Raw genomic sequence first — 113,882 nt, forward strand, 5'->3', positions numbered from 1 at the left:
AACCCCACTGTCACCCTGCCCTGGGGGGGGGGGCTCCCTCCCACAGGGCCTTCCTCTCTCCCTCAGAAGGGGATCCCCTCCTCCCCTCCCTCTTTCAACACCCACACAAGCCAGTAATCAGCAAGAAGTTACTTGTCAGGCTGTGGGGAGGAATTGGGACTACCTGCTCCAGGCGGGGAAGCTGAGGATGGGAGATGGGAGGTGTGGGGCTGAGGGCCCCCGGGGTGCTGGAATCCGGAGATTCCAAGGACCACCCGGCCTAGCCCACTCTACCAAGTCCCATCCCCAGTGGAGCCCCACCCTGGCCGCCGGCGAGGCTTGACCTGGGGTGGGATCCGGTGGTCTAAATTGGGTTTCGGGCTCTGGATATCCGTATCTCCGAGTGCCAGAGAGGTCCAATAGCTGGAGGCTCGGACCCCCTCCCCCGCGTCCTGGGCTGGCGGGCCAGGAATGTGCTAACAGGGCAGGTTGGGCCTTACTGGCCCGCGAGGCCCNGCCAGTGAGGAGTAAGCCGGCCCGCAGCCTCCCAGCCACTGCTGCGCGCAGGCTGCAGACTCAGGCGGCACCATGAAGCTGCCAGTCCTGCTCTGGGCCCTGCTGCTGCTGCTGGCGACAGTCCCCGGCCCAGGCCCTCGGCCTGCAGGAGGTACGCCCCCACCCTGCCCTTCTGTGCCTCTGTCTGTCTTCCTGCCTGCTGCAGCCGTCCCCAGGGTGGACGCCCCTCTGCTCAGCCTCTTCCATCTGTCAGGCCATCTGGGACTGGACTGGGGGTTGTGAGGAGAAATTCTGGGGATCCCAGGGTCCAGGGGCTGCTGGCAGGATGGAGACTCAGCTGTGCCCACCCTAAACCCGCTGGGAGCTGGGAGGTGCTGGCTGCCTGGGAGGAAGGTGGCCCAGGGGAGGGTGTGGGCTCAGGAGAGCCCTTGACCTGCACGCCCGAGCCCCAGCGGACAGTGTGCTTACACAGGGAGGAACCCCCAGCCCCACTAAGCCCCCTGACAGGCGAGAGGCAGTATTGTGGGTCCTTATTAGGGTGTGGCTGAACCCAAGAAAGTCTGGGGGAAGGCTCCTACTCCAGGGCCTCAGGCTGGACTGGGCTGGAAGTGGCAGGCTCCCCAGCCCCCCACTCCACCCCTAGCTCCCATCTCAGGGAAGCGCCACCACCCTTCAGTCACTTATCTCACTTACTGGCATCACTCAGCCTCCTCCCCCACTCCCTTGAGCCATCACATCCTCCCTCGGTCAATAAATGTTTATTGAAGCTCTTGAGTGCCAGGCCTTGCACTGGGTGAAATGGGGTCATCGGGGTGGCTCAGGTCCAGTCCCAGCCCTTGACTGGCCCCCTTTGGTAGGGTTGCAGGGAAAGGCCAGGTGGGATGGGTGATCCCTGCCTCGGGATCTGCACCCCAGCTCAGTCTCCACCCTCCAAACTGCCCAGCCACGTCCCGTTACGGAGGGATGGAGTCCTTGAAAACATGGTCCTGTCATAGGTCCCCATGGTGGTAAGGCCAGAGGCCTAATGTCCACAGCCCCCCACCAAACCACCCTCTCCTTCACACTGGCCCTGCTGGGCCCTCTGCTGGAAATGCCCTTCCTCTCCCCTCAGAGGAAGGGAGCACCCCTTGCCCCCCCGCCGCTAAGGGTAGAGCTCCTTTAAGAGCCACAGTGGGTGAGCCAGTGTTGCCTGGCAAAGTGAGATGGAGCCCTCCAAGCCCAGACACCAGCCCTTGCTAGGCCCCCAATGGGACTCTTAGTATCCACGTCCCCAGACCCCAGACTGCCCTTCTCCAGGCTAGGTCCCATTGACCCTTCAGTGAGTAGAGGCAGAGGCAGGTCCCTGGTCCACATCAAGGGCTCAGCCACCTCTGGCCATCTGAGGATGTGGTCTTCCTTCGGGGACTGGGTGGCTGAAGGTCATTCCTGCCCAGGGGGCTCCTCTTGATACCGCAAAAATGTTTGTCTAGGGTCATTTCCCCTTATCTCCTATCTTGTTCTAGCAAATATTCAGGCAGCTGCTAGATCATTTGTACCAAAAATCCCTCACCCACGGGCCCTGTGGGTTTCTGCTGTGTTCCCTTGGTGGGTAGTGCAATTCCTGGCCAGCCGTTCTCCTGGGAATGCTTCTCTCTAATGCGCTTTAGGAAAATAAATGCGAGTGCGAGCCCTGCCCATGGGGCAGCCGGGTGCTCAGACCCCTCCCTCTCCTCCAGGTGCCAAGGGGACCTGCTCCAGCCGCTGTGGAGACCGGGATGGGCTGTGCTCCTGCCACCCGACCTGCTCCGGCCTGCGCACCTGCTGCTCGGACTTTCGGGACTTCTGCCTGGAAATCTCGCCCTACTCGGGCTCTATGATGGGCGGCAAGGACTTCGTAGTGCAGCACCTCAGCTGGTTGGATCCCACTGATGGTGTGATCTGCAGGTGGGAGGCCCAAGGGGCTCCGTGCATGGTGGGGGCCCAGGGACAGCTGGCTGGCTGGGCCCCCCAGGGAGGAAGTCAGGGGCGCAGGCCTTGGAGAGGGTCAGCCCACCCTGGCCCAGTCTTTCCTGCCACCTCCAACCCCCCACAGGTTTAAAGAGAGCATCCAGACCCTTGGGCATGTGGACTCCTCAGGACATGTGCACTGCGTGTCACCCTTGCTGTATGAGACTGGCCGCATCCCCTTCACACTGTCACTGGACAATGGTCGCTCCTTCCCGCGCTCAGGCACCTGGCTAGCTGGTGAGTCCCGAGCTTCCCGGGCCTTGGCCCCCCACAGGGACTTTCCCTAGCGCTAATCTATGCACGTCTCTCACCTGCCAACCATGCCCTGCTGCTCTGGCTTAACCAGTCCCTCTGGAGGCACGCCCGACCACAGGGGCGCGGGTTCTCAAACTCCTCTCCCCACTCCCTGGTGTCCACACAGGGGACCCAGCCCAGAGGGGGTGGGGACTTCAGGGGTCCCCCAGGCAGGCCAAGGGAGGGGGAAGCCAGCAGAGGCCTGGGCAACAGAAGGCAGCCTCTCCCCATGGCGTCTATCCTTTCCTGACTTGAGGGTCTGAGAGAGTTATTGCTCTATTGGGACTGCTATGCTTTACCCTTGGGAGGCACCCCCAGCTCTCAGCCCCTGGGCCTCAGGCCTTAGCTCACCCCTCCTCTCCCACCCAGTGCACCCCAGCAAAGTAGCGGAGACAGAGAAGAGCCAGCTGGTGAACCAGACGCGCTGGCAATACTATGGCACTGCTGACACCACAGGGAACCTCACCCTGACCTGGCAAGCCTCTGTTCTGCCCACCGAGGCTGTCACCATCGAGCTGTGGGGTTACGAGGAGACAGGTGAAGCCAAAGGCTGGACTGACAGAGGAGCTCTGTTGGCCTGTAGGGTTGGGAGTTTGGGGCTTACAGAGGCGGGAGAAAGGGAATCCCATGTAAGGATTTGGAGCAAGAAAAGTACGGGCAAGAAGGGGGACCCGGGGGAGGCATGNTTTGGGGCCCAGCTCCAGGAAGGAGGTATGTACAGCCCTTGGATACAAGGCCTGATTGAAAACAGAAAAGGCTTGCTCCGCCCATCCTCTCCAAGCCCCAGGACTGCTAGCTCCGCCCGGAGCATGGGCTGTGACCCTGGCCTGGGGGAGGAGGAGATGGCGGTCACTCGAGCCAGGGTCCTTGCTAGAGCAGCAGGGCAGGGCTTCCTATGGGAATCATCTATCTGTCCATCTATCAGGCTACTCTGCGCGTATGCTAGGGAACTGGCCTCTCCTCTGCCTCATGGCTCTTTGGAGGAGCCCCAGGGTTAAAAAAGGTCTTCTCTCTCTCAGGGAAGCCGTATTCAGGGGAGTGGACAGCAAAGTGGTCATACCTGTACCCCTTGGTCACAAACCTCCCCAACTCCGGCTTCTTCAACTTCACTCCAAAACCTGCACCTCAGAAATACCAGCGATGGGAAGTGGGTGCACTTCGAATCAGCAGCAGCAAATACTACGCGGGGGAGAAGTAAGGGGTGCCGGCCACGCGGAGGACGGGCTGGCGGGTGCTCCTCCCCGGGCTGCACAGGGAAGCCGGAGCTGGGGTAGGGGGGTGGGCGCAGCCCTCAGCATGTGTGTGGCTCCCGCAGGGATGTGCATGCGCTCTGGAGCGATGAGCACGCGCTGGCCTGGCACCTGGGGGCAGACTTCCAGGAGGACCCTGTGGCCTGGGCCCGTGCCCAGTGCCTGGCCTGGGAGGAGCTGGAGGACCAACTGCCCAACTTCCTGGAGGAGCTGCCTGACTGCCCCTGCACGCTGGCTCAGGCCCGGGCCGACTCTGGCCGCTTCCATGTAAGCCCCATCTCTGGGTCAGGGCCTGGGAGACGTTGAGGGGCCAGGTGGGACAACACACAAGGTGGCATCCACCCAGGAGGCGGTGTGGGGAAGTAGAGGCCCCTGAGAGGTGAGGCTGGGGTCTGAGGGCCCTCGGGGGCTGGCTTCCAGTGAGGGGATGACAGAGACTGAGGCTAGCCCATGTGACAGCAACATCCTGCTCTGTAGACAGACTACGGCTGTGACATTGAGCGTGGCAGTGTATGTACCTACCACCCTGGATCCGTGCACTGCGTGCGCTCTGTGCAAGCCAGGTGAGCCCCGCCCCCCTGGGAGAGGCTGGGGCAGGGGGCGGGGCTGAGGGGGCAAGGTCCCCACAGCCGCCCTGACCTGTCCTCTCCCCCAGCCCCCGGTACGCCTCTGGCCAGCAGTGCTGCTACACAGAGGCAGGCACACAGCTCCTGACGGCAGACTCAACCGGTGGCAGCACCCCGGACCGTGGCCACGACTGGGGCGCACCCCCATTCCGCACGCCGCCCCGTGTGCCTGGTCTCTCCCACTGGCTCTACGATGTCATCAGCTTCTACCACTGCTGTCTCTGGGCGCCCGACTGCTCCCGATACATGCGGCGACGGCCCTCCAGTGACTGTCGAAGCTACCGGCCACCACGCCTAGGTGGGTGCCAGCCGCGGCTGGGCCCCGAGCAGGGCCAGGCCAGGGAGACCCACCTGACCCTCTTCTCTCCCCAGCCTTTGCTTTCGGGGACCCACACTTTATCACCTTCGATGGCGCCAACTTCACGTTCAATGGGCGTGGCGAGTATGTGCTGCTGGAGGCGCCGCTGACCAACTTGAGGGTGCAGGGGCGGGCCGAGCCCGGGACAACGCCTGAGGGTGAGGCTGAGGCCCGTGGGCTCTGGGCGGCTCAAGGACATCCCAGGAGAGAGGCTGGAGCTGAGCAGACTGTGTTCTGCACCTGCCACCCCAGGTACCCAGGACCGAGGCACAGGGCTGACTGCTGTGGCTGTCCAGGAGGGCAACTCGGACGTGGTGGAGGTCCGGCTGGCTGGAGGGGCGGGGGTCCTGGAGGTGCTGCTGAACCAGGAGGTGCTCAGCTTCACCGAGCAGAGCTGGATGGACCTGAAGGGTGAGTGAGATGGCCTGGGAGCTTCAGCGGGCCGCTCTCCTGCCCCTTCCCTCCTGCTGGAGGTTCCATGCCTCGTGCTGGCCCTGGGGTTCAGAGCATGGCTGCAGAGATGGAGGCCTCCTGATTTGACCCATATGCTGTCCCCAGCATAGTGGTGCACCAGTCAGTCCCACCCCCCTGCACCCCACTGTGAGGGGCCCAGCACAGTGGACACCTGCCCTCAGCCCACAGCTGTCTGTGGGGAGATGAGGTTCTAGGCCCCTGGTAACGAGGTCTAGCCAGGAGACCTGGTCTGATCTCATGCTTTCATATGGAGCCCCAGACACATATGATCAGAACCCCGAGATGCCAGGACAGTAGGACTTGGAGCAAGAAGCTGCAATGATCGAAATCGCCTGCTTCAAGGACACTGGCTGGCCCAGAGGGCTAAGGAGTAGCCACCTGCCCGACCACCTTCCCTGGTGGTGCTCCCTCAAGGAACTGAGCTAACGAAATGATTTGCGGTTGGAGTCGGTGGGGACCTGAGATGGGCCCTGCTGCTGCTGAGGGTGCAGGGACCCCCAGGAAGGGTGGGGGTGTGCATGCCTGCTGCCTCCGTCAAGGAACGAGGACTGATAGGTGGGGCCTCAGCATGAGGGCTCCATTTGGAGCCTGGGTCCTTCATATTGGTTTGTGGGGGTACAGGTGTGGGCCTGGGGTGAGGGAGTGGCACAGCAGACCCTGGGGACACCCTCCCCTTCCCCGGAAGCCCAGGAATGCTGACCCACTCATTCTGGGGCTGCGGAGTCCTGGCACGGTGCCCTCAGTGGGCAACCCTGACATCAACTCCACCTGTGCCCAGGTATGTTCCTGTCAGCAGCTGCCGAGGAAAGCATATCCATCATGCTGTCGTCAGGGGCTGGCCTGGAGGTCAGCGTCCAGGGTCCATTCCTGAGTGTGGCTGTCCTCCTGCCCGAGAAGTTCCTCACCCACACACGAGGCCTCCTCGGCACACTCAATGATGACCCCAAGGATGACTTTACCCTGCGCAATGGGATGGTCTTGCCCCCCAGCTCCAGTTCCCGAGAGCTGTTCCGCTTTGGGGCCGACTGTGAGTGACCATGAGGCACACACTGGGGGTTGGAGAGAACTGGGCAGGGACAGAGTGGTGGAAGTGGGGCTCCTGACCCTTGACCACCAGCAAGACCTGCTGCGTGTGTCTCCAGGGGCTGTGGAGAACGCCTCCTCCCTGCTCACCTATGACTCCTGGTTCCTGGTCAACAACTTCCTGTACCAGCCCAAGCATGACCACACCTTTCAGCCCCTGTTCCCTGAGGAGACCACTCCTGACCCTACCCAGGCGACTGAGGCGGCTGAATTGTGTGGGGACAACCATTTCTGCAGATTTGACGTAATGGCCACTGGGAGCCTGAGTGTGGGCAATGCCACACGGATGGCCCATCAGTGGTACCAGCATCGCGTGCAAAGCTTGAAGCCTGGTGAGGGCGGCTGGGGGACGCAGGCAAGGGGATGGGCACCTGACGCTGGGACAAGGCCTCCTAGGCTGCCAGGGGGCAGGGCAGCCAGTGGCTTCAACCTGTGGTCTGTTTCTGGTCCCTTACCCCAGTGAGATCCTGTGGCTGGCTGGCTCCACCCCCCAACGGGCACAAGGAGGGTATCAGCTACCTGATGGGCTCCACTGTCTACTTCCACTGCAATAGCGGCTACAGCCTGGTCGGGGCGGAGACCAGCACCTGCCAAGCCGATGGCACCTGGTCCAGGCCCACCCCAACATGCCAGCCAGGTGAGGCTGCCCTGCCCACCTGACCCCCACCTGTACACCCTTCCCCCTCCCCCTCGGGCCTCCCTCACTGGTCTGTCCTGTGTCCAGGACGGAGCTATGCGGTGCTGCTGAGTATCATCTTCGGAGGCCTGGGCGTGGTGGCTCTGGTCGCACTCATCTACGTGCTGCTGCGCCGCAGGAAGAGCCACATGTGAGACCCCCACCCACCCAGACCCGGGTTCCACCAGCAGCCCCCCCAGGCTGTGCCCCTCCTTGGCTCTCCTAGTACTCTACGGGCCCCCTGTGAGTTCTCTAAATGATGTGTCTGTTGCAGGACCAGCTGGGGCTCACAGCCCTGAGGGGAGTGCCCTTGGCCAGCAGCAGGAGGCACGTGGACCACCCGAAGCCAAGAACTACCTCCCAGGAGAAAGCCCCAAATCTTAAGGACATGTGCCTCAGTACTTCGATCCTCAAGTCTCTAGCATCATTCACTTGGGGCCTCGGACAAACTGATGCCTGAGCCTCTAATGCCCATGGACCAGGACCGGTGACCTGCTCTGTCCCTCAAACCTGGACACCCGGCTCTAACTGTGCAGTTCCCGAGCCCGGCACCTGTTTCTCTACCCCCCCGACTCCATACCCTTGAATTCTAATGCCGTCTCTAGAGCCCCAACACTCCGGCACCTGACACTCAAATGCCAGTTCCTCAGATCCCGTGTCTGACCTGACCCCTCATGTACTGAGACCTGGTGCCTCAAGATGTGAGCCCTAGCACCCAGCTGCCTTGATTGCTGAGCTTGGCCCAGACTGAGTGGGGGAGGCTCAGTGTGTGGAGAGGCCTCAAGACACCCTAGTGGAGAGTCACTCTGAGCTCCAGGCTTGTAATTCCGGCTGTTCTGGAATGTCACTTGAAATACCACCCCTGCCTTTATCAGGAGAAAACAAGCCTGTGTGGTGCACCCTCTTTTGTGTCCTGGTGCTCCTGGTTTGCTTCAGTTCCAGTGCTAGAGAGTTCCATGGTTGCCTTGTGGGGTCAATAGCACCCAGAGCACCCTGAGTCTTTTGTCCACTGGCAGGCCACCTGGGGTAGGTCCCTCCCCAGCCTGTCTCCATCTGAAAAGTGGGATTGCAAACAGTGACCACTTTGTGGGTTGAGGACCAAGAACAGTGTATGCAAAGGGTTCAGCATGGACTGCCATGCTGGGTGCCCAGGAGGTGGGATGGAGCCACACAGGCACCTGCCCCAGCACTGCCCTGAAAGCAGTGACTGGTAGTTCCCGACCAGAGCCCACTTTGCCCAGGAGCTGGTTATGGAGCACAGGCTTCATGCTCCTGCTGCCTTGTTTGTGGTGAGGTTGCTTGAGGGGATGCCATGGGAGGGCCTGGGCTACATAGAGTCAGGCTTGCATCATGGATCTCAGGGAAAGCACAGTGGAGGGTGGAGTTGGAGATTGGTGCCCCCTGGCTCAGGCTGAGGGGTGGGGCTGGGAGGAATTTGCCCAAGGGATGTAGAACCCTGGTGGGAGGTGATTGGAAGTGGAGGTCCCCTTCACTGCGACCTGCAGTGCTGAGAGTGGCCACATGGGAGCAGCAGAGGGTAGGAACAGATGGCGGGTAGAGGCTACATCGAGTCAGAGGGGAGGGCAGTCAGCCACTGCCCTTCAGCTGGGCCAGTGGGCTTGTGAAAGCTTTGGCTAAGGCTCATGCAGGCCCACCTCTGCACCTCCCTCTGCTGGGAGGACCTCTCAAGTCACCCCCCAGTCTCAGGAGCACAGGTTGTCCAGCTGGCACTGAGCACCGGGGCCAGAACCCAGACTGGGGCCTCCCCAAACTCTTAGACCTGCTCTTGGCTGAGGGTCCTGGGCAAAGGTGGGAAAGCTGGGAGGTAGGGGCAGGTGCAGTCTGGGGGAGGCCCGTGTGCACAATGGGGTACATTCAAAGGAACAGAGATGAGAGTGAAGGGTTGGGATCTCCCTGGGGAAGTGCCCAAGAGACTAAAGGAGGGGGATGGGGTGGACACTTACTGCTGTCCCAGGCTCTACTTCTGACTACCCCACCTATCCGGACTTCCAGCTCAGGGCAGGGTGGGGCTGAGAGATGGCCCCTTGGCCACCGGGCAGGTACTTTCCGCAGATGAGGCAAGGCAAGGCTGATCTCCCACAGACCTGGGTCCTCAGTGTGTCCCTGTGCCGAGCCGGGCCGGCTCAGCCAGGCACAAGTCCGCAGGCGACAGGTCAGTTTCCTGGTTAAATCAGCTTGGACCTGTGAGAGGAGACACAAGGGTGAGCAGGGACAGCTTCACAGCTCCCAGACTATGCCTGAAATAGATCAAAATGCCTGAGATGTGATTGGTGAAAGGGCATTCCAGGCAGAGGAACAGCCTAGGCAGAGGCTCAGAGGAAGAGAAGTGTAGTCTGGTCTAAAGAACAGTGAGGCTCCTCCCACCAGGCAATGGTGGTGGGGCTTCATCCTAAGAGTAAAATATGGCCTCCCTCGGGCTTTGCTACCTTCCTACATTCCTGTACCCTTCATTTGTCCCTCCAGGTTGGGCCCTAGAGCTGCTTCCACCCTTCCCCAGCAGGAGGAGCAGTGCCCTGTTTGTGGCCCCAGCCCCAGACATCAGGAATTCCCAGTGCCAGGGACAGGCCAGGCTGGGAAGCCCCAACACCTGTTGGGTTTTCCCAGGGGCCTGTAGGGAGTCGGGTACTATTGGGCCTATGTGAGGGCAAAGATCCTATAGCCCCACATGGACTTCCTTTAGAGACATTAAAGTCAGGGACCACTGCCTCAGAGAAGTAGGCTCCCCAGAGCACAATCCCAGGGCATTAGAACCCAATGGCCAGTCCCCTACCTATTGTACTGGTCGGACTCTGGAGCAGGAGGGGGCGGGGGGCATAATCCAAGGACTTAGAAACACAAGCGATGGGAGAGCCAAGAAGTCAAGTAGCTGGTGAGACAGCAACACCCCTGGGCTGAGGGACAAAGGAAAGGGTGCCAGAGCCAGGCCTAGGTGCTCACAAAAAGTGGGAACCATGTTGGCCCACGAGCCCTAGCAGGAGCCACGGGACAAAGATGGAGGAAGTATCTGCTTCTCCCCCTGCCCTTCCTCTGTCTGAACACAGGCCCAAGTGACAAATACAGCACAGTGGGGAGAGGGACCCCCTCCTTGGCCAGGCTGGTTCCTTCCACAAGCCCTGGGGTGACTGAGTGCCTGCCCTGGGCCCCTTCTGTCCTCAAAGCTCACAGTCAAATGGCTGCTGGGGGGAGGGGGGTGCTCAGTGCAGCACATGATGGGAGTGGGAGATCAAGGGGTGCTTCCTGGAGGAATCCCATTTTAGCTGAACTTAAAAGGACAGAAACCATTAGGGGAGTGAAGTTGAGTAGATGCCTGCAAGCAACAGAGGAGCCCAGGTGCCTCAGCAGGACTGCATGCTGAATTACATTTCCCAGTCTCCTTTGCAAGTGGGGATGGTCATGTGACTGAGTTCTACCTAGTGCAAACCTAACAGAAAAGGGCCGGACACTTCCAGGCCTGAGCCATAACACTCTCCACTGGCATCCTTCCATTGCTGCTCCCTCTGATGCAAAGGTGGCTCTGGACCTGGACCAACCTGGGTCCCCAGCATGTGGCAGGGAACCTTCTCCTTCTGTCACTGGCCTGCTCACCCATCCAGTACTGCTACCAGAACAAGGAATAAACTTGTGATTAAACCATAAGACAGTTTTGGGTCCATTTGTTCCCGCAGTTAGTTTCTCTATATACCAGAGGCAGAGGTGCAAAAAGATGGCCTTACATTTCTCATTTCTGTTGGAAATAAATACTATAGACACAAGATTTTTAAAAATTTCAAACAGGGGGCACCTGGGTGGCTCAATCAGTTAACATTGACTGTTGGTTTTGGCCCAGGTCATGATCTCACAGTTCATGAACTTGAGCCCACATTAGGCTCTGCGTGGATGATGTGGAGCCTGCTTCAGATTCTCTCTCTCTCCATCTCTGCCCCTCCCCAGCTTGTGCTAAATAAATAAACTTAACAAAAAAATAAAAACAAATTAAAAAAACAACAACACCTCAAACAGATACAGCAATGTTGATAGCAGCATTATTCACAATAGCCAAAAAGTGGAAGCAACCAAGTGTCCCTTGAAGGATGAATGGGTAGAGAAAATATGGCCCAACATGGATGAGCTTTAAGACCTAATACTCAGTGAAATGAGCCAGACACAAAAGGACAATACTGTACAATTCCACTCATATGAAGTTCCTAGAGTCATCAAATTCATAGAGACAGACAGTAGAACAGAAGTTACTAAGGACCGGGAAAGGTGGAGTNAGAGTTTCAGCTTGGGAAGATGACAGAGTTCTGGAGATGGATGATGGGGATGGCTCCCTAACAGTGTGAATGTGCTTAATGCCACTGAACTGGACACCTGTAAATGGTTAAGGTGGTCAGTGTTACGTATTTATGTATTTTACAGTTAAAAATAAAAATTCAAACAGAACAGTTTACTTAACGAGTCCCCAGTTGGTGGGCATTCAGCTGTGCTCAGGCCTTTGCTTCTACAAACACTGTTGTGCCTTGTAAATAAGTTCAGGTTGACTCACAGGAGAAATTCACACCAGAGGATTGGCTGGTTAAGCAGTATGTGCATTTTCCTCCTTGGAGTTGTGCTAATTGACGCTCACCACCAGCCTACTGACAGAGTCTGGTCCCCTACACCCTCATCAGCATTAGGAGCCTTCGTGTTTTTCACTCTTCACACCCATTCAGCTTTCCCTGAACAACATTCCCAGAATTCCCTTTCATGAATATTTCCAGGCAGGGTAGACCGCACGAGAGATTTCCATGAAAGATCTGGAGTGGGGAAATGAATCAGCAATCTTGTTCGTAGCTGAGATTCATCAGGGCTTGTCTGCTGACTCAGCTTGTCAGCTCCAGCAGAGGTCATGGGTGCAGCTGTTTCACTTGTCCTCAGGCCACCTTCAGCTTCCCCAACTCCTAGGCCAGATGTCTGACAAAGGGGTTCAGCTTCTGCAGGAAATCTTTGTCACCCTTGGCAACAAGAAGGGTCTTGGTTTTCAGCCAGTCCATGTGGGTTCCAGTCAACTCATGAGGTTCCAGCTAGCTCTGGGTAGTCTCATCCACTCCACACCAGCTTTCCCTCCAGACACCCAGCCACGTGGACCTCAGCTCCCACATCAGATGGAAAACGACAGCCTTACAGAGACCCCATGGCCAGCTCCCATAGCTGCAGGCTCTCTGATGGAAACCTGATAAATAAAGTTGAAGTTGTAGGCAAGACATCTCAGTGTGCAGCTCAATCAATTAATCCAAAGTGACCATGCCCAGTTAACCACCACTCAGGTCAAGAAATTCCACAGTACCAACCCCTGACCCCCACCATTTTCTCTATCAGGCACGGCCCTCCCCCTCCTCCCCAAGTTAGCCAGTGATTTATCACACCAGAGACTAGTTTTGAGTGGTTTTGTACTTGACATAGTTGGAAATGTAATCATAGAGCAGATCCTGTCTTATGTCTGCTTCTTTTGTGTGTTTATAAGATTCAATCATGTTGAGACATGAGGCTGTACTTGACTTTTTTTCCCCCTATTACTCCATCAAATGAATTTGTTTATCCATTTTTCTACTGAGGCACATTGGATTGGTTTCCAATTTGGAGCTATAATGGCTAGTGCTGTGAACATTCCCGTATGTGTCTTTTGATGCAAGAATACATGAAAATATATGAATTTATGTTGGGTGTGTTCCCAGGAGCAACATTGCTGGGCATGAGGTATGTGTGCGGTAGCTTCAGCAGATAATACCCGTTTTCCAAAGTGATTTTACCAATTGACATTCTCACTGGCAGCTTATAGTTCCATCTTGCCAACACTTGGTATTTTCAGTCTTTTTCATTTTGGTGACTCTGATGGGCATACTGTGGACTTACTTCAAGTTTTTCTGACACTAGTGAAGGAATACACCTTTTCATATGTTCCTTGGCCTTCTGGAGCACCTCTTTTGTGAGGTGCCTGTTCAAGTCCTTTGCCCATTTTCTGTCGGGTTACCTGGATTTCTCGAATTGATTTGTAAGAATTCTTTATTCTGGATAAGAGTTTGCTGTCAGATATAAACACTGTAAATATACTCCTACTATGTGAGTTGTTGTTTTAATGCCTTACACTGTTTTAAGGATGTCTGTTGTTGAACAGAAGTTCTTAACTTTAATATAGTCCAATTTATCAAAGCTTTTCTTTTTATAGTCAGTACGTTCTATGTCCTGTTTAAGAACGCTTGACTACTCCAAAGTCACAAAGATGTCCTATGTTTTCCTATAAAAGCATTATTGCTTCATACTTCATAATCAGACCTGCAAGCCCATCTGGAATAGATTGTGCATGGTGTGAGGCAGGATACACATTCTTCATGAGGATATCCAGTTGACACAGTACCATGTGTTGAAAGAGCATCCCTTCCCCTCAGCACTGCTGTGACCCCTCTATCAGAAGTTAGATAACTCTCTGTTCTGTCCTATTGCCCACTATATCTTTGCCCCAATATCAAATTGCCTTACTTACCAATTATATAATTACTTAATTGCTTAGCTGATTCTGGTATCTGGTATCTGGTAATGTGAGTTCTCCATATATGTTATTCTTCAAAATTGCCTGGGCTGGGGCACCTGGGTGGCTCAGTTGGTTAAGCGTCCAACTTCGGCTCAGGTCATGATCTCGCAGCTCATTAGTTTCAGCCTCGCACTGGGCTCTGGGCTGACAGCTCAGAGCCCAGAGCCTGCTTCAGATTCTGTGTCTCCCTCTCTCTCTCTGCCCTTTCCCTGCTCACACTTGGTCTCTCTATCTCTCTCAAAAATAAATAAACATTTTTAAAAAATTGCCTGGGCTAGTCTTGGTTCTTGATGTTTCCATATGAATTTTAGAATCAGCTTGCCAATTTCCACAAAAAAATTTTGTTAGGATTCTTATTAAGGTTGCACTGACTATAGATGAATGTGGGAGGAAGAGGCATCTTCACAATATTAAACCTTCTAGTCCATGAGCATAGTATAATTCTCCATTTATTTAGGTCTTTTTAAATGTTTATATTTTGAGAGAGAGAGTGAGAGCAGGGGAAGGGTGGGAGGTGGGGTGGTACAGAGGATCTGAACCAGGCTCTGCGCTGACAGGCTGACAGCAGCAAGCACAATGTGGGCCAAAGCAGCAAGCACAATGATCTGAGCCAAAGTCATGATCTGAGCTGAAGTCGGATGCTCAACCAACTGAGCCACCCAGGAGCCCCTATTTAGGTTTTTTAAATTCTCTCAATTATATTTTATAATGTTCATTGTAGAGGCCTTGCATACCCATGTTAGTTTCATTTTCAGGCTTTGATTTTGTTTACGTTTTTATGACTTCTGTACCAAAAAATGTTTCTGAGGCACCTGGGTGGCTCAGTCAGTTAAGTGGTTAAGCATCCGACTTTGGCTCAGGTTGTGATCTCGTGGCTCATGAGTTAGAAGCCCCACGATGGCCTCTGTGCTGAAAGCTCAGAGCCTAGAGCCTGCTTCGGTTTCTATATCTCACTCTCTGCCGCTCTGTTGCTCACACTTTGTCTTTCTCTCTCTCAAAAATAAGTAAACATTAAAAAAATTATTTAAAAAAAAAGATGTTTTCTGTTTGTGGCTGAAATACCATTGGTTTTTGTGTATTTTCCTTGATTCCAGCGATTGTGTTAAATTCACCTATTTCTTTTTTTCATTTTTTTAATGTTTATTTATTTTTGGAGAGAGAGAGATAGACCATGACCAGGCGGAGGGGCAGAGAGAGAGGGAGACACAGAATCCGAAGCAGGCTCCAGGTTTTGAGCTGTCACCACAGAGTCCAATGCGGGGCTCGAACCCACAAACCGTGAGATCATGACCTGAGCCGAAGTCACACACTTAACAAACTGAGCCACCCAGGCACCCCAAATTCACCTATTTCTCATGGTTCATCTGTAGAGTAGGGATAGCTTTGTGCTCTCCTTTCCAATCCTTATGCCTTTTTTTTTTCCCTCACCTTATTACACTGGTGAAAACTTGCCTTACACTGATGAAAGGAAATGATGTAAGCTGGCCAGGCTTGTCTTAGTCTCAAAAGGGATTGGTCTCCATCTCGAAAAGAAGGCCTTTTGTGTGTTTTTCCATGAAGTATGAGGTTTACTGTAATGTTCTGCAGCTGTGACTTATCAGGTTAAGGAAGTTTCTTTCAATTTATAGCTGCTAAGAGTTCTTATTGTGAGTGCAAGTTGCGAAATTTTATCAAACTCTTTTCTGCATGTATTGAGATGGTCAATTCTTCTCTCTCTCTCTCTCTCTTTATTCTGTTAGGGTATTAGCACAATGAATTGCATTGCTTGATCTTCTCATATTCAACCAATCTTGGACTCCCAGAATAAACCCAATTTGGGAGTGATTTGGTTTCCTTGTCTTTCATTTAGGACTTTTGCATTTCTGTTCATGAATGAAATCACCCCCTACTTTTCACTCCTTGAAATTTCTTTGTCACGTTTTGTTCTCAAGATGATGCTGGCCTCATTAAAAAGAATTTTTTTTATGTTTTTATTTTTGAGAGACAGAGAGAGACAGAGTGCAAGCAGGGGAGGGGCATAGAGAGGGGGAGACACAGAATCCAAAGCAGGCTCCAGGCTCTGAGCTGTCAGCACAGAGCCCAACATGGGGCTCAAACTCATGGACTGTGAGATCATGACCTGAGCCACCCAGGCACCCATATGCTGGCCTCATTTAAAGCCTTGAGCAATGTTTCCTCTTTTCTGTTCTCTGGAAGAGTTTGTGTAAGACTGATGTTTTTCCTTCCTTCAGTGTTTGGAAGAATTCACAGAGGAAGCCTTCTGGCTTTACTCTGTCCCTGTGGGGGTCTCACTGCTTTTATTGGCCACACTTACTCATGAGTGAGGTTGAGCAACTTTTTCTATGTTAAAGCAGCCATTTGCAGTTCTCTTTCTGTGCTCTAATGCACATCTCTCTAATGGATACTTGGTCTTTGATACTAAGTATTTAAGTATTTAAATATTAAAGAAACCAGTCCCTTATATTTTATGCACTGAAACTATTTTTCCCAACTTTTTCACTAATCTTTTTAAATTTATTTCTATTATTTATTTTTAAGATTTTTCTTTAATTCCAGTGTAGTTAACATACAATGTTATATTAGTTTCAAGTGTACAATACAGTGATGCAATAGTTGTAAACATCACCCTGTGCTCATTATGATAAGAGCGCTCCCTCCTCCCCATCATCTATTTCCCCCATCCCCCCCACCTCCCCTCTGCTAACCATCCTTTTGTTCTCTAGAATTAGTCTGTTTTTTGGTTTGTCTCTTTTTTTCTTTGTTCGTTTGTTTTGTTTCTTAAATTCCTCATATGGGAGAAATCATATGACATTTGTCTTTCTCTGACTTATTTTGCTTGGCATTATACTCTTTGGATCCATCCATGATGTTGCAAATGTCCATTGGTCTTTTAAGATGTTTTCCACATCAAAATTTTTACTTTTTATGTGTTCAAATGTATCCGTTTTGTTTTTTTCTTCTTTCACAACTTCTTGATCTTATGCCATGCCTGAAAAGGCTTTCCCCACTCCAAGAATATAAACAAAATTTCCCTGTGAGTATTTTTTGTGTTTAAAATAATTTTTTTTAATGTTTATCTATTCTTCAGAGAGAGAGAGACAGACAGAGCATGAGCAGGGGAAGGACAGGGAGAGAGGGAGACACAGAATCTGAAACAGGCTCGAGGCTCTGAGCTGTCAGCACAGAGCCCGACATGAACCTTGAACTCACAAACTGCAAGATCATGACCTGAGCCCAAGTCAGACACCTAGCCGGCTGAGCCACCCAGGCGCCCCTGTGGGGTTTTGTTTGTTTATTTTTTGTTGTTTTATTTTTATTTTTTTATAGTTTATTTATTTTTGAGACAGGGAGAGACAGAGCACAAGTGGGAGAGGGGCAGAGAGCGAGAGGGAGACACAGAATCTGAAGCAGCCTCCAGGCTCTGAGCTGTCAGCACAGAACCCGATGCAGGACTCAAACTTACAAACCACAAGATCATGACTTGAACCAAAGTCGGATGCCCAACTGACTGAGCCACTCAGGCGCTCCTGTTATTGTTGTTTTAAATGTATTTTTATGGTTTCACTCTTAAATCTTGATCTGACTGGAATTAATTTAGACGTAAATAAAAAGGCAGGGATCCCACTTCATTATTTGCCTAGATGGCTACCCACTTGTTCAAATAGGTGTTGCTAATAACCTTTTTCTTACTGCTTTGAAATGTTCCTTTTCTGCTAGAGACATGATTTCCACATTTATTTACATCTCTTTGTGAAGTTTGAATTGTGGTTGATTGATTTCTTAGCTTTATTCATAACAGCTTATGTTTAACAGTTGCAGTTTAACAGCTGTATGTTTATAATTTGTTTTAAAATTAGATTTGTTTACTTGATTTTTTAAATTTATTATTAAAGTTTATTGAGTTTTGAGAGAGAGAGAGACAGAGCATGAGCAGAGGAGGGGCAGAGAGGGAGACACAGAATCCCAAGCAGGCTCCAAGCTGTCAGCACAGAGCCCAATGTGGGGCTCGAACTCACAAACCACAAGATCCTGACCTGAGCTGAAGCTGGATGCTTAACCAACTGAACCACCCAAGAGCGCTTTGTCTTTTTTTATTTCTATTTTATTTATTTATTTTTTAAAATATTTTTATTTATTTCTAGGAGAGAGAGAGAGAGAGACAGAGTGAGCAGGGGAGAGTCGGAGAGAGAGGGAGATACAGACTCTGAAATAGGCTCCAGGCTCTGAGCTGGCAGTCAGCACAGAGCCCGACGCGGGGCTCGAACCCACGAACCGCAAGATCATGACCTAAGCGAAAGTCGGACGCTCAACCGACTAAGCCACCCAGGCGCCCCAACCCTTTGTCTTTTTTTAATCAAGAATGGGTGTTGAGGGGTGCCTGGGTGGCTCAGTCAGTTAAGCATCCAACTTCGGCTCAGGTCATGATCTCACGGTTCGTGGGTTTGAGCCCCACATCAGGCTCTGTGCTGACAGCTCAGAGCCTGGAGCCTGCTTCAGATTCTGTGTCTCCCTCTGTCTCTGCCCCTTCCCTGCTCACGCTGTCTCTCTCTCTCAGAAATAAATAAAACATTTAAAAAATTAAAAAAAAAAAAAAAAGAATGGGTGTTGAATTTTGTCAAATGTTCCTTCAGTCTCTATGGAGATAAGCCTGTGACTTTTTTCCTCGGGTAAGAGATAAGAGGTAAGAGTCACAAGCAAACCAAGAGAGAACTTCCTGGTGGTGCTTGTGTCAGCTCCACTGGGGTAGGCAGGACATGTTATTGCTTTAATGTGTTACTAGATTCTCCTTGCTTATATTTTCTTTAGGAACTTGGGGTTGAGTTTCATAAACTCAATTGACCTGTGGCTTGCTTTGCCAGGTTTGGGGTCAGTGCTTTGCTGGCCTCATATAGTGAATGTGGACATTTTCCTTCTTGCTCTTCATCGTGGGCACTTAACTGGCACGGTGGGTCTCTGGCCTTAGTGGCAGGACACACTTCACCTGAGGAACTTTCTAGAAGGGTGTTTGAGGTAGGCTAGGGTTCCTGCAGTGTTCTTAATTTTTTCAATGATCGTTGACACATCTAGATCTTTGCCCTTTCTTGGATCTGTTTGTGATTTATATTTAAGGTTGCCAGATTTAGCAGATAAAAATATAGGAGGTCCAATTAAATCTGAATCTCAGATAAGCAACAATGTTTTCAGTATGAGTATGTCCCACATATAGCAACTTACTTACATTGTCCTAGAAAGTAATTATTTTATCAAAGTTACCAACTTTATTTGGATGAAAGTGAGTGATCTTTTATACTTAAAAAATTTTTTTAATGTTTATTTATTTTTGAGAGAGAAAGATAGAGTGTGAGCAGGGGAGGGGCAGAGAGAGGGAGACACGGAATCTGAAGCAGGCTTCAGGCTCTGAGCTGTCAGCACAGAGCCCAACACGGGGCTCAAACTCACAAACTGCGAGATCATGACCTCTTTGGATACCTAGCTGACTGACCCACCCAGGCACCTAGATCTTTTATACTTTTAACTTCCTCTATATCTTAGCTAATTTCCCCATTGTCATTTCTTCTTTTGTCTATTCACACTTCCTTCATTTATACTGTAGGCTGTTGAATAACATTTTCTGACCTGTTTTTCTGATTTGCAATTTATCAATCTCTCCTTCAGTTGCTACTGAGGATTTCCTGATTGTTCTGATTGTCCCTGCATTAAATTTCACTTAGATACTTTATTCGTTTTAATTCTTATTCTGAATGCAACTTTTAAGGCAATGAATTTTCCTTTGATCCTGCATTAGCTGTATTCCAGAGGGGCTGAGCTATACTCTGCCAATATTATTTTGAAGATACTGCAGCAGCCTTATTTTTTTTTAAGTTTATTTATTTACTTTTGAGAGAAAGTTTGAGCAGGGGAGGTGCAGAGAGAGAGGGAGAATCCCAAGCAGGCTTTGTGCTGTCAGAGCAGAACCTGATGTAGGGCTCCCACCCACGAAACTGTGAGATCATGACCTGAGCCGAAATCAAGAGTCCGACGCTTAACCGACTGAGCCGCCCAGGGACCCCAACAACCCTGGTTTTGATTTCCTCTGTGTAACAAGATGAGTGAAGAGCCAGCCGTAACAGTCCCTGGCTGGGCTGGGAAGGGGGAGGCTAACTGGCATTGCTGGTGGGTGGGATGTGGGCAAGGGCTGGGCAAGTTCCTGAGGGTGGGAGGAGCAGGGAGGGCGAAGAACGGGCTTCCTCCAGGAGCACCAGGAACCAAGGAGGACTCCATGCTGCCTCGTGGCAAGATCATGTATGCATCTTCCAAGGCCCATCGTTGTCATGAATGGGGAGCAGATCAAGGCAGCGGCAGCAGTGAGGAGGTAGAGAAGGATAAGGAGACGCAGGCAGGGCTGAGCCACGCAGAGGGAGAGAGGAAACTGGGTGACTGGAAGGGGAGAGGTAGACTCAGAGCCGGCTTCCAGTTTGGTGTGTTGAGTCCGAGGTGCCTGTGACCCTGGGTGGTGGGTGGGTATGGGGTCTGATGATCCAGAAACCTGAGACAGCCCTGGGATGGGGGTCCGTCAGCTCATGTGTGGTAACTGAGCCTCAGGGAAAGACCCATTGGGCCCATGACAGCTAGGCCTGGGACTTTTGTTAAGCCTCAAAAGCAGTGTAAAGAAGAGCTCTGTCATCCCTTCTGGCCATGAAGTTCAGCGAGTGATGTGCTAGAGCCATGAGGACAGTGGCCAAGGCCAGCCTCTGGAGCCAAGTCAGAAACGCCCCCACCCCTGCTTGTCTAAGCCCACTTTTTCTGCACCCCTGACTCCTGAACCATTCCTGCCCTTCCCTAAAGACTTCTTCCCACTCCCTCCCAAAGTCAGACTCTAGGAGAAGCTGTGGCCCCCCAGGCTGCCCGGGAGCAGTGGTGAATGGCCCCGAGGTCCACCATGGATCACAGTGATGATGGCAGGCCTGTCCCCCACCTCAAAGTGACGCATCTTTGTCCCCAGTCCTTTCTCTTGGAGTCTTTCAGAATACTTCCCTCTGCCCTCCCAGTCTAGCTCAGATCAGAGACTCGCCCCATCCAGCCCCCTCTCCCCACGTGTGGTCAACTAAGAGTTCCCATCCCGACCCCTGGCACCTTATACGGCAGAAGTGCCTTTGTGACTGAGTTAAGGATCTTGAGACAGAGAGCACCCTGAATTCTCCAGATGGGCCCTGTATGCCCACAGGTGTCCTCACACACTTCCCGGGGTTGCCTTCTCCACTTGGGCCTGCCCAAAGCTGAGAGAGATTTCACACATACAGAGGAGAAGTCTGTGTTACTACAGAGGGAGGGTAGCCACCAAGGGACCCCAGCAGCTACCAGCAGTGGGCAGAGCCAGGAAGGAGTCTCCCGAGAGTCCCCAGAGGGAACGCGGCCCTGCCTTCCCCTTGCTTTCAGGCCCGTCATACTGATGTCAGATTCCTGGCCTGCTGGAGCATAGATTTCTGTAATTTGAAGGCACTTTGTGGTATTTGATCTCAGCAGCCATGGAAACAGTACTCACTTCTGCCCTGCTTGGCCAAACTCCAGAGCAGAGTGGGAGGCCGTGGCTCAGTGGCGGAGCCAATCCTCAGAAACTTCCAGGCCAGGTGGAGGTATGCCCCTGCAGGACATTTGGGTAACACTCAGTGCTCCCAGGAACCAGTGTGGGGTAGGACTCGCAGGTCAGTCCAGTGAGGCACCTCCAGGAAGGGCAGCCCACCCAGCAGCTGGCAAAGCCCTTCTCAGCTGTGGAGGGCTAATAGGTCCAGTTCTCAACTAGGGAAGATTTGGCTGGCGCTGGTAGTAGCGGGTGCTGCTGCATCTAGCGAGCAAAAGCCAAGGATGCTGCTCAACATACTACAATGTAGGGACAGCCCCCCGACAAAGACTATTTCACCCAAAATGTCATCAGTGCCGAGGGTGAGAACGTGAGCCATGGATGGGGCTGGGGACTGGGGTGGGGTCCCAGGTTCTACTTCATTCAACCTTTTCCTGGCACAGAGGACAAGATCCAGAGATGGTCCGAAAGCCTGGCAAGAGTGGGAGGCAGGCGCCCCCAGGCCACAACCCTGCCTTCCCACCAATAGGCAGGCCCCAGGCAGGCACAGAAGCCCAGTGGCGATGGCCTGGGCAAGGCCAGGCAGTCTCTAGGCCTCTGTTTCCACACCTCCATGGTGGTGTGTCGTGGAGGACTGTAAGAGTTGTGTGTATGCTAAGGGTCCCCTCCCATACCTACACCCCAAATCAGGCCAAGGTCCACCCTCCTCTTTAATCTTGGACTTAGAGGGTATACGGATGGGGAGTGGGGCCGGCGGGGAGGGTGGGCCATGTTCCTCAGTGAGAGGTCTAGGGAAAGCTTGGGGGGTCAGGGCAGGGCCACAAAGGGCTCTGGGAGAGGGATCAGTCCCCACAGTCGTCCATCTTCCAGCCTGTCCCCACCTCTGCAGCCCCAGGCTGACCCTCTGCTGAAGCGTCCAGATCCTGCTTGGGTGCTTGTTTCCACAGCCAGGGCCAGCCTGGGCACACACTGATGGTGGGCCGGATTGCAGCTGCCAGAAGCAGCCTCCTCAGTAGCCTGAGGCCTCCCCACCTTTCCTCGGGTCTGCTGCGGCGTACACGCAGGCCCCATCCTGGGACACGGCCTGGACCACGTTCAGAAAAAAGAGCCTCTTGGTCTGGTTGTGGCCCCTGTCCTGGAGCCCCTTCTGCACCTCCTGGAGAGGAGAGAAGGCCAGTGCACAGGTGAAGGCAGCTTAGCACTCCCTGCAGAGGGGGCAGGGACCCAGGTAGAGCTCTGGCAGCCCCAGCTGAGAAGGCAAGACTGGGCATCAGTGGCAGTGAGGATGGGAGGGCACCAGATGCAGCCTCATCTGTAGGGCGTGGAGTCTGTGGCACTCCCACAAAAGGTCCCAGTGGAGAAGCCAGTCTCTGGGGAGCATGGTGGGGAGGATGTCACCCAGGTCAGAAGGAGCTAGAGATAGAAGATCACTTTTGTCCTGGATCTGAGGATACCAGGGGCCTGGGTACAACATCTGAGGAATCCAGTGGCTTTGGCAGAGAAATGGCTGCTGGGGACTTAAGCTGAGAGACCTCTAATTTTGAGGACCTTGAGAGCCTTCTTGAAGGCAGAGCTTGGGTCCTTTGGAGTCCCAGCTCCTCTGCACATAGGAACTGCCCAACTCAACTTCTGGCTCCCCTCCTGGGGACATGGAAGAGGAAAGATCTTGGCGCCAGGAGTCAGGCTACATAGGGCCTTCCATCTCCACACTGACAGGAGAAGACCAGAGATCCTGGCTGCAGAGAACATGGTAAACTTCTTAGGGACCCAATGGTTGAGGAATCTGCTGGAGGAAGACTCAAATCCTCAGATACCATTTTCTCTGAATACCCATGAGCCTATGGACACTGACCCCCAGACTAAAGGCACCAGTGGTCCTGGGGGATAAGATGCTCAGAGCATGTGGCTCAGGTCTGAGACAGTGAGTCTATGGAATTTGCAAGTGTCAGGGTCCCAGGCAGGTGTACGTTTCTAAGAACTGACTACCTTGCCTTAGGGTTACGGCTCTTACACATTGACCAGTCTGTAACCTTGACACAGATCCTGGAGTATAGAGGCCTGTGCTACTCGGGCCCCATGTTTCCACTTAACATTTTGGACCAACAGGCTAAGGACCTTAGCCCACAAGGGCCTTAGGTGCCAGTGACTTCTGTATACAAAGACTTCGATGCTCTGCAGCCCCCAAGACCAGGGCCTCCAACCCAATGTCACATTGGTAGGGCGAGGTCTCCAGGGCACCATGTTCTTGGGTTATGATTCTCTGCCTGATTCACCAACTGCCCAACGTCCTTCAATTTGAAGGCTGAGGTCCTCACAGCTGAGGCCACAACAGGACCTGTGGTCATCAGGGACTGTTCCTTAGCATCTAGTGGCCAAACTCCAAGGCCCTGAGGAAGGAGGACCTTTCTGGCCTTTAGACCCTGGCATTGGCTATGACAACCCTCGGAGACTCAAGGTCTCCACTCAGGGTCTAGGATTTTCTCCATAGAAGGCTCTGGGTGTATAGCCAACACTCTTAACTCTCCAAGGGAGAGGAGGATCTTTGGCCTTATGGGTTGCTGGATTCTCTGAGATCTCAGAGCATAAGGTCCTCCGAGAACTGATATTTGCAGAGTGAAAACCTCAGTTAAGGGTCAAAGAGAAGGGCCCAGGAAGATGAGCCCTGAGGGCACACTCACTGTCCATCTGCCATGGAGAGGACCCTATGCAGGGAGGGAGCTCCTCAGGCTCTGAGAGTCCTTAGCCTCCAGCCCCAAAGATCAAGGTTCTCAAGGACTACATATTCCCTTGTAGTAAATGTTCCTCAGTCTATGGTCCTCAGTGCTTTAAGGGCCATGGGAAGCAGTCTGGACACCAAGAGCAGCTCACAGCAGAAAAGACAGCTTTGAGGACCTTAAACCCCAGCTGGCTAAACTGACCCCAGGCACAAAGCTTGGAGCCTTGAAAAGCTGCCAGACTTTTAAATGAGATCTTAGTGAGGGTAGGGGAGTCTGCCAGCCCAGCGAAACCCTGAGGAAGGTGGGGGCAGCGAGTGGGGGCAGGGAGTTGAAAAACAGAATTTAGCTCGGGTGCCTGCTTGTATGTGGGAGAACAAGAAATGTCCATAAGAACCAGCACCAGCGCAACCCCTGCGCCCCAGAAGGAAATCCCTATGCAGATTGTCACGGGAATGATACTCTTATAAATAAACTCACACATAAAAGCTGCAAATCACACAAGGAAACAGATCACCACATGAGGGAGAGTCTGAGAGGCCACAGCCAGGAAAACTAGCTTCTAGAGAGAACAGAACAGAGCAGGGACCAAGGTGCAGAGAAACTTGGCCTGGGAGAAGCATGGACAACACCTTGTTTTCTGACTTGGGGGCCACAAGATGGGCCTGGTGCCTCCCTGACTGAGCACCTGAACTCATAATGGCCCTAGAAGGGGAAATGTACCCTTTCTAAGGCACTCAGTGACTGAGATCCTACCAGGGGCTTTGAGCAGCATGCACTGAGGCATCTGTCCTAGCAGTGACAGGGTCAGTGGCCTTACCTGGCTGAAGTTGGGCTCATATTCCACATGGCCCTTGCTGTTGACATGCAGGATAGGGGCTTCAATGGCGGTCCTCAGGTCAAAGCCAAGCCACAGCTTGTTTATGATGACCTGGGGAAGGGAAGAGAAGAAGAACCCAGGAAGAGAGGACATCAGCCACCCTACACCAACCCCCCTGCCCCTGAGAGGCAGGAATGTTCCAGCCAGGAGCTCCCTGACTCACCTGAGCCACAGCAGGGATGATTAGCTCCCCACCAGCCCCGCCGATCACCAGCTTTGACCCCTGAGCTGCATTGATCAAGATGGAGGGGACCATGGATGATGGAGGTCGCTCGCCTGGAACTGGAGGCCAGATGGGTGTCACCTGCAGCCTCACTTCCAGCCAGCACCCTCCAGGTCATCCCCCCACCCATTTCTGTCTCCATCCACCGCTGTGCGAACCAGGGCTGGGCGGGACAGCGGAGCTGGCCCAGGGGCCACCTTGCAGCACCCGGCCTGCCCGCCTTCCTTTTTCTCGCCAGAGGGGTCCTCAGGCTCACCGGGTGGAGGGGTGACGCTGGAGTCTGGTGCGCGCCTCCAGCATAGGTCCAGAAGCTCGTTGTTGAGGAGGATGCCCGTGCGTGGTGAGTACAGCATTGCTCCAAAGCTGCAGACAGAGGCAGAGCCTGGGCTCGGCTGCAGGCGCCAGTGTCCCAGCAGGGTGTCTGAGCACTGCTTTCCAGGAGTCCCTCGTTCTAGTTGCAGCCTTCTAGCATGCTGGAGCTGCCATTCTCTCCCTGGCACTGCCCCCCAAAGATCCACCTGTGCCCCCCAGTTAGGGCATCCTTCTGGGTAAAGCTCATTCCCAAGCGGGTCCTGGCTCACAGCCACCCCTCTGCAGCCTTTCAGCCAGAGACGACAGAGGAATATGGCCCCCCTCTGACAGAAAAGAAGCAAAGGGTAAAGCAAAGTACTGTCCCATGGACACAAGCAAGAGGAGAATAGGGGGCTTGAAAAACAAGCTAGAGCAAAGGAGCAGGGCCACGCAGGCACATACGGCGTGTTGATGGTGCTGGTGGCTGCCACAGCGCTGCCATCCTCCCCCAGCACAGACACGTGTGCTGTGCCCATCCCATGGCCCCAGGCCCCGGCCAGGCTGTAGTGGCTGAGATGGTGGTCACCCCGAGCGTCGATCTGCTGGCGGATGTGCTGGGCCAAAGCCTCTCCCAGCAGGTCCCGGGAGGCGTTCTAGGGTGGCCAGGCAGGTGGTAGGGACAGTGAGGTGCCAGGTGAGACCCACAAAGAAGAGGGTCTCCTTGGGAGGCCCACTTCAGTGCACCCTCCTCAAGCCCAGGCTGCCGCCAGACCCTGCCCATCCTCCGGGGCTTCTGAGATATGGAGCCATCCATCACTGCCGCTCTAACACCTGCCACTCCAAGGCCCCATCTAGTCCGTAGACGTGCTCACCCTCCCTGCCCTGGGCCACGGTCAGGCTCTCCTGTGCTAAAACTGCATACATCTCCCTCCAACCTCACCCAGCCAGACTCCAGGAACACAGGTCCGGGAACACAGCTTGACCTTCCCTTAGTACTGAGTCCTGGGGCTGGGAAGGGGGCTCTCCACCAGCCACAGGCCACCTTACCTGGATATCCAGGTGGCTGCGAGGGTCCCACAGTCGCCACCTCTGTCCCCCCGCAAACTTGAGTGTCTCCACAAGGTGATGGTACACATTTATGCTCTGCTCGGGTCTGGCCACTGACTCAGAGGAGAAGTTGAACCCTGGGGAGGGGAGGGGTACAGATACGGATGACCTCATGTAGTGGGTGGAATGTTGGCCCCCCTCAAAAAAGATTTGTCTGTGTCCTGATCCCCAGAACCTGTGAACCGTACCTTATATGGCAAAAGAGTGAATTTTACCTTATATGGCAAAATGTGTGAATACGTTAAGGATCTCTAGAAGAGCATTATCCTGGATTATCCGGGTGAGCTCTAAATGTAATCACACAATTAAATGTAATCTTAAAAAACAGACACAGAGAAGAGGAGGAGGCCCTGTGAGTGGGAGGCAGAGACTGGGATGATGTGGCCGCAGCCTGGAGCGCTGGCAGCCACCAAAACCTGGAGGAGACAAAGAACAGGTTGTCTCCCAGAGTTCCCAGGGGAGTCATGATCAGCTGACACCTTGATTTTGGACGTCTGGCCTCCAGATCTATGAGAGAGTAGATTTCTGTTGCTTTAAGCTACAAGTTTGTGGTAATCTGTTATGGCAGCCAGGGGAACTGATACAGACAGCCCCGGGCAGCTCCAACCCTGGGCACCGCGAGGAGCCCCGTTCACCATCCCGCAGGCCAGGCTCAGCTCTGGATGTGCACACTGGCGGGACAGCTCACCACCTGCACAGCCCACCTGCTCCTGGGCCCTGGGCCCGGGTCACCTGCAGGGGAGGACTCACTGGATGGCGTCAGACCCTTCGGCAAAGCCCCAAGTGTGGACTGCTCCAGAGGCCAGCTCTAGAACACAAAATCTTGACGCATTTCCACGGCCCCATCTTTGGTGTCTGAGGAGGGGGGTGAGCTGGAGAAGGAAGGCTGCCCAGAGCTACAGCTGGGCTTGCAGTTCCCGGTGGGACAGGACTCTGGCTGGGAGGGCTGAGAGTCTTACCTTTGAGCACGTTGAGGATGAAACTGAGGATCGCACCCCCAGCGGGTGGCGGCGGTGAGTACAGGGTGTAGTCCCCCAGGGGCACTGCCAGGGCATCCACTATCTCTGCCTGGAATGCTGCCAGGTCCTGCAGGGTCAGCTGGCTGCCTGAGATGAGACAGAAAAGGCTCCATGTACAGATGGGAAAACTGAGGCAGAGAGATAGCCACGGATCCCAGGTTACATGGTGGGGCTCCTCACATCCCCTAGTCTTCTAGAGAATGCCCTAGGAGAGATGGAAGCTCTGTGGGCAGCAGCATCAGGGCTGGGCCCTAAACCAGGCAAGAGATGGGTGGACAGAGGCCGGAGGCAGGCAGGTTGGAGGGGAGAAGAGGGGAAGGTGAAAGAGGCAGGATGGCAGACTGTGAGGGTGGTGGACAGCTCCAGCCCCGGGAGCTCACTGTGGCCACTACTAACTCCCCTCTGTTGGCCCTAATTTATGGGGGCTCTGCTTCTCAAGGACTCTGACCACAGGGTCCTTGAGCCCAGCAGTGGGCAGGCATGGATACATGGCCCTTCCAAGTCCTGGGAGCAGTCCGCACTCCAGCAAGGATTAGGGTAGGGCCTGCCCTCACTCCTAGCACCCAAGCCAGCTCTTTCTCAGGCAGAGCTGTGGGTGCTGGAAGCTCAGTGCAGCTGACCTTGATTGGCAATGTCCTCCAGCAGCATCTGGCCCAGCGTCCCTGTGTAGAAGACCTCTGCACCTTCTGTGGCCACGATTTCCAGGGTGGTGGCCATTGCGGGCCATGGGAATGGGTCCTGAGCCTTCAGGGGTTCTGTTCCATTGAAAAAAAGCTGCCTGGGAAATTGGGGGCAACCTCACGGTGGGGCCAGGTCCCAGAAGGTAGCCATACTCCTGTGGGGGCTCTTGTGAGTTCCCTGAGGCCCTACAGGGAGGCAGTCTTAGTCTGGGGTCCTGAGGGGCTGGTGTAGACATCAGGGGAGATGGTTTCTCTAAGACTGGGTAGGGCTGGAGCCTCTCACCTCACCCACCACCCTGGCCCAGGGAGTGTATGCCCCCTTAGTCAGGCCTGGGACACCCCTGGGAAGAAATGGTCAGTGGACCGGCAGGGTGGGCAAGGGGGGGATGGTCGAAGCCCTCCTGTCAGCCCAGAGGGAGTGAGAAGGAGGGCAGGGCCAGAGGACAGAGCCCAAATCCACACCCTGGAGTCCCATCACATGGATATGGCCTGAGCCACTTTCATCAGGTTTTGCCACATGGAGCCTGAAAGTCTGAGACAGCAAAGTACTGGCCTTCCTGGACTTCAGGCCCCCAACACTCCCATAGGGTCAACCCTCCAGTTTGAGGAAGGGCTGAGGTAGAGCTGGGGTAGGAGTCAGGCAAAGACAGGCCAGAGCCTGAAGCCAGGAGCTGAGGAGGAACCCTGGGGCTCCCTGGGGAAGGGAGGGCTCACCTCAGGGACGTCATGTACAGGGAAGGCCGTAGGAAGTCACTCTGCAGGAACTGACTGAGGACGGAGGGCATGCGGTAGTCCCCTCGGAGCAGGGAGATGGTGGGCCAGAACAGCTGTGCCCAGGGCAGGCGGCCATGGCGGCGGTGGGCCTCAGCATAGCCACGGAGCTCCCCGGGCACTCCGATCCACTGGGCCCCTACAAGGCAAGAGGCATTGTGTCCCTGCTCCCAGGCTGCCCCCACCTTGGCCTCAGTCCCATAGCCTGTCCCAGGGGTTCTCTGCCACCCCCACCCTTGCCCCACCAGCTTGGCCCCCTTGGCGTGGCAGGCAGAATGAGCTTTCTGGAGCCCACACCTGACCATGTCCCTCTCTGCTCAAACCCCCATGGTCCCCACTGCCTTCCCTCAGGGCACAGCACAAACTGGCTCCAGGAGCGCCCACCCTGCCCCCTACCCCATCTCCACTGAATCCTCCAAGCCTTTGCCAGGCTTGGATCACCTCTGCTTGGATCACCACTCCCTACTCAGAGAACACCTCTCTCAGGAAGATTCCCCCAACTCCAGCAGGTCAGGACCTCCATGAGGGCTCCCCGTTTGCTAGCTGCTATCTCTTGGCACCAGGGTGTCATAGCCCATCCAAGAGGCCCTTTCAGTGGAGTGTTTTAGTCAGCCCCTGTGGCCTGGTGGGGGTGGGAGCCTGTGGCCCCTCCTAGGGCCTCACCTGTGCCCAGTGGCTGGGCCTGCTCACACTGGTCCAGCAGATGGGGGACGTGGTTGGTGGGCACCGTCTCCCTGGCATTGATGACTTCCACCTTCCCTGGAGTTGGGGCAGGGCATGTGAGTGCTCAGGGGCACTCCTGTGGCTGCCAGGCCTCATCCCACACCATAGTCCTTCCCTCTTCTCCTGTCGCCCTGGCCCTGCTCTATGTCTCAGTTTCTCTCTTTATACCATGAACTGGCCTCTGTACTGTAGGGGCCAAGAGTAGGCTTCCCAAAGAAGGGCCACTTTGGCACGAAGACTATTTGTGAGTGAGAAGCAATTAAAACCCAGCAGAATCTGGAAAAGCATTTTACCACCCCCATCCCCTCCACTACTGCCTGAAGGAATTTACACAGAGGACCCGCTCCAGGAAGACAGTTATCCCCACAGACAACTATATTAGGATAGAAACTAGGTAGGGTAGGTGGGGAGGGATCTTGCAAGGCCTAGGTCAAAGTCCTCTGTGTCCCATTGTTTCCCAGGGCCTCCCCCCTCCCCACACACATTTGTTTAGCAAACTCTTCTTTATCTTCCTGTGAATTGCATTCCTTCCCTTTGAAGTCCCAGACCCTTACCCCTCCTCCTCAGCTCTTTTTGCTTGTCTTTGGAATTTCCATGTCTGTGTGGATTCCCCAGAAATAAATTTGATTTTGTCATGTTAATTTCTCTCAGTTCAATTTAAATCTTAATCTAGCTAAAAGGACCTTGAAGGGCAGAGGAAATTCTTCCTCCCTGACAGAGCTAAGATTTGAGATGGGCTGTGAAGGCTTCACAAAGACAAGTTGGGGGGAATGGTGGGGGCACCAAGAGGACCCAAGAAGGGGCATGGGGGGCACAGGACAGGTGTTTATAAGCACCTCACTGTTAGTGCCAGTGGACAAGCCCATCCTCCCCGTGGGTTCCCCATTTGGACTCACCTGTGGTGGCGTTATAGATGGTAAAGATGACCCCTCCGCCCAGACCCATGCTCTGAGGGTTGACGACTCCAGTGCAGACCAGAGCCGCAATGGCGGCATCCACAGGTGAGCCACGCTGCTGCAGGATGGCTCTAGAGGACACAGCATAGAATAAGAGGCCTGGCTCCCCTGCTCCAGCCTCCCAAGACGGGCTTCCTAGATTGGCATTTACTAGGGAATGGTGACAGCTGCCACCAAACCCTGGGTTATGCCAGAAGCCACACTGGGCAGCCTCCTCAAGTCCAGCTCGTCGATCCACAGTCCTCTGCAGACTGTAAATTGTCATACCATTTACACTGCCCCTTGACATATGTAAGGAACTTCTCAGCTTGCAAGGTGCTTTTGCTATCATTATTCCCTAGCCCCTCCCAGCAGCCCTGGTTCATTTGCCTGAGCCAGACCCCCAGTCCCTCCCAACAGACCAGGAGCCCAGCCTGGGCAGCCCCCACTCCCCATCTCGCTGGGGGCACATGGGCCCCAGACCCCTTAAGACTGGACTTTTTCAGGTGACCCCAGGATCTTGCCCTGCCACCAGGGGCTTGGGCTAATGGGTTCCCCAGCCCCTCCTGGGGTCCCAGAGTCTGTGGGAATGCTCTCTGGCCTTAGTCTCCCCATATGTCTGTGGGCACCAAGGGGTGGGCCCTTAAGCTCCAAGGTGCTGGTCAGGCTGGCCTATGTCAAGGAAATGACCTTGTCCTTAGGGCACAGCTCTGTATAGTTCACTGGGGGCTGCCTCTTCCTGAACACTCAGGAATCCCCCCCAGCACTTCAAGAAAGCAAGCACTTACAGATGGGGAAACCAAGGCCCAAAGAGGGAGTGGACCTTGTTCCCCTCTCCTGCCACATTGGATCTCTGACCCAGCACCCACTTTCAGCTCAGGCCTGACCACTCCACATGGGGCTCACACCCTTCTCTAAGCCACATATCCTTTCTCTGGGCCCACGTGTGGCCACACATGGCTGTCACGTGAATACAAGCAATCTTGGAATGGGAAAAAGGGGCACAGGCCCACAGCATGACACAATATAGACAGTCACATCTGGACACAGAGAAACACAAAGGCTTAATAAGAATAAAACACCATAAACAAAAACAAAAAACAAACTATAAAACCTTTTTTTTTTTTTTTAAATTACCATTACAGAGGCCTCATCTCACCTGACCCATTGTTTCTTGTCTCTGGAAGTGCTTTCTGTACTCAGCTTCCAGAAGACACCTTCCCACCACCACCATCACCACCACCATGCTCTGATTTCCCCCCCCGCCTCCCTGATCTCATGTCGTTGCAGGTCTTGGGCTCAGTCCTCCATCCTTGTGTACTACATCTCCTCCCAGAAGAGCTGATCTGGGCTCAGAGCTGAAAATACAACCTCCTCCCTGATGATCCCTAAATTTATCTGCAGCTCAGACCTCTCCCCTGAACTCCAGGCACATCCCCAGCCATCCACAAGATATCTCCTCTGGGTGTCTAAGAGGCATTTCACTCTTTTTGTTTTGTTTTGTTTGTTTCTTAAGTTTTTATGTGAGGCATTTCACTCTGAACATGACCTAAACTGCACTTCCCTACCACCTCTGCCCCCTCAAATGGCTCCCTTCCTACCCTTCACTATCTTAGAAAGGACACAACCATTCACACCTTTGTGCAGGCCATGAATGCTAGAGTCCTTCGTGATTGTTCACTGTCTTTCATCCCCAGATCCAAGCTACCAGCATCTCTTACCCAGGTTATTGCAATGGTCTCCTGCTTGGTCTCCCTGCATGTGCCTCCCCCGCCCCTTACACTTTTAACAAAATTAGCTGTCAAAATGCAACTCAGACATCCCCATAATAGGAAACTAAATAAATCAGACCAGACTTCCCATAGACCACTAGAAAAACCAGACAAATAGAAAACATCTGCTTAAAAGCATCACAAGCTGGGAAGAAAGACAAGCCTAAAGAAAAGAGGAGCCTAGAGGGGAAAATGCTTGCTGGTCCCGAAAGAAGTGGCCAAGCAGCCACGCAATGCTTTTGACACTCTAGTGCTGCTGTGGTATGCTGGTGAACCACACTGGAGATGGGTCCTTGCTCTAGAAGTAATATGAGAAATAGGGCAGCCTTGACGAACCCAGTGGCCCAAGCTTCAACAGTGATTACTGTTAATCAAATTGGATTAAGGTGATTCCAGAATGTTGGTATCCTAGGCCTCAGATTATTTCTAAAAAATTTTTTTGATAATTTTTAACGCACTCCCCAAACACTAAATTTAAAATCGCCAAGCCAACAAGGCAGTAAGACAGCATAAACAAAGCCCAAGGGAAAGCACAAACAATGAAGAAAGACCCATAGGATCTCCAGATATGAAACTGTCAGACCACAGACTTCAAATAACTACATTCAAGGATATAAAAAACAAGATTAAGAATTTCACCAGAGAACTAGCAACTGTAGTACATGGAATTAGGAGCTCAATGCTAATCGTGGATTAGCAACGGATTGGATAAAACAACAAAAAACATCATGCAAACGCTAACAGTTATAACTATATTCATTTCAGACAAAGTAGATTTTAAGGAGACATATTATTAGAGATAATAGGGATGCATTATTATTATAAAAGCTCAATTCAACCAGAAGACATAAGAATCTGAATGCGTGTACACTTACCAGCTTAAGAACACAAAGCAAAACTTGCAGAACAAAAAGAAATAGACAAATATACATGGTAGAAACTTTTAGGCTAGAAGGCAGGTCAGAAACTTATAGAATAAGCAGGATAAAAATCTGTAAGGCTGTAGATGATTTGAATGACACCACTATAATAAAATGACTGAACTGACATATACAAAGTGCTGTACTCAAAAATCATGCAGTTCAAGAACACATAGAGTATTTATATAAACAGATCATTTTCTCGACCTTAAAGCAAGTCTCATAAGTTTCAAAGAACTGAAATCATACAAATGACTTAGAAAATCCCCACATATTTGGAAACCAAGAAAAACACTACCAAACAGTTCACAGAACAAAGAAGACATTACAATGGAGATTAGAAAGTGTCTCAGACCAAGTGCAATGAAAATACTATACATCAGACTTGGGTTATCAGCAAGGGTGTGGGAGGAAGTGGAAGGGAGGCCATGGGTCTGAGGAACTCCCACATCACCCACAGGGTCTCATAGGGAAGAGATCAACCTGTGAACCTTCATTCAGATGAGTGTTACAGATTGTGTTAGGCAGTCTCTTGCTTATGGGTGAGTGAAAGGTAGCCAAGAGAAGACATGGTGCCTAAGAGTTCTGGGTCCTAGAACTCTCAAAATGAATAAACCAACACCCTCCTCCAGAGCAGAGAGCCCCATCCTGAGAGGCTACTGTCATAGAAGCAAATTGAACAGGACAGGAACCACAGAGGCAAAAGAAAGAGAAAACAATTACCAATAAGTAGGAGACCATTTTCCAATCATTTTGTGAAAATAGCAGAAGGAATTCAAGAGCCATGAAATGATAAAAGCTATTTTGACCTGCCTTCCAGCCTAAAAGTACAGGAAAGTTCATCTTGTTTGACCATGAACAATAAAACATGTTGAAGTCACACTTCTGAAAAGATAATAAAGAGCAGAATAATGATCCATGGAGGCATGCTAAAAAGACGAGCCTACAAAGCAGATGTAAATGGCAACTTAACATTTCAAAATGTGCCAAAATAAATTAAAAGAATTATAGAAGCAATGAAGGGACAGCATACATCAGAATTAGAAAAACTGCAAATGAAGAAACTAGAAAAAACGACTTAAAAACAAAATTATAGAACTCAGGAAAGACTAATTACCATAAAAGAAAATACTCCCTGAAATGAAGACTAAACGCAAACACAGAGCAAATGCCTACAGGGGTTCCTTAAAAGAGAGAGAAGATGAGGGGCTCCTGGGTGGCTCAGCTGGTTAAAGATCTGACGAGATTTCAGCTCAGGTCATGATCTCACAGTTCGTGGGATTGAGCCCCATGTTGGGCTCTGTGCTGACAGCATGCTAGCTGCTTGAGATTCTCTCTTATCTCTCTGCCCCTCCCCCTCTCACTCATTTTCTCTCTCTCTCTCTCAAAATAAATAAACATTATTTTTTTATTTTTTTTTTATTTTAAGATGGGGCACCTGGGTGGTTCAGTTGGTTGAGTGACTCACATTTGATTTCAGCTCAGGTCATGATCTCACAGTTTGTAGGTTCAAGCCCCATGTCAGGCTCTGCCCTGACAGCATGGAGCCTGCTTGAAATTCTTTCTCTCTCCTTCTCTCTCTGCCTTTCCCCTGCTCATGTTCTCTCTCTCTCAAAAATAAATAAACATTTTTAAAAAAGAAAGAGAAGATGAAAACGGAGGAAATTTTTATTAAAAAAATTTTTTTTAATGTTTTATTTATTCCTGAGAGAGAGAGAGACAGCATGAGCAGGGGAGGGTCAGAGAGAGAGGGAGACACAGAATCTGAAGCAGACTCCAGGCTCTGAGCTAGCTGTCAGCACAGAGCCCGATGCAGGGTTCGAGCCCATGAACCTGTAAGATCATGACCTGAGCCGAAGTCAAACGCTTAACCGGACTGAACCATCCAGGCGCCCCGAGGGGGGAAATTTTTAAACCATAAAGAAATGAAAAAGAGATTTTAAAATACAAAAGACAGGCAAAGAAGACCAAACACACACACATAATAGGAGTCCCAAAACAGAAAACCAAATCTATGGGACAGAATAAGTAATAAATACTATAATTCAAGATAACTTTCATAATTTAAAAAGAAAAAAATACTCACAAAATTTACTCTGTATTAAAAAGTGCACTCCACTGTGTGAGAAAATCAATTCAGAATACCCAACACTGAGATATATTCTAATAAACCTATTGGTCTTTACTAACAATTAATTATTTGGGCATCTAGATAAAAAAGACTCTTCTATAAGAGAAAGAAAATAAGACTGTCATCAGACTTTTCAACACCAATGCTTTGTTCCAGGGACAGTGAAGCATTGTAATCAAACATTCAAGGAAAGAAAATGTGATCCAAAGATTTTATATACAGCTAAACTGACCATCACCTACAAAGGCCACAAACTCTTTGTCATAAACATGCAAGGGGGAGAGAGTTAAGATGGCAGAGTAGTAGGGGGACCTCAGGCTTCCTCATCCCTCAAACACAGCTAGATTAACACCAAATCATTTTGAAAACCTATGAAATCAATCTGAGGATTAAGAGAACAACCTGCACAATTAGAGGGAGAGAATATGGCAGGTACGAGGTGCTGAGATGTGAACTGGGGGAGAGAAAAGACATGGTGTCGAGATCAGTAGGGAACCCCTTTTGTGGAGAGGAGAGAAGGGAAGAGAGAACAGCACATTAGGCCTACACAAGAAAAACACTTCCCTGAGACCACTGACTGGGGAATCAAGAGGAACTGACTATTGGAGGTTTTTGCAAACCGTGGAGCTCAAAATCTGAGCATTTAGAAGTCTGTGCCATTCAATGGAATAGATTCGGGAAGGCAGCGGTACTCCTGCGGAGGAGTGGACAGCATGGTAGCGGGATCCTCTGCGTTACACCGGAAGAGAACATTCCCCTTCCTGGAGTGCATTTGGAAGAGTGTATATTGCCTCTCCAAAGACAAAAGAGCTGACTGGTGCCTTTGAGAGGCCATTCATCAGCAAGGAACAGAAGGACAGGTAGCAGGGTCTCAGCTTTTCACTGTGCTTCACCATAAACTCCAAGCACCTGCACAGCTGTGCAACTGCTTTTCTGGGACAAAATGGCACCAGACACCACATGGTGAGGCTCTCCTCCACAAGAGGGGAGCAGGTCCAAGCCATGCAGGGTCCTTTAAGATTTGGAGTTTTGGTGCCTACCCATGCACCAGAGATAAAACACAGAAGAGCTGTGGCACCAAGTGTGTCGAGGGCCCGGGCACAAAAGGGTCGAGGGCAAGGATCTGACAGAAGCCAGATTGTTCAGGGGAGATTGTTCACTTGTCTGTGAGGGCTACCTGAACAGCGTGGGTGCCAGCTTCTCTACCCGGGAATAAGAGAGGGGAGTGACGCCATCTTCCCTCACCCACCAGCAAGCAACAGAGCACCCCCAGGGGAGGCTGGAGCTGCTTACACCAAACCCCACCCTGATGCGCCCTGCAGGGGTACCTTCACTAGGGCAGGTCTGACTGAGCCAGCGCGGTGGGCCTCTCGCGGAGAGAACCAACACCAGCCCCACACATGCACCAAGTCTACTGATCATAGAGTGCACAAAGCATCAGCTTCAGTTCTGATGGAAATAGGACAGGCTTTTTCTTTCTTTTTATTTTATTTTTTTCCTTTGGAATCAGGCATATAGTTTTTTGCTTGTTTGGTTTTTTTTGTTCCTTTTCCTTTCCCTTTTTTGAACAGTCTTTTTCTTTAAGTCAGGCTTATTTTAACAAACAAATCAAAGCACATCTGGGCAAAGATTGAAACACTCCCCACTGCAACCAAGGAGGAACTCTGCAGAGGACTGACCTGGAGAAAAGAGCAGACAAGTTACAGTAGCAGAGTGCACACAGCATATGCCATAAACACTTCCTGACATGGCAGTTCCTGGACAGTGTATGATCTCTTCTTAATAAAGCGTTACTCTCAGGAGCAGGAAAAATAACAAGCTTTCATAATACGCAAAAGACAGAAAACTAGACAAAATGACAAGAAGGAAGAATTCTCCCCAAAAGAAAGATCAAAAAGAAACCACAGCCGGGGATGTACTCAAAACAGATATAAGCAATATATCTGAACAAGAATTTAGAACTATAATCATTAGAATACTATCTGGGCTTGAAAGCATAGAAGACACCAGAGAAACCCTTGCTGCAGAGATAAAAGACCTAAAAACTAGTCAGGTCAAAATTAAAAAGTGCTATAACTGAGATGCAAAACTTAGTGGATCCTCACAATGAAGATGGAAGAAGCAGAGGAATGGATATGTGATATAGAAGATTAAATTATGGCAAATAACAAAGCTGAAAAGAAGAGGGAAAGAAAACTATTAGATCACAAATACAGACTTAGGGAATTCAGCGATTCCATAAAGTCCAATAATATCCTTATCACAAAAGTCCCAGAAGAAAAGCAGGAAAAAAACGACAGAAGGTTTATTTGAACAAATTATAGCTGAGAACTTCCCTAATCTGGGGAAGGAAACAGGCATTCAAGTCCATGAGGCACAGAGAACTCCTCTCAAAATCAACAAAACATGCTAACACCAAGACATATCATAGTGAAACTTGACAAAGAAAATTCTGAAAGCAGCTAGAGACAAAAGGCCCTTAACCTAAAAGGGTAGATACATAAGATTTGCAGCAGAACTGTACACAGAAACTTGGCAGGCCAGAAGAGAATGGCATGATATATTAAATGTGCTAAATGGGAGAAATATGTAGCCAAGAATTCTTTATCCAGTAAGGTTGTTATTCAGAATAGAAGGAGAGTAAAGAGTTTCCAAGACAAGCAAAAACTAAAGGAGTTCATGACCACTAAGCTAGCCCTGCAAGAAATACTAAAGGGGACACTTTAAGTAGTAAGAGAGACCAAAATCAGCAAGGACTAGAAGGGAACAGAGACAAACTACAGGAATCATGACTTTATAAGTAATACAATGGCACTAAATTCATATATATCAGCAATTACTCTGAATGTAAATGGACTAAATGTTCCAATCAAGAACATAGGGTATCAGAATGGATTAAAAAAAAAAATACACAAGTCCAATTGATATGGTGCTTACAAGAGATTCATTTTAGACCCAAAGACATCTCCAGATTGAAAGTGAGGGGATGGAGAACCATTTATTTGGCTAATGGACATCAAAAGAAAGCTAGAGTCGCCTACTTATATCAGACGAGCTAGATTTTAAAACAAAGACTGTAATAAAAGATGAAATGGGCACTATATCACAATGAAGGGGCCTATCCAACAAAAAGAGCTAACAATCATAAATATTTATGCCCCTAACTTGAGAGAAGCCAAATATATAAATCAATTAATAAGAAACTTAAAGAAACTCACTGGTAATAATACAATAATAGTAGGGAACATTAAAACCCCACTTACAGCAATAGACAGATCATCTAAGCAGTTCAACAAGGAAACAGTGGCTTTGAATGGCTCACGGGACCAGATGGACTTAACAGATATATTTAGAGCATTTCATCCTAAAGCAACAGAATACACATTTTTTTTTAGTGCACATGGAACATTCTCCAAAATAGATCACATCCTGGGTTACAAATCAGGCCTCAACCAATACAAACCATGCATATTTTCAGACCACACAATGCTATGAAACTTGAAGTCAACCACAAGAAAAAATTTGGAAAGACCACAAATACATGGAGGTTAAAGAACATCCTACTAACAAATGAATGGGTTAACCAGGAAATTAAAGAAAACATTTAAAACTACATGGAAGCAAATGAAAATGAAAACATAACATTCCAAAACCTTGGGATGCAGCAAAAATGATCATAAGAGGGAAGTATATAGCAATACAGGTCTTCCTCAAGAAGCAAGAAATGTCTAAAATACACAACCTAGTCTTACATCTAAAGGAACTGGAAAAAGAACAGCGAATAAAGCCTAAAGCCTAAAACCAGCAGAAGAAGGGAAATAATAAAGATTAGAGCAGAAATAAATGATATAGAGATAAAAAGAAACAGTAGAACAGATCAATGAAACTGGGAGTTGATTCTTTGAAAGAATTAACAAAATCCATAAACTCCTAGCCAGACTTAATCAAGATAAAAAGAGAAAGAACCCAAATAAATAAAATCACAGAATTTAAGAGGAGAAATCACAATCAACACCACAGACATACAAACAATTAGAATATTATGAGCAATTATATACCAACAAATTGGGCAATCTGGAAAGAAATGGACAAACTCCTAGAAACATATAAACAACAAAACTGAAACAGGAAGAAATAGAAAATTTGAACAGACTCATAACCAGCAAAGAAATTGAATTAGTAATCAAAAATCTCCCAACAAACAAGTGTCCAGGGCCAGATGACTTCCCAGGGGAATTCTATCAGACATTTAAAGAAGAGTTAATACGTATTCTTCTGAAACTATTCTAAAAAATAGAAATGGAAGGAAAACTTTATTACCTTGATTCCAAAACCAGACAAGGACCAATTATAATGACAAGGACCAAAGAGAATTATAGACCAATATCCCTGATGAACATGAATGCAAAAATTCTCACCAAGATACTAGCAAACTGACTCCAACAGTACATTAAAAGAATTATTCACCATGATCAATTCCTGGGCTGCAGAGGTAATTCAATATTCACAGATCAATTGATGTGATACACCACATTAGTAAGAGAAAGGATAAGAACCACATGATCCTCTCAACAGATGAAGAAAAAGCATTTGACAAAATACAGCATCCAATCTAGATAAAAACCCTCAACAAAGTATGAATAGATGGAACATACCTCAACATTGTAAAGGCCATATATGAAAGACTCACAGCTAATATCATCCTCAATGGGGAAAAACTGAAAGCTTTTCCCCTAAGGTCAGGAATACAACAGGGATGTCCACTGTCATCACTGTTCAACATAGCACTGAAATCTAGCCTCAGCCATCAGACAACAAAAAGAAATAAAAGGCATCCAGATCAGCAAAGAAGAAGTCAAACTTTCACTCTTCACAGATGACATGATACTCTATGTAGAAAACTCGAAAAATGCCACCAAAATTTGCTAGAACTAATACATGAATTCAGCAAAGTTGTGGGATATAAAATCAACATACAGAAATCTGTTGCATTTCTATACACCAATAACAAAGCAGCAGAAAAATATATCAAGGAATTGATCCCATTCACAACTGCACCAAAACCCATAACATACTTAGGAATAAACCTAACCAAAGAAGTAAAAGATCTGTACTCTGAAGACTATAGAACACTTGCGAAAGAAACTGAAGGAGACACAAAGAAATGGAAAAACATTCCATGCTCATGAGTTGGAAGAGTAAATATTGTTAAAATGTCTGTACTACCCCAAAGCAATCTATACATTCAATGAAACCTCTATCAAAAGAACACAGCATTTTTCACAGAGCTAGAACAAACAATTCTAAAATTTGTATGAAACAAGAAAAGACCCTGAAAACTAAAGTATGTTGAAAAAGGAAAGCAAAGAGGGAGGCATCACAATTCTGGACTTCAAGCTGTATTACAAAGCTGTAATCATCAAGACAGTATGGCACTGGCACAAACACACACAGAGATCCATGGAACAGAATGGAGAGCCCAGAAATGGACCCACAACTACATGGTCAACTCATCTTTGACAAACCAGGAAAGAATATCCAAAGGAAAAAAGATGGTCTCTTCAATAAATGGTGTTGGGAAAACTAGACAGAGACCTGCAGAAGAATGAAACTGGACCACTTTCCTACACCATACACAAAAATCAATTCAAAATGGGGGTGCCTGTTTGGCTTAGTTGGTTAAGTGTCTGACTCTTGGTTTTGGCTCAGGTCATGATTTCATGGCTTGTGAGTTTAAGTCCCACATTGGTCTCTGTGCTGATGGTGCAGAGCTTGCTTGGAATTCTCTCTCCTCTCTCACTCTATCCCTACCCCGCTTGCTCTCTCTCTCTCTCTCTCTCAAAATAAATAAACTTAAAAAATAAAAAATTAAAAAATAAATTCAAAATGGATGAAAGACCTAAATGTGAGACAGGAAACCAGCGAAATCCTAGAGGAGAATATAGGCAGCAACCTCTTTGACCTTGGTCATAGCAACTCCTTACTAGACATGTCCCCAGAGGCAAGGGAAACAAAAGCAAAAATGAACTATTGGAACTTCATCAAGAAAAAAGTCTTCTGCACAATGAAGGAAACAATCAACAAAAATAAAAGGCAACCTAGGGAATGGGAGAAGGTATTTGCAAAAGACATATTGGACAAAGGGCTTAGTATCCAAAATCTATAAAGAAGTTATAAAACTCAACCCCCCCAAAATAAATAGTCCAGTTAAGAAATGAGCATAAGACATGAACAGACACTTTTCTAAAGAAGACACGCAGATGGCCAACAGACATATGAAAAAATGCTTAACATCATTCATCATCAGGGAAATACAAATCAAAACCACAATGAGATACCACCTCACACCTGTCAGAATGGCTAAAATTAACAACTCAGGAAAGAGCAGATGTTGGTTAGGATGTGGAGAAAGGGGACCTTCTTACACTGTTAGTGGGAATGCAAGCAGGTGCAGCCACTCTGGAAAGCAGTATGGAGGTGCCTCAAAAAGTTAAAAATAGAACCACCCTATGGTCTGGCAATTGCACTACTAGGTCTTTATTCAAAGGTTACAAAAATACTGATTCAAAGAGGCACATACACCCCAAAGTTTATAGCAGTGCTATCAACAATAGCCAAATTATAGAAAGAGCCCAAATGTTCATCAACTGATGAATGGATAAAGAAGATGTGGTATATATACACAATGGAATATTACTTGGTGATCAAAAAGAATGAAATCTTGTCATTTGCAACCACATAGGTAGAACTAGAGTGTATTATGCTAAGCGAAATAAGTCACTCAGAAAAAGACAAAAACTGGGTGCCTGGGTGGCTTGTTGGTTAAGTGTTTGACTTTGGCTCAGATCATAATCTCACAGTTCATGAGTTCGAGCCCCACGTCAGGCTCTGTGCTGACAGCTCAGAGCTTAGAACCTGCTTCAGGTTCCGTGTCTCCCTCTTTCTCTGCCCCTCCCCTGTTCATGCTGTCTCTGTCTCTCAAAAATAAACAGATGTTAAAAAAAATTGTTTTTAAAAAGAAAAAGACCAAAACCGTGTGGAATTTAAGAAGCAAAACAGATGAACACAGTGGAAGGGAAGGAAAAATAAGATAAGATAAAAACAGAGAGGGAGGCAAACCATAAGAGGAACTATACAGAACAAACGGCATTGCTTGGGGACAGGGGCGCTAAGTGAGTGATAGACATTAAGGAGGGCACTTGTTGTGAGCACTAGGAGTTATATGTAAGTGATGAATCCCTAAATTCTACTCCTGAGACCAGCATTATATCATATGTTAACTAACTTTAATCTAAATAAAGACTTGGAAGAAAAAAAAAATAAACATGCAAGAACTCAGTGAATATTTTCCCCATGAACCCTTCCTGAAGAATCTAATAAAACACAAACTTCAGAAGCAAAATAACTGGAAAGACTTTGACATGAGTAAGAGTAAGAACTAAATATATATTTAAATGTAGATCTAAAACTAAAAAATGATGGTTATAATGGAAACAGTGTAGCAACATAATAGTTATTGTTCTGAAAATGTAGGTACAGTACAACCATAAAAAATGAATTGGAGATATTGTTTGAGGACATGACTGTTGTCTTTTACTTATGGGCCAAATGACAACTTAAAAAAAAGAAAACTCTTTGGAGGTGTCTGGGTGGCTCAGTCCATTAAGCGTCTGGCTTCAGCTCAGGTCATGATCTCATGGTTGGTGAGTTTGTGCCCCGCATCAGGCTCTCAGCTATCAGCACAGAGCCCACTTGGAATCCTCTGTACTCCCCGCCCCCTCCAGCCCCTCTCCTCCTCCCTCTCTCGCTCTCTCTCTCTCTCTCTCTCAAAAATAAATAAACATTAAAAAATATATATTCTTTGGTTTACAGACCCCCAGCATTGATAAAAGTAAATGTGCCTGTGTTATTGCACATGAAATTGGATGTGTAGATGTGTTAAATGAATCATTGAAAAATTTCCTTTTAATGATTCTGTGGACAGAAAACTCATTTGGTGGAAAAAAAGAAAATTAACTGAAAAAATGGTAGAAACTGCTAAAGCTGTTATGGATGGTGAGGCCTGTCTGTGGATACAGAAAGGAAGATGGGAGTGAGAACAAAGAGGCTATATAAGAAATAGAATTAGGTTTGACAGACTGATAGGTATTAACTAAGAGTAAAAAGATATCCCATATCCCTTCAGATCCTATCTTGGGAGAGAAAAAGAACAGGGGGAAGAAGAGGTGTCTAGGTAATTTCAGTATTACCCATGGTATGGAACTGTATCAGTCCAATAGGAGAAACACAAAGATTTTTATTTTGAGGAGTTGGTGCATGTTATTGCAGAGGCCGGCAAGTTCAAAACTTGTAGGGCAGGTCAGGAGGATGGAAACTCAGACAGGATTTTTATGTTATAGATTCTTCTCCCAGAAACCTGTTTTTGCAGTTCAGGTCTTCAACTGGTTGGCCGTGGCCCACCCATGTTTCGGGATAATGTGTTTTACTTAAAGTCAACTGAATGAAATGTTAATCACATCTATAAAATACCTTGAGAGCAACATCTAGACTAATATCTGACCAAATTACTGGGTACCATAGCCTAGTGTAACCATCAGAAGAGAAAATAGAGAATATCCCAAAAAAGTAGAACTACAAGTATCATATTTATATATCTAATATTATAATTACATATAACACATAACATAATAAAGGTATCAACAGAAATATAATAACCATTAGGGCAAAAACACAAGCCTCTTGATATTAAAAGCTATGCAAAAAGGAGAAAGTAAGTGATTTATGTTTCTGTTTTGCAAAAAGAAACCAGAAATAATAGCAAAAAAAGAAAAAGAAAATGAAAAGGAGAGACATAAATTTTTTAAAAACAGGAAAAATAAATCAGAGACAAATAAAAAAAAGACTCCCTCTAAAAGACTGGATTGGAACAGATTGAAGGTGAGGTGAATGAGATCTTAGAGGAAATCTTTTTACATAGTTTTGACTTATATTCAAAAATAAAATTAAAACAAAAAAGGATGAGAAAGGAAAACCTAACATTGAATATGAACTGAAAAAAAATTAAGCTAACATATAGTGAAATGATAACCACATAGGAAAAATAATTTAATTGTATCATACATCTGTTGTGGGATGTATCCTAAAGAGAAACACAACAACACCATGCACAGAGATCTTATTTTACTTAGATTTGTTGTTTGAGTGATACTGTTGAAGTAACTTGGAGACTGTTTTGTGAGTATTTGGGGATAGAGTGAGTAAGTAAATACATTTGATGTGAACTTCTCTTACCATGACAGAGGACACACACAGGATGAGACAGAGGAACGTGGGAAGAAGCCTATCATGGTGGATCTGAACTGGAGGTATCAGCACAGACTCATGACATTTATACGTTTCTTCAGATTCTAGGCACTGACACAACATAGGAACAATGGCTTCCCCATGTCAGTGAACACTCCTAGCACTCAGATCTTGGTTTCTGAATTACCACACTCTACTAATTCCTGATTTCAGATCTGGCTGAGGGAATATACAAGTAGATCCTGGAACATTTTAGGCTAGAAGTCAAGAAAATTTTCTAAGACTAATGGATTTGTGTAAAGAATATAGTTGCTGGCTTAGAGGGGCTCCCATTGGTCAAATCTGTAACAGTTTGGGCATCAAGAAGAATAACAATGATGGATTATAACATATTGAATTAAGACAATCCTTGAGGGGCAGCTGGGTGGCTCAGTCAGTTAAGTGTCTGACTTCGGCTCAGGTCATGATCTCACTGCTCGTGATTCAAGCCTCATGTTGGGCTCTGTGCTGACAGCTCAGAGCCATGAGCCTGCTTTGAATTCTGTGTCTCCCTCTCTCTGACCCTCCCCCACATGCGTGTGTGTGCACACGTGTGCTCTCTCTCTCAAAATAAACATTGAAATTTCTTTAAAAAATTTAAAATAAATAAAAAAGACCATCCTTGAATCAATAGTGATACTCAAGAACACCTAAGTTGGGGAAGAGGGGATCCCCTTTACAGAAGAATGCCAGCTTATGAATGTTGAAGAAATGACAGGCTTAGAAATCACCTTTTTGCAAACACAAATTTATTATTCAGACAAGGACCAAAATAGATAATAACACTTTATCAGTGTTGTTTGATAAAAGGATGTTCATCTGGTCTCAAAGTATCAAACTATATGTTACTTATTTAATAGGGAAAAGGCTACCCCTTACAATGGAGAGATCTAGAAGATACCACCTTTATGATGTGACCCAACTTAGCATCACCAATGAGAGGAGATCCTTTGTGTTAACCTGGATCTGATCATGAAGAAATAATCAGAGGGGCGCCTGGGTGGCCCAGTTGGTTAAGCATCTGACTTCAGCTCGGGTCATGATCTCATGATTCATGAGCTAGAGGCCTGCATCGGGGGTCTCTGCTGTCAGCACAGAACCCACTTTGGATCCTCTGTATCTGCCCCCCTCTCTCTGCCTCTGCCCCCCTCTCAATAATAAATTTTTTAAAAATTAAAAAAAATGTTTAAAAGAAATAATCAGACAAACCAAGATTGTGAAATAAAGCTGTGATATAACTGGACTGGCTTCTTTAAAAATGTTAATGTCATAAAAGATCAATTGTTCCTTTCTTTTAAAGAGGCAGAGGAGGGGCACCTGGGTGACTCATTTGGTTGAATGACCAATTCTTGATTTTCGCTCAGGTCATGATCCCAGGGTTGTGGGACTGAGCCCCGCATCGGGCTCCATTCTGAGTGTGGAACCTCTTTAAGACTCTCTCTGTCTCTATCTCTGGCCCTCTCCCCCATTCATATACTCTCTTTCCCTCTAAATTAATTAATTAATTAATTAATTAAAATAAAATAAAGAAGCAGGGGAAAGTTCTAGATTAAAGAAGACTAAAAAACATGATAATTACTGATTGGATACTGGATCTAAGGAGATAAATAAATAGAAGATAGATAGATAGGTAGATAGATAGAAAGAAAGGAGGGAAGGAAGAAAAGAAATGATAGAATTATTGGATCAATTGGGAAAATTTAAATTGGATGAGGTATCAAATACTATTTTATCAAGGTCAAATTTTCTTGAGCGTGATAATGGTATTAGTGTTATATAGGAGAATGACCTTATTCTTAGTAGATATATACTTAAGTAGTTAGGGATAAAGTACCATGGTTAATGCAACTTACTTTAAAAAATATATAGATAGATTGGGCTGCCTGGGTGGTTCAGTCGGTTGAGCATCCCACTTGGGCTCAGGTCACAATCTTACAGTTCGTGAGTCCAAGCCCTACATCGGGCTCTGTGCTGACACATCAGAGCCTGAAGCCTGCTTTGATTCTGTGTTTCTTTCTCTCTCTCCCCCTCCCACACTCGCACTCTGTCTCTCTCTCTCAAAAATAAGTAAAGATTTAAAAAATTAATAAAAAATATATAGATAGATAATATTTGGAGAGAGAGAAAGAAAACAAGAGTGAAATATTAACAATCGGTGAACCTAAGTGAAGGGTAAATGGGCATTCTTTCCAGTTTTCTGTGGATTTAAACTTTTTTCAAAATAAAAGTAAAAACAGTTGGGGGAAAATAACCACAATAACAGCAAAAAACTTCTGAAATGCAGCTAAGCCAAACTCTGAGAGAAAATGATAGCTTTAAATGCATGTATCAGAAAAGAATTTAAAAATCAATAACCTATGTACCCATCTTATAATTTGTGTATCTCAAGATGAGTTTTTTTGAAAAGCAACTCAAACTCAACAGAAATAGAAGAATCAAGATAAAAATGGAAACAAGTGAAAAAGGTTATAAATGTACAATAAAGAAAATCCACGACACTAAAGTTGATTCTTCAAAAAGACACTAAAATTGATAAAACCCCTATAAAGATCGATCAAAAACAAAGAGAGAAAACACTAATCACCAATACCAGGAATGAAAGAGAACTCACTACAGATCCAACAAACATTTAAAAGGTAAAAAGAAAATGGTATCAACCAACCATCTGCCAATAAAGATGACATTTGCATAAACTGGACAAATCTCTTGGAAAGAATTAACTAAAATGGATACAAGAAGAAATAAAAATTTAATAGTCTTATATTTATTAAAGAGATAGTATCCATTATTGGGGTGCCTGACTAGCTCAGTCCACAGAGCATGGAACTCTTGATCTCAGGGTCATGAGTTTGAGCCCCATGTTGGGTGTAGAGATTACTTAAAAATAAAATCTCTAAAAGAAAGACATAGAATCATTTATTTATTTGTTTATTTATTTTTAATTTGTAAAGATTTAAAAATATATATTTAAAGAGAATATAAGCCCTCTTTGAAAGTAGTTAATTTTATTGATTATGTTGACTTTGTCTCTCCCAATGAAAGTTAGGTGAGGTGCATGACATCTCCCTGCACCCTCAAGCTGCCCAGTGTAGAAGTCTCATTGTTTATGATCCCAGACACATTCACAGAGGATGGAACCACATGGGCAGGTGCTGTTCAGAATGGGAACTAGAAATATGCCAGCTCGTCATGCCTGGCTTTCTGGGTCTGATAGTTGGACAAGGCCAAGGGCTGTTTTCCTGTGGGAGACTTTCAAATACTCAAATGTGCACAAACTCATCATCATCAACTTGAACCTTGATGAAGTATTTCCTCCCCATGACCACCTGGCTCCTGAACTCCACAGCCTTAAAAGTAGCAAACGTGTTCTTTTCTTGCTCTTCCAGTGGTGGCTTCACATGGTTGGCAATGGCCTGGGTCTCAGCTGTGGAGAGCTACGTGGCTGAAGGTGCCCCTGCACATCTTGCTGGCAGCTGTCAGAAGAGAGACGGACCAAGCGGAACCCAGAGCAGAACCTGCTCTGCTTAAACCAGATGACCCGAGAATCCATTGTTTAAAACCTTTACACACATACACAGATAACTCCAGCTCAAAAACCTTAACCAGTACATTTTCCCAAGCATTTAAAGAGAAAATAACTTGGGTGCCTGGGTGACTAAGCTGAGCGTCCGACTTTGGCTCAGGTCATGATCTTAGGTTTTGTGAGTTCTAGCCCCATATTGGGTTCTCTCCTGTCAGCACAGAGCCCACTTCAGATCCTCTGTTTCCCTCTCTCTGGCCCCGCTCCTGTTAGTTCCCTCTCTCTCTCTCTCTCAAAATAAAGAAACTTGAAAACAGAGAGAGAGAGAGAGAGAGAAAATAACATCAATCTTAAAAACAAAAAACAACAGGGGCCTGGGTGGCTCAGTCGGTTAAGCGTCTGACCTCAGCTCATGTCATGATCTCTCAGTCTTTGAGTTGGAGAGCCCCATGTCTCCATGGAGCCTGCTTCAGACTCTGTGTCTCCCTTTCTCTCTGCCCCTCCCCTGCTCATGCTCTGTCTCTCTATCTCTCTCTCTCAAAAATAAACAAACATTTAAAAAATTAACAAAACAAGCAAAAAACAACAAAACCTTGTCCCTCAGAGTGTGGAAAAAGAGAACACTTCCCAGTTCTTTTTATAAGGCCACTATAACTTTGATACCAAAACCTGACAAGGACATTATCAGAAAAGTACAGACCAGCATCTCTCATGAACATAAAGACAAAAATCCAAACAAAATGTTAGCAAACCAGGGGTGCCTGGCTGGCTCAGTTGGTAGAGTATGCCACTCCTAATCTCTGTCTGGGTCATAAGTTCAAGCCCCAGTTTGGGTGGGGCATTTAACTTAAAAAAAAAAAAAAAGTTAGCAAATCAAATAAAAATGATATTAAAATCATGAACAAATGGAGTTCTTCCAGAGATGCAAGGGTGGTTTAACGTTCATTGCATATCTTGAAATACAGAAAAATTAACTTGATTGTCTTGATAACACAGAAAATGCATTTGAAGAGCAACCTGATAGGAAAATGGGCAAAAGATTTTAACAGAAACTTCATAAAAGAGGATGTTCAGATGACCAATAATCACTTCCAACCCTTAGCATTAGGCATGGATTTGCTGGTTGTCTGCCTCACCTACCACAAAGGCAAGGACTTTGGACATCTGGGTTACCGTTGTGACCCCAGCACAATGGCTGAAAGATCATAGGCGCTGCATTCCTATTTGATGAAGGACCTTTTGGGAAGAGAAAGCACTCTTGCACCCACAAGGCCCACTGACTTGTCCTCTGTACACATCCATGTTCACAGGCATAACGGCCAGGGCTCAGGCCCCCCGGGGTCGGAGTTCCCACTCACCAGCTGCATGATACTGGACACTCAACCTCCCTGAGCCTGGCTCTTTTTTATTTTATTTTTTTAAGTATATTCCATACCCAATGTGGGGCTCTAACTCATGGCTCTGAGATCCGGATTCCCATGCTCTACCAATTGAGCCAGCCAGGTTCCAGAGCCTGTGAGTGGGAGTTCTCGCCAGGAGAGAGCTAGAGGGCAGAACAATCACTGCTATCACATCCCCCCAGATGTGCACATTCACACGTGCAGGTGCACACTGTCCAGGCATACAGGTTCTTTCCATAGCCACAGCTCTGAGGGAAGGATATGCAGTTAATTTCCTGGTGAGCTGGCCAGGAGTCCAGAGAGCCATTAGGGGCACGGGGGCTGGGAGGGGAAGGAGCTATGAGCCTACTCCACAATAGGGTCACCTGCTTGGACCCTGGGCTCTACCCCTAACCCTGAGATGCCAACCCACATCCAGTCCAAGCCACCGTAACAGTTAGTGATCAGACTGCTGCCATTGAGGGAGCATCTCCTTATGGGCTGGGCCAGGCGAGCTTCATGTGCCCCCGTGAGGGAGAAGTGCCAGCATGAGTCCCATTTCACAGATGGGGAAACTGAGGCTCAAAGGCTGCAACAGCTGGCCGGAGTCCTTGCTCTCCCTTGTGCTGAGAGTGCAACCCACAGATCCCTGGATGGGTCAGAGCAGCTGGTAAGACCCAGCTCTCAGGGACCCATCCCTGTCCCTACCCCCGCAGCCCAGTGCTAGCCCAGACTCCAGTGTCCTAAAAGGTGAGTGCTCTGGACCCCACTGCTCTCTTCTACAACTACTCCCTTTATCAGTAAAGCTCTGGCCTTTACAGGCTGGCTAGGAGCTAGGCAAACATTGGGATCCAGGGTAGGGGACGGAGGACCATGAGAAGACCCCACCCCTCCAGCAGCCCAGGACAGTGTCCACCCCTGCAGAGGCCTGCTCACTCTGTGACACCAGGCAGCTCCCTTCTGTGCAGGCCTAGTTTCTTCATAAATCAAGTGCAGCAATGAATCCCACTGGATTCTGGGAGAAGCAATGAATCTTCCCACCGAGGATCCTGTGGGAGGGCAGGTATTTCTGAGTGGCAGATACATGTCACAAAGCCAAAAAGCCAACACTACCCCGAAGCTCATGCAGCCTCCCTAAGAGACAAGACTTACTCAGAGCCTCAGAACACCCAGTTTGCATACAAGCCTAACACACTGGGCCACAAGGCTGGAAGATGACAGACTAGAGGGAAAGGAACCTCACTGTCACCGTGTGTCTATTAATCCATTACTCATGGTGCTGGCCCTTACTCATGCCAACCTTAAGAATCCTCCCCCAGGGGCTCTGGCTGCAGAAGTCACAGCCCCAAAGGAACAAACCTGGTGCGGTAGGCTAGGAGGAGATCGGGTCTGGGAGGCCTGCAGCTGAGAGGAGATGACAGCGGGGAAGCTGGGGACAGCAGCGGGGAAGGAGAGTGGGCTTCAGGCAGGCAGCTCCCTTCAAAGCCTGCAGCAGCATGGCCAGGAGCCCTCAAAGGGGCATCTTGGCCAGGAGGGCCCCAGCCCTGCCAGGGTCTCTTGACCCCTGTTCCACAACATCTGGGGCCAGCTCCAAGCTCCCTCCCAGTCGGGGCTTCTCAAACAAGAACAGGAAGTTGAGAGTGCTGTTTGACAAGTACAGAAAACACCGGGGAGAAACCACATCCACCCTCCCCACCAAGGACGCTTGCAGGGAACATCTTGGGCTCAAGAGCAAGACCCTAGCCATAGACCCTCACACACGCACAGCAGGACATGCCACAGAGAACCTCCAGATAAAGCCAAGGGGAGACACAGTGGGCCCAAACCACCTCAAAGAAAAGTGGCAGCAGCCCCCACTCCTGGGGGCCATGTCCCCAGCAGTGGTCTCTGGGGCCTGAAGCCCTTGCCCCTGTCAGCATCTACAGCTACGGTTCAGGTGGGCACGACACCTCTGCATGTTCACCAGAGCATGGGGGAGGGGAGGCTCACTCCCCTCCCATCACCTGGAAGGCCCCTGGGGAGACCAAACAGCCTGTCCCCCACTTGTCACTGAGCCGCCACCCTCATCAAGAAGGAGCCCTGAGGGAGGAGACAGAAAGCTCTGAGAAGAGCCCAGAGGACCAGAGACAGATGAACAGATGCACAGACAGACAGACAAAAGGAGGAAGGCAGGAAAGGTGAAGCCAGAACAAAGAGAGCCCAGAACACCACCTGCCCGGCAATGGCCTGGGTCAGGACACGGCCGCGCTCCCCCTTGTGCTGGGACTGTCCCCAAGGTTTACAAAGCATTTCTGATCCTGACAGTGATCCATGAAACGGGTGTTCCGGGAAGCAGACCCAGCCAGCAGGGAGGGGATGATTGCTCAGGGTTCTTGCAGGCCCGGGCTGGGGGCCAAGGCCAGGAGGGGAGTCCTGCTATGTTCCACCCCGGTGGGCAGCAGAAGCCTCCCATGGGCTAGGCTTCCTGGAAGAGAATTGGAAAATGCCAGCTCCCTCTCCACCACTCACCTTGCCCCAGCCCCAAACATCAAACAGTCACTGGCCGGACTTAGGCCCTGACACCAGGAGGGGAGGCTGTAGGGCACATGGTGCTGGCCAGGACAGGTTTCCCAGGTCCTGGGCCAGGGTGAGAGACTGGCCCTGGGAAGCACTGAGGGCACCCACGAAAGCCAGGACTCACGTATACTTCTGGAAGAAAACCCCAGCCTTAGACAACTATTGTGGCTTCTCTGAAGGGCCAGCACCAGTTTTCAGGGTCAGCCTGGGCCAGACCAGTGACACTGTGGCAGTGCCCTCTCAGGGCTTCCCGAGCCCTGGAGCTAGAATAGACTCACACGCCACCTCTGTCAATATCCCCAAACCCCCTTCTGTCCCATGCACACACTTGCCTCCTGCTCTATGAAAGGGTCCTGGGGCTGCCTCCTTGCTGGACTCCAAATTCACGTAGCCCCCACAACCAGTGCACACACACATGCACCTTCTCCACACTCTTGCCATGGGTCACAAAGTCTCCAGGAGGAGCCAGCCACCGAGAGCCACCCAGCTCCCACCCACCTCTTACTCACCGTCCAATGTCCGAGCAGACCTTGGAGTCAGCGGCAACTGCAGCTTGGGCAAAAGCCTGGGGGCCGCAGCGGGCATGGTGGCGAGAGAGGACCACGGCAGGCACGATGATGGCTAGGGCCAGCCCCAACCCCAGCAGGACCATGCTGACCGTGGCCCTGCGGCCCTGGGCCATGGCTCTGAGGCCCAGGGTGGAGAGAGAAGACAGCTAGATAGACAGATGGGCGGATGAATGAACAAGATGGGCAGACAGATTCACAGGTGATTGGACAGATGAACAAATAGATGGAGGTCAGAGACAGACAAAAGCATGGATTGACAGCCTAGATAGCTGGACGAAGGATAGTAAGAGAAGGTTGGACAGAGACAAGATTATAGACGGGTAGACAGACAGGTTTCCAGACAAACAGAGGCACCCAGAGGACAGGTGGGTGTATGTATGGACGGACAGCTGGAGACGGCAGGGCTGCTGCCCGACTCTAGAGCTTGCTGTGAAAGGCAGAGCTGGCCACATGCCTGAACTTCCAGTTTTCAGTCCCTTTTCTTGGCCCTGGCAGGAGGCCAGGGACCAGAGCGTTTGTGGGGAGTTTTCCTTCCAGAGAGGAGCAAGCAACCGCCGTTAACTCCCTCATTCCCACAGCCTGCCTCCTGCAAGCCTTGATGATACAAACACCCTCCTGCCCAGGGCTAGCCCAACCCATGTGCTTGCAGACTTGGCGCCTACTGCCCGCAAGAGAGCTGGGGTATAGGATGCCCAGAGCCCCCACGGCCATTCTCCAGTTCCCAGAAAAGCCAGAAGGGCAGGGCTCAGGCCTGTCCAGTTCTCTCTTCTCCGGATCAGGCTCAGAGAGGCCAGGGGGCCCGAGCGGTGCCCTGACTGCTGCCTTCCTGGTGTGGCCCTGCCCAGCAACAGCTTGCCTTAAGTGTCCTGAGGACAATGGAGATGTTTGGGGCACAGAGGTAGGGCTGAGGGGGCCAGAGACAGAGGGAGGGAGGACCTAAGGCGATGTCACTCAGGACCCAGGTTCAAGTCGCAGCTCAGCCGCAGCCCAGCCAGGGAGCAGGGGTGACTAGGAAGGGGCTCAGCTTCCCAATCTGCATCAAACACCCAAGACTACGAGACATCTGTGAGAGGAATGCAGTCAGGGCCTGCATCCAGCCCCTGGCACCCACTACCCACCAGGCCATCCACCCCTGGGCCTGCTGTCCTAGAAATGTCACATGGGTCTCCGGAGAGTGAGGCTGCCCTCCCATCTGTCTCGCTGCCCTTCCCTGTGTCCATCCGTGCTGGCAGTGCCTCCTCTCCTGGGACACTGGCCTAGGCCCTCCCCTGCACAGACCTCAGGGTGCTCAAGGGGAGACCGCTGGGGAAAAGGGACCCGTTGAGTCCCCTCTTGACCAGGCTCAACAGGGGCAGAGGGTGCAGGGTCCAAAGGCTGGACTCCCACTCACAAAGCCCCCACGGCCCCCCGTACGTTCTCCGTCTTCCTTCCCAGCTGAGCACTGCCCTCCCCAGGCCTCTCTGCACCTCCTGGTACAGCAGGGAAACCATGCCCACGCAGCCACAGAGCCTGCCGGCTCTGGTCAGCTTGGACAGGCTCTCCAGTAGGCCCGTTCCCACAGCTGCCTTGTGCGGTGGGGAGGGCTGTGGCTGCCTTTTCCTGCCCCCACTATCCTCCCGCAGCGACATTGCTCAACCAGGAAACGAAGTGCATTCCTGGGCCAGGGCCAGCCCACCCGCTAGGAGGCAGGGGCGGCAGAGACAGTGGGTCTGAGGCATCGGGAGTGGGACATCCCCCTCCTCTCCCCAGCCATCCTGGTCAGGCTGAGGCCAGGGTGCAAGGACTACAGGAGCAAAGGCCCAGGAAAGGAATGGGCACCATGCTAGGCCTGGCTACAGATGCGGCTGGGGAGGCTTAGCGGAGAAGGGTCCTGAATATCCTTGTCCGGAGCAGAGGGGTAGGAGATGATGGGAAGGAAAGAGAGAGGAAACCAAGTCCCTCAGTGCACCTCAGGGAGCCCTCAGCTGAGCCCCGTGGGGTCTGGGGAACTGGGTGCACTCTGTTCACATGTGGGAGCCCAAGGAGCTTCACCTCCACCAGGAACAAGACGAGCCCCTCAGGCCTCAGTCTTCCCTTCTGCAAGGGCTATGGCTTTTCTTCTGGCACCAAAATGAAGGCTCAGGAGGCTTGCACACCCCAGCAGCCCAGCCTCCATTCTGTCCCCTGGAGAACCCCAGTAGTACTACTCTCCGGGGCTCAGGGCCTAGGCTACAGGCATAAGCCCCATTTCCTTGTGGGTACTTTGGAAACACCAGGCTTTCCTGCCTCGTGAAGGAGAGCCCAGACCTGGCCTCCTCTGGCCTCTGTGCCCCTGTTCTCAGGGGTCCCCACTCATGCTCACCGGGTCAGGGGACATCTGGCCTTCGGGTTGTGATACCCCTCTCCAGCCTCCCCACCCCCAGCCTTTCACAGCTCCTCAGGTCAGGCGTCAGGCGTCAGGGGTCAGGCATCAGGCAGGCGTCACAACCGAGTGTTAACAGACCCCGAGGGAGGGCAGGAGGGGCTGGCCGGTGGAGGAGGGGGCAGGGAGCTGTATCCCACTGTTCCCCTTCAGGCCCCGCTCCTGGGCTGCATTCTCTGGCTGCCCGCCAGTCCAACTCTGACCCTTGGAATCTGGGGACCTTTTCCAGTTCATTGTTGCCTGAGAACTGGGCCTCTTTCTGAGCTGATCACAGCTTGGTTTTCACTCTATTCTAGGTTTGTGTTTGGAAAACCCCCAGAACCTGGCTCTGACTAAGAAGTTTTGCTCCAGCCTCTTGCCCAATCCCACTCTTCAGACCTCAGGCTCACTTCCATGTGTCCTCCACACTTGTGAGCGGGAGCACCCACCAGGCTGAAGAGGTAGCAGGGTTGACAAGCATCTGCCGGCTGCACTCTGGCCAAGTAAACTCTGGGGCTGTGATACCTCCTGGTGGTTGATGCTGGGAAGTGCCACTGTCCCGTCCAGAAAAGCAACGACCTGGCCCCTGGGGCTCAGGGTACCAAAAGATAATGCTTGGTATGTGTCTGCTCTGCCCCTCACCCGCCCTCCCACTGGGCTCTCATGAAAATTCTGAGGCTAGCTCCAGCACCTGAGGGGTAAAGACCTCTGAGTCCTACCTCCTCACCCTTCCCCACCTGACAGCTCCATTTCACACACACAGGATGCTGAGGTCCAGGGATATGGGAGCCTGGCTGTCAAGGCTGCCCAGAGCCTGATTCTGCGGCCCACATTTATTGCACTGCTTTGTCACTCACAGGGGAAGCAAATCCCCTCAAAGCCCCACTTTGGCCCCAGCGGGCATCACATCTTTAGGCCGCCAGTCAACCTGGCCCACCCTGAGTGCTCAGTAGCCAGCAGGCTCCCCGCCTTTCCTGGAATCTGAGGCCGCTGCCCAGCCACCAGCCGTGCGGACAATAGCCTGCACCACAGCGATGAAGTTGGAAGTGACCTCAGTGTGGTGGTGTCGGGTCTTCAGGGCTTCAACTACCGCCTGGGGGTGGGAGGGGATAGAGAGGCCTCAGCAGGGCCCAAGATGCCATGTGGCCCACAAAGCCCCACACCGAGACACACAGCTCGTGCCATTTCCGCCCAGGTGGTCAGGAAGAGGGAGCTGGGGGCAGATGGGTCTGCTGGGTCACTGGAGCAGGTGGACTGACTCACATTGCACAGGGGCTCAAGATAGCCTAGGCAGTGTGTGTGAAGGTATCTGCCCCAGGCAGAGGGGCAGTCTACTCCATGATGACTCAGGAGATCCAGGCCTCTCTCCCAGGATACCCTATGACCCCTGCCTTGTGACTGTTTCCTTGACCCTTGACCCACCTGGTCAGTGTCTTTCTCCAGGGTCGTGGTGTTAGGCAGAAGCTGGTTGTGCAGTCGGGGCTCCTCTACTGCCCGCTTCACATCGTAGCCAAACCACAGGTTATGGATGATGGCCTGGGGGCAGCGGAGGGGGAGGGTGTCAGTGTGGCCCAGGGGCAGGGGCTGGGGGGACAAATGGGGGACACCTACCAGTGCAGTGGCTGTGGTGATTTGCGTGCCCCCAGAGGCACCCACCACCATGCGGACCTGGCCATCCCGGCCCACGATGATCGCCGGACACATGGACGAGAGTGGCTGCTTCCCTGTGGTCACCAAGTGGGTGGGTGTGGACAGAGATGCTGGTCAGCTGCCTGCCCAGGACACCAGCCCTCTCCCCACCCCGAGCCCCCTGCCCCACACCTGGTTTGATGAAGTTGGCTGATGAGGGAGGCACCCCGAACTGGTTGGTGATGTTGGGCGAGCTAAAGTCGTCCATTTCATCATTGAATAGGATCCCACTGACCCGTGACCGTACCTTAGAACCAAAGCTGCAGACCAGCTGAGTCAGCCAGCTATGGTGAACCCAGCACCACCCCTCCAGACAGCACCCCCGCTTCCCCAAAGCTCCAGCTTGCCCCCAGTGAGGCTGAGAGCAGGTGCTCTACCACAGTGGGGCCTCAGTGCCCGCCATGAAAGGGGTTGATGGAGCCCCCTCCTAGGACATGCAAGCAGCCCCCAGTCCACCCAGGTCACCCAGCTGCCCCTACTAGAGGTTGATGGTGCTGGTGGCCGACACAGCGCTGCCGTCCTCTGCGACCACGGACAGGTGGGCCGTGCCACCATCATCAGGCGTGTAGAACTCAGGCTCATAGTAGAGGAACGGGTGAGTGGTGTCATCAGAGATCCGGGCCCGGAGCTGGGCGGCAAAGAACTCGGAGCTCATGTTGCGGACCACCTGCCGAGACCCCAGAGCTGGCCTGAGGAGGTGGGGGGGTGAGGAGGGGGCACAGGCTTGTGCGAGAAGCTCTTGGGAAGCCCCCAACATGGCCCTGACCACAAGCCTCCTGCACCCTCAACATCTCATAGCCCTCTGATCCCCTCTTTCCAGCCTTTGTTTGTACTGCAGTTCAGAAATTCTTAGTATTGATCTGTCCACCCTACGAGACCTCACTCTTGCTGCAATCAATCAATCATTCATTCATTCATTCATTCATGGAGCTTGTGCTGTGTGCTTGGATCACCAGGGAACAGACACAGGTCCCAGCCCTCCTGGCAGGGAAGACAAAAGCAGGCAGGGACGTGCTGGAAAGAACAAGCCAGGTGAAGGGGTCCCCCACCTCATCAGGTGGGGACCGAGTGGTCAGGGAGGGTTTCTCAGAAGAGGTGATATCTGAAAAGATCTGTGAATGAGGCCTGAGTGATAAATGCAAAGGCCCTGAGGCAGGCCTGTGAGTGACATGCAGAGGGTGAATGGGGTCAAGGTGGTGGAAAATGTCAACAGGGGCTAATCCTGTAGGTCTTCATAGGTCCCACAAGGAGTTTGGCTTTTGCTCTGAGCCACCTGGTCCTGGGACAGAAGAGTGACCACACTGATGAGTCACAGGATCCCTTGGGCAGCTATGTGAGGGCATAAGGGTTGAACCCAACTAGGAGGCTATGACATCACCTATGTGAGAGAGGGTAGCTAGCCCAGGTGGGAGAGAATCAATGGCCCCAGTGTCTTCAATCCAGAGTGCCCATGAGCTGAGGAGGCAAACACTGCAGATGGCCAGTGTAGCAGGCAGCCAGGAGCTTGATTTTAAACAGGCACCCTTTGGACCCTGAAGAGCCTGTCTCCGGTGGGTGGTGGACCTATCTGTGGGCAAGATCAGGCTGAAGGATAAACATGCAGCCATTAGCTTCTGGGAGCTGCTTAAAGGGGGGCACCAGGGTGGCTCCATTGGTTGAGCATCTGACTCTTCATTTACGGCTCAGGTCATGATGCCAGCGTCATGGGATCAAGCCCTGCACTGGGCTCTGTGCTAAGTGTGGAGCTTGCTTAAGATTCTCAATCTCTCTCTCTCTCTCTCTCTCTCTCTCTCTCTCCCTCTCCCTCTCCCTCCCCCACCCCAGCTCATGTTCTCTCTAAAAAAAAAAAACCCATGACCTGGAACAGGGTCCCCATGGTGGTGAGGCAGAGAAAGAGGAGACGGGATGAGATAGGAGCCAACAAGGAAGGCCCCTGGGGACTGAGCAAAGGAAATGACTCCAGAATTTTCCAGCAACATCCCACAGGGAAAATGTTCAGCTTGAATCTACTCCTAAGAAAATAGTCGAATCCAGGATGTGGAATGATTCTGCCAGATGACTGCCTTGGGCTTTAAAAACCAGCAAAACAGCCAGGCCTAGTGTAGATTCAGAGACCGGATGGACATAAACAGCAAGTCCATTGTAAGAGTGTGATGGGCTCTGGGCCTAACAACCCTGGGACCATCGGGAACACAGGTGTCTAACAGGTCAGGTCCTCTCAGTGTCAGTAGGTAGGAGTCTTCAGTTTTAGAGGCGACAACTTAAAGTGTATTATCAGTGACCGATCTTCCGATACCCTCAAAAACACATGCATATTGAGAGACAGGTAGATGGAGGCAGGGAGAGAGGAAGGAAATGCAGTAAAAGGTCTACAACTTTGCAAAATGAAAAGCTGAACAAAGGAGGTGGTGAACTGTGTGAGATGCTGCAGTAGGGGCCCAAAAGGGGAAACTGAGGCTGGATTCAGGGGGCAGGGTGAGGGGTCCTGGGCGGGGGGTGGGTTGTGGAGCAAGGAGGGCACAGCCTGATGGGAGAGGACTTGAGAGAGGGACAGAGTGGCAAAGTTTGCTCTGAGTGGAAGCAGAGGAGAGGAGTCAGCAGCTGAAGTTTCCGAAGTGACAAGAGTATGATTCTCTCCCGACTAAGCTCTAGAATGATCTGTTGGAAAGGACAGAGCAGAAACGCCAGAGGCAGAGCAGCATTGCAGGAGAGACTTGTGGAGTCAGCAGGTGCATGAGCAGAGGGGCTGGCCTTAGCCAGGCCGGACAGCAGAGAGGGGTGCGATGCAGCAGCCTCAAGGGTACGAGACACCAGGTCACCGGCTGCAGTGGGGAGTAGTACAAAATGCTCACTGGGGGGGAAAAAGAGATCCGGGAAAGCAGAGAGGCTGCTAGGCAGCTGAGAGGCACAGGCCAGCGTGAGGGAATCTGCAAGTCTACCGCGGAATGGGTGATCCAAGTGGGGGGGGCGGGGCATTGATGGGAGTCTCAATGGAGGTTCAGCCTGGAACTGGGGCATCTGGTGGCAGGTGGGTCGGGCTGTGCAGGATCTGGACAGGGACTAGGAAACATTAGCTCCTCGGTGTGACCAGAGAGCCAGTGGCTGAGGCCTCTGCCACCCAGAGCGCTGCTCCTCTCCCCGTCAGCCATCCTCCTCATTACCCTTGAGTGTTGCAATGCCCCCATGCGTTCCTCACCTCAGCACTGAACACTCCAAACCCTTTCAGGACAAGGGTACAGTCCCCAAGTGGGAGTGCAGACAGGGATAGGGGGCACTAATTACTCATTGTCAAATCTGTCACACTGTGAGCTCCATGTGGCAGAGGGCCAAACTCGGGGATCACCAGGCCATCCTGTAGGCCCACCACCAAAGTTGGTGGTGAGAATGGATTAATTAAGCACGTGTGAGGCTGGGGTGGTCCCAGGAAGCCCTCCTCGCACATCCGTGGCAGCCCTTCAGCACCCATCACGGGCCAGCACCTGCCTCTTACCTCCATCACGTTGACGAATTTGGGGTCCCCAAGCAGGGTCCTCTTGGCATAGGCAAACCGGAAGGCCTCCACAATGCGGTGGTAGGTCAGACCCTTCTGTTCCGGTGTCTCCACACTCGCCAGGGAGAAGTTATACCCTGGTTGAGCAGAGATGGGTGCATGTTAGCAGTCCCAGGGCCCTCAGCCAAGACAACTGGGTGCTCCAGGGTAGGCTCACACCTCCCCAAGTCACTTGGCCCCATTTGAGAAGGGGAATGTTAATAAACACCAGTGGACACTTTGGAGGAATGTAAGAATGGAATGAGGGACGCCTGGGCCTGGGATGGCCACTTGGAGTTGCCAGATGCCTCTTCTGGACCAGCCCGGCTATTCTGCACCTTTTTAGATCCCAGCCACTCCCCCTCCTCCTCCTCCAGCCCCTGATCATCGCCCGTCACAGCCCTGGTCACTCTGCACCGCCTCCTGCGGGGCTGCAGTGGGAGGCCTCACCCTTGAGGATGTTGAGGATAAGAGCCAGCACCGGCCCACTGAGTGGGGCACTGGGCACGTAGAGCTGGGCGTCCCCGAGGCTGATGTTCAGTGGGTGCTCTATCAGCTCAGCACGGTAGTTGTTCAGGTCCTCGGTGGTCAGGATGCCCCCTGCAATGAGACAGCAGCTCAGCGGGTAAACACAGGGGTGGGGCCCCCAACCTGAGGAGAGCACAGGACCGTCAAGCTGAAAGCCCTGCCCATCCTTGAGGGCCCTGCTCCTCCCCCTCCCCACTGCCCCATCCCCCAGTCCTTCTGTGTTCCCTGATGATACCACCTCTCCACTGCCAGGCTCAGGCTGTCTGCCCTCTATCTGTTCACCCCACTGGCCTCCAGGTCTGCCTTCTCTTCTCTTGGTGGCCAGAGAGCTTTCTCTAAGTGGAAAATATCTCCCCCTGCTCAGTTGCGTCCTCTAGTGAGTAATAGGTGGGTGAAAGGAGGCTCTTTAATTTTACAGGGAACTGGGTCCAGACAGACCAGGTATTTATAGGATAATTTCCCGCATTAGTGGTAAAGGCCAACATGCTAATCATCTTTTCTGTGATCCACAGCTGGGGAGGGAGAGGCAGCGCCAGGCTCCTTGGCTGAAATTCATGAGAACTTGTCCCTGCTTGCAACCCCTCCAAAGCCTCTCTCACCAAGCCCACCCTCATCTACTGTGACCCTCAGGGATAACTAAAGCTCATCTTCTCTGGGCCTTAGCCTATTCCCTTGCCAGGAAGGATCTACCTCTCTCCAACCTCATCTGTAGTTCAGACACCACCTCCTCCTCCAGTAAGTTCCACCAGATTTGCATTTCAATGCTTCCTCAGCTCCAGTTCCAACCTAGACCTTTATTTACCTACCAAGGACTTTATTATTTATTTATTTATTTATTTATTTATTTATTTATTTATTTTGCCTGTTTTTGTTTTTAATGGAGGCTCAGGTGACACATGACGGTTCATAAAATGGCTTCAGAGGTAGTGGCTACAAGGGAGACAAAAAATAAACTGGGGTGGAAAAGAAAAACAACCGGGAGGAGGGAAGGGCTGGCTGTTTCCTTCTCAACCTGATCCAGGGGAGGGACGGGGGCCTTGACAAGAAGGCTGGGCCCCTTCCTTTCCCCTGGGCTTGGGGGGTTGGGGGGGGAAAGCAAAAGACTGTTGCTCTGGCCCTCCTGAGTCTCAGGGCAAAGGGGAAAGCCATCGTGTGATGTCATGAATTACGGGAAGGGCGTAAGGAACTGCACTGGTCTCTCAGGTTTGAACTAACCAAAATCTGTGGATCCACGTGGCCTGACACTGACTGCAGACATACCTGTGACCCCCTCTCCCTCTCCAGGTACTGAGGGCCCAGTGCCCAGGTCAGGCAGGACCAGAGGACCTAAGGCTCTGGCTCAGGGTTCCTGCTGCTGAGTTCCTTGCCCAGGGCCCCTTAGGTTGTCCACTCACCAGCCTCCTGGATATCCTTGACAATCTGGGCTGTGAGGCTCCCGTTGTAGAAGGCCTGGGCTCCCTCTGAGGCCAGCGTCTTGTATGTGTCGGCCAGCCGTGGCATGGTCACTCTGTCCCCCTCCCGCAGCACCTTCCCATCCCGGCAGAACACCTCGCTGGGGTAGAGGGGCTCCGGTGAGGCAGTCAGGCAGGGCAGATTCGGCCAGCCACTCCCACCCAACCACACAGGAGATCAAAGGAAGAACAGTGAACACAGGTGAGTCATCCTCTGTACAGCCAAGGCCCCCCAGAGTCCCCTGCCACTCAGGACTCACAAGCTGGGACCCCAGGCACCAGGCTCAGAATGTGATCCCACACACATTGGGAAGGGCTTTTATATTCTAGACCTCATTCCTCTGCCAGCCACTGATGGCATGCAGGGACCTTGGGCCACATCTGCCCAGCCTGTGCCCCAGGGCAGGCCAGCGCCCGCAGACATACCACAGCGCAGGCTGCCGCTCGATGACAGCCCGGCTTTTCTCCAGGGCTGCCGCCAGGCCCTTCCCCACAGGGAAGCCCTGGCGGGCCAGTTCGATGCTGGGCTGGAAGAGGCGGGCCCAGGGTAGCCGCCCATGCCGCTTGTGGGCCAGTTCATAGCCTCGGATCTCACCAGGAACCGCCACCGACAGCCCCCCTGCAGAGGGGCAGGGAGACAGTGGCTCCAGTCAGGGGACATCAGGAGGGATGTTCTCTCTCTAGGCACAGTCCCCAGTTGGGATCAGCGAAGTTTAGGAAGGAAATGGAGTTGTCACATCTGGACTTGGCTGGCAAGAGTGTAGATTGGCCAGGGATATGTGACAAGGCCACAGTCCTGCTGTCCCAGGACTAGATGTCTGCCTCTGCAGGTGCTACCAGGTTTGAAATCCTGTGCGAGGCCCACAGTTGCACAAGACTGTGGGGAAGCCAGACCGCTACCACCTCTCAGTCTGAGCCTCTTAGCCAACAAGACTCAAGGGGTCCACCGGAACCCACCAAAGTCCCCAGGGCAAGCCCAGGCCACCCTCGACACTGAGCCAGTTCCAAGGCAAGGCCTCTACCTTCCTCCCTTCTACTGTCCCAGACCCAGGACCTGAGCCCAACCACCTGCCCTCTATGTACCCTCACTAGGCTTCAGTTTCCCCATCTGACCAGGAAGAGTTTTGTCTCTTCCAGCTGACCTTAGAGGAGCCCACAGTTCTACTGGAAACAGATCCCTGGACCCTGATTCCCACCCACCCCTGTGACCCACTATGCCCTATGCTAGGTGCTGATACAGAAAGGCCTTCGTTCCTGGACACCCTCCTGCTTTCACTGCTGGATGACCAGGGTCATTTCGGCTATACCCAGGCCAGGCGGTTGCAGCTCTGGAACTACCTCTCCCATCCTGAGGTTGGGCATGAGGTTCTGAGAGCCGGATTGTTATGATCTGTATGTCTGCACATCTCAGAAGCTCTGACACCCAGACCATGATTCTTCCCACCTTAAAAAAAAAAAATGCTGCTCCGACCTTGGGCTAACAGGTCTCATACCGCCCTACTCATCAAGGTCACCAGCAACCCCCACACTGCCAGACCAGGGTCCCCTCTCAACTTTACCTTACCTAGCCCATCACTCCTCCTGGGTCACCTCTGCATCCCACCTGCCAAGCCCTGTTAGAGTCTCTTCTGTCTACACTTACTGTATTGGTGACCTCTCCCAGATCAGGGCTTCAAATTCCATTTATGTGCTGCCAACTCCAAATTTACTCTCTCATCTGGACTGCTCCCCTGATGGCCTGATCTGAGGATGTACCTGCCCATGAGAAATGGGCATCTCAAACTTAATACACTCAAAACCCAACTTGTGATGGTCACACAAACCCACTCCTCGACAGCCTTGCTGCCCTCTGTTAGGGGCACCCCATCCTTCCAGATGCAGATCGAAGACTGTAGGGTTACCCAGGACTCCTGGCACAGGAATTGGTGTCACACCCAACCTCTCAGCAAATGCACAGACTCCACCTTCTAGGTATGTTGAGTACCAACCACCTCTCAACACCCTCATCCCTCCCTGATTATCAGAGTGACCTCTTGAGTGGCCACCTGATGGGCAGGCAGCTTGCTCTCTGCCCCTTCTCCAGCTGCCCAAGGGGTTCAGCCAGACATAGGCCAGATCCACCCCCCAGAACACCCCAGGGGCCACTGCGATCTCTCTCAGACAACAGACAAGGTCTTCACGATGACCCATAAGGTCTGACACCACCTGAGCCATTCTGACACTGGGGTCACTCATTGCGGCCTTACTAAGTTCCTACAGTGCTCTGTCCCTACCTTCCGGTGTGGGCCACTTGCTCTTCCCCCAGACACCTGCATGGCTACCCTCACCCACTCCAGACCCTGGGTCTTTGTTCAGACACCCCCTCCCTGACCAGGCTACACTTGGTGAACCTGCATGCCTTCCAGCCCTTCCCACTTCTACTTGGTACCACCTGGCTTGGCTGGGCCACTGCTTTTACCTGTTGCCTTTGTTTTGTCCCCAGGCTTGGGGAACAACCCCTGACATTTTAAGAGATGTCCAATAAGTCCTGGTTAAAGAAGTGAATTCTAAGCATGCACAAAGTGCTAAGTCTTTAAGATTCCAGCAATCACACCAAAGGGTTTCATTTCTACACATTCTGAGTTTCCCAGGGGATATAAAAATTCAAAGTCTGCATGTTGGAGAAGACTCCAGCAGGGCTGCTCACAGGGCCTCACCCAGGGCCCAGGCCCGAGGGGCAAGGCCTGCAGCTGGGTGTCAGACCTGCTATGGCCAACAGCTCCTTCATCCTGCCTCCAGCCTCCTATCCTGCAATCCTTTTGGGTCCTTGGAGCAGCACCCCCTAGTGGCCACAGGCTTCCCCTCAGCTGCATGGGGGCCTCTTCTCTGCATGAAGGCCTTGTTAAAAAAGATAGACTCTACTGCGTTTTTGGGAGCTATCTTTTGGATGCCTTTGAAAAACGCAGGGCTTTGACAGCCCACGTTCAATTTGGGCCTCAGCACCATTCAGTTGTGTGAGCTCAGTTGGTTTGCATGACCTCTCTGGACATGTAAAATGAGAATCAACACAGTGCTTCTTCCCCTGAATCCCAAGTATACAGAGAGGATTCAAGGGGCTCATTGGTGAAAAGGGCTGAGCAGCAATAGAAGCTCCATCTCTACCCTCGGGAGGATGTCGTGGGGCCAGAAAGGGATGGGGAGGGCGGACATTAGCACTGCAGAGCTGTCCCCAGCCTCAGACAGGGCCATGCCCGTGCCTTCCCAGTAGCTCACCACAGCTCTGCACCCCCATCTGAACTTGTTCCTCACCTTCCTGTGACTGCTCCGGGCTGTTGAACATGCCATCGGAGGCCAGCCGAGGGGCCACCTCGCGGGCATTGACGATCTCAACTTTTCCTGGAAGGAGAAGCAGGTGGGCAGTCCGGACCAATACCAGCCCCTAACCCCATGTGAGTCCAGGGGCCACCCAGCTCCACTTGCCCCCAGCCCACGTCCAGCCTGAGACGGACAGCCCCTGTCATTTACCTCCCCCACTCCCCATGGGCACTCACGCGTGGTGCTGTTGTAGATGGTGAAGAACAGGCCACCCCCGATGCCCATGCTGTGGGCGTTCATGAGTCCCACACACAGTAGGGCCGCAATGGCAGCATCCACCGCTGAGCCGCCGTCCCTCAGCACATCCCTACCCGCAGCATGTGGTCAGGAGTGAGCATCTGCGGGCTCCCCCAACACAGGCTCCCTGCCACCCAACTCCACCCTCTCTGGCCACCCTTCCCAAAGGAGGGTGGAAGAGGAACCCAGTTTTGGTTTTTACATATAACTCTAAGACCAATGGACTTACAAGCAAACAGATGTGCATGACTTTTATAATAGAAAGAAAATGGAAAATTGTTACTTTTTATTACAAATGGGTTTTTTTCTGTTTAAGTCTTTTGGGAACTGATCTTTGTACATAATGTGAAATAGGGGTCTAAAATAGCATAAAAGAGCAGTTTATCCAAAGGGACAGAGGTCTGAGGAGAGGGGAACAGGGAAACCCACATCCTGTCCCCTTCTGCCCTGACCAGATGCTGCTATGAAGGGCCAAGAAAAGGACAGGCAGCTCCATGTGCATCAGACACCCCTTGTCGGGGTAGCTCGTGTACAGATGGGGAAACTGAGTCTCAAAGGGATAAGCATCTTGCCCAGATCCACTTCCAGTGGTCCTCCTGTATTCCAATGCCCTGCCCGCTCACCTCCCAATCTCTGAGCAATACTTGGCATCTGTGGCCACAGCTGCCCTGGGGTAGACGTGGCTGTGTGGCTTGGAGGTCAAGAGCAGGCAAAGACACAGGACAATGATGAGAATCACTACTAGGCCAACGGCCAGTAGGGTCAGCATCACATTCTGCTTCTTCATGGCTCTGCAAGCACCTGTTGTTTGGGGTTGGGTGCAGGGGTGGTGGTTAACAGGGTCAGGGGACTGCCACTGCCCTGGCCTTGGACACATCCTGATCCTCTCCTCACAGGGCACAGACAATAGTCAAGCCTCAGAAACACGTCCCTGGGGGCACCTGGTTGGCTCAGCTGGTTAAGCTTCCAACTTCAGCTCAGGTCATGATCTCACCGTTCGTGAGTTCCAGCCCTGCATGGGGCTCTGTGCTGACAGCTCAGAGCCTGGAGCCTGTGTCTCCCTCTCTCTCTGCCCCTCCTCCGCTCACACCTTGTGTCTGTCTCTCTCTCAAAAATAAATAAACATTAAAAACATTTTTTAAAAGAAAGAAATATGTTCCTGTGTCTCCTCCAACCCCCCCAGAAAACTCAAGGGCTGTCCAGCACCCGGCCATCCGCTCTGCCAGAAACTCCCGGCCCCATCTCCCCCTTCCTAAATCTCCCTGTTTATCCTCAGGGCCTCATCCCAGTAAAGACCCCATCTCCAACAGAAACCTCTCCTGGGAGTCCCCAGATTCCATGTGTCCCACAGTGGTACCCACTGCCAAGCAGGGAATTCCATCAGGGATGAGCTTGGCCTGATTCCTTCTGTGACCCCCACCTCAGCCCAGATCCAGGCACCATCCATGGGACCCAGAGTGGCCTGCCACAGACCATGGGGTTCAGCTTCCATTATATTCTCAAAAAGGACACCCACAGTCTTATAAAACTGTCGGATGAGCGGCCACAGGGCAGGGGCCTACGTTTCCCGGGGGATGGAAGCCCCATACCTTGCGTGGGGAGGTGGCCACAAAAGCCAAAAGGGCTTGGCTGAAACAGCTGATGAAATAACTGCGGTCTTCCTCACAGACTGCAGGAGCTGGTGTCCACAGAATCTGCTCCAGAGAGACACCCCAACCACGCAGCCTCCTTGCTCTCCTGAAAACCAAGATAGTGTACCTGAAACAGGCCAAGCCAGTCTTCCCCAGGGAGCTCTGTGAGGTTCCTCTGCCTCCAGATGCACTCTGGAGTCGAAGAGGAGGCTGTCAGACGCTCCCACATTCGTGTGAAATCTCCAGGCACAACCAAGAGGGGGTTTGCACAGAGCAAGGCCCGGGTTTGGTGGTGTAAGTGTACTATGACAAAGCGGTGAAGCCCACGTGTGCCAGGCCAAGGAGACGGGACATGCAGGCTCTCAGGCCAGCTCGTCCCATCTCAGTCCTGCCCCTCATCTCATATGGGGCCTTGGGCAAGTTACTGACTACCTGTCCAATGGGAATGACAGTGGCATCCTGCTTGGGAACGTTGTAGAGATGAAGTGGATTGGAAAGTGTGAAGTGCCAGGTGAGTGTTGGCTATAATTGCCATCAGCTAGTAGGGTGGTGCCCTGGAGGCCAGGCTACGGCAGAAGGAAGCTGGTTGGCTTCCTGCTCACTGTTTCTTTGTTGACTCCTTTCCAGGCCATGCAGGGAGGGACAGCAGTGAGCCTTTGGGGCCCTGTGGTGGTGGCAGCGAGCAAGGGGTGTGACCCCCCACAAGGAAGGAGAGGTATGATGACAGAGGCAATCTCCGTTACCTCAGAAGGGTGGGTATCCGCCAGCAAGCCCTGGGCTAGCATGCCTCTGGTTCACCTTGTCTCTATTTAGAGGGTCTGGGCTCAAGGGCCAGACACGGTGTCCCAGAGATGGTCTAGGAGTGGAGTCTCACTCACACTGAGCCTGGGAGGGGAAAGCCTACCCACATGGGGGGGGCCTCCAGAAGCCAGCATGGAAGAGCTTTCCCCTTCCAGGCTCAGTGGGCAGCCACACAGAAGACGGCCAGTGGGATCCAAGCCAGCCTCTCTTCTCCACATTGACTGAATCCAGGCACCACCCTTTGAAGGCTGGCCTTCTGCAGTGCCTCCTCCCTGCACTCCCTCCTGTCAGTATCACCTGCCCCTCAGTCCTCCAAAAAGCACCAGAAGGCTCTCTCCAAAGTGCCAGCCAGGCCCTTCTCCCTCCCACTGCTCCAGGGGACTGTCTATGCCCCCGGAGCACACCCTGGAGGCTGGGCCAGGGTTAAGGATTCCCGGTAGAGATAGCTACACTGGGAGGTCCAAGGGGCCTCGGGAGCCGGGCCAGGAATATGTGGGGTCTGTTTTCAGACACAGAACTTTCCCATCATATGTGGTGGGGGTGGGTGGGGCAGGACAGAAGCCATTGACTCCCTTCCCAGCATGGGCACAGACACACTTGGCAAGGAGGCCCCCCAGTCCTTGCTCACGGGGCACCTTGAGGACATTATCTCATTTCTCCTGGGTTTGTGGCTATGAGCCAAGATCCACTCCCCACCCTTCCCCCCCACCCCCAGTGCCAAGGCCCTCTTTTCTCCCCTCAGGTGATCCAGACATGACTTCCTAAGGTCTGTACTCTAGCCTCCCCTGTCCATCCATCTGTCCATCTATCCATCCATCGACCCAAGGGGGCTTCCAGAGGGACAGGGGGCACCTAGCAAGGCTCAGACTGCCAGGGAATGGGGTGGGGGGAGTGGACCGTACTGACCCCCGCCCTCCTCCATGGCCAGGGCAGCAAGGAGACCCAGCCCAGGCTCTGCAGGCAGACATCACTAGCTCTGCGGAAGACACCCTGCTGGGGACTGGGCTTCCGTTTCCCAGCCCCCCACACATACCCCACATTTTTCCCAAAGACTCACTAAAATAATGTCTAAGCCCAGAGGCCTGGCTCCTACCCAAATCAGTGTCAGGAAGGGAAACCGAGGCCAGAGAGTAGGTGGGGCACAGCGCTTGGTGTCAAACTCCCACACCACTCCTCATGACCCTGGTGGGCTTACCTGAGCCCCGGAGCTGGTGGGAGCCCAGGAAAGCTCCCGGTCCTCAGAAGAAGCTCTGGGCTGGGACACGGCCAGATCTGTCTGCCTGGGAAAATCTGGGCCACAGCTTCAGTCGAGCCCCCCCATTCCCGGGAGTGGCCCAGAGCCACGCCTGCAGCCCTTGCAGAGCTCCTCAGGGTGCGTCTGAACTGGAACTGGGATCTGGGGGAGGGCACCTCCAAGGAGGAGCCAAGGCAGGAAAGGGACAGGAGAAGGCAGAGGAACTCTCCTGCTCACCTAGTCCCAGAGGGGGCAGAGGCTGGCTGGGAGTCACTCAGCAACCCCATGGGGCCGTTGAAGGTGTCTAAGTAGGGTGGAGAACAGACTGTCTTCTAAAAGGTCTGGCCTGACAGGGAGGACGGCCCCAGAGGCTGACATCAAGGCAGCAAGGAGGCGCAGTGACTTGGCCTGTCAGCAGGTGACTAAAGTTCACACAGCCCTGGGAGGGCCCTAGGTAGGAGATGGGAGGTGCTATGACGGCATAACTCCTGGGGTCCCCCGGGCAGTGGCAGCAGGTGAGGGGTGTGACCCCAACAGGGAAAGAGAGGTGTGTGGTGACAGAGGCAAAGTGTCCCGCTCTCTCGGACTCGGTTTTCTCTAAAGGGCAGAGTCTCCTGGCAAGACCCCCTCCAGCAAGCCCCAGGCTGGCTACACCCCATCCCTGTCAAAGTTTCTGAACTCCAGGGCCAAACACAGTGTCCCAGAAATGGTTCCTGAGGCAAAGCAGCAGAGGTGCTGCCAGCACCAGACCAGAAGCAGGATCTGAGAGCCTTTGCCACAACCCTCAAGCAGATGCCAAGATTCCTGGAACACAGCCTGGGGCCCCGTGTCCAGACCGGTTCCACTGCCTATCCAGGAATGTTAGCACCTTGGGCCCAAGAAACCATCTGAGCAGCCTGGAAAGGCAGGGCCTGGACAGTGCCAGAGCTGGTCCAAGTCACACAGCCCAGCAGCGTGCACCTGACCCCTTGTTACCTGCACCCAAGTTGCTGCATGTCCCTGACCAGGCCAACAAGGAGATCTCAAGTCAGGAACACATGCGTGCCCAGCCCAGGGGACCTTGGACACTGCTTTCCATTCCCCTTTGGCCTCCATCTGCCAAGAATAAGGACCAGCCACTTCCTAGGTCAGTGCTCTGCCTCTGGCTTCCTTGCCAGCTGTCAGCCACCCAGGAGCTCCCACAGTCCCTATCTGTAACCCGTAATCTATGACCAACCTGCAAGGCTGTGACAGCTGACAAACAGAAAGATATATAGAGGCCTTATTGCCCCATACCGGGTATTCTGTGCACTCTGGGTCACACAGTCAAAATGGGCCTTGTCCGGTTATCCACTGCCCTTGAGCAGGCTTGGGACATAATCCACCAAACATCGCACTCCCATGAAATCCTCCATGGCCCCAGCATGGGGGTGCTATGACTAAACCGTTTTCCCCTGGACATCACCTACAAACCAGGGTGACTGAGAAGATGGACACGACAGGATCCAGGGACCAAGGCCCATAACCTGTCCCCGAGGGCTAGGCACCAGCCAGGATGTCAGGGGATTTGTGGTGCTGGGCAGTCAGCTGGCAGGGGTCTATAGTGGAGAGACATGGGGCTCTCTAGCCCGAGCCTGCTTAGCAGCTTCCTCCTCACCTGGGAAGGCATAAGACATGGCAGTATCGGCGGCAGCACCAGGGTCGGGAGAATGTCTGAGTGGGCAGAGGATGGCCCAGACCCCACAGGCAATCCCAGTAGGATCCCAGGCTGAGCTGAGGGGCTGAAAACTGCCCGTGATGGAGCACAGATGAAACCTAGCAGCTGCTGCAGGCCCCAGAGAGGCGAGTCAGGAGGAAAGGTATCTCACTAAAGGTATGAGGTACAGAACAAAGAACCTTCCTTACATGGTGAGTGTGTCACATTTTATTCTGGTCAGCCTGCAAAGCCTACATGCTGAGAAGGGACCTGAGCAGGGTCAGTCTGGGGAAACCATGTCACCCTAGAAAAGGCTGCAGGGACTGGGATGAACTGCTCCCTCCAGTCCCCATGGCTCCTGTCCTAGGCCCAGAAGATGGTAAGCTCCCTGTCCCCAGCAATGTGCAAGCTTCACCCACCAGAGATACTTACTTTGCCATCAGCCCCACCCCCTTCCAACACACACACACACACACACACACACACACACACACACACACACACACACATTCTGAGTCTAGGCTGAGTGGAGCAGGTTCCCAGGATGCATCAGAGAGGGAAGCATGAGGAAGCCAGGAGTTTCTTTTTGTTAATCCTCCAGCCCAGCTTGATGGCTGTGTCACCACCGCCTCAGAGCCACAGGGGTGAAACTGGGGCACAGTTCTAGACCCATTCACAGACAGGAAACCAAGGCTTAGGTTGNCCTGTCCCCAGCAATGTGCAAGCTTCACCCACCAGAGATACTTACTTTGCCATCAGCCCCACCCCCTTCCAACACACACACACACACACACACACACACACACACACACACACACACACATTCTGAGTCTAGGCTGAGTGGAGCAGGTTCCCAGGATGCATCAGAGAGGGAAGCATGAGGAAGCCAGGAGTTTCTTTTTGTTAATCCTCCAGCCCAGCTTGATGGCTGTGTCACCACCGCCTCAGAGCCACAGGGGTGAAACTGGGGCACAGTTCTAGACCCATTCACAGACAGGAAACCAAGGCTTAGGTTGAAGTAACTTACGCAAGGTCAGCTGGCCCCCGAGGGAGGCACGTGGACCAGCAGGTGGACCCAGAACCCAGGCCCCTGGCCCTAACACCACCAGCTCACAGAGAGGAATCGCCCCCACCTCTGAGCCTAGGCATGAGGCATAGCTCTCAGCGGCTTCCTGGGCCCTGCCCACCATTGAACTGGAAGCTTACTGCTACCCAGGCCCGAATTCGGGATTTGTCTCCCTCGCTGCCCACTCTGGTGGCATAAGGTTGAATATTAGAAAAAGCCCCTTTCCCCAGTACTTTAAAACCACTATGCCGGATATCTGTCGAAATAGCTAGGCATGGCTGCAATGACCACAAGGCGGTGGGTGCCCCCTAGAGTTGTGCAATGACACTTGCACAACTGAGCTGGTTCTAGGCCCCACCACAGCCGCAAACCATATCCTAGAGAGGCGCAAGCATGGCCAGAGGACCCGGTGCCTCGGCCCCCGTCCTACCCCTACAGTTCCCCTACCCCCACTGCTACCAGACCCTCCTGGGCCTCAGTTTCTCCATGCTGCACCCCTCCTGCTTAATTCCATAAGTCCCTTTCTTTAGAGCAGTCCAGCAGTTCCACCCAGCCCTCCTCCACCTCCCCTCACGCACATACTTGGGGCACAGTGAGCCAGACAGCTTTGACAGGTAGTTTCAATCCCTCTAACTAGACCAAAAAAAAAAAAAAAAAAAAAGCAGAGGCCTTCCCAACATAGACCCAGTCAAAGACCTGTGCAGCCCCTCTTCAGGGTCCATTCACACAAGCCCCGTCCCTTCACCCTAAAGGTCCACTCACTCCCATTGTGCAGGTGTATAAACTAAGGCTGGGGAGGAAGAGGCCAGTACATGGCAGAGCTGGGGCTGGAACCCAGGCTTCCAGACAGACACCTCTGGGAGGCCCTAAGCCTGAGCCACCCCAACCTACAATGCCCAGCAGCTCAGAGCTGTACTTTGAGGTCACACAGCACTGAGGCACAACCAGATGCCCCTCCTGCCTCACCTGGTTCCACGGCTGGTCCTCCTGCTGCTCTCCAGCACAGAGCTGAGTCCCCAGTGCCCAGCTATGACCCAGCTCCTCCCCTCCCTCCCCCTGCCTGAGTGGAGGGAGGCTTTAAAGGCACAGGAACCCTTCCAGGTGGGAGGAGGGCTGGCTCCTAGTCCTGTCCCTGGGGCTGTGTGACCTGGGACAGCTGCTGGCCTCTTTGAGTTCAGTGAAATCCTTAACCCTGAATGAGAGACCTGAACTTTGAAGGTCTCAGTGGGGCTGAATGAGGCTAGGATTCAGGCAGAGGCAGGTCAGGCCAGGGGCCCCTGGAAGAAGGTGGGCTCCCCCTAACTTACAATGTCTAGAGAGGGGTCACACGGTGCTGAGGTGCAGCCAGATGCCCACACCACTGGGGTTGGGAGTATAAACATCTGAGCCCCCACCAGGCCCGAGGAGCCCTTCTCCAGGATGCTGGAGTAGGGGATGCTTTGAAGGGAGTCACATGACCCACAGAAGCCTTTCCTCATCCCCTACATTTCTGGGGTCATGAGCAAGAGGGTTGATGGAGGACACACGGCAGTGCGGGCCGGAGATGGAGTTGTTTGCTCTGGCCCATTAAACGAGACAGAGTGGGTGCCTCACATGGCTGGCAGCCCCAAGACTCCCTGTGTGTGAGATCCACTTACGGCCCGGTGTCTGCCAGAATTGCCACTACTAACACGGCCTTGGCTTAAACACATTCACTCATTCATTCCCCCATCTAAGCCTGGCCTGTCCAGATTCTCTTCTCAAGGAGCCCTCAGCAGGATTGGAGATGGGCTTAGTATGGTCTGCCAAGGAAAAGGAGGAGCCCAGGACCCTGGAGGAGAGGCAGACACCGTGACAGGAGCCTTAGAATCCAGGCAGAGGTAGGATTGGATTAGATAGGGCATGCCAGATACAGGGAACCACTTGAGCCTGGAAGCTGGCACTGGTGGTGTCTCTGGGAGTAGTGAGGGCACAAGGGAGCCTCTTGACCTCTCTGGGCCTTTTCTGAGCCCTGAGGTGTCAAGGGTAAGAAGGGAAGTGGCTGAGCTCAGATCAGACCCTGAAGGCCAGGCCAGTGGATCTGGACTTTGAGAGCCCCAGGAGGCTGGTGAATGTGTCACCTGGCTGGGTAACTCATTAACTGCGGCTCACTCATTAAGACCCTGGTGGGTGACCAGAGGGTAAGGGCCATGGGAAGAAGGGAGTGTTGCTGGCCGGGGACTGGCTGAGATGAGTTCTCGGTGTCCTTGTTCCTTGAGGAGTTCCTTGGGTGAGGCTGGCCTCCAGCCAGGGATTGTTGCCAAAGCAGCATGTCCANATCTCCTAACCACACATGCTATGCAGGCACCAGCAACCTAAAGTATCCCAGGGGCCTTGGTCAGACAGGAGGAGATGGGAGGCTGGACACCTGGCCCATCTCCTCCTCTGAAAAATGAGGAACCACAGTAGCCTCCAAGGCCCTTCCTGTTCCAACAGACTCAGGGTTGCCCCAGCTCTGTGTCTGGGAAAACAAGCATTGGTGGAGCAAGAAGGATAGGCAAAGGAAACCACAACCTGAGAGGGGAAGGGACTTGCCCAAAGCCCTTTGTGACCCATGAATGAAGAAGGCTCTGCAACCACTTCCTGCAAGCAGTCCCTCACTGCAGCCCCACCCTGCGGTCACGTCCTGGAAGGGGATGTCCCTGAGCCTCAGGAAGGGCCAGGTGGACCTCCTGCCCAGGATGAGCCACAGCTGGTAGAGACACAACGTCCCAAAATGCAGTCGGGAGCCTCACACTGAGTGAGCCAGGAAGGCAGGTCCAGATGTGGCAGTGCCTGACCTCTCCTCCGGAACTGCTGGGACAGGACCTCAGGGCCCACGGGGAGCCAGGAAACCTGTTACAACAGACATTTTGTGTCCCCTGGTATCTACACCAAGGACACTTTCGTAAACCAGCTGAACAAAAGTGACTTTGATGCCAAACATCATAGGATTCTAATCAACTTTAGGATCACAGAATCTCAAAGGTTTGCTCTCTGATCTCCTATCTCCAACACTCCAAAAAGGTTGGCTTCCATGCCTGCCTTGATGGGGACCTCACTACTTTTAAAGACAGCAAGACTGTGATGGGTTGGCATGTTCTTCCCAATGTCAAGCCCCAATTTGCCTTCTTGGAATGCCTTCTGCAGTTCTGAGAGTTGACATGTGAGGCCTTGCCTCACTTCCTGCCCACCGCCTGAGGTCCCAAGCAGAGGAGCAGGGCCCACCCCAGACCCTGTGGCTACTTGGCCACAGCCTCCCAGAGCCACACTGACCACACTGCCAGGAGAGAAGGAAGACTTCAGCTCGGCGAAGAGGCTGGTGTTGCCCAGGAGTAGCAGAGAGGCAGAGCCCCTGTGCTCCCAGAGCCTGGCTACCACCCTCCCCCACCCCCCCCATCATTTCAGCACCTACCTCTGATGTATGGAAGAAGGCTGGAGCACTGCCAGTGTGTGGGCTTCCAGAGATGTCAGCTCCTTAACACTTGGGAATGTCTGGCTGCAGGGCTAGTCTGGCACCTGGTGGACCGAGTCCAACTCCCAAACCCACCAGCAGGATAGCAGCACAGCCAAGTGTATGCGCTCTAGAGTCCCTAGGTTCAAATTTGACTCCTGCCACTCAGGGCCCAGGGTCTCCTCTTCCTGCCTTTGGTTTTCTATCTGGAGAGCAGGAATCATTAAAATAATTGTTGGGCGGATTCACTGAGATGGCTGTGCACAGGCTACTGTCAGCGCCCGCTATCTCCATGGTTCCCACGCCCAGACCGCGGGCTCCCTCTGTCCTTGCCCGATGAGCAGCTCAGGGCTCAGAGGTCACAAATGCACCCCCCTCCTGCCTGCCCTGCCCTCTCTGCCCAAGGCACCCTGAGCAGGTAGCATTTATCATATCCCCTTGTAATTATCTGCGGTGTCTGCTAGCTCCAGGGGGTGGAGGGTGGAGAAGAAAGGCTGAGTCGTCCAGGCCCTAGCCCCCACCCCAGGGTATGGCCTGGTCTTGTCTCTCTCCAGGGGAGTTGCTGGCTAGAGCCAGCCTGTCCACAAGCCTCTCCAGCCCCCACCCCCTACTCCCAACCCCCCATGGGGGCTAAGTGGATCTGTGGTTTCCCTAATGCCAAAACCACCCAGTGCTTTCCACCCGCATGCCCTGCCAGCCCTCCATCCTGGCTTCTCAGAGCCCCCACCCCCTACCATCTCATTCCTGGGCCAACTGCACCACTTCAGGCTGAACTCCGTTGTTCTCTGAGTCCTGCTTGCAACATTTTAAGGGCTGATGTCTTAGATGCCTCAGGTCAACATTCCTGCCTAAACCTGAACTAAGTAACAACCCTCCCCATACCTCCACCAACCACATTAGCTTAGCCAGCCTAGCCCCAGAGCCTCTTCCCTATCCTCACTGGTCCCCCAGTCCAGTGCTCTCACCTCCACATCACCTCCTGGCTGCACCTGACCCCAGCCCCCCTCACCTGGCAACTCCTCCTCAGGGTCCGCAGCCCCTCCACTGTTTCCCTCAGGTAGCCCCAGTGCTGAGCATGCAAATTTGAGCACATCCCCTCTCACTAGAAACCCTTCAAAGGCCCCCCTTTGCCCTCCAGATAAATTCCTGTCTTACTAGGGCCCCAGCCCTTCCTCTGTAAGATTCACCCCATGTTCTCTGCTGAGACGTCAAGCTGGCACTCTTCCTTCAGACCCCAACCTCAAAGCAACCTCCTCCGGAAGCCCTCCCCCTCCTCCTGGTCAAGTGTCTTCCTCAGCTCCTGGAGTGCCCTGCGGCCCCATCCCAGCTCCCCACATCTGTGAGGTAGCTATTAGTTTGACTTCCTGTGTCTTAGTCTCCGCAGTATCCACAGGGCCCAAAGGTCAGCACAGAACTGACCAATGAAGGCTGTGGGCGGTTGAGTGGATTCCGCATAAAGCCACAGAAAATCAATTTGTAAAAACACTGCTGTGTGTTGGATTCTTGCTTTGTTGTGTGTAATCGTACAATAAGATGTAGGACGGCACCCTATTTTCCCCATGTTAGTTGCAGAAGCTACTGTAGTGAGTTCAATAGAGCCCCCTCCCCAAAATTCATGTCCACCCAGGAGCTCTGAATGTGACTTTATCTGGGAATAGAGTCCTTGTAGATGTCATTAGTGTGGGCCCTAAATCTGATAACCAGTGTTCTTATAAGAAGGCCATATGAAGAAAGACACACAGATACAGGTAAGAAGTTCAGGTGACAATGGAGACCTAGGTTGGCGGGCTATAGCTGGAAGGCAATGAATGCCATGGATGCCAGCAACTGCCAGAAGCTAGGAAAAACCAGAGAAAGATTCTTCCCTAGAGCCTTCAGAGAGAGCACTGCCAATGCCTTGATTTCCGACTTCTCACATATTCTCCATATGTGAGAGAATAAATTTATTATTTTAAGCCACAAAATTTGCGGTAATTTGTATGACAGCCACAGAAAACGAATACAGCTACCTACTTTGTACACAGTACAGTTACCTAGTTTGTACACTCAAAAAGGGACAGGTCCGGGGCACCTGGGTGGCTTAGTCGGTTAAGCATCCGACTTTTACTTGGGTCATGATCTCACGGTTCGTGGGTTCGAGCCCCGCATCGGGCTCTGTGCTGACTGCCAGCTCAGAGCCTGGAGCCTGTTTCGGTCTGTGCCTCCCTCTCTCTCTGACCCTCCCCTGCTCACGCTGTCTCTCTCTCTCTCTCCTAGAAATAAATAAAACATTAAAAAAAATTTTAAAAAAAAGGGACAGGTCCAGGGGATTCTAATCAGTTCTGAGATGAGGATCACCTGGGTGGTTCAGTCGGTTGAGGGTCAGATGCTTGATTTTGGCTCAGGTCATGATCTCTTCGGTTTGTGAGTTCCAGCCCCACACTGGGCTCCCTCTCTCCCTCTCTCTCTGCCCCTCCCCCACTCTCTCTACATATGAATGAATGAATGAATGAATGAATGAATGAATGTGAATGAATAAATAAATAAATAAATAGAACTTTCATCAGCCCTGAGCCTATACCTGTGACCCCCTCAAAGGAATCCCTGGCCCTGGCACAGGCTTACAACACAGCCCTGTAGAACTAGCTCCAGGAGAAACTGTTTCCATAGAGTGTCTGCTTCTTTCCTCCTAGTGAGTTCCAAAACCATCCTGCATCTTTCTTTGGAGTGGCTGCCAAGAGGCTCGCTGTCACCTGGTTACTTGCTGAGATACCATGCACCTTGCTGGTACCTGGGCTTGGACTACCCCACTGAGTGGACAAAGAAGAGTCCCAAAGGTGGGTCAGGCTCAGTTCCAGCCACAGCTGCAGCCCTTCCCCCCTCCCACTGGACCTTGGTTCCTTGTCACTCCAATGAGGCCACCACATGGGGTGGCAAGAGATGGGGAAGCCAAAGGTGTGGCTGTCACTGCTACTTGGCTCCTGGCAGGCCCCACTTGGGCCCAGGATGCCACCAGCAGGGCCTGGGGGTTGGCTGTGTCCCTCCCACCCAACTCTCTGGCTCCCCAACTTCCCACCTCACTGGCTGTCCAGGGAGCTCACACAAGCCACTGAAACTCCATATCAGCCCAAGGCACTGAGAGGACAACATGCTAGCACCCCCCTACTCCCCCACCCAATGGGGTCTCCACAAACACAGACCTACTGCCCAAGGCAACTGCATGGAGAGAGGCCAGCAGCCTTTACTTAAATATACATGGAGACCGGTAAGGGGGAACGATGCCCCCCTCTCCTGAGGGTAGAGCTCTGTCTCTGGGGCCTCCTGCCCAAATCAAGTTAGGTCAGGAACACTCCCTAAGAGCCAACTCAACTTAACCACCCCCACAGGAGGCAGAGGCCCAGTCACCACCTCCCTCTTTTTCTGGGAAAATGTCCTCCAGGAATCTCTCAGCCAAGAACACAGAGGGTGGGGTGGGACATGAGGGGTGGGACTAAGGGGCAGTTCTCTGCTTTCCACAGGACTCCAACTCTGGGCACCCCCCTGTGCCACTGCCTGGGTTGCCCCTCCTTGACAACCAAACTCAGCCCTCCCTCCCCACTACCCCATAGACCCCTCCACCTTGGCTCAGCCTTCTCACATTTGAGGGGACAATATCCAGGCCTGGCTCAGCCTCTGGAAGGATAAGGTCAGTATTTGGGAGACATCCAGCTCTGGCTCCAGCCTCGAGCATATAGAGGAGAGGGAGGGGGTTCTTACCAGGCTGCCAGTCTGGACAAGGGGTCTGAGAGGTCCCTGGAGCAATGGGGCTACTCCTTAAGTTTCTGGCCCCAACACCACCACGTCAGGTCAGCGAAAGCGTCTGGGCCCTGGAGGGAGGCAGGCCAAATGGTCATTCAGGTTTGCCAGGGAGGAAACCTGTGGTGCCAACGTGGCCCCAGGACAATGCTGGCTACAGAGGCGGGGTAGTGGAGGCTGCCGGGTCTAGCTGACAGATGACAGAGGAGAAGGGGGCCCAGGATAGAAAAGCTCTAGGACCAGTCCCAATGGGGGAGCCCAAGCAGTCAACAACAGGGGCTGGGGTTCAGTGGATGGTCAAGTGACAAGGTTACTGATCTGTCCTCTGTCCTGTATCAGGGGCTCAGCTTCGGGGGACCACAGATCCCAGCACCCTGTCCCCAGACACACTCTTGGTGGGCGGCGGCTGGAGGGGGGGGGGAATACTTAACCCAAAGGAGTTAAGGAGGAGTCTGACTCAACCCTCACCATGTGCCCTCAGACGGCCAGCCCTCACCCCACACACACCCTGTCTGTGCTCACCCCTCCTGAATCTGTTCCCAGGCCCACTGTCCTCACAGGCTGGGACACACACTCTTTGCTGTGGGAGTTGGGTGTCTAGAGCCGTCGTGCCCAAATGTCCCTGATCCAGGGAGTGTGAGGGCCCAGAGCTGGGAGGGGAGCCTGCAGGAGACAGCAGGCCCTCAAGTAGACCCCTAGAGGTGGGTGGGTCCCTAACCCAAACCTGATCCATAAAGGAACCAGGGCTCCCCCTCCTCACACTGCCTCCCCACCCCTGTCAAGCTGGAAGAATGAAGCCTGGAGCAGGTACAGCTGGCCTGCTGCCAACCTGGCCAGAGTTAGGCTTAGGGGTTAACCAGCACTCTTCATCCCGTTTGCCTCCCAGGCCTGGGTCAAAGGGAGCCTGCTCCACCCAACCTGCCCAGGCCTGCCCTGAGTTAGGCAGAGAAGGGCAGTAAATATTTGTCAATGCAGGAATGTCTACAAAGGTGGGCAGATCAGATACTACAATTGTCCAATGGCTGAGATATTCCAGAAAGCAGGTGATGGCACTGCCTAAGGCTGGCAAGGGAATCCCCACGCCCCCTCTGAGTCCAGTGCTCTGGACCACCAAAGCAATTGCTCCGGACCACCAAAGCAATTGCTCCAGTCAGCATGGAGGCCACTGGCCAAGCGCCTCCTCGTCTGGCCCCTGCTCAGTGCCTCCCCCAACGGATCCAGGCCCAGACGACAGAGCTCCAGAGCTCCAGAGCTCCAGAGCCTGGTCTAGCGGGGGCCGGGGCCTCCACTAGCCAGACCTCCCAAACCTAGGGTTTGGGAGCTCTGGGGCCCCCAGCTGCAACCCCGCACTCCTCCTCCGCTGAGGCCCCGCCCGGGAGGCGCGCAACCTCGGATCCCGCGCTACCCACCCAGTGCAGCCCCNCGGCGGCCCGAGCGTGCCCGGCAGCTGCTGCGCCTCCTGCGCCAGGCGAGAGAAGGAGCGGGCTGGCCCGGGGCTGGAGGCCGGGGAGGGGCCGGAGGCCGGGGAGGGCCGGAGCTGCAGACTGCGGGCCTGGAAGGGGCCGGGAGGTGCTGCGGAGCTGGCTCCGGGCGCGGGAGGCAGGGCTGGCCGCGGACGGGCGCACGGGCCGGGAGGGTTCCGAGGGGGACGGTACGACTGGCTGAAGGGGCTGGGAGTCCAGTCTGGGCGAGAGGGCGAGGGAGGGGAAGCAATCGGCTAGAGTGAGGACCAGTGAGGCTCCGGGGGTGGGGTGGGGGCCGTGACCGTGGAGGCGAGGGCCTCGGCTGTGTCCGCCTTTCTGGGGTTTGAGAGTTCAGTTGTGTGTTGAGGGTGCCTCTAAGCCCGGAGCTGAGAACCCAGATTCATGCCTTGGCAGGAAAGGAGTGGCGCTAGATAAGGAGTAGCAAAGGGATGGTGGGAGGGGGACGACATCTTGTACTGAGGGGCAATGGGAAGAGGGCAGCTCTCAGCTCCTCCATAGTGGGGCCTGGTGGGGATGGGGGGCACTGCACGGACCCTGGAGAGAGGACCCTGGGAAGTGACAGCCCAGCTGGTCAGCCGGTGCAACCTCACCATGACACTATGGCAGCCCAGACAGAGCTACAACTCACATCACCCATCCTAACAGGCAGCTCACGCCCATTGAGTACATACACTTGGCATCTGTACATCACAACACCACATCTGGACAGGGTGAGAGCTGGGCTGGGGGGCAGCTCTGGTCCCACACACACCAGGTCCTTGAGCCAGCCTGGGGTGCCCTAGGAGACAAGGGTTCTGGTCCCAGCATTACCACTGGGCAAACCACTTCCCTCTCTGGCCACATCCTCAGTTTCCACAACTGCCACCACAGCTGCCCTGTACTGTAATCTGAAATTAGCCATGCAGGTGGATGATTAGAGATGGGAAACTGAGGCTTGGAGAACAGTGGTGAGCCTAGGGCAACAGAGCAAATTAGGGGACAGTCAAGGCAGGAACCTCTATTCTCCCAGCCTCACTCCTGCTGCACTGGGTTTCCTTTCTCTGGGCCCAGTGGGCTGGAAAGGTGCTGCTGGCCCTTTAAGAGGAGCTGTCCAGACCAGCAGAAGGCTGGCTGTGGCTGCAGTCTGGGGCCCTGTCTGGGTCAGCCCAGGCTCACCAGCTAGCTCTCTCTTCTAGATCCTCCCTAGCTGGCATTTGTGACTTGAATGGTGTTTAAAATGCAAACAGCAAAACAGCACCGAATCAGCTAGACCACCCAGAGGCGCAGATATTTGTCTGGAATGGCATCTGGATCCTAAAGCAACAATGACATTTTTTTTTTAAGCTGGGAAACTAGCTAAGTTGCCCCCTTTTGTCTCAGAGATCAGGATTCCTAGCCCAGTGAGGGCCCTGTCCTGCCCCATAATCCACAGGGACTCTGCAGTTATGGCATTCCCATGTGGCCCAGAATCCTGTGCACAGGGGGCTTATGCACAGAACCTGTCACTCTGGCTTGAGGAGGGCCCAGGGGTCTGGAGCCCGCTCCTGGCTCTGTCTGCCCCATCAGCTTGTCAGTATGGATGCTCTGAAAGGATGTTCAGGGCTACACCAGGCCTATGGGAGTAACAGGAGGAGAAACCCCAGGACTGAAGGCAGGAAGGCACGGGCAGACAGGGGGCCCAATGGTGAGGTCTCTGTGAGGGGTGGGAGAATGGAGGCTGGACAAGGAGGCTGCTGGGCTGGGGAGGGTGGGAATGCCAGGCTGCGCATGAGTCTCTAATGTCATACAACTTCGAGAGAATTTCGTCTCCACCAAAGGGGTTAAGGGTCTATCCTTGGATCTGGCTCTGGCAGCCCAAGGGTGAGACTAGATGGGCCAAGAGGCACAGGAGGAGGCTGTTAGGGAGAGAGGCCTGCACCTCCTTGAGCAGTGGGGAGGGAGAGCTAGGCAGAGAGGAGGAAGGGAAGAGGGTGGGGTGGCTCTGGGCTCCTGCCCAAGCACTGGGGAGATGGGGATGGTGACGTCCTTTACTGAGCTGGGTCATAGGAGGTGAAGCCAGCTTCAGGGCAGGAGGAGAACACACCCAATCTAAGCTGCCTCTGGGATAGCTGGCTGAAAGATTCCATCCCCATAAAAGGAATCTGGACCTGTCAGCAAACAGTTGTGGCCACAGCTCAGGAGAGCTTGGAAATAGGTAGAAGAGGCAAAGGGCCCAAAGGGAGTGCTGGAGGACAGCAGCATTTGGGGGTCATCAGAGGATCCCCCAAAGAACCCTCCAGACAAGCCCAACCCCAGAGGAGGCAGGTATCAGTACCATGTTTCGCCTCCTGGGAACCAGTCTAAGGGTTTTGGAACCTACTTATCACCTCCCTGAAGCCCTGGATGCACTGACACTCCTCATCTGAAGGGTCCACATGACCCTGGACAGTTGGGTCATCGCTACCTGGGAAGAGACTCCTGCAAGCCTCAGGGAGAGAGACAGAGGGGAATGACATGAGGGTCTAGCTTGGATGGGGGCCTGGAAAAGCGAGAGCCCAACTCCTGGCTCACTCAATTCTCCTCACCACTCACAGGACCTGGGCCTCGAGGGGAACCTCCTCACCGACATCCTCTATAGGAATGTGACCTTCCTCAATCTGGTGGACCCTATCTCCCATGACCTGCTCGTGAACCTGGCCCGTGACCTGCAGTGTCCCAAGACGGTGAGGCCAGTAGTCATGGACCTCAGGCTGGGCCGTGTGGCTGACAGGGGCCAGGAATGCCCAGGGCTGGGGGCTAGGAGCCTCAGTCCTCATTGGGCTTGCTTTGAGGCCTTAGCCAGGTCAGTGTCCCTCTCTGGGACCTGATGGCAGTTTCAGTGTATTAGGCTGGCAAACAGCCAGAACACAGGTGAGCTGTGCCTTCTTACACCTGAAAAGCCGCTTGTTGGGGACACCAGCTTCCTGAGTGGCAGCACTGTGTGCCAGGACCAGGGACCCAGGTGGGACATAGAATGTTCTTTCAAATCCACTGATGGGATCAAACTCCAAGCCTCTGAATTCCTGGGGCTGGAAGAGAGCCACCCTAGGCTGGAACCCCTGTCCACATGTCCCCATTCTGTATGGATACACATGGGGATGAATGCTCACTGCTTTCCATAGCAGTGTGAACCACAAGCAAATCCTTCCTCATGTTGAATTGGTGTCTGCCACCTGCAGCCTCCATCCCCCCTCTTCCCATGCTACCACATCTGCTCCCAACCCCACTCTACATCCTACCACGAGCATTAAAGGTCCTGAGCTCCGGACACAGCCCCCAGCCCCCAGCCCTTAGGCCTAATGAATCCTTGTGCAAAACAAGACTGCCCACTGTGGGCCCTGCCAGCTCTGAACTCCCACATCTACATGCTGGCATCACCAAGGATTCTGAGGCTAGCCTAGAGCTATCATAGTGACTGTCAGGGCTTGCTGTCACTGTGTGTACACACTGTTAACAGAGGAACAGGATAAAGAATGTGCTGGGTGGTGGAGCGTGTTCAGTGCCAGCTTTGTGGAAAGCATAGCATCCCTGTTTTTCCGCCCCAAGCTAGGTCTCTACGAGGGCCCACTGAGGACTAGAAGAGAGCCAGGAGGTGGTGATGTAACACATTAACCCTCCCAGCCCTGGCAGCCCAGACCCAGGCCCCATGGGCATGGTCTAGCTTAGGAGAGCAAGAGGAAGAAGAGCATGCTGACCTGGCTTGTTCCTATTCCCTGGGGGTGGCGTCAGTGGAGCAGCGCTCCCTGCAGGGGTCTGGTCCTGCCTCCCCCTGTGGCGAGTCCCCCCGGAGCGCTGAGGGTGGGCAGGGAGCCGGCTGATAGCCCGAGACACTGGCCTTGGGCCTGAGGACAGGGAACAAGGCCCCATTGTCTAGGCATCCTCCCGCCGGGCACCGCGGGCCTCAGACCAGCCTGTCCAGCTCCCAATGGGCAGCCTCCCCTGGCTCTGTGCCGGGTCACAGCCAGGGTGGGGGGTGGGAGGAGGAGGCTAGTGGGCAGCTCAGTGATCCATGATGAATCCTGTGCTGGAGCACACACTTGGATCCCGAAGGCCCAGAGGGGCATGGGAAGGGCTCGGCCTCATCCTGACAACACTGCCACTGCTTCCTTACAGGACTATGAGCTGTGGAAGTCCTCGGACAAGATCTGCCGACAGCTCATCTACCACCTCACCCCTCACTCCAAGTGGCAGCGAGGATCCAGCCTGCTCCAGAGGAAGACCCAGAGCTGGTAAGGGGAACCCAGCCACAGACCTGCCTTGTGGCCCCTTCGGGTCCCTTCCTAGGCTGACCCAGAGAAGGAGCTCAGCAAGAGGCTGGTACCTGAAACCCTGCCATGTGAGCCCCTTACCCTTGTCTGCATCACAGCTCTGGAATGCTCCCCAAGCCACACTGCACCTCTGTGTGACCTGCCTCCTGCCATTTGCTCACCCCTCGATCCCTGGCCTATCAGAGGGCCTGGTCTCCACTCTGATCAAGATAACCCCAGCAGGCATCTGTGGTTCCTCACAACAGACTGTGAGGGAGACAGATTCTGGGGCATGATTCCCATTTTACAGGGAAGGAAACTGAGGTTGGGAGAGCCAAAATGGCTTGCCCAAGGCCACATTCTGCCCTCATTTTCCTACAGCTCTTTGAAAAGCCTTTGCCAGGCAGCCTGAAGCCAAGCCTGATAGACTACTCTGCCGTGGGGTCCCCTTCCCAGTCACTCCATCACCATTTTGTGGCCAGACTCAGCCTAGGGACCTGCTGCAGACATCCAGGTCTAGGGACCCAGAACCACAGCGCCGGTGCTCTCCCCTGCTTGCTCCCTGTTGCACCCCCATCCCACTCCCCCTCCTTGAGCCTGGTGGTTCATGATGAGCCCAGAGCCCGTGAGATTGTTCCCTGCCATGGTGGGTGAGGACCCTGAAGGTGATCCCACTGCCCATTTGCCTGGTGGGCCATGTTCAAGGTCTCTCTAGGAGAGAGGGGTGGGGGGGGACCCTCCTCAGTCTCATGGAACATATGTATATTTATTCCTTACAACAGTCAGGCCCTCTTTTCATCAAAGGAGAAACTGAGGCTCAGAGAGGTTCCAAGAATTGCCCATGGCCACCCACGTAGAAAGTAGCAGTTTGATCCCAGTTTGGCCTGACCGTAGGGCCCGGGCCCCACCCCCACTGAGGCCTGCCCCGACGGGTAATTGTCTGCAGCCACTAGGGATCTGCCTTGGCCATGGACTCTTGCTCAGTCCATCTTTGCCTGCAACCTTTCCACAGCCTCAAGAGCAGCCTCGAGACGACTCAGCTGGCGGGGGAGACTGTAAACCTTTCGGGGATTCCGCTGTCGGCGCGGGATGTGCAGCACATCGTGCGCTACCTGGGAAGCCAGGGAGCTGGGCTCACGGTGCTGGACCTCAGCTTCACGGGGCTGGGTGATGAGCTGTTGCGCCTGCTGCTGCCCAGCCTCTGGACGCTGCCCCGCCTCACCCAGCTCCTGCTCAACGGCAACAGGCTGACAAGGGCCAGTGCCCGCGAGCTCACTGAGGCTGTCAAGGATGCCACCAAGTTCCCCTCGCTGGCCTGGGTAGACCTGGGCAACAACGTGGACGTGGCCTCCTTGCCCCAGCCCCTGCTGGTCGGCCTGCGCCGGCGGCTGAGCCAGCGCACCTCACTCCCCACCATCTACGAGGGCCTGGACCTCGAGGCTGAGGGCAGTGCAGCTGGGGCCACCTCTGCTGCCTGCACCTGGGGCTCTGCAGCTGCTGGGCCAGGGTCAGAGCCCCAGGCCTGCTGCACAAGGTGACCCACCACCACCCTGGCTGCTGCTACCTGACTGCCAGTGGCACATGGGATGGGGGTGATGGAGGCCTTCTAGGTCCCCAGAAATCCAGTGTAAATGCTCATCCTGGGCTTAAGGGGATGGAAGGAAAATGGATTCACTAGAGGTTAGATGGTCAGCCCAGGATTGAGTCTCAGACTTCCTTCAGCAGGAGGGCCCAGCACCTCCCACAGTAAACAGTGACGCTCCCCTCTGCCTCAGCCTTTCTGCACCATGGACCTGGGCCACTGAGTGCCAGCCTGCTTCTGGGATGAAGAGAAGGGGTGGCCTAAGACTCAGGGACACTGAACCCCTGGAAGGGAGGGACCAAGCTTTCACGGACTTCCCCCAGGTACTGCTCCCTGGGCAGACACCAAGGTGTGGGGGTCAGGGCCATCTGTGGGCTGGGGAGTTAGGGGAGGCCTCCAGGGACCTGGCCTTCACATCTGGGTGGGGCTAGGAGAAGAACAGGCTGGGAGGGCACAGAGGGGCAAAGCTCAGAATGGAGCCCCACAGCAATCTTGTGCCTGAGCCCAGGATGCTGACCTCCCACCAGGGCCCCTTGGGCTCAGGACAAGACTGCTGACAGGAGGCAAGGTTCATCTCCCACACGATAAGTGCTGCTCATCACCCCTAGTACCCACCCCCCAGGCCCCCTTACTTAGTCAGTACTCCATGGAGTTAGGAGATACCTTAGACCAGAGACAAAGGGCTTATAACGTGTTCCCTCCAGGCCCTGGAGGCCCACGTGCACAGTCCTCCCCTCTGGGGGACCCCAAGAAAGCATGGAGGAGCTGGAGGTGGGTGCATCCAGCAGCAGGGGACTTGGGGTGGAGCATTCCTAAGGCTGCCCCAGGGGTAGTCTGCTTCCAGCAAGGGGCTATCTTCCCTCCCCACAAGCACCATCAGGGCAGGCTCCGGATCAGAAACCTAAAGCCATGGTCACCCTCACAGCCTTGTGTGGAGAGCTGGAGTACAGCCCAACTAGGAATTGGGCAGGGCAAAGACAAGGAAGGAATTTAAACATGTATGGGGGTGTGGGAGAGGCACCTGGGTGGCTCAGTCAGTTGGGGCTCCAACTTTGGCTCAAGTCATGATCTCATGGTTCGTGGGTTCGAGCCCTGCATCAGGCTCTGTGCTGATGTCTAGCTCAGAGCCCGGAGACTGTTTCAGATTCTGTATCTCCCTCTCTCTCTTACCCTTCCTAGTTCATGTTGTCTCTCTCTCTCTCTCTCTCTCAGAAATAAATAAAACATTAAAAAAAAATAAACATGTTGGGAGGGGTAGGAAACTGAAGCCCTGAGTGGGGAAGCCAGCAGCCTAAGTCTCCCGTGCAGAGCCAGGTCAGGTCTGGGGCAGTGAGGATCCTCAGGATGGGGAGAGACCTGGAGGCAGAGAAAAGCCTCATGGGCCAAAAAGAAGGTGGGAGTCTCCCTGGGCCCACATACCCAGACCCACCAGCTCACTCTCCTCCACAGTTGGGCACACAGGGGACCATGAGTCAGCATGGATTCCAGGCTAGCCAGATACACAACAGCCCCTTGGGCCAGAAAGGGGATGACCAAGAAGGGCAAGGATGGGGTGGTGCTGGGTTCCAGGACCAGGCAGGAGGTGGGGAGGAAAAGGAGCTCCCTCTCTACCGCTGCCTGCTCACCCCAAGGGCGAACCCCTGCCAGTCTGGCTGCTTTTGGAGGAACCCTTATCTGGAGGTGGTGGGAAGGATGTCAAAAACACCAGGTTCAGCCCAGCTCTGCTCCTGACTTACTGTTGGGACCTGGCCAGGGCCTCCTCTCTCCCTGCCTTGGTTAAATAGGGCTGCCTGTCCATAGTTCCTTCCAGCTCTCAACTCTCCAGTCTGGGGTCCTGGCCCTCTCATTCTTCCTTGTTTTAAATGGCTTGCCCATTGTGCTCTTACTCTGGAACACGGGGCTCTGGCTCCCCAGAGCAAGACAAAGCGGGAGATGAAAGGGGCCGGCAGAGAGGAGAAAGATAGGGAAGCCAGCCTTGCACTGGGCAGGCTAGTAAGTCCGTCACAGACAGGCCGCAGTGTTCTCCTTGCTGGAGAAGTGCCAAGCTCTCTGGCTCTCCTGCCCTCCTGTCCCCCTCACTCCCTGCCCACCACTGGCCCCAATCCAGCCCACAAACCTTGAAATTCGCCGCTGGGAGAGACTCCTACCAGGATGATGTGAGGACCTGAGCCGGGTGTCACTATGCGAGTTCTGGGGGAATTCAGGCGGCGGCAGCTGGTCTCAATCTCCCCGCCTCTCAGACAGAGGCACGCAATGCAATAGCTGAGCTAGAGTATAAAACAGCTCAAGGGAAGAGGGTTGGCCTTGTTGCCAGGCAGGTGTCCATAACCCCTTCACAGGCCCTCATGTCAGGGCCTCATGGCCACCAGTGAGGCCACTCTACAGGCAGGCACACTCCAAGAGGAGGTGGCTTGTGCCTCTCAAAGCTTGGTGGGCAGAGAGGACCCGCCAGGCAGACTCCAGCCCACGTTCCAGACCTAAGAGACAGCAGGTAGGTCTTACCCAGGCCCAGTCGTGGAGGCAGACAGGCTCAGCCTGGTCCTGGCTCTGTCACCCACTGATGGTGCCCTCTCAGGGTCCGTTCCTTCATCTCGGGAACTAGATACACCAAGTCTCCCCTTGTCCTGCTGGAGAGAGCATGATATAAGGCTTGGAAAGTGCCTGCTGCGTGGAGGGAACAGGGCAGGCACTCTTCAGCGTCAGTGGGGCCTCCCCACAGGGCTCTCTGGATAGAAATGGCAGGAGCCCATACCTTTGGGACTAGAGCTGAAGCCATGCATTTATTTGGAGGGCACTTCCGTAGCCTTTCTGTTGGCCAAGTATTGTTCCAATGGCTTTACGTACCTTTAATGCTCTTCATACTTATAAGTGAGTAAACTGAAACAGGGACAGGTTCAGCAATCTGTCCAAAGTCAAAGAGCTAGAGATTGGAGGAGCTGGGTTGTGAGCAAGGAGGCCCACCTTGTCTGTGATGGTACCCCCTGCCTGATGCTGCCTGTCCCACAGCCAGCCTGGGGGCTGAGGATTCACAGGAACTCTTGAGCAAGCCTCTGTCAAAGACACCATTCGGTACAGAAGACTGTATCTGACTGGCTCTGATGGCAGATGTCCTGCTGCAGGAGGGACCCTCAGCCACATTGCCCCCAAAGCAGGACCAATCAGGACCTCCCTGGGCCTGTTTCCTCATATGTGAAACTGGGGAGGAGGGAAGGTAGCAGTGAGGATCCAGGCTTTGCCCTCTTCCAGTATGGAAAGGGACAAATGGGGAGTGGGTTCGGAAGTACTTATCCGACCGAATGAAGCCCAGCCCCATACTCAGGGGTGTGGGATCCACACCCACATCAGACAGTCTGGGACAACTCTAGGTGCCTTCACCTCTCTGGGCATCAGCCTCCTCAAGCCTAAACCTGCCTTGCCAGGACATTAAGAGCATCAAAGGGAAGCATGTAGAAAAGATACCTGCGCAGGGCTTGAACTCACAAACCATGAGATCATGACCTGAGCCAACATCAAAAGTTAGACATTTAACTGACTGAGCCACCCAGGTGCACCAAAAATGATACAATTTTTAAAAATTAAGGGGCACCTGGGTGGCTCAGTCGGTTGGGCGTTCAATTTCAGCTCAGGTAATCATCTCATGGTTTGTGGGCTTGAGCCACATAGTGGGCTCTGTGGTGACAGCTCTGAGCTTGGACACTTCGAATTCTGTGTGCGTCTCTCTCTGCCCTTCCCTGTTCTCTCTCTCTCTCTCTCTCTTTCTCAAAACTAAAATAAACATTAAAAAAAAATGAAGGGGTGCTTCAGTTGGTTAACTGTCCAGCTCTTGATTTCAGCTCGGGTCATGATCTCATGGTTTGTGAGTTCAAGCCCTGCGTCAGGCAAGGTACTAAGAGTGAAGAGCCTGTTTGGGATTCTCTCTTTCCCTCTCTCTCTGACCCTCCTCCACTCTCCTTCTCTCAAGATAAATAAATAAACTCTCCAAAAATAAAAAACAAATTGTATCATTTTAAAAAAATAATTCTTCATTGTAGTACCATTGAAATATAATAAAGTAGACATAACAAATGTTACAACTTAAAGTATACAATATAGTTTATTTTGACTTCCATGAAACCACCACCCCAATCTAGACAGTAAAGATATCTGTCATTTCCAAAAGTTTCCTCATGCCCTTTGGTAATGTATCCCTCCTGCCCCTCCTTGCCCACCCCCTTCCTTAAGCAGGGGGCACCCTGACCTCCTTGCTTTCCCTTTACATTAGTTTGCCTTTTCTAGAGGTTTTCTTTCTTAAGGTTATTTATTCTTTTGTAATCTTTACAACGTGGGGCTCAAACTCATGACCCTGAGATCAAGAGTCAGATGCTCTTCCAAATGAACCAGGCACCCCTACAGTTTTAGATATATGGAAGAATACAGGGTATACTCTTTTTTATATGACTTCTTTCACTCAGCATAATTATTTAGAGACTTCCATGTTCCTCTAAGTTGTTGAGTAGTATTTTATTAGAGCATGTACCACCATTCATTCACCTGTCAATGGACATGTGGGTTGTTTCCAGTTTTTAGCTCTAACAAATAAAGCTGCTATGAATATTCATGTGCAAGGTTTTGCATGAACATATATTTCCTTTTCTCTTGGGTAATGCTATCTCAGTGTGGTTTTCTTTTCTTGTAATATGGATTGTCTGCCTGGTTTTGCTTATCAGGGTAATGCTGGTACACTGCTCATAGAATGAGTTGAGAAGCTATTCCCTTCTCCTCTTTTTTAGGAAGAGTTTAAGAATTGATATTATTTCTTCCTTAAATATTTGGTAGAATTCTTCAGTGAAGGGACATGGGCCTAAAGGGTTTTTTTTGTTTGTTTGTTTGTTTGTTTTTTGTAGAAGGTTTTCAGCTATAATATCAGTTTCCTTAACAGAGATAGGACTATTCAAGTTAGTTACATCTTGAGTAAGCATTAGTATTTTCATCTTTTAAGGAACTTTTCCATTTCATCTAAGTTGTTAAATTTGTTGGCATAAAACTTTTCATAATATTTCCTTTCAATATCTGTGGAATCACCTCTCCCATTCCTGATATTAGTAACTGGTGTCTTTTTTTTTTTTTCCTGATCAGTCTGGCTAGAGGTTTATTAATTTTGTTGATCTTGTTAAAAAATCACATTTTGGGGGCGCCTGGGTGGCTTAGTCGGTTTAACGTCCGACTTTCGCTTAGGTCATGATCTCGCGGTTCGTGGATTCGAGCCCCGCATCGGGCTCTGTGCTGACTGCCAGCTCAGAGCCTGGAGCCTGTTTCAGTCTGTGACTCCCTCTCTCTCTGACCCTCCCCTGCTTATGCTGTGTCTCTCTCTCTCTAGAAATAAATAAAACATTAAAAATTTAAAAAAAAATCACATTTTGGTTACGATTTTTCTCTGTGTTTTTTTCTGTTTTCTATTTCACTGATATCACTTTGATCTTTATTTCCTTTCTTCTGCTTACCTTAGATTTTATAGGTGCTTCTTTTTTTAGATTCTTTTTTTTTTAAGCGCAGGCATTTTCTTTTCTTTTTTTAATATATTTTTAAATATTTTTTATTTATTTCTAGGAGAGAGAGAGAGAGAGACAGTGTGAGCAGGGGAGGGTCAGAGAGAGAGGGAGTCATAGACTGAAACAGGCTCCAGGCTCCGAGCTAGCAGTCAGCACAGAGCCCGATGCGGGGCTCGAACCCACGAACCGCGAGATCATGACCTAAGCGAAAGTCGGACGCTTAACCGACTAAGCCACCCAGGTGCCCCTCTTTTTTTAGGTTCTTAAATGAATCTTCTTGACTGGTATTAAAATAGCTAAGATCATTGATCTGAGGCCTATCTTTTTTAAAATGTTTTATTTATTTATTTTTTGAGAGAGAGAGAGAGAGAGAGGGAGTGCAGGGAGGGGCATAGAGAAGGGGACAGAAGATTCAAAGCAGGCTCTGCACTGACAGCATTAAGTCCAATGTGGGACTCAAACTCTCGAACCACGAGATCATGACCTGAGCTGAAGTCGAACATTCAATCAACTGAGCCACCCAGGTGCCCTCTTTTTTTCTAATATAGATGTTTAATGCTATCAATCACACCCCTCCCGCTGCCACTAAGTTCTGTTTTAGTGGTATCCCACAATTTCTGGTATGTTCAGTGTTTCCATTTAAAAGTCAGTTCAAAATACTAATTTCTCTTTTTGGTTTCTTCTTTGATCCACAGTTGTGTGTTATTTTGTTTCCAAATATTTAGAGATTTTTCCAAGGATCTTTCTGTTAATGATTTCTGATTTAATTTTGTTGTGGTCAGACAACATAGTTAGTATGGTTTTGAAGCCTTTTGAATTCTGGTAAATGTTCTGTGTGCACTTGAGAAGAATGTGCCCTTGAGAAGAATTCTGCTTTTGCTGGGTGGTTCTATTAAGTGTTAATCAGGGGTGCCTGGCTGACTCAGTGGGTTAAGTGGCCAACTCTTGATATTGGCTGGGGTCATGGTCTTGCCATCATGGGACTGAGCCTCAAGTCAGGTTCTGAGCTGAGTGTGGGATTCTCTCTCCCTTTCTCTCTCTTCCCCCTTCTTCTCATACTCTCTTTTTCAAAATAAATAAAATAAACATTAAAAAAATTAAAAAAATAAATGTGAATCAAAATCAAGTTGATTACTATATCCTTGCTGGTTTTCTGTCTACTTGAGCTATCAATTATTGAGAGGGGAATTGAAACCCCTCACTGTAATTGTATGTGTTTGTTTCTTGTTGAATATTTTGCATCATGTATTTTGAAGCTTTATTAGGTGCATAAATGTTTAAGATTATTATGGCTCCTTGACTAATTGACTTTATTATCATTAGGAAATAACCATTGTCCTTGGCAATATTTTTTGCTTTGAAACTGACTTGTCTAATATTTTGTTTTTTTAATATACATATCCTTTTATTTTTGAGAGAAAGAAAGAGCATGAGCTGGGGAGAGAAAGAGACAGAGAGAGAGAGAGGGAGAGAATCTTAAGCAGGCTCCATGCTCAGTGCAGAGCCTGACCCAGGGCTCGATCCCATGACCTTGGGATCATGACCTGAGCTGAAATCAAGAGTCAGATGCTCACCTGAACCACACAGGTGTCCTGGGTCCTGCTATTTTATTTTATTTTATTTTTATTTTATTATTATTATTTTTTAATGCTTTATTTTTTTCTAGGAGAGAGAGAGAGAGAGACAGCGTGAGCAGGGGAGGGTCAGAGAGAGAGGGAGACACAGACTCTGAAACAGGCTCCAGGCTCTGAGCTGGCAGTCAGCACAGAGCCCGACGTGGGGCTCGAACCCACGAACTGCGAGATCATGACCTAAGCAAAAGTCGGACGCTCAACCGACTAAGCCACCCAGGCACCCCATGGGTCCTGCTATTTTAAATCCAATCTGACAATCTCTGCTTTTAAATGGGAGTGTTTATGGTACAGCCCCTCTGGAAAACAGTGTGGAGGTTCCTCAGGAAACTAACAATAGAACTCCCCTATGACCCAGCAATAGCACTGCTAGGAATTTACCCAAGGGATACAGAAATGCTGAGGCATAGGAGCACATGTACCCCAATGTTCATAGCAGCACTCTCCACAATAGCTAAAACATGGAAAGAGCCTAAGTGTCCATCAACAGATGAATGGATCAAGAAGATGTGGTTTATCTATACCATGGAATACTACATGGCAATGAGAAACAATGAAATCTGGCCATGTGTAGCAACATGGATGGACCTTGAGGGTGTTATGCTGAGCGAAATAAGTCAGGCAGAGAAGGACAAATATCATATGTTTGCACGTATAGGAGGATTAGGAGGAACTTGACGGAGGAACAAGGGGGAGAAGAAGGGTGGAAATGGTGGGGGAAAGGGAGAGAGGCAAACCATGAGAGACTCTTGAATGCTGACAAAAACTGAGGACTGATGGATGTGGGGGGGAGGGGGGGATGGGCATGGAGGAGGACACACATGGAGGATGAGCACTGAGTGTTATGTGGAAACTAATTTGACAATAAACTATTTGTAAAAATAAATAAATAAATAAATAAATGGGAGTGTTTATACCATTTACATTTAATGTGATTACTAAATATGATTATTAATTATATTTAATGTGATTATTGATATGGTTAGTTTGGTTATTGATAGGTCATTATTTTTTCTCTTTATAAAAAAGTATCAAATTTATTTCAATATCTAGTTTTATTTTAAAATTAAAGCTGTTGGACAGTTTTTGTAATTTAAAATTCATTATCAGAGGTGAGGAAAATGTTAAAAAGCTGTTATATATTGACAGCAAATATTCTTTGACTACGCATTTATAAAAGCCATGTATAATAGTAAAAGTTCCAGTTATACTACTTAACTTATGAAGGAAATATCCTTTAGCTCTTTATTGCTAATTTTAACACGTTCTCATTTTGACATAATTTACCTTTTTTCACCCAATTCCTAGTATGATGAACAAAGTTTTTCCAAATGTTAAGCCTTTTTTACCACTTATGAAATATGACTTAACTATTACTTTTTAAGACTTCCATACAAGAAATCTGAAATTTTAATTTTTATCATGAACCTACTGGGTCAAAAAGTATATACAGAACATCACTACTAAATAAGTTAAGACAAAGAATAGAATAAAAAACACAGAAGTGACATGTATATAATCTGCAAGTTACCTGATAAGACATTTTCACTACTTCACATTTCTACTTAGCACAAGAAAGAATAAACTGATTCTAAGCTACCACAAGAGTTTGGCATTTTTACTGCAAGTTTTTAAGCGGGAGTGTTATTCTACTCAACAAGACACCTTTAAGAAAATGGCAGTGTTAGGGGCACCTGGGTGGCTTAGTCGGTTAAGCGTCCGACTTTTGACTTTCGCTTGGATCATGATCTCGCAGTTCATGGGTTCGAGCCCCACGTCGGGCTCTGTGCTGACTGCCAGCTCAGAGCCTGGAGCCTATTTCAGAGTCTGTGTCTCCCTCTCTCTCTGACCCTCCCCTGCTCACACTGTCTCTCTCTCTCTCTCTCTCTCTCCTAGAAATAAATAAAAATATTAAAAAAAAAAAAAGAAAGAAAATGGCAGTGTTCATAAGCACAAACATGGTTATATCTGGTAGGTGGTAATCTACGTAGTCAATATGAAAATTCTTTATAAAATAAGATTTTTAAAAATGTAGAATGTTTGATAATTATCTCAAAGGCTAAAATGAGAAAAATATAGAACACAGAAACAGTCATTGGTTAATATTTGGCTTTGAGAAAGCCACATTCAACTCAAAGAAATAAGCAATAATGATAAAAGATGTAATTAATATACTATATGCCTTAAAAGTCTTCAAAGTCAAAACACGCTTTCCACATCAGGATAATTAAGATTTTTACATTCCTATTCCCTTCGTCTAGAACAGGACCCATTATTTGAATAAGCTATTATTTGAATAGAGTTCATAATGTAGGGTCATTATTCTCCAAAGGATGCTTTCATTACAGTGCATAAGCTGCAAAATGGCAAATGACTAAGCCAGTTATAAAGAATTTATAGCATAATAAATGCCAATTTACAATAACTGTCAACAGACTCTTACATCAAAGCCTAAAAGTTGCTGCAGTAAAAGTCATAACTAACATGATTCCTCCATATGCTCAGACTTTACTACAAATTACTGTCATAAAAAACAGAAAAGAAACCTTAGTAGGTCCTTCCAAAGCTGTATAATTTTCCAAACAATTTTTCTCTGGCTGTAGAGCCTGTTCATTCCTTCAATGCTTTTTTAGTTGTTTAGCTTTTGCAATATTTTCTTGACATTTTTGTTTCTTCTTTTGGTCCTTTTCCCTGGCCTAAATCATCTTGGCCAATTTCTGGGACACTATGGCATTTACTAGAAACAATGGCGTAACAGCCAAAATAACTGTTGTAAGGAAGCCATACAGGTCCTTTGCAGCCCATTCCACAACATACTCAGCCCAGGCCTTTATATCAACCATCTTCATGTCTTTTTTTTTTTTTTTAAGATTATTTCTTTATGTTGAGAGAGAGAGGGAGAGAGAGAGTGAAAGAGAAAGAGAGAGAGAAAAAAAACGCACACAAGCAGGGAAGGGGCATAGAGAGAGTGAGAGAGAGAACCCAAGCAGCCTCCATGCTTAGATTATCAACCCACAAATCTTGAGATCATGACCTGAGTTGAAACCAAAAGTCAGATGGTTAACCTACTGAGCCACCCAGGCACCCCAACCATCTTTGTAAAGGTCTTATGCTTCAGTAATGATCTTCAACTTTGTCCTGAGATTATTAGTGAGCTAATTTCAATTTCAGATGACCCTTGCTTGGTTGTCTTCTTCTTTAGCTCTACCAAAGCCTTGTGAGACAAGGTTTAAGTTCTATTATTTTCTTCCTTCCGTAAGGAGTCCACCAACCAAATGCACACAGCTCCTGCAGGTGCATCTGATGGTACTTCACCACATCAGCATGTCCTCCATCCTTGTTTTTCCCCTTGCTAATTCTTCCTTCCCTACCATACCTGGCCACCAGCCTTGGGGGCCAAGTTCACCTGGCCTGGCCTCAACCACACCTTGCTCCGCCTGCGCCATGGCTGCCTCTTTGGGGGGACAGAGACAAAACCACCATGGTGGCTGCCACCAGCCTCCTCTACATCACAGCAGAGACCATGGGCTCAGACCCCTCAATAGGCCATTATTGATGACCTATCATCTTGCTATTTATTTTCTATTTGCCCCATCTGTTCTTTTTTCCCCACTTTCTCTTTTACTGTCTCCTTTTAGAATATTTATGAATCCATCATAAATCTCCTTTATTGGCTTAACTCTTTTTTTAAGTTTATTTACTTGAGATCGAGCGCACATGCACATGAATGGGAGAGGGACAGAGAGAGGGAGAGAGAATCTCAAGCAAGCTCTGAGCTGAGAGTGGGGCTCAGGCTCACAAACCATGAGATCATGACGTGAGCCAAAAACAAGAGTCAGATGCTTAATCGACTGAGCCACCCAGCCACCTCTTTTTTTTAATTGGGATAAAATTCACCATTTTAACCTTTTTAAAATTTGATTTTTAAGTAATCTTTACACCCAACATGGGGCTCAAACTCACAACCCCAACATCAAGAGTCACATGCTCTACCAACTGAGCCAGTCAGGTGCCCCACCATCTTAAAGTATACAATTCAGTGGCTTTTAGTACATTCTCCACGCTGTGAAACCATCATCACTAATTACAGAATGTTTTCACTACCTCAAAAAGGAAACCCCATCACCATTAAGCAGGCAGTCCCTACCCTCCCTTCCCCAGTCTTTGGCAAAGCTTAATCTGCTTTGTCTCTATGAATTTGCCTATTATGGACTATATTTCATATAAATGAAATCATACATGGCCTTTTTTGCCTGGCTTCTTTCACTCAGCATGTTTGCAAAATGCATCCATCTTGTAGCAGGTATGAGTAATTAATTTCTTTTTATGGTTAAATAATATTCCATTGTATGTACCATTTTGTTTATTATCCACTCATCAACTGATGGACATTTGAGTTTGTTTTGTTTTCAAACAGAATTGCTTGGAGTTTATATTATATATCTTTAAATTATCGCAGTGCACCTTCAAATAACATACCACTTCTAATATACAAAATCTTACAATAGTATGCTTTCCCTTCTCCTCTTGGCCTTTTTGCCAATATTGTCATGAATTTTACTTTTACATATGTTATATACCCCATAACACAATCTTCACTCCTTTGTGTAGAAACAGATTTCCATCTGGTATAATTTTCCTAATGCCCAAAGGATGTCCTTTGACATATTTTGTATAGTAGGTCTCCTGGTGATGAATTTTTTCCCAGCCTTTGTAGGTCTGAAAACATCTTTTTTAAAAAATTATTTCTTTTTGAGAGAGACAGAGTGGGAGCAGGGGAGGGGCAAAGAGAGAGACAGTATCTGAAGTAGGCTCCAGGCTCTGAGCTGTCAACACAGCCAGATGTGAGCCTGAAACTCACAAGCCGTGAGATTACGACCTGAGCCAAAACCAAGAGTTAGATGCTTAACCAACTGAGCCACCCAGGTGCCTCTAATTTTGTTTAAACATTTTTTAATGCCTTTAAATTTATTTATATGATGCTTTGACTCTTGGGGCCTTACTAATCCTGGAAATTGCCTAGAGAGTAATCACTTTACCTGCAGAGCATGCCTTTCATATACAAACTTACTAATCAACTCTAACTCCAACCACCTTTGCCTAATTATCACACACCAAACCAGCATTTCCTGTCCGAAATCACATCAGGGCCAGTTTACGGACAACTAGAGACCGTTCCTATAGCCAATAACCCTCTGCTTTTATTTGAATTAACCAATTCTAAGCTTACTCAAACTTGTCTATCTTGCCTTGCCCATTCTTTCCCCATGGAAACCACAATAAATGGTTTGGGTCATGCTCTCCCCTCACTCCTGCTGCTCCCTGACCCACCCTGAGGTTTCTTCATGTGATCCTGAATGGCATGGCACTCTCCCTCCTCTTGGGAACTGTAATCAACTTCTTTAAAGGCAGTTATCTCTATGTCTGTCACTTTACTGTACCTGTACAAAATCCTTGGTATATTTTCAAACAATGGTCTACCCAATATTCTGTGAATTTTTTATCTGGTTGGTAGGAACAGGAACAAATCTCAGCCTTGTGTAATGCCTGGCACTGTTATAATCCTTTTTGATGGTTCTTTCCCTGGTCTTGGTTACTTTCCTTATATTCTCATGATCAGTATTCTGAGTACTCTAAAGGGCCCTTCTACAGATCTCCCGGGTTCTCTGTACAGCTTTCTTCTCTCTGGTATTCTGTCCCATGAACATGAGTTGCCTTGACGTCTCTGAACTCTTAGCTCAGACTCCCCAACCCAGGTAGTTTGCCAGGGTCCCTTCAGTTCCCCCTCCCTGTTCCAGTGCTCAGAAACTCCCACAAGGCAGTAAACCCATCTTGTTTCCCATCTCTCAGGGATTGCTTTCCTTCGATATTTGAGTTTTAATTTTTAGGCACAAGACTAAATCCAGGCACTAATATCCATTTGGCCAGAGGCAGAAAAAATTTAGTGCAGGCTTATTTATTAAGTTTATGGAATACCCACCAGGTAAACACAGAAGCTGAGATAGTATCAGGGCATCAACTGAATCTAAACCCTCCCTTGCATTGATAACAAACCAGAGCCTTGGAGAGTAGTAGTGGAGGTAGTTAGAACCAGAATCCATCCCTTAAATCTTGGTCTAGTTATCTGACATCATTTTTTGTTGTGTATATTCTTCATCTTGCCAAGCTTCCTCCCACCCCATTTTAGAGTAATGTATTTTCAAAGAAAATACATGTTTTTAAAGAGAGAATGTGCTTAATTAAATATCCAGGTGTCATGTGATCTTGAGACTGCCCCTCCCCAAGCTTGGCAAAAAGTTGTAAGTTTTTCCTCTAGAGGGTGTAAGTTTCTGGACTAGGAACCTTTCCAGACACCTGGAAGACAAGTGAATCTGGGCATATTAGAGTGCTGAAGCTCCCCAGCCCTCTTCCTTCACTGCACCGCCACAAGGTCAGCAGTTCAAGGTAAAGCCTCCCGACAAGAGCCTGGAAGTTTCCTCCAGGGAACCTGACCAGAGCCCAAGAGGAAAGCCCTACAGATATGGACAGTGGCTGGGGATTTACCAAAAGTTCAATCAGTTCACCTCACAACACATCTTCTTACTATCCCACCTGTAAATATAAGCAGACTACCAATATTGCCAGGTAGCTAAGGAAAGTCCATTAACACGAAAGACTAAAAGCAAAACAAAAAGGACACCAAAAATTTAAAAAGCGAGGGGCACCTGGATGGCTCAGTCGGTTGAGCGTATGACTGGCTGAGGTCACAATCCTGCGGTTTGTGGGTTTGAGCCCCACATCTGACTTGCTGCTGTCAGCCTATCAGTGTGGAGCCTGCTCCGAATCCTGTCCCCCCTCTATGCCACTCCCCTGCTTGCACTTTCTCAAAAGATAAAACATTTTAAAATAAAGAAAAGGGAGAAAGAAAACATCATGCAGGGAGATGAAAGCTTCAACAAAGCATATTAAAGTCCTCAGATATAAGATACTGCAACCATGGAATGAGGTCCTAATTTAAAAAAAAAAAAAGGAACACAGAGAATCAACTTGGAAATCTTCCATAAAGATCAAAAGACAAGAAAATAGGAGGTGGTAAGGACAGAAAGAAAAAGAAAAACAGAGATAGGTCCAGATCTAATATCTGAAGAACATGAATTCCAGAAAGGAAAACCAGAAAAATAAGAAATCATTAACAAATAATTTAAGGAAGTTTCCCAGGAGCACCAGGAGTGAAGGACAAGAGTCCATTCTGAAAGGGTTCAACAACAGCCTACCAAGGGCATGAAAACAGACCTCCACCAAGGCCTGTCACTGTGAAATTTCAAAACACTAGTGACAGAAGGGAGAAAAAGAGTCATATACAAAGAATCAGAACTCAGAATGGCTTCGGGTTCCTCTAACAGCAATACTAGATGTTAGGTGAAAAGTAACAATGCCTTCAAAATTCTAAAGGAAAATATATTCCAAACTAAAATTTCATACTTGATCAAGTATGAGAGAACAAGACACTTTCAGATATGCAAGTCTCTCAAACTACTTCCCATGCACCCCTTTTACTGCAAGCACTCATCAGAATGAGGTACTAAACCAAGGGGATGAAGTTACACAGAAAACGAGATTCACAGGAGAGCCCGCAATGAGAGCAATTATGTTAGGCACAAGGGGGAACCAGTTCAGATTGGACCAGGTCAAGAAATTGACAAAATAGAAGATGTTAATGCCCTTAGAGAACTCTGGGGTTGAACTAGTAACAAGTGGACAGAAAATAAAAGCTAATAATTAATAAAAATGCAAGAGAATTATTAATTCTAGGGAAAAGAAAGTTCTGCAGGAAGGTAACCTAGTTCACTACGTGGCTCAGCTATGATTTAAATACTCCATCATAATAAGGTAAACACTTAATATCATCTAACTAGAATTATGTCAGGGAGATGGATGATGGGGAGTATATGCATGGTGGGCAAGAGGGAGATTGAAGTCAAAATGCCTAAAATAGAAACATCAGTAAATAGCCAAGCACACATTTATATTTGAGACATGTAGGTAAATACAAACTTACCAGCCAACATTTGAAAGGGGATACTGTGAAGCAGAGAAAATGGGGAAGAGCAGATAGGATGGGAGGGCTGCTGTTTTTCATAATAAACCTCACACAACTATTTGCTCTTTCAATGCAAAATAACTGATATTCTTCCTAAAATGCAGGATATAAAGCTGTTGTACAAACTTACTTTGTTAATGTAGTTTTTCAAATTCATTGTGAAAACAAAACCATAGGGGCACCTGGGTAGCTCAGTTGGTTAAGTGTCTGACTAGATTTTGGCTCAGGTCATGATCTTGCAGTACATGGGTTTAAGCCCCACACTGTCAGTGCAGAGCCTGCTTGGGATTCTCAGTCTCAAAAACAAAAAAAACCCGTAAATGAGAACTCCCTTCATTTTTCAGGATCTAGGCAGGGTTTCAAGTAGTTTTTACTGTGTGGAACCATGCAACACTGGTATTCCTGCACGGTCCCCAAGGTGACCCACATCTACTCAGCTTTTCAGATCCAGGATGCAATCCATTAGTGATAATTAAGTATAATGTGTTACTAAAGTCTTGTTGACTATAAACGTATAATTTAAGTAGTGACCGTACTAAAATGACAATTCCAGTCCAGGATATCAAAATGTGGTCTGATATACCAAATCAGATTTACCTGGCAAAAGCAGTGCTTAATATGCAGATTCCTAGGTCCTACTCCAGACTACTGAATAGCCATCTCCAAGGGTGGGGTCTTAGAATCTTCCTAACAAGACCACTAAGCTGATATTGAGAACTACAGCTCTCACTGGGTGTTCTATGGAAGCCAACTTGACAATAAACTATAACAAAAAATAATTTAAAAAATAAAAATACGTAATCTTTACATTTAGCATGCATACTGTTAATATTCAGTAGAAATTATTTTACAATTAAGATTGATTTGATCAATAAAAAACCTCCATAAAAATCAGTTGTTATGCCAACTAAAATAATAAAATTTGAAATGTTAAAAAAAACTACAGTTCTAACTATATTAATAATTCAGTAGGGTTCATTAATAATAAGCCAATAAATCAATGTCTGTAAATCAAGGTCATGAGCAGGGAAGAGGGAATTTATGCAGGGTACTGGATATCACAAGGTCTAGAATTCCACTTCTAAACACTTCAAGAAATTCTGCTCCATCCATATGCAACTCAGCATAGTTTCTTTCCTTACCAGAAACAATACATTAACTTTTGGCCAAATCTAAAACAAATGAACTCTAAACTCCATTCACATGAAGTTCATTTGAGATGGGCCCTAGTCCAGGAGCCCCTCCGCTGAGGCAGCACAGCCTACAGGACCACCAGCATACTTCATCCACATGTGTCAGAGGAGCTGGGGGTGCTAGAGCAAGAGGCACAGGGGCTGCTCTGGGGGATGGGTCTCTGAAATTTTATGTGCCTGCAGTAGCTGATCAGCACTCTGAATCTTGTTCCTGAGGAGTTCTTTTATTACAGGAATAATGCAAGGTCTGTTACATCATGGTGGTGCCATGATTATAAGATAAAGCTGGTTAGAAAATCCCTACTTGAGGGGTGCCTGGCTGACTCGGTTAAGTGACAACTCTCAACTCCGGCTGTGATCTCATGATTCATGGGATTGAGCCCTGCATTGGGCTCTGTGCTGACAGTGTGAAGCCTGCTTGAGATTCTCCCCACCTCTCTCTCACAAAATAAACTTAAGAAAAAAATAAGAAAATCCCTACTCAATGCCTGGTCAACAGTTATGCTGGATTTTCTTCTTCTAGTACTCGAACAGTGTGTCCCATGAGCAATGTTCTAAGGGCAATCAATCCCTTTTCTCTTAACAAGCTTCTGCTGAAGCTCATCCTATACTGAACCCCTGACAAGACCTCTTTTCAGCATATGACTTCAAGGCTGCTTTTCCAATTTGTTTGTGTCAGCTATCTGCTTTGCATACCTTGTCCTTTCTACCTTTGCTACATTAAAAACTATGGCTGTGCTAATGTATGCTGAGATGCTCTGATAAATGCATAAGAATCTGTCCCTGCAAACCACCACAAAACTGGTTATGACGCCAGTGCAGGAGTCACAGATGTTGGCCACTAGGACTCCCTGAATTATCTTTTAATGTTAGACTACATTTGCCAAATGCTGAGCCACTAGGGCTTCTAGGCTGCAAAGATCAGAATGGTGGGCCTTTCCGTTGGCCAGGACCACCCACGCACTGCTGCTCAAGCTGAGCTGATGACATCTCCACAAAGGTTACCTGAACAAAGCAGGTGCAAGTGACTGTGTCTAGAGACCAAGACTGGCAGTGCGCTCTTAGAGTTTTTCCAAGGGTTTAACCAGCAACTGGCCTGAACAGCAGCTTAAACTCTTATCAATAACTATGTGATTTCAAAGTACTGGCATTCTCCCAGGACACCTTCCAGGGTGTCAAAGTTTAATTTGCTGCCAAAGCAAACAGAACACAAACTCCAAAATGAACACACAGTCCTCATTTTTTTCAAAAAGATAAAAACAAAAACAATCACCGCCATATTTATTTAGTTTAACATTTCCCCTGATCTAAAGAGGTCAAAAGAAAACCTAGAACATATACATAAGCATATAGCCCCTTGAATCCAGACAATCTAAAGGAAAAAATAATGGCAAAGTTCTGTTCAACAGATAAATTTATCTTCGCTTCTGGAAGATGTTTCCACGCCCCATTCCACGTCCTCTTCCTCTTGCAGCCACTGAAAGATAGGAAAGAAAGGAAAAGGTCAGGTCAGTGAAGTCAGTGAGTGCTCATGCCACGCAATAGCCAGAGCTCTTGGACACTGGCACAGGAAAGGGTCTGGAAGGCCACCTGGCCCAACACCATGCCCACCCCATGCCATTTCCCCATCGCATGGGGACTGACGCCCAGCATCAGAGCTGGAGTGGGCACCAAACTCCTGCCTTCCAATCCAGCCCTGCTCTCAACAAGAGGCCAGGAGTCAGGGTGTTGAAAGCTAAGGTGGTTAGGGGAGCAAGTGTGAGAACCAAAGAAAAGATGAATTCCCAGAGCTGGACTATGGTGAGGTAATAAACCATGACAGATGAATTTAATTCACACTTAAAATTCTGAAACAAATGCTAAACACCTGTTAAATCTGGGTGACAGGTTTATTATTTTTTTGAGCTATCCTACAATATGAAATGTTTCATAATAGCAAAACAAAACCACACCCCGTACAAAGGGCATAACAAGCTGCTGTTGTCTAAGACCCCAAGAGTTCTAGGAGAGAACCAGGAGCTTTGAAAGACAAGTGAAAATATTCTGATGGCTACTAATTGGAGCCTCACCCCTTTTCCCACTTACAGAGCCTGTTAAGAGGGAGGGAAGTCACCCAAGAACCCAATGACATGCTGATAAGACCATAGCAAGAGATTCTCAGAAGCACAGATGACCCAGGCAGAAGCCAATGGGCCTGGGCAAACTCACTGCCATGTGCCTTCTAGTGTACAACTACTGGATTACACCTTTTGTTAGAGAAGATGGTGCAGTTACACAGTGACAATGAGGGCAGCCCTTCCCTGAGAAAGCAGAGAGAACAGCAGTTCTAGTAAGAAAGCTAGTATTCCTGAAAACCATTCCTTCACCCAGACAAAGGTCCAGAGCTTCCGGTTTCTACCTGCCCACAAATGCCACTTGTCTAGGAAGGGAAAGGAGATTCTCTGATTGGCTTTTCTGAAGCACATTTTAAAGGATTACTCTTGCATCTTTAAACTCAAAAGCCACCTCATATATATAAAATATGCACAGCAACAAAAGATACTGATGGAGAATCCAGTGACTTCCTGCACTATAAAATTTTCTACCAACATACAGTTTGTAATGAATACAGTTGCTTTCTAAATAATCATCATGGCAGAGCTTTTCATGGACCCAAATATAAAACCTCTGGACTAGGCGAACCCAAAAGAAAGGCTAGACTAAAGAAGGTCACTGGGTCACTGGGAATATGCTAGAAGGAAGGATTTATTTTCAAATACAAGAATATTTGAAAACAGAAGTTCAGTAAAGATGGCTTAAAACTGATTTCTTGCATGAAAATGGATCCCTATCATCAGCCTTTCCCCCCACGTACACTGGGGGTCAACAAAGGGCCCCAGCCTCTCTGGGAACTGTTGCCCCACTGCTTCAGGAGTCAGCTAATCCAAACTACAGGGACCCTGCTCAGCAAACCAGATAAGAGTAAGCCTCCGGACAGAATTTCTGGAAACAAAGGGCCTCCCAGAATTCATTGTAGACTTATCTATTCCTTAAGACAGGAGTCTCCTTTTCTCTAAGGACGCACTTTGGATTTTGAATAAGCCCTAAGAATCCAATCAGGTGAAGCAAGAGAGAGAAGGCGAGACAAGGCCCCCAGACCTTCACAGGTGGGGGCCCCAAGCCTTCAGGGTGACAGTGGATGTAGAGATGACTGAAGTCAAAGTCCATCCCCATGCCCAGGCAATTAACAGGGCCCTTTCCTAAAAGATACATGACAAACACACATGTTAAAACCAGTGCATGAGGAGCACATACCTTGGGCCTTCAGAATAGCAGCTTTTCCCCGGCCAGCCCCTGAGCCTTGGTTTTTATTTTTCATGCTCTTTAACATGGGCGCATTTTTCAGCATGTCAGGCAAAATGAGAAAGCGGATCTTGCTGCCACGGATGTACACCTGCTCCAGCTGTGCCACTCGGCCGTCTCTGTATGTGACTGTGATGTTGGACATCTGGAAAGGAATCACCAGCTCATCAGTAAGAGCCAACAGCATGAGCAGAGAACAAGGGCACACAAAGAGGGGGAGTCTTGGATGGTGGTGGGGAAAGTCCAGAAATGCACAAATTAACATCATGTAATGAAGGAGCCAGGCAAAGCTAAGGGAATAGGAGGACCTATGATGTATGCGAGGGACTGTGCAAAGTATAGTACTTCACATATATGATCCTCACAGCACCTCCAGGATAAGTATGAGCATTCCCATTTTTACAGATAAAAAAAAAACAACCAAAAACCCCCAAAAAACAAAACTAAAGCATTTGTCTAAAGTCCAACAGCCAGAATGAAAGGATCCAGACTCAAACCCAGCTGGCCTGACTCCAGAGCCCTAACTGCTATACTGCCTCCCCTGCCAGCATGCGAAGGGCTCTCAATGGTGAAAAACTCTAACTTAAACAGCTCTGAACTGCTTGTCCAAACTGTGTCCTCACTCGCATCTGCCCGGCACACAGACTGCAAAGGGACCATGAAGGCCACGAGTGTGCACCAGAAGCAGCTCCTATCTCCCCAGATTGCATAGTCGAGAAGGCAAAACGAGCCTCTCTAGCTTCAGTGACCAGGAATGGAGAAGTATAGGTGGTGATGCCTGTACCAAGGGCCCTGAATAATGGGAGAGGTGTGAGGCAAGAGCCTGCACTGAGAGACATGACACTTGGGCATGAACCTACAGGATACAAGGACTGGAGCAGAGCAATGCGACAGGGGACAGAGTCATCACCATGGAGGTAATGGGGGAGGGGGGGTCACTCAAGCTTGTGGAAAGAGGGAGAGTAGACAGGGTCAGGGTAGCACTTTGGAAAGATCAATATGCCAACATGGATAAGTTGTGAGATGGAGAGACAGGGAGCCTAGAGGGGAGACCACACAGCAGGCTGGCTTGGCTTAAAAGGGTGCCACAAACCTGCTAGTGCCAAGCAGGTACCATGTTTCCCACAAAAAGTAGGCTTATTTTGGATCTTTTGGATAGAAGAGCATTATAATTTATTTAGAATAGATCAAAGCCCACAGCATAAAGAGAGGTGCTGTCTCCCCAGATTTGACTGGTTTGCTGCCACCTTTACACTCCTTTTCTTCAAGTGCTAACCGGCCACCTCACCTCTGCATGAACATCCTGTGTGCAAAAAGACGAACACTCTAGGGCCATCCTGCTAAATCTGTGCAGTGGAACGGTTTACAGAGCCTCAACCCACTGTCCCTGTTCAATCCTCAGGGGTAACCAGTCTCAAGCTTCCCATAAATCTTCTGTTCCAGGCTCAAAATCCCCAGTTTCTTAACAAATTTCCACACTGCAGAAATTTCTAAATCCTTGCCATCATGTTCTTGCCTCGAAGAATACCATAACCTCTAATGTCACAAATGAACACCAGGGATGGTTAAACTACTTGAGAAACCTGGGTCTGACCCAGGCTCACAAATACCAGACACGCCCATGACTCTGGAGCAGACAGAATAGGACTGAGAACCTATATTTGAGGTCTGGCCCTGCCGTTTGTTAGAACTGTTACTCTAGGTAAGTCTCTAGGCTCAGTTCCCTCATCCACAAAGGGAGGGAAATACAACACAACAAAGCCAAGTTTTACTGAGCCCTTATTAGCATGCCAAGCAATTTCACATCATAACTCATAAATCACACAATTCTACAAGACAGATACCATCGCCATCCCCATTAGAGAGATGAAGCAGCACAGCCACCAGAGGCAAGGTCTGTCCCCAGAGGCCACACCTCTACCCACACTATTCTCCTGCCTAAGGTCACACTGCCCGTGCGGCCTGGACAGGACTTGATTCAGGTCTACCTAACTCTAAACTCACTCTTCAACCATACATCAGATCACCACTTACTTCCTTGAATAATTAAGGAGCAAATTAAATGAGATAAATATGTCTAAATAATGTTATTACCTCACATATATTAGAAGCTCAGTAAATAATGAAGCTAAATGACAGTTAAGACATCTATTTTGGAGGCTGTGCTACTGCTAAGCTACTTCTCCAGCACATCCTAGTACATCTCACCCATTCCTTTGTCAAAACCTCCCCAACCCACTTTGAAAATCCCTGACAGAGGGTGTTCTATAAGACCAACAAGACAAACTGTTTTCATAACTGGATATGTTCTGGCGGAAGCAGGAAAGCATCTAGCATCAACTGACTCCTATCACAACCCTAATAATGACTAGGTTGGCTACTGCTCTCATGCACTCTCTGCAGCACCCTCTGAGAAATGGCTGCACTGTTATAAAGCCCCACAGTCCCCCCACCCCCATACAGCTTGTTAATAAGCCCAAGCTATGTTGGCATCACAAACCAAAGGCAACAACTTGAGTGAACTTGGTTTCGGTGAAAGTCAGGCAGAAACACCCACTTTACTCAACTTTCCCAAAGAACCACAATGAAACACAGGTAGCATAAACCAGGTGCCCAACTGAAATGACATCTTGGAAGAGAGATCTTAGTACAGTCAAAATTGTGGGAATTTCCCCACACATTCAGGGCCAAGAGGAAAGCAATGCTGGGGTGCCTCAGGGTCAACAATCACAATATCCCTGTTGTGGGACACATAGCAAGCACCTAAGTGTCTGGTCCCGTCCCCCACTCTCCCGCCCCTACTATTAATAGCAAAACCTCCCTCTCTTGCTCTGATCCCTTCTACTCATCTTCCTGCCTAAAATCTGACACTACTACAGGTGACAGGATCTAGCAGGTTTACTCTATACCTCATCTTCAGAGACTGTGGTTAAGATCAGCGATCTGGGACTCAGAGATACAGGTTTGGATCTGCTTCTTCCATGCTTGGTTACCCTGGGCATCTGGAAGCTTCTCAGAAGTCCTGTGAAAGAACTATTGTACATAGAAACACTAGCGTAGCATCTGGCACAGAATAAGCAAGCAATGAATGGAAGCTTCTGGTATTATTAAGCACACAGCCTATGGAGACAGGTCCCCTTTTGGAGAAAAGTTAAACTAAGACTTCCAGAGCTGGGTTAGGGAAGGTAAGATGAACCTGGAACATATACTTTGTTCTGAAAGGTTAAATATGTGCTCTCTCAAAATGGTCAGCACACACCAAAAGTACACAAAAGGAGCCAGCTTCTGGACAAATTTGGGATAATTCAATTAAAATAATGATAGTTGATCATATACTGATAATAAATGAATAAATGGAGGATAATGAAAGGCTCTTCCATACAGTAGACCTAGTAAATACAGAAAGAATGATGGAGTTAAAAACAAAAACCATTCTTTATGCAACCATCAGAGATTCAAGCAAGAAGCTTCACTGAATGCTAAATGGGGGGTGGTGGAGGTGGTGATGAAAAATCAAATACTCACAAGGTATTTATACTTAAAGAATCCCCCCTACAAAATTCCATTAGTTGGAAAAGAAAAAAAGAACATACAGTGGAGAGACCACAGTACACTTCATCCAAATGATCAAGGTTAACATCACCAATAAGGGGTAAACAGGTGTTTGGGCCTCCAAGAGACACCCTGAGGAGGATAAATCACTTACACAGTAACAGCCAAAAAACAAACAAAACAAACAAACCCAACCAAAAACAACCCCAACTGTAATCATGAGGACACCAGAGAAACTCCAATTAAAAGACATTATAAAATAAAAACTGATCCCTATTCTCCAAAAACGTCAATGCTATGAAAAGCAAAAGCAGAGGAACTGTCCCAGACAAAAGAAGCACAAAGCAAGCTGATAATTAAGTGTAGTATGTGATCCTAAACTGAAGGGTACACAGAGGAAAATACTGTATATACATCTAGATAAATAGTTTTTCCTTTTAGTTAGACAGCTAGGTATCTGAGGAAATTCCCAAACACACTGCATTCAGAAGTTTCAAGAACTTTCTGATATTAACTCTAGGCAGTTGTCTAATGACAGTCATGTAAGAGCTTCTTTCAGGTTATCATTTTTACACGAAGAAATCATGCACAGGCCATTATCCCACAGACCATTATGCCATAGCTGGGGGAAAAAAGGTGGGGGAGGGCTCAAATAGTCCATCAGTGATGGGGTGGTCATGCCAAAGCCCCCAAAGCACTTTTTCAGCTCCTGCAGTCTCTGAACTTTATCACCTTCTCCCACCAAAATTTCCAGGAATTACATTAAGAACAGTGAAATTTTGGGTTTGACTGTTACCTTCCTATTATTTTTGGTCTTATTTTATTGAGATATAATTTATATACAACATTGCATAAGTTTAAGAGATACAGTATACTGATGTGATACATTTATACTGCAGTATGACTACTACTGCAGCATTAATAAACATCACTATGTCACCTAATGATTATCATTTCTTCTAGAGATGAGAACAAGATCTAGTACCTTATCAAATTTAATGTTTATAATACAGTTTTGCTGGCCTTAATCTCTGTACTATATATTAGAATGCCAGGAATTTATATACTATTGCATACCCTCTTCTTTTTATTTATTTATTTAAATATTAAAGCCACCCAAACACTCCAAAAACCTTAAAAAAAATTTTTAACTTAAAAAAAAAAAAACGTGAGAGAGAATGCACGCACGTGCACGCAAGCTAAGAAGAGGGGAAGTAGGAGAGAGAATCTTAAGCAGGCTCTGCTGGAGCTCAACACAGGGCTCCATCCTGCGACTCTGGGATCATGACCTGAGACAAAATTAAGTGTCAGACGCTCAACAGACTGAGCCACTAAAAAAAATTTTAATCACATCTAATTTCCACTCACTTTGGTTTTCCTCAAAAACTTAATGCGTTTTTATGTATCACTTGTAATTTGATTTTTATATTTATAAAACTGAGAACACATTGTGGGGTTTTGTTTTCCCCACTTATGTCAATAGCATTTTCCCACAATGTTAAATATTCCATGTCCTTTGACTGGATGAATAATTTTCTTTGTCAAGTACCCTAGTTTGTTTAATCATAAATTATTTAACTCATTAGAAATGTTTGTTGTTGGGGTGTGGCTCAGTAGGTTAAGCATCTAACTTCAGCTCAGGTCATGATCTCACAGTTCGCGGGTTCAAGCTCTGCTTCGAGCTCTGTGCTGACAGCTCAGAGCCTGGAGCCTGTTTCAGATTCTGTGTCTCCCTCTCTGCCCCTCTCCCACTCACACTCTAGCTCTCTCTCAAAAATAAACATTAAAATAAAAAAGAAATGTCTGTTTTCAGGTTTCCATCATTAAAAACAACACTGCAATATAAACCCTTGTCCACAATTTTAGATCGATTTTTAGAAACAGAATTAAAGCACCAAAGGACAGGAACTCTTCTATGTTGAAATATGTTAAATGTATTTCCTGAAAGGACTTAAATATCTATACTCTACTGGCAAACTAGTAAGGAACACTTGGTAGAGTTATTCATTTTATTTTGTCATCTTTTAAGTTTAGAAATTCTTGTTTCCCAATTTGCATGGCTGATAATAAGCCCATTATTTTTATAATATGTCAAATGCCCACTTCACATATTTTCTTCTATTAGCCATTTTTTGACTTAGGTCATCCACTTTTAATTGAAAAATTAACATTTCTACTTGTAAAAACTATTTCTATGTTTAAATACAATAAATTTCCATCATAAAAATATGAGACGTGCTAAATGTCTGAATATGAACTATTGCCGAGCCAGGAGAACACTTCTAGCATTCTCTAAGACTCTACAAAATCTAGCCATGAAAGTTGCCCCCAAAAGGTTACACAAATATCAGCTAATCTATGAAATCAAAATGATGTGCTTATTTCTATTCATAATACCTCACCTTAAAGCTCCTTTTTGGGGGTGCCTGGGTGGCTCAATTGGTTAAGCATCCGACTTCAGCTCAGGTCATGATCTCATGGTTCATGAGTTCACGCCCCGCGTTGGGCTCTGTGCTGACTGGCATCTCAGAGCCTGGAGCCTGTTTCAGATTCTGTATCTCCCTCTCTCTCTGACCCTCCCCTGCTCATACTGTCTCTCTCGCTCTCTCGGAACTAAACATTAAAAAAAATAAAAGCTCCTTTTTGGTTTTTAATATTTTACCAAATATCTAACTAGAAGGATTCTTTCTTAATATATGTATATGCATATATATATATATATGTAATTTTTTTTTTTACTATGAAGAAAAATTTGTTCCCTCCTTGACAATTAATAAAGGCAGGATGCTTCAAAACCGTGATTAAGTACACATAACCAAAAACAGAAACTTGCCCATTTGGGAGCCTCTGGTTTTAAATCACTTATACCCAAGCTAAGCAAGAGACAGGATCAGGTCCCATCTCTGCTACAAACAAAAATCAGCTCAAGACTACATGGAGAGCCAGAGGCCTTGCTCACCCCATGCACACAGGGCCAAACGGAGATGCTCGCAGCAGCACATGCAGGGCTCTGTCGCCCATAGGTGATGCCACATCCTACAGCACTGGCTAGAAGATCATGTCAGTGGGGTACAGATCAGCTGTGGGGTACAGAGAAGGACCAGGCTCCCTGCCTTTCCAGCCAAACCGCAGATGCAAAGAAGCATCTACACCCTTTGACCCTATGGGCACCATTTCAGGGAGCTCATCATAGGATTAATGCTTGCATACACTACATTTTCAGTGTCAAAAAAGGGTTGTGGTAATAGGCTACATTAAAAATACCAAAGAACCCCAAAAGAAGGTGTATTTTGTTTTGTTTTTTAATGTTTATTTATTTTGAGAGAGAGAGAAAGACAGGGTGGGGGAGGAAGGGGGGGAGAGGGAGAGGAAGAGAGAGGGAGTGAGGGGGAGAGAGAGAATGTCCCAAGCAGGCTCCGTGCAGTCAGTGCAGAGCCCAACAGAGGGCAGGACTCGATCTCATGAACTGAAGATCATGTCCTGAGCTTAAATCAAGAGTCAGATCTGGGGCGCCTGAGCGGCTTAGTCGGTTAAGTGTCCGACTTT

At 50.0% G+C, this 113,882-nt stretch overlaps 5 protein-coding genes and 2 pseudogenes across 12 annotated transcripts in view; 2 read left to right on the forward strand and 5 right to left on the reverse strand.

Moving 5' to 3' along the window:
- Nucleotides 1-565: 565 nt before the first annotated feature.
- On the forward strand, nt 566-8,137 carry SUSD2 (sushi domain containing 2). 2 transcript variants are annotated; one of them, XM_077775396.1, is made up of 15 exons: nt 566-646; nt 2,211-2,418; nt 2,567-2,718; nt 3,145-3,312; nt 3,795-3,969; nt 4,091-4,292; nt 4,503-4,588; nt 4,681-4,949; nt 5,024-5,167; nt 5,262-5,420; nt 6,262-6,510; nt 6,626-6,898; nt 7,027-7,203; nt 7,291-7,393; nt 7,517-8,137. In XM_077775396.1, exons 1-15 carry the CDS (start codon nt 568-570, stop codon nt 7,539-7,541), a joined length of 2,469 nt encoding a protein of 822 aa, XP_077631522.1. In that variant the 5' UTR covers nt 566-567; the 3' UTR covers nt 7,542-8,137. The 2 variants fall into 2 exon arrangements, with proteins under 2 accessions (XP_077631522.1, XP_077631532.1); XM_077775406.1 differs by lacking the exon at nt 6,626-6,898.
- A 13,965-nt stretch (nt 8,138-22,102) lies between these two features.
- On the reverse strand, nt 22,103-55,940 carry GGT5 (gamma-glutamyltransferase 5). The gene is given in 13 exon segments (XM_077775262.1): nt 22,103-22,524; nt 24,903-25,013; nt 25,126-25,311; nt 25,314-25,333; nt 25,442-25,548; nt 25,939-26,129; nt 26,524-26,660; nt 27,543-27,689; nt 28,223-28,380; nt 28,997-29,192; nt 29,717-29,812; nt 30,673-30,803; nt 52,841-55,940. Coding segments are annotated over 13 exon segments (1,800 nt in total). The 5' UTR covers nt 53,014-55,940; the 3' UTR covers nt 22,103-22,377.
- LOC144240912 (cystatin-B-like) lies at nt 47,792-49,763 on the reverse strand (annotated as a pseudogene).
- Nucleotides 55,941-56,053: 113 nt separating the features above from the next.
- GGT1 (gamma-glutamyltransferase 1) lies at nt 56,054-76,737 on the reverse strand. Of its 6 annotated transcripts, XM_077775247.1 has the most exons (15): nt 76,661-76,736; nt 75,888-76,132; nt 67,658-67,805; nt 66,692-66,869; nt 66,008-66,138; nt 65,766-65,852; nt 62,904-63,096; nt 62,421-62,578; nt 60,949-61,098; nt 60,460-60,596; nt 57,449-57,636; nt 57,102-57,229; nt 56,892-57,004; nt 56,703-56,816; nt 56,054-56,373 (listed from the first exon to the last, which is right to left on the reverse strand). In XM_077775247.1, the coding sequence occupies exons 4-15, from the start codon at nt 66,853-66,855 to the stop codon at nt 56,227-56,229; spliced, it is 1,710 nt and encodes a 569-aa protein (XP_077631373.1). In that variant the 5' UTR covers nt 66,856-66,869; nt 67,658-67,805; nt 75,888-76,132; nt 76,661-76,736; the 3' UTR covers nt 56,054-56,226. The 6 variants fall into 6 exon arrangements, with proteins under 6 accessions (XP_077631373.1, XP_077631345.1, XP_077631353.1 ...); XM_077775219.1 differs by having other exon boundaries at nt 56,703-57,004; XM_077775227.1 differs by having other exon boundaries at nt 56,703-57,004; nt 75,888-76,065; nt 76,661-76,696.
- A 3,579-nt stretch (nt 76,738-80,316) lies between these two features.
- Nucleotides 80,317-87,191, forward strand: LRRC75B (leucine rich repeat containing 75B). The gene is made up of 5 exons (XM_077774968.1): nt 80,317-80,336; nt 81,012-81,168; nt 83,737-83,865; nt 85,295-85,410; nt 86,441-87,191. The coding sequence occupies exons 1-5, from the start codon at nt 80,317-80,319 to the stop codon at nt 86,964-86,966; spliced, it is 948 nt and encodes a 315-aa protein (XP_077631094.1). The 3' UTR covers nt 86,967-87,191.
- Nucleotides 87,192-96,787: 9,596 nt separating this feature from the next.
- On the reverse strand, nt 96,788-97,018 carry LOC144240617 (small integral membrane protein 15-like; annotated as a pseudogene).
- Nucleotides 97,019-104,706: 7,688 nt separating this feature from the next.
- SNRPD3 (small nuclear ribonucleoprotein D3 polypeptide) overlaps nt 104,707-113,882 on the reverse strand; it is a 14,346-nt gene continuing 5,170 nt past the window's right edge. For both annotated transcript variants that reach the window (XM_077775297.1, XM_077775291.1), the window contains exons 3-4: nt 106,737-106,929; nt 104,707-104,919 (exon numbers count right to left, since the gene is read on the reverse strand). In XM_077775297.1, the coding sequence (XP_077631423.1) occupies nt 104,858-104,919; nt 106,737-106,929 (255 nt within the window). In that variant the 3' untranslated portion in view covers nt 104,707-104,857. The remainder of the gene's footprint in view (nt 104,920-106,736; nt 106,930-113,882) is intronic.

The sequence above is a fragment of the Crocuta crocuta genome, unplaced genomic scaffold (genome assembly GCF_008692635.1).
Source record: "Crocuta crocuta isolate KB4526 unplaced genomic scaffold, BGI_CrCroc_1.0 scaffold313, whole genome shotgun sequence".
NCBI lineage: Eukaryota > Metazoa > Chordata > Mammalia > Carnivora > Hyaenidae > Crocuta > Crocuta crocuta.

Excerpts from the sequence above, each read along its gene's own strand:
- SUSD2 (XM_077775396.1), top strand. The coding sequence starts at position 568 with ATGAAGCTGCCAGTCCTGCTCTGGGCCCTGCTGCTGCTGCTGGCGACA. Across the intron at positions 2,419-2,566 it reads ACTGATGGTGTGATCTGCAG|GTTTAAAGAGAGCATCCAGA; the intron begins GTGGGAGGCCCA and ends AACCCCCCACAG. Across the intron at positions 4,293-4,502 it reads CCGACTCTGGCCGCTTCCAT|ACAGACTACGGCTGTGACAT; the intron begins GTAAGCCCCATC and ends CCTGCTCTGTAG.
- GGT1 (XM_077775241.1), bottom strand. The coding sequence starts at position 66,855 with ATGAAGAAGCAGAATGTGATGCTGACCCTACTGGCCGTTGGCCTAGTA. Across the intron at positions 63,097-65,765 it reads CCCGGAGCAGTCACAGGAAG|GGGGGCTGTCGGTGGCGGTT; the intron begins GTGAGGAACAAG and ends GCCCCTCTGCAG. Across the intron at positions 57,637-60,459 it reads AATTCGTCAACGTGATGGAG|GTGGTCCGCAACATGAGCTC; the intron begins GTAAGAGGCAGG and ends GGGTCTCGGCAG.